The following is a 112,947-nucleotide window of genomic DNA, read 5'->3' on the forward strand; positions in this document are numbered from 1 at the left end:
AACAAGATTTTTCTCAAAACACAACGACTTTATTCTCAATATTTAATGAGTTTATTCTCAAGATTTTATTTCAACTTTTTTTCTCGAAATATAACGAGTTTTTTCTCGAAACAGAACGACTTTATTCTCGATATTTAATGAGTTTATTCTCGAGATTGTATCTCGACTTTTTTTCTCGAAATTTAACGAGTTTAATCTCGCATTATAATTACTTTAATCTCGAGATGCTTTTTTTTTTTTTTTTTTTTTTTGCTTGGCCCTAATCCTCTTCCGTACTGATGTGTATTCCCATTAATATTTACATTTTTTACATTTTTTGTTCTCCAAACTCATCAGGCATTATAGAAGAAAACTGTTGTTATCTTGGCAAAAGGAGGTTGCAAAAATAGGGTGCCAATAATTATGGCCAATGTGTTTTGGATAAAAGCATTCATTTCATAATTTTATTTACCCCCAACTGTTAATTCTTTTACTTCAATGAAAGGTTAGATTTTTGCGCATTTTTAAATAAAAGTTTAAAAAAATATTTTTACTGCCATCTTTGATCATATTCACCAGGTGTTTCAATAATTCTGACCACGACTGTAAGTGTTGATTTAAAAAGATTTATTATGATAATATTTACCATGCTAATTCATTTCAATTGCATCATGGTTGGCTTGTTTTTTTTGTTTTGTTTTTGTTTTTTGAGTTTACAATTAAATGTAAGTAACCAGGGGCTTGTATTATAAAAACAGAAAATATTTTTACCATATGATCACAGCACATGTCGTTTATTACTGTTATTTAAATTAATTCATGGGTCATTATTATAATGTCAGTCTTGTAAATTGCTTTGTATTTTTACTTTTAGCACACTCCACAGTGTTAATAGCTCATGCTCTCCTGATGAATCATCTTTAAAGACAAATTAATGGTTGGTGGTGATAAAGGCAAAAAATATATATATACGTACTATACTAAGTTATGAGCATTTACAGTTCAGGACAGTTCAGCACTTTTACTATTGTTTGTTCATTTAAGAAATGACATGGTGGCTATTTCAGAGTTTTTTCCTCCTTCTTTTGTAATGTGTCATGTATGATAAATGTTGGCGCCTTTACTAAGTAACTCTGTATAAGTGATGTTGCAACATTGTTATGTTGTCATTACTTGTTTTGGTAATAAAACGCCCTTACATTTTAACCAGCGAGTAGTGTTACATGAAGACAAGTGGAGTTTGACCCCTTTGATTGGAGAGGGATCCTCTCTACGCTACAGAGAGAAACTCTGGGTTCGTTCACTGGAGACCCTACTTTCCTGTTTGAATGGACCGTTCTCTAGGATAGAGACCTCTGACTCTTTCTGACCCCGTATTCAGGTTAGTTTTGTTCATTTATTTCTTTTTATATGTTTATAAATGTCCATTTTTTTGTACAAGTATTTGTACTCCTCTTGAAAAAGTGTTTGAAATTTTAGGTTCAGCTTATTTTAATACTTCAGACTGAAAAAGCACTTTTGATTATGTTTGTATGCTTGTTTTATTTTTTGTGGGGGTAAAATATATTTGGTAGCGGTTAATTAGTACATTAATGGGTATCAATTCATATCAGTAAGAAGACTTAGAAATTAGTAATGGGCAACTACTAATGATGTAACTTTTTTTAAGCATTAGTAAGAACTTTACACTTCTTAATACAGGTCCCTTCGGTCTTAACATTGTGTCAGAGCTAACACTATGGGTAAACAAATTTCTTCTAGAAATACTGAAGCCTGATTGGAATAACGGCATTGTAACACAATGACCAATGACGCTCTAGCACGTGATATTGGGTGGGAATGCTCCTGATATTAGGTGGTGATCAGCAGAATTTTCTCAGAATCTTGTGCTCTCATGCTCTGTTTTCAAGAAGCCAACTACTGCTCACCAGATTTATGGTAAATGGACTGCATTTATATAGCGCTTTTAACAGACCCTATGGCCATCCAAAGCGCTTTACATATTGCCTCACATTCACCCATTCATACACCGACGGCGATGTCAGCCATGTAAGGCGCCATCCAGCTCATCGGGAGCAGCTGGGGTTAGGTGTCTTGCTCATGGACACCTCGACACTTGGTCAGGTGGAACCGGGGATTGAACCACCAACCTTCTGGTTTGTAGACAATCTACATGAACCACTGAGCCACTGCCGCCCCGGAAGCCACTGCCGCCCCGGAATTTACTCCAACCAGCGGAGCGGCACCAGATTGCCGCTCCCTTATATGCGTTCTGGTTATGATGATATTTTGCTGTTACTGTGATGTGAGGAATGTCAGGATCTTTCACCTCCGTATCGACTTCATCTTTGACTTTCACCCTCCACTAATTGTTTCGAAGCAGCTTCACAGTGTTAACAGGAAGATAATGTAACAGAATTTGATTTCGGCTGGATTTCTGGTGAAAACGGTGATGTTATCCAGCTAATTTAAATTATCACATAGTATAAATGCGGGCAGATCAGTAATTTAGTTTAAACTTTCGTGGCCCCAACTGAAAAGCCAAAGGCGACAGTGGCAAGGACGCAAAACTCCTTCAGGGCCAGAATGGAGAAAATAAACCTTGGGAGAAACCAGGCTCAGTCGGGGTGCCAGTTCTCCTCTGGCCGACGAACAGACAGTGAATGATTATGATTCTGTTAACATTGCAGGTCAGAAGTCGTTGGTCATGTCCAGGTGCAGGTCCACCATCCGATCTGAACACGGCCTGGATCCGGCTGACTGCAGTAAATCTCGGGATAAACAGAGAGACTAACATTAGCGTAGATGCCACTCTTCTTATGGTGTAACAAGTACATCAGGTGTTATGGAAAAGTGTTCCCGGTTTTGACTGACCTTGTTAATGCAGCCTAACAATCATTTAACTGAGGAATCAGCAGCAGCCGGATGCAGGAGAGTCACAGAAAAAGCTCACTTCAAGTCAGTGTCCGCATGCCTCGCTTCCACCTGAACTGCCGTCTCCGCCCCTCCAATAGAGCCTGGTCTGGACTTTTGGCATGTCAGAAGTTTATAAGGGTGACCTGCAGTGAACCTTCTTAGACAATAAACACAGTCCCCCACCTTGAAGTGGCAATCTGCCTTGTGTAAAGCACAACATTTCTATGTGATATAAAAAGTCTCCGCTTCAGAGCGATGGTCTGCCATGTTCAGAGCTCACTACAGATATTTGTAACTTGGGACTATGGCACTGGTGAATTGCCTCATGTCAATCACTTCATCTTTTGTTCTTGGACAGCGACTGTATGCCCTCCATGCTCAAGTAAACAGACGCTACAATGGCTTGTTACCATCACATGCATATCCCCTGGTCCATCTCGCGGAGGAGGGACTTCATCTCTCAGACGGGGTTCTCAATCTGAGTCGCTCAGCTTAACTCACCAGCCAGAAGACGTTTGCTGAAGCCAGAGCCCCAAGAGCCTCCTCTACCAGGCACCTCTATGCTTAAGTCTTTGAGGGCTGGTGCCGCTTAAGGAATGAGGACACTGTGAATTGTCTGATTCCAGTTATGTCCTGGAATGGGCGACAGAAGCAATTGGACACCGGCCATGAACCTTCTACCCTCAAAGTATATGTACATTTATACTCGGCACAAGATGCCCATCTATGATCCCCACTTTGGATTTGGCTTTAGTTCTGAAAGCCTCAACACGTTCCCCATTCGAGCCACTCAGTCGTCTTTGCTGAAAGTGCTCTTTTCATGTTACATTATGTTTCTAATGTGCTCTCAACAATGTTCAGAGCTCAGGTTTTACAAAGCCGATTCCAAAAAAGTTCGGACACTGTACAAATTGTGAATAAAAAAGGAATGCAATAATTTACAAATCTCATAAACTTATATCTTATTAACAATTGAATATAGATGACATATCAAATGTTGAAAGTGAGACATTTTGAAATGTCATGCCAGATATTGGCTCATTTTGGATTTCGTGAGAGCTACACACTCCAAAAAAAGTTGGGACAAGTAGCAATAAGAGGCCGGAGAAGTTAAAAGTACATAAAAGGAACAGCTGGAGGAACAATTTGCTAACCTGGATGACAGCTGAACTTAGCCCCGCCCACAAAATGTTTAGGTCGGGCGGTTCGGTCTGGCCTCGTTCCATAGAGGAGTAATTATCTCCGAACAGAAACTGTTTCTCTGGGAAAAAAATGGTGTTTGGGGGTAAGATGTGTGCTATTTTGGCAAGGTTGCCTGCTAAAATTCACATTCATGGGTCTATATATCGCATAATAGTCGCTATGCGGACATAGCAAAAAACAGCGGAAAAAAAGTCTGCCTTGGCAACACAGTGCAGTTGAGCTCTGTTGACATTTGACAATACGTCGCTTCGTTGCTCTGATTGGTTGTTGGTCTGTCCAATTTCCTGGTTCGGTTGAAACACGCCCCATAATCACAGCCCAATGGAGCAGTTTCAGACTAGAATTCAGAATGACCACGTCAGGCTACCAATTTGCAACTTATTAGGTCAATTGGTAACATTATTGGGTATAAAAAGAGCCTCTCAGAGCGGCAGTGTCTCTCGGAATTCAAGATGGGCAGAGGATCACCAATTCCCCCAATGCTGCGGCGAAAAATAGTGGAGCAATATCAGAAAGGAGTTTCTCAGAGAAAAGAGTTTGAAGTTATCATCATCTACAGTGCAGAATATCATCCAAAAATTCAGAGAATCTGGAACAATCTCTGTGCATAAGGAAGATGCAAGTAGATAAGGTCTGATGCGACAAAAGAAGACCTAAGACAGTTGAGCACATAGAAGCCTTTATTAGACAAGAATGGGACAACATTCCTATTCCTAAACTTGAGCAACTTGCCTCCTCAGTCCAAAGACGTTTGCAGACTGTTATAAAAACATGGCCTTGTCCCAACTTTTTCGAGATGTGTTGATGCCAGGAAATTTAAAGTCAACTTATTTGTCCCTTAAAATGATACCTTTTCTCAGTTTAAACATTTGATATGCCTTTCTATGTTGTTTTCTGAATAAAATATTGAAATTTGAAAAAAATTCTGAACTTGCACATCATTGCATTCTGTTTTTATTCACAATTTGTACAGTGTCCCAACGTTTTTAGAATTGGGATTGTACCTATATCATCTTTTGCTCTGTCTATGCAAACCTGCTACTGGACACCCCTCACCACACACACAAACACAGTCGCTTGCACTGTATGTGCTCTAGACAGTTTTGTCTCTGTGCCGCTTTTGGTGTGCTTTGGTAGACGCGTTAAAGGTCAGTTGCCATCAAAGCAGAGGCTATGCCACTGGGTTGTGGATGCGATAGCTTTGGCTGACAAATCACAAAAAGTGGAATGCCCAGTAGGTGTCCGAGCCCACTCTACAAGGGGTTTGGCTTCCTCATGGGTACGGGAGAGCGAATGTCTTTTGAAGACACATGCTCAGCGCAAGAATTGGCTTCTTCAAACACTTTTGCCAGATTCCATAATCTAGGGGTTTCTAAGCATTCCTATTATTATTATCATCATCTTAGAAGGTGCCTGTGGTGGATGAATAAGCACAGCCCCTTCTCTTGGACCAGGTGTTTCAACAAAGTCAACAAAGACGGCGGTGCTTCTGCCGCCCAGCCCGCTCAGCTAAGTAAAACCTCTGAAGCTGGGATATTTTGCTTCAGTTGATTCGTTAAGTGGCGAGATCCACCCCTTCCCAATCACTTCACTGCAACACCCGGAGGGGTCGTTTGCCACTTTATTATACATTTTACTGCGGTGACTGTTAGACCGACTGAACAACAATGTCCAGCTACAGTTATTCTCTCATAGCTTCATAAGCACCAAGCCCTGATTCTGTGCGCTTGAACGTCATTGGCTGTTGTGTTACAATGGCGTTTTTCCAATCAGATATATTGTAATTGGATATTGATTAGCATGGGTAACTGCAGTCTCATTTACAGTGAGGAAAATAAGTATTTGAACACCCTGCTATTTTGCAAGTTCTCCCACGTGTAAATCATAGAGGGGTCTGAAATTGTCATCATAGGTGCATGTCCACTGTGAGAGACATAATCTAATCAGCCCAGAACTACACGGGAGGAGCTGGTCAATGATCTGAGAGAAGCTGGGACCACCGTTTCCAAGGTTACTGTTGGTAATACACTAAGACGTCATGGTTTGAAGTCATGCATGGCACTGAAGGTTCCCCTGCTTAAACCAGCACATGTGCAGGCCCGTCTTAAGTTTGCCAATGACCATTTGGATGATCCAGAGAAATCATGAGAGAAAGTCATGTGGTCAGATGAGACCAAAATAGAACTTTTTGGTCATAATTCCAATAAACGTGTTTGGAGGAAGAAGAATGATGAGAACCATCCCAAGAACACCATCCCTACTGTGAAGCATGGGGGTGGCAGCATCATGTTTGGGCGGGTTTTTCTGCACATGGGACAGGGTGACTGCACTGGATTAAGGAGAGAATGACCGGGGCCATGTATTGCGGGATTTTGGGGAACAACCTCCTTCCCTCAGTTAGAGCATTGAAGATGGGTCGAGGCTGGGTCTTCCAACATGACAATGACCCAAAGCACAGCCAGGATAACCAAGGAGTGGCTCTGTAAGAAGCATATCACGGTTCTGGTGTGGCCTAGCCAGTCTCCAGACCTAAACCCAATAGAGAATCTTTGGAGGGAGCTCAAACTCTGTGTTTCTCAGTGACAGGCCAGAAACCTGACTGATCTAGAGAAGATCTGTGTGGAGGAGTGGGCCAAAATCCCTTCTGCAGTGTGTGCAAACCTGGTCAAAAACTACGGGAAACGTTTGACCTCTGTAATTGCAAACAGAGGCTACTGTACCAAATATTAACAGTGATTTTCTCAGGTGTTCAAATAATTATTTACAGCTGTACCATACAAATAAATAGTTAAAAAATATCATACATTATGATTTCTGGATGATTTTTTTTTTTTTTTTAGATTTTGTCTCTCACAGTGGCCATGGAAAATTCAGACCCCTCCATGATTTCCAAGTGGGAGAACTTGCAAAATAGCAGGGTGTTCAAATACTTATTTTCCTTACTGTATCTTTCCTTGCATAGTATTACGAACAACTGGAAAGGTCATGGGAATTCGGGATCGGTTAAAATGTGTGGGAACTCTTAGTTTACTAGTGGTATGTTTGTGCCTGATGATAATGATAATGCCTTTACAAACTTTAATACTACCAACTTTACACCTCAGTGAAACCTAAAAAATGTGTATCTTGCTGGCTGCTGTTTGCATGTTTCCATATATAGTATTTCTCTCTTCTGTTGAGAAAAAAATTGATTAATTCCATGCAGTAACTCTCATAAATCTGTTATGAAACAACATACAATGTGGTCTTTTGTATGGGTTCCTTCTCAAATTTGGATCTGAAATCAGAAAATGTTCTGCCTATATAATCCCATTACTGTCTGTGCTTTATGAAATGAGTTTTATGTAATATCTGCCCTGTGGTCCTTTCTTACAAGTTAAGTTTTACACTCTGTAGGGAAACATTTGCCATTTCTCTGTTGTAACTTATACCCGGTATCTGATTAAATGACACAACAAGCATGAACATGTGAAAACAGACTAGATAATGTATAATCAGTGGCATAGTCACGTGTTGGTATCATTACATTGAATGTGGTAATCAAAGTGTGTCTGTTAGGGAAATTATCCAGCATCCGTTGCTTTAAAGTGACACACACCTGAGAAACTCTTTGACCTCATGGCTACCACCGAGCATCCCAATTCGTCCCCTTCCCCAACCGCAGAGGGCACATCTCCGCAGACCACCCTGGCCATCACAGATATAGTGGTGCTTGTCATCTACTTCCTCTTGGTTCTGGCAGTGGGCTTATGGGTAAGTTTCCTAAACATGACAAAATGCACTGCTTTATCCTTTCACAGTGACACAATGTTACTCCAGCAAATGTGTTACTTATCACATTTATGGCTTAACATCATGTATATGGCATATTTATAACCTTTGCTCACCCAACAGTCCATGTGGAAGACCAAAAGGAGCACTGTGGATGGTTATTTTCTTGCCGGCAAAAACATGACTTGGTGGCCGGTGAGTAAAAAAATGTATGGTGTCTCCAAAAGAAAACAACAACACACACAAAAAAATAACAAGCAATTAAATTTTGCATTAAAAAAAATTAAGCCTCTTTATTTAGGATCATTATCATCATGAAGATTAAGCACAATTCTCCCATCAGTTCTCATAACTGTAATAGAAAATATATATTTATCATTACTATAAAGTGTATCATTGGTATACTATTATAATTTGGTAATATTTTTATAGAATATTTTTAATATTTGGTAATATTTTTAATAATATTATAATATCAAGTAGCTCATATTTTTATTAGATTTTCTTTGTATATATTCTGTTTAAAAATATTTCTCTTAAAATAATTATTAGTCATTTTATTGTGATTTTTTTATTCGTTTTTAAATATGTCCATATCGTCTTTTTCTTTTCGTTTTATTCATTTGTTTTAGTTAATTCGGTTATTAGTTATTGAGTACTTAAATTTAAACTAAACAAAAATGATAAATGTTGCATTGGCAACTAACTTGAAATGTTTTTATTGTTTTAGTGTTTGTTAACGACAATAACCTTGGCAATGTGATAAGACTGTCAGTGATGTAATGTCTTAAAATTGTCATGAAAATATAACAAACAAAAGGTCCCCAAAACAGTTTTGTTGTAGCTTTCTTTATGGAAAATTCTATTTATTCATGTTATTAAAGGGGGGGTGAAATGCTTTTTCATGCATACTGAGCTTTTTACACTGTTAAAGACTTGGATTCCCATCCTAAACATAGAAAAAGCCCCGTGACAGAGCTGGAGAGCAGGATGGGTAAATGATGGTTTTATTTTCATTTCAGGGTGATGGGTGAACTATCCCTGAACTAAAAAAATAAAAATGTTGTATTGAAATCCGCAAAATTCGGCAACAAATCTGCACCAAAAACTCAGTAGGTGGCGATGTCACTTTGTAAAGAAACACACACCTGTGGACTGAACGCGTAGGCCTAATACACACGCGCATATACGATGTCCCCATTTTCACAAATTCACATTTTTGTAGTTTTCACCGAGACGATAATGGTAACGTATCGTTTTAGAAACGTGCACTTTGAATCCCTTTTTTAAAAGCGTTTTCAGGCCCCCCGAGTGCCGTCGTCATGTACGTGAACGGCCAAAAACGCAGACGTTTTTGCGTTGAAACCGGTGTTTTGTGTAAACGGTTCCTCACAGCTCTTCTTCTGTGGTGTTGTGCAGGTGGGCGCCTCTCTGTTCGCCAGTAATGTGGGCAGTGGTCACTTCATTGGGCTCGCAGGCTCTGGGGCGGCAGCTGGAATCGGTGCCACTGCTTATGAATGGAACGTGAGCACACAATTACTACAATTTTAAGAGATACAGAGTACATTGATTGACCCCACTTTATATTAGGTGGCCTTAAGAACTTTGTACTTACATCCAAAAAATAAGTACAATGTACTTAGTGTGTTCAAATTGTATTGTATACAGAAATGAATTACAGACGTAATTACATGCAGGTATTTTTAAAATGTAAGTACAATGTAAAAATATGTATGTACACAATAAGTGCATTGTATCAATTGATTAATTACAATGTTAGTACATAGTAGTTAAGGCCACCTAATATAAAGTGGGTCCTATTGATTTGCTGAATATACATGCATTATGGAAAAAGACAAAGGCATGAGTGACGTCTGGCATGAGAGATTAACTTCTCATGTTCTTTTGCAGGGCATGCTGATGGTGCTGCTCTTGGGCTGGCTGTTTTTACCCATCTATATTGCATCAAGAGTGAGAAAACAACATATTTAATACAGTATTGCATACACTTAAGGTCATTTAAATTCAAGCAACAGATTTGATGTGTTTGTTTGTTTTTTAAAACCATAAAAAATGTGGGGTCCGTATATATTTTTAAATGTTTTTGAAAGAACTCTCTCTTATACTGACCAAGCCTGCATTTATTTGGTCAGAAATACATTAAAAACAGTAATATTGTGAAATATTATTACAGTCTTTAATTGTAATATATTTTAAAATGTAATTTATGATGTAAAGCTGAATTTTCACCTTCACTCCAGTCTTTAGTGTCACATGATCCTTCAGAAACCATCATAATATTTATTAAATTAATTAGTTTTGCTCATAAAAACATTTTATTATTATTATCAATGTTGAAAACGGTTTTGCTGCTTAATATTTTTGTGTAAACCGTAATACTTTCCATCAAAGAATCCTGATTTTTTTTTTAGTTAATTTATTGAAAAAAATCTTTTGTAAAATAAATTGTAAATTGACACGATTGTCCAATTTAATACATCCTTACTGAATAATGTGTTTAAACGCTTTATTCACTAAACCCAAACTTTTGGATTATAGTGTACACACACACACACACACACACACGCACACGCACACGCACACGCACACGCACACACACACACACACACACACACACACACTACTATGTCTATGCAGCTCTCTTTATCTACTTGTTTTTGCAATTTGCAGGTCACAACAATGCCTGAGTATTTACAGAAAAGATTTGGTGGCAAAAGAATACAGTTATTTCTTTGCGTTTTATATCTATTTATCTACATCTTCACAAAAATATCCGTAAGTATGATGTTTTTAAAAAAAAATGTAATTACCAGAGTTGATTTGGTGATCAGCTTTAAATGAATCTGTCCGTGTGTGTCTGTGCAGGTGGACATGTATGCCGGAGCGGTGTTCATCCAGCAGGCTCTGCAGTGGAACATCTACCTCGCTGTCGTTCTGCTGCTCGGCATTACGGCTCTGTACACCATCGCTGGTCGGATATTTTATTACTCTTAAGGGCTGTTCATACCAAGAACGATAACCGTGTTAGCATCCACACCAAAGCATGACAACATAAACAAGGCATTGGCTGCTTTAAATGCTCGAGTTCTGAGTGATACCAACAATATCTTTCCTTTGTGTAGTTATCGGTATGGTTTGGATATTTCTATGGTAATAGAATTAGAACAATAGGTGAAACAAACAAAGCTTTTCGAAACTTCAAATGTTGAACCAGTTTCAAAGCATCGTCAGCCAAATATGTTGGTAATGATGGATGTAACTCGCGACAATAGTTGACTTTGGGAAATGCACCCCAGTACAGTATAAATGCATTGGACTGAAATCTCAGCCCAAACAAGCATAAAACCTCATGAAGCATAACACCTTTTACAAACCAATTGCAAATGTTTTATTGAACGTGTTGTCACAAATCGTCTAATACTATTAATTATGAAGTGTCTAAATAATATTTTATTCAATTGTAGGACTTGGCAACCCAATGCACAGGACAGTGCTGACACCACAACAAAAATATTCATGATTCTGAAAATACAGAATTATTTTTAGATAATATTATTTTATATAATATGCTTGTTTAGATATATTTAAAATAATATTTGCCAGTTATAAAATACATTTGGCATTATAGGATCCACACATTTCCCCATTGCAATATTATAGATTATATTCAACGTTATATATAGTAGTTTAATGTAGTACTGACACTGTACACTAGACATTTTTCTCTCATGGCTATTTTAATTTTGGGTGAACAATACAGTATACAGATGGTGACTATCCACAATTGCTTTGTGGATATTCATTTTTGTATTGCGATATATTGTGGCACAATATATTGGTAAACCCCTATTATGGAGGGTTTTGTTAAATCAGGCCAAAAACATGATTTTTATTATAAAAAATGTGTCATTAAATGTTGAAAAATTGAGGCCAGGCAAATTTAGAGAGAAAAAAAATGATCTGAGATTAGATAAAAACGATTTAGAAACTTATTCATGGTTTCACAGAGATCCACATTTCAAAAATATCCTATCTACCGGTATATTATCTTGATTATCTATCTATATTGTTGTTAGAGATCCATCTATTTATTAAGAAATTATGGGTTTATCTAGGTAGGTGTAAGTTTTGGATTGATCTCTAACTTCTACCTTTAGAAGGCCGATAGATCTACGTAGAGTTCAAGTTCTAGGTGGTTAGACTGAAGTTTTAAATGTGAAGTTCTAGTTCTTCTGTCTATGTAGCAACATTTCAAAAGTTATGACTTAACAAAGCCTCATTTACTGTGAAATCATTTGACTTGGGCAGTTTGAAGCATGCTCTGAATTACTGGTTTTAAACAATTGATTTGCAAAAGTTTCATGAAGCAGTGTTTTGAAAGTGGCCATCGCTAGTTCTGTTTATCATTCTCGTTCTGAACAGCCTTTTAAAGGGTTAGTTCACACAAAAATAAAAATTCTCTCATTAATTCCTCACCCTAATCTCGTTCGACCTCCGTAAGAACTCCGTTCATCTTCAGAACACAGATGAAGATATTAGTGTTGAAATCCGATGGCTCAGAAAGGCCTTCATTGACACCAATGTCATTTCCTCTCTCAAGACCCATAAAGGCACTAAAGACGTCGATACAAAGCCCATCTCACTACAGCGGCTCTACAATCATTTTATGAAGCCACGAGAATAGTTTTTGTGCACAAAAAAAACAAAATAGTGACCATACAGTGATGGGCGATTTCAAAACAAAGTTCCGAACGGTTATGAATCAGCGAATCGATTCATGATCCGGATCGCCAAAGCCTCGTGATTTCAGCAGTTTGGCAAGCGATCTGGATCATGAATCGGTCCGCTGATTCATAACCGTTCGGAACTTTGTTTTGAAATTGGCCCGTCACTATACAAGTCGTTATTTCGTTTTTTTGCGCACAAAAACTATTCTCGTCTCTTCATAAAATGATTTTAGAGTCACTGTAGTGAGATGGGCTTTGTATCGACGTCTTTAGTGCCTTTATGGTAGCCTGACAAGCCAGACCCACATCAAGATGTTTGGTCTGGAAACTCACCATAGACAGGGCTCAATCTGAGGGGCGGGATAAACGGTTGTCTTTCAAACTCCCTCTGCACGTGATAGGATAGCGCTACCACCAACCAGAGCAACGAAGGTGAAACAGAGCTCGTTGATAGATTAAACATTCGCCGTATCCGGTCGGCTAAACTCCGAACACATCTTCCCTTTTTAAGAATGACTTCAGTGCCATTCTTTGTTCTTTTCTCAGAGAAAAGCTTAACTCCAAGTCTTCCAGAGTCACGGTCAAAGCTGATTCGAAAGACCGCCGCCGTTCGCCAGTTTCTGTGTTTACTAGAAGCACGCCAATGCAACTCGGCTGTCTTCATTATGGCCCCGCCCGCCGACTCTATACACAATGTGATTGGCCCGTCCAGATTGCGAGGAATACAGCTCAGAAGGATATTGAGAGTTCCTAGACGACACTTGCGGGCAGATTAAATTTGCTGCCGCTAGGGTGCGTCTAGATTTCTAGGCTACCTTTATGGGCTTTGAGAGAGGAAATGACATTGGTGTCAATGAAGGCCTTTCTAAGCCATCGGATTTCAACACTATCATCTTCATTTGTGTTCTGAAGATGAACAGAGGTCTTAAGGGTGTCGAACGACATTAGGGTGAGGAATTAATGAGAGAATTTAAATTTTTGGTTGAACTAACCCTTTAATCGTAGAAGTAAGGAAGTCTTCTAATCTTCTAAACCATATCTTGACTGATGTGGTCACAGGTGGTCTGGCAGCAGTGATCTACACCGATGCGGTTCAGACTGTCATCATGGTGGTCGGGGCCTTGATCCTCATGGGCTTCAGTGAGTGACCATGACAATTATGTTGACTTAACTTCTGAAGCCTTTATCCAATATTTTTTTCTTCTTTTTGATGTCAGGTTTTGCAGAGGTTGGGGGATTTCAGGCTGTCCTGGACAAGTATCCTCAAGCTATTCCCTCGATCCGAGTGCCCAACACCACCTGCGGAATCCCTCGGGATGATGCCTTTCACATATTTCGTCACCCTGTGACCTCTGACCTGCCCTGGCCAGGAGTAATCCTGGGCATGTCTGTGCCCTCCATGTGGTACTGGTGTTCTGACCAGGTGAAGGATCAGCAGTATTGATTGAACTTGCTTATTTAAGATGCATTACCTATAATGGGTATAATGGCTGTTATACTGTATATTTATGTTGATCTAATTGTAAGTTCTTGCTTTAGAAGGTCTAGAGATCAATCTAGAGTTCAACTTCTAGGTAGCTAGACTGAAGATCTAGTTTTGTCTATCTGGCTACTCTTGTGAAAAAATAGTGCGCTTAAACATAGTGAATGAGCGCAATACTCTTAACCCTTAAATGCGTAAATGTTTCGCAAATCGTCATTACATATTTGGGTCTTTAGCGACCCGGATCTACATCATCTTACAGAATAAAATAAAGCACATTTCATTACCTTTTGGAGCTTGTAAGGGTTCAGTTTGAGCAGATGTTTTCTACCATCATCACTGTCCTCATCAGAGCTCATTTCCCAGTACATTCAGCATCTGCCTCATCATTTTCAACATCAGTATTTTGATCTCTGACAGCTTCTTCATCAGATCCACCATCAGTGACAGTGACAGTAATATCTGATTGTGTTCAGTTCTCGCTTTGCCTTAAATCTCTGAAACATTTCAGCTTTTGCTGAGAATTCTTCCTATTATTTTGTTTTCTGCCTGCAGTGACTGTGAGTGAAACGCACTTCATCATGCAGACATAATATACTTACACTGTTACACACCTCGGGTCGTTAGCGAAAACGAAAACTTGTATTGTTTATAATGAATTGATTGAGGAATACTAAGAAAAGCTGAGGTCAAACTTTTAAAAACGAATGAGGAGGAGGCTAGTTAATGACGTCCCGGGTCACTAAAGACCCACGGTATGCGTTTAAGGGTTAAATGTAGCTGAAGCGTACTTCTTTTTCACAGTGGTTGTTCTAGACTAGTTTCTATGTTGTTTAGAGAACTCTTCTTTAGCAAACACCTTGTAATCATCCACGAGATCTTACCAACTGCGTTGCAACAACATACCTTCCAAACATGATTTATTTTGTTGTCGTTCCTGTGTGCAGGTTATAGTGCAGCGCTCGCTTGCTTCCAAGAACATTTTGCATGCTAAAGGAGGCTCTCTGCTGGCCGCTTACCTCAAAGTTCTGCCCTTCTTTATGATGGTTATTCCAGGCATGATCAGCAGGATACTTTACCCAGGTACCCCACTGAAACATACACCACATTTTAAGACTCTAAATGTACAGTTCTATTGATGTGTGTGTGTGTGTTTCAAATGTAGACGAGGTGGGCTGTGGAGACCCGGATGTGTGTAAACAGGTTTGTGGGAATCCCGTGGGCTGCTCTGACATTGCTTATGCCAAACTGGTCATGGAGCTCCTTCCCGCAGGTATCAGTGAGATTCCTTGACTGTTTATGTATGTTGGTTTTCCCCCCACATTGTTCAGTTCCTAGATCATCTGGCAGAGCCGAATCATTTTCTTCCCGTGTGTTTGTCCAGGTCTGAGGGGTTTAATGATGGCTGTGATGTTGGCTGCTCTCATGTCCTCTTTAACCTCCATATTCAACAGTTCTAGCACCATTTTCACCATGGACCTGTGGAGAAACATCCGCCGCACCGCCTCCGAATGGGAGCTCATGATTGTGGGAAGGTGTGACATCTACAAGCTGCTATACACGCATTCATCCATTTCTCCAGCCTGTAAAAAGCCTATTTACGTCAGAAAGACTCCAACGTTGGACAGTCATTCAAATTTGATTGAAATCGGAAAAAGTGGGTTGACGCCAAAACCAAACGTTGGCAGGACGTGATTATTCAGCATCTAATGATGTTATAATTTAATGTTGTGTGGATATTGACATTATGATATTTAGCAAACGTTGGGTTTTGATTACCATCATAACATTACCAATCATTTAGTATCGATTAGTAAAGTCATCGTGTCCGGTTGCTTTACAAACAGGCAGTGTTCTGAGACGCGTTTAGGACTGCGCATACCCATTAGCTTTGTCCAGACGGACAAATTCTGTTTAATGTTGTTGATCGCCTTATTTTATACATCTGCTTACTTATCTCTTGTTTCTGCTTCTTCTTTTCATGTGTTTTGATCAAGAGATTCTGTTCTCTTTACGAAGATGTGTAATAGTGCCCCCTACCATATAACAGTGAAAACACTGAAGGGAAAGAGTTAATAACGCAACTTAAAACCAACAAAATATCAATGTTAGCGGTGTCTGTAGTCTTCATCAAATTGATATTGAACAGAACTTATATTAAACCTAAAAATATCTCATGATGTTGGTGGCCCGCTGGATTATCCTGGCTCCGCCCTCCTACGTACTTCCAATCAATTTTCATTTTCCTTCAGTTCTCCGTCAGGGATTGCGGTATATTCTCTGGTTTTCTCCGATCAAATTTTAACTGGTCCAGTCAGCGAACATAGGGAGTGGTTGAGAACGTTGACGTTGATGTTGTGAGCTACAGTCTATGGTTTGAGATGACATATGTCACGACCAAATGTTAGTAATTGGTTATGGCAGATCCAGAGTGGCTCTGGGCAGATCCAATTAAACTTTAGCAGAGTACCCGCCTTCAAGGAAGTAAACGCTTGTCAATGAAGAGTGGCCAGACTATCGGCACAAATGAAATGTACGAGAGTCTGGTAGGACCAGGCTACCGATGGGTAGTTAGAAGTTGTTAACCTGTAAAATCCTTCTTTGGCTTGTTTATGGTAAATTAATCTAGTATTGTCATTCTACAACTACAATTACTTAACATTTTGATGCCTAGTAAAGCCAGCAGTTTTTAACTGCTGTTTATGTGTGTGTTTCCATGTCACAGAGTGTTTGTGTTGGTGTTAGTGGTGGTGTCAGTGCTGTGGATTCCTCTAGTTCAGGCCAGTCAGGGTGGGCAGCTCTTCATCTACATCCAATCCATCAGTATGTACCTGCAGCCTCCCATAACGGTCGTCTTCCTCGCGGGATGCTTCTGGACACGGACCAATGAGAAGGTACATAACCGACCAAGCATTGCAAGTTTCTTTAATATATTTTCATCAGATTTTGAAAAAGACTCACACTGATAATATGGGTACAATTCTAAATAATGTTTAAGTAATATAACACAAGTACTGTTCAGAATCTGCCATAGTAATCACAGTGGATATCAAGACCAACAACACAATTGATAGTGTGAGGTATTAAAGATATATGGCCACTTGCTTTGTCTATTTTTGCTCCACCAACAAAAGTAGTCCAAAAGCGAAGCTACAGCAGAAGCATTGTGCTGCGTAACAGACAGCAGTGCGTCCCTAAACGAATCAGTGTTTGAACAGTCATTTAGAGTGAATCAATATATTAAGGACTCACTCATTTAGATAGTAGCTGTGTCTCAAATGACCTATACACGATGAACTTAATGCTATCTGTGCAATGTGTAGTAGGAAGCCCATTCTGCCACATAAAAAATCATGGTTATAAGTATATGAGATAATGGTTAAAATTATGACACACTAAATCATAGTTTTGCCATATAAAAACACTTTATTTTTGTATTTTAATAATTGCCTTATCTCATAATGTCAATTTTAATCTGCAAGTCATAAACTTTTTATCCCATCAGCTATCTTTTTGGTCTGGTTTCACATACAGGGCTTACATTAAAGGGATAGTTCACTTTAAAATGAACATTCTGTCATCCTTTACTCACCCTCACGTTGTTTCAAGCCTGTATGAATTTCTTTTTTCAGCTGAACACAAAGAAATATTTTTTTTGAAGAATGTCAGTATCCAAACTAACTAACTGGAGCCATTGACTTCCATAGTAGAAAAAAAAAAAATATGGAAGTCAATGGCTCCAGTTAACTGTTTGGTTACTGACATTCTTCAAAATATCTTCCCTTGTGTTCAACTGAAGAAAGAAATTCATACAGGCTTGAAACAACTTTAGGGTGAGTAAAGGATGACAGAATTTTCATTTTAAAGTGAACTATCCCTTTAAGCCAGAATTAGGCCTTAGTTAAATTAGGACAAAAAAATGACACTGGCATGTTTCGAGATATTTCAGTGCAAGTTGCTTTCAGGTTAAACAGCTCAAACATGCATTTTAGTCTGGGACTAGCTTAAGCCTTGTCTGTGAAACTAAGGGGTTATCTCACAATTATGACAGTCATAATTTAGACTCTGTCATAATTTCTACTTTTTTGTCATGTCAGCATTTTATCTCACAAATATGACTTTTTATCTTACCATTATGACAGCGTTTCATCAACTTTTAATTTTGACTTGGCGCCTCATAAAACATCTACTTGTGCTATTATTATGACTTTCAATCTAATAACTATGATTTACCAAAGCATGTTTTCTTATTTGGCAGAAATGGGCTTCTATAATGTACTCTTCTGGCTAGTATATGAACTTTAGTAGGTTCTACACACACACACACACACACACACACACACACACACACACACACACACACACACACACACACACACACACACACACACACACACACACACACACACACACACACACACACACACACACAGCCAGCCCCTGCCACTAAGCCTACCCATCACAGGAAACATTCTGATGTTTTACTTTCTCAAAAAAACTCATCCTGTATGATTTATAAGCCTTTTGAAAAGTGGGGACATGGGTAATGTCCTCATATTTCACCCTTTACTTGTAATACCTGTGCCATACCCATGTCATTATACACATTTGTGCCTCCCTGATATTACACACACACACACACACACACATTACATTGTGTATGCAAACTAGGATGCACCTGGTCATTTCTGAATCACTGATAGATCACTATACAGCATTTCATATACAGTGCATTCCTAGTTTCTGAGGAAATCTGATACTTTATTAATATATATTATCAATAAATAATAACACGTCAACTGTTTTTTTCCCCCTGTGATGTTGGTGTAGGGTGCATTCTGGGGTCTGATAGTGGGCATGTTGGTGGGCTGTATAAGGATGATTCTGGATTTCGTCTTTCCTACACCGCTGTGCTACGAGAGCGACACCAGGCCGGACATCATCAAATATGTTCACTTCCTGTACTTCTCCATCATTCTCACTCTCCTCACACTCATCGTGGTGGTGTGTGTTAGTCTGGCTACGGAAAAGCCCAAACCGGAGCAGGTAAACGCGCGCACACACAGTTTGCAATTTCACAACAAAAACATTTTTGCATTTAGGAATGCCTTTTCATAAACCATAAGAATACATACACTTTTTTTTTTTTTGCAGATTAGTCGTTTGACGTGGTACACACGCTTTGATCCTGTGAGAGAAAGCAAAGAGGTTGTGGCTTCAGATCTCTACACGATCGAAGGCACCCTACAGAACAGAAAAGACATGGAAAATGATGTATATCAAATGAAAGAAGGTGCTTTTTTCAATTCACATGCATTTGGTGCATTCATTTTGTGATTTTACTTAAACAGGGACAGAGAAGTCTCAGTATGCTTTAGGATAAATAATACATGCAATGGTTTTCCATGGTGTTGTAAATTTTACGTTTAAAACCGAGTTATTCTCAGTTTTATGGTTAATTTATTGACTTTAATAGTTCAGTTATCCAGCAGAGGGAGACAAAGTCGTTTGATATTTTTAAGGTGTTTAAATGGGATGGGGGAGGGAGTCTAGGAAAATATGAGTGATGTGTGAAAAATGTAAAGAACATGAAAAATATTTAAGCATACAATGACACCAAATTGTATTGCATAATGCTTTGTTGCATCCTCATATGTGTTATAATTGTGACACAATTTACATATCAGTCTAAATTATGACAAAATGTCATTGATATGAAAGGTTGATCTCATATTTATGACTGACATAGTTTAGACTTTGTACGTCATAGAAAGTCAACTGTGACAAAAGTTGAAATTCTCATAACTTAAAAAAAAACGGACATTTACATCACACTTAAAGGGTTAGTTCACCCAAAAATGCAATTTCTTTCATTAATGACTCCCCAATGTCGTTCCACACCCGTAAGACTTCCGTTCATCCTCGCAACACAGTTTAAGATATTTTAGATATAGCCCAAGGCCTTTCTGTCCTTTGAATGTAAGTGTATGCCCACTTGCTGTCCACGTCCAGAAGGTAATGAAAACATCATCAGCGTAGTCCATATGTGACATCAGTTGGTTAGTTAGACTCTTTTGAAGCGTCGACAATACATTTTGGTCCAAAAATAACAACAAATACGACTTTATTCAGCATTGTCTTCTCTTCCGCGTTTGTTTTCAAACCTCAAATAAAGATTTGAACGGTTGCGAATCAGCAGATTGATTTGTGATTCATATCGCCAATGTCACGTGATTTCAGCAGTTTGCCACGCGTTTCGAATCTTGAATCATGACCGCTTGAATCTTTGTTTGAGGAACACAGAAGAGAAGGCAATGCTGAATAAAGTCGTAGTTTTTGGACCAAAATGTATTTTCGACGCTTCAAAAGAGTCTAACTAACCAACTGATGTCACATATGGACTACGCTGATGATTTTTTCATTACCTTCTGGACGTGGACAGCAAGTGGGCATACACTTACATTCAAAGGACAGAAAGGCCTCGGGCTATATCTAAAATATCTTAAACTGTTCTGAGGATGAACGGAGGTCTTACGGGTGTGGAACGACATTAGGGAGTCATTAATGAAAGAAATTTCATTTTTGGGTGAACTAACCCTTTAATATCTGAACGTAATTGCATTGCATAGAAATCACATCATCTGCACACAAATGACATTGGACCTTTTTTGTGTGCAATGTAATTACTTTTTTTAAAAGTGTCTAAATTAGGTCTCTCCAAACTCGGTCCCGGAGGGCCACTGTCCTGCAGAATTTAGCTCCAACGCCAATTAAACACACCTGAACCAGCTAATCAGTGTTTTACTAGCCTTCTAAAACACTGATTAGCTGGTTCAGGGGTGTTTATTTGGGGTTGGAGCTAAACTCTGCAGGACAGTGGCCCTCCGGGACCGAGTTTGGAGAGCCCTGGTCTAAATGCATGTGGCACGTGCTATATAGTACATGCACTTAATACAGCGTGTACATCCATGCGTTTAGTTTCAATCAGTTTACATGTGATTCTGAGCACTGTTTCTCTCACCAGACTCCTGTAGTTCTGTGTCCGGCGCAGCGGCTTCCTCTAAACTGAAATCGGCTCTGTTCTGGATCTGTGGAATGGAGAAGCAGAAAGGAGAGACGCCCACGCCTCCTCTTCCAGAGACTCCCATATGTTCCCTTGAGGAAAAGCCCAGTATGAGACACCTGGTAAACGCCAATCTCATCGTCTGCATGTCATTGGCTGTGTTTCTCATCGCTTACTGGGCATAGTCACGTGTCCTTTATAATGGGTTGTTTAGGATTGTTTATCATCATGGAGTGAAAGTAAATCTTCACTGAGTATGTCATTTATAATAGGGTGCTTATTTATTCATCATCAATCAGTTTTTACTTTTTTGTTAAACGACAGTTTAAAGGTTGCATTGTTTAAAGCAAAGCCTCACGAGAGACTGTGTTAAATTACCCCATCGCTCAAAGCACTTAACATGGCAAATAATAATGAACATAAATAACTTGCAGAGCTCTTCCTTGTACCCCCTGACTACTGCAGATGAATCTCGGTGTTGATAGTGTTACCATAAATCCGAGTTTGAGGATATGAACAGCTCTGGGTAGAGCGTCACGGGTTGCCATCTCGTAATCAAAGTTACGACATGGTGTGAACGCAGCATGAGTTCGTTGTTTTGGATCAGGAGGAACTGTAAAAGACGGCTGCTGTTTTGTTTTTTGGCGCTCAGTGAATGTCGTCTTTAATATGAAACACGGTGCGACGTCTGCGCGAGCAGATACGTGGAGGTATGCAAATGTATATTTAGACAGGCAGGTAGGACATCCTATCATTGCATTCGTTCCGACTGCACTGATTGGACAAACATCTTTTGGTTCTGAGATTTCCACAGAAGATATATGTACATGTTTTAATATTTAGACCACTTCTGTTATTGATCATTATCAGATTTCCTATCCTAGATTTAACATGCAGACTATTTTGTCCTTGATGTTTCTGTAAATTAAAGTGTTTAAAAAAAACTAAAAACTTTTGAGATCCATTTTGCTTCTGTAATTAAGCATTTTATTAGATGTATATAATCAGAAAAAAAGTTTGTGTTGGAAAAAAAAAAGATTTTTTACAACATTTGTTCATCTGAGGCACTGGAGAATGTGAAGAACAAGAATTGAAGAAAGGCAGGAAATGTGCACACAGATACACAAAAGGGGAAGAAAAAAAAATCAATATGTACAATTAAGAAAGCATATTAAAGAGAACATAACCACAGAAATAAAATACACATTCCCTCATGAAAGGAACGAATGACTTTTGGCGTTCTAGCTGACGGTTCCTGAGCTTGACTGATCCATAAATCCTTTCTTTCACATTAATGTTGTCAGTGCTGTTTGTGCATCGCATACAACATAAAACAAACCCCTGAAGCTCTGCTACGGGATCATTTTAAAGAGCATCTTTGGTCATTTTGAGAATTAACGATTTCATAACCAGATGTCAAGGTTTTTTATGGATCAAAAACTGTGGATGGATGATTTTAATATTGGTATCCTCCACTAAAATAAACCCTGTGGAACAATTACAATTTAAATGACTAAACGAATAGAAAACTGGGTAACATTTTAGTTTAAGGATACGCAGTTACACATTACCACATGTACTTACTATAGTAATAACAGTAAATGATGAATAATTACTAACTAACCCTAACTCTATAGTAAGTACAAGGGTAATAATATATTACGCTTTATTTATTTGAGTACGCACTATGCAACTACGTCGCTTTAAAATAAGAGTAACCGAAAACTGACTATAATGCCATAACACTACACTGAAGTCAGTATTGCACCCCAGGAAAAATACTTTAAAAACTAAAATAATCACAGGTATCATATGATTTGTATCTGTATAAGCATTATTTTTCATTATATTTTTTCGTCCAATTTTACACAGAGTATTAAAAAAAGGAAAGGAACAATACAAATAAATTGGAGTAAATGACATTCACCATGATAACCAGAATAAACATGAAGTGTGAGGAAGATCCGCCACACAAACTCAGTGATTTGGTACGTTTTTCAAGGCACAGATACAACGCTTGTGAGACACAAAACTCAGAGACATTCATATTTGATTAAAACCCAAATCAGCTTTAGGCCATTTGTGAATGAAATCAAGATCGTGGAGCATGTTAATATGTGCGTACTGATTTCTTCCTGGCTTGGTTACAATGTGCCAGCATTGTGAGGACAGAGAGACTCCAGGAAGTGTTTTTGTGTTTTCCACAGGGGCCGAAGGTTGAAGTGGCTATGTTCGGAATAGCATACTACTATACTACTTTTACTGTATGTATACTTTCTGTATGCTTAGAATATACCCAGATGACCTGCTATATTTGCACACTGTGCTGGGTACCGTATCCCACAATGCAATGCATTAACTTGACCTTCCTTTTTCCAGTGACGTTTGAACTAGAAGCAACTGTTAGACTTATTTATTGATCGTGTTTCCAGAAGTTTTACTTAAACTTAAAGAATGCTTAATAACTATATTTATTCATGAGGTAACCGGTATATACAGAGAGGTCAGGTGACAATGTTTATCATATTGGGATACTTTCACATCCTTAAAATCTGTAGGAATATATACGGGGCAGTATGCTAGTATCCCATTACGAACATAGCTTTCGATTGGCCGTGTGACGAGTGGACTCCGCCCAGCTCACAGGGCAGTGTTTTCTGATTGGTGTTCGTCTTCTGAGAGCGAGTCCACGGTTTTATCCTCCTCAAGCTCCGGGACAAGATCCAGCCCTGGTCCCGAAAAAGATCTCTCCTCTCCATCTCCATCTGTGCAATCACAATGCATAGTTTACATTTTATTATCTTTGCACCAAAAAGAAACATCTTGCCCTTAAGAGAAAATAAGCAATCTTTGTGAAACCTTGAATGTTTTTTGGATATCAAATGTATATTATTAACATTGATAACGTTATGAAAATGTTTTTAGTTGTGATATAGCCATTTTTATTTAACCAATAACAATACTAATATTATACATCATTAATATCCAAACGTGCTAAAATATATGCTACTATTCAAAAGTTTTGGGTCAGTTAGATCGGTCTCTTCTGCTCATCAAGGATCCATTATTTGATTAAAAAAAAAAAAATGGTTTAAGGGTCTAGGCCTCAGGGTCGATACTTTAAAAATTATTCTAATATGAGGATTTGATGCTCAAGAAACATTTCCTATTAATGTTAAAAAGTTATATTTGTGTGTAAATGTATATATTTGAAACCGAAATCTTTTGTATTATTACATTAAGTCAATTTTGATCAATTCAATTGGTCCTTGCTGGGAAAAAACACTATTTCAGCACAAAACAACTGACCCCAAACTTGATAACAGTAGATTATTGAATCGTTTAAAGGGTTAGTTCACCCAAAAATGACAATTCTGTCATTAATTCCTCACCCTCCCATGTCGTTGGACACCTGTAAGACATTCTTTCATCTTCAGAACACAAATGAAGACAGCAACTGTAGTGAGATGGACTTTGTAATGTCGTCTTTAGTGCCTTTATGGGTCTTGTGAGTGGGTTAGTAGGAATGTACTGAATGCCAATGGAGGCCTTTCCGCCAGCTTTCAACAAAAATATCTTCATTTGTGTTTTGAAGATGAACGAAAGTGTTACGGGTGTCCAACGACATGAGGGTGAGTAATTCATGAAATAATGTTAATTTTTGGGTGAACTAACCCTTTAATACTTTAATAATGTTAAATAACACCGTATCTACGGCCCAGCTGACATTCACCCTGCAGAAGCAGCTGCGGCTCATGGGCAGGGAGTTTTATGTTTAGTTGCATAAAGCATGTGCTGGTATTCTCTCTTCAGACAAAAACACTGGTTAGGCTGTCATGCAGGTTAACTTGCTGTTAGTCGGGTTAAACAGGCGCCAGCGGGGCTGCTGTGCAGAAAGCATTCAGACACACAGACTGAGCTCAGAAAACATCGGATACGCCCACAGTTCTTACCATCGCCTGCCACTCAAACCACACCTCGCAGGCAGAAGATCACACATCTGTAACAGTGCAACAAGTTCAAACGATCAAACACCAGCAAAGGGAAGCCAATCATCATTCAGATGGCTGTGAACTTCCAAAAAGCCTGTCAGTCACAATCGAACAACCTATTAAAGTCAACATGAATCACTGTCTGCAACCCATTTTACTTCTGTAATGAGTCAAAATAATTGGATTATGCAGTTACTAATACACTGTACAGTTCAAAAGTTACTTTGGAATAATTAAAGGTGCAGGATGTTCTAGGGACAGCTAGTGGTGGAAATGGGTACTGCAGTCCAATTTCAAATTATCCCAGAAGTGCAGAGCAAATGGGTGGAGCTTATGTCTAGCTCCTCCTCGCTAGACCTCCAACGAGGAGGCGTGAATGTAATTTTGGCCCACTGGAAGCCCGGCGATAACGCAGACATTCTGACACGGATAGCACATTTCAAAGTAGAAAAACATATTAACGAATAGCATTGTTTATCATAGAACAAGGTATTTGAACTTAATATGCTTCCTATATACACTCTAAATAATGCTGGGTTGTTTTTTAACCCAAAATGTTGGGTTAAGACTGTTGGGTAATTTTTGTTGGTTTATTTGATCACATTTTAAACACCATTGGATAGTTTCAAATTTCCAGTCGTTGGGTTAAACCTGCTGGGTCGCAATGCTTGGTTGATTCTACCCAGCGCTTGGTTGTTTCACGTGCTTCCCGCCTTGATTCATTTAAATTCGCTCCCAAACTGTCATTTTGAAAGGACAATGCAAAAGGCAAAGCCACTGGTTGCAGATGTTTTAAGATAAGTTAATATATTTTCATTAATAATAATAATTAAAAAAAGAATTCTTCTTCGCGGCAACAATTCTTAAGCTTAAGTTACATGACGTTAAGACGAAAACAGTTTTAACTCAGAATCCGATGCAATGTACTGACTCGTGTTAGTTCAGGTAAGTTAGCCATGTGAGAAGATAGATTAATACAGTTTGTGATTACACAGAAGCATGATCCCCTTACGAAAATTAAACATGGTTGTATGTAGGGATGTCACAAGTACCGGTGCTTCGGTACCAAGTACATACTGAAATGTTAAAAATGTGACGATAGTATCTGTATAGCATCGACTCACAAGTAGACTATATTCGGTCCCGCAGCTGCGTTCAGTCGCGTCCGCGTCACGCAGGGCTCCAGACTGTAGCCGAATATATACCAGTGTCTGTGTATATATTAAATACTATTTAAATATTACTCTTCCATGTTTTGCGTCTCTGTGTGAATGACGGGGGGAGCGTGTCATATCATGAACACAGAGACTCAAAAGTCACGGCAACCCGTCAAAATAAAAGTTCAATTTAAACATGAATAAATTGACAGAATATATTAGGTTTGTAGTTGTCATTGTTGCCAATTTTAACACATTTGTGTATTGTACCATTTGTCTAGCAATAAAACTGATTGTTTAAACAGTCTAAACATGCATTCTTCATTTGTTCTTTCATGATTGTCTAGTTTTACAGTAGGCTAATGCACAGGGGATTTTTTAAGAACAACCCAGCAAGAATAACCCACAATAGCAAATCCTTTAATGGTAAAAAATTGACTACATTTTGGGTTTTCTCAACAGCCCAGCCTGCTGGGTTAAAATGCCACTGGGTTAATTTAACCCAGCATGTGTTCTGTCCAATATTTACCCAGCGCTGGGTTGCCAATTGGGTTGTTTTTAACCCAGCCATTTTTAGAGTGTATATGCAAACATACTATGGTATTTTTATGCATTGGTACAGTCAAAAATAAATTGCATACAACACCTTTAAGATTTTTTTTTTAATGTTCTTTAAAGATGTCTCTCCTGCTCAAAACTAAGGCTGCATTTGTTAGATCAAAAAAACAGTGAAACAGCATTATTTTGAAATATAACTTTTAAAATAACTTCTCTTTTTTAGTATTTTTAAAATGTAATTTATTCCTGTGATGTCAAAGCGGTATTTTCAGCATCATTACTCCAGTCTTCAGTGTCACACGATCCTTCAGAAATCATTATAACATGAAGATGATCAATTATTATCTTATTAAAGTTAAAAAAAATTGAAATAACCATGACACATTTGTCAGGATTCTGTGATGAATAGAAAGTTCAATAAATAGCATTTATTTGGCACAGAATTCTTCTGTAACATTATTAATGTCTTAAAGCCTTTTGCCTCTAGAGTCCAAAAATCTTACATATTGTGCCTTTAACTGTAACTTTTGATCAATTTGATGCATCCTTGCTGAATAAAAGTATTAGAATATCACCGTTTACACAATATATGAAGCAGCACAACAGCTTTTAACATTGATAGCCATCAGAAATGTTTCTTGATCATCAAATCATTATATTATGATTTCTGAAGGATCATGTGACACTGAAGTGTGGAGTAATGATGCTGAAAATACAGCTTTGCCATCACAGGAATAAATTACATTTCACTATATACTCAAGTAGAATTTTTTTAAATGGTAATAATGTTTCACAATATTTTACTGTATTTGTGATCCATTAAATGCAGCCTTGGTGAGCGTGGGAGACTTTCTTCAAAAACATGAAAGAATTTCACACTTTTGACCTGTAACAACGCACTAATTGAGACTAGGAACGTGTGTTAGGAAAGTAAACAGTCTGAATTTTGACTTTATGTTGACTTTTCTGATGAAGGTCTGATGCCGATGAACCACCAAAAAGTCCGTCATAAAACACTAAAAGTGGTGACGGCTGAGGTTTCTTTAAACAGTACCGATGCATGATTGGCGGTGGTGGGAATCGTCTGAACCTCAGGCCAAACTGTGAAGGCAAACTCTGGGCAGCTGCTGATATTTCCACAACCGCTGGAAACGCTTCCGCCTAATCACGGCATGAGCTCTCACTGACCCAAACTTACGACTAAGAGTTTTACGCACGCATCCTACAGAGAGCCCGATGATGACATTTATGAGGGATAAATGTGAAATCCAGATATGAAGAGGTGTGTGTGTGTGTGTGTGTGTGTGTGTATGTGTATATGAGGACACAAATGTGTATAAGGACATGGGTATGACACAGGTATAACAGGAGATGAAATAATATGAGGAAATTACCCATGTCCCCACTTTTCAAAAGGCTTATAAATCATACAGGATGAGTTTTTTTTTTAGAAAGTAAAAATGCAGAATGTTTCCTGTGATAGGTAGGTTTAGGGGCAGGGGTAGTGTGTGTGCGTGTGTGCGTTTGTGATGGGTAGGTTTAGGGGCAGGGGCTGTGTGTGTGTAAGTGTGTGTGTATGTTGGGTAGGTTTTAGGGGAAGGGGCAGTGTAGGGGGATAGAACCTAGAGCCTATGGAATGTCCCCATATGTCACAAAAACAAACGTGTGTGTGTGTGTGTGTGTCCGTCTGTCTGTCTGTCTGTCTGTAAGAGGGTTTAGTAAATTATATATATATATATATATATATATATATATATATATATATATATATATATATATATATATATATATATATACAGTTTTGTTTAAAATAATAGCAGTACAATGTGACTAACCAGAATAATCAAGGTTTTTAGTATATTTTTTATTGCTACGTGGCAAACAAGTTACCAGTAGGTTCAGTAGATTCTCAGAAAACAAACAAGACCCAGCATTCATGATATGCACGCTCTTAAGGCTGTGCAATTGGGCAATTAGTTGAAAGGGGTGTGTTCAAAAAAATAGCAGTGTCTACCTTTGACTGTACAAACTCAAAACTATTTTGTACAAACATTTTTTTCTTCTGGGATTTAGCAATCCTGTGAATCACTAAACTAATATTTAGTTGTATGACCACTGTTTTTTAAAACTGCTTGACATCTGTGTGGCATGGAGTCAACCAACTTGTGGCACCTCTCAGCTGTTATTCCACTCCATGATTCTTTAACAACATTCCACAATTCATTCACATTTCTTGGTTTTGCTTCAGAAACAGCATTTTTGATATCACCCCACAAGTTCTCAATTGGATTAAGGTCTGGAGATTGGGCTGGCCACTCCATAACATTAATTTTGTTGGTTTGGAACCAAGACTTTGCCCGTTTACTAGTGTGTTTTGGGTCATTGTCTTGCTGAAACAACCGTTTCAAGGGCATGTCCTCTTCAGCATAGGGCAACATGACCTCTTCAAGTATTTTAACATATGCAAACTGATCCATGATCCCTGGTATGCGATAAAAAGGCCCAACACCATAGTAGGAGAAACATGCCCATATCATGATGCTTGCACCTCCATGCTTCACTGTCTTCACTGTGTACTGTGGCTTGAATTCAGAGTTTGGGGGTTGTCTCACAAACTGCCTGTGGCCCATGGACCCAAAAAGAACAATTTTACTCTCATCAGTCCACAAAATGTTCCTCCATTTCTCTTTAGGCCAGTTGATGTGTTCTTTGGCAAATTGTAACCTCTTCTGCACATGCCTTTTTTTTAACAGAGGGACTTTGCGGGGGATTCTTGAAAATAGATTAGCTTCACACAGACGTCTTCTAACTGTCACAGTACTTACAGGTAACTCCAGACTGTCTTTGATCATCCTGGAGGTGATCATTGGCTGAGCCTTTGCCATTCTGGTTATTCTTCTATCCATTTTGATGGTTGTCTTCCGTTTTCTTCCACGTCTCTCTGGTTTTGCTCTCCATTTTAAGGCATTGGAGATCATTTTAGCTGAACAGCCTATCATTTTTTGCACCTCTTTATAGGTTTTCCCCTCTCTAATCAACTTTTTAATCAAAGTACGCTGTTCTTCTGAACAATGTCTTGAACGACCCATTTTCCTCAGCTTTCAAATGCATGTTCAACAAGTGTTGGCTTCATCCTTAAATAGGGGCCACCTGATTCACACCTGTTTCTTCACAAAATTGATGACCTCAGTGATTGAATGCCACACTGCTATTTTTTTGAACACACCCCTTTCAACTAATTCAACTAATTGCCCAATTGCACAGCCTTAAGAGCGTGCATATCATGAATGCTGGGTCTTGTTTGTTTTCTGAGAATCTACTGAACCTACTGGTAACTTGTTTGCCACGTAGCAATAAAAAATATACTAAAAACCTTGATTATTCTGGTTAGTCACATTGTACTGCTATTATTTTGAACAAGACTGTATATATTATACACAAAAAATTAAGATTTGTGTTCAGCCATGAGCTGAAATAGATGCCAAGGACAATTAAACATCACAAAGGATCTGAAGCCAGGATGGATGCCGGTCATTAACTGTGGTGGAACATTGCGTTTTTTAAGAACAGAAGATTCCAGATTCTTTCTCCCCATCCTGTTTTGATTTCTTTGGATGCAGTTGTGTTTGATTTCAGCAATTGTTCTTTGTCAGGAGGATGAGGAGAAGAACAAATCTTCTGAGATCTATCTGTAACATATTTGCTGCCAATTTAAACATACAAATTCAAAACATCAATTTTCTATCGATCGCATTACAGGAATGTTTAATGGTCGGCACAAGTCAAGCTCAAACAACACAATCTGAAATTTAGTCGACTAACACAGAAAAACCTTTTGACATTCCTCAATCAGCAAAAATGATCGAGAATCGTGTTTAGTGCTTTTTTAATAACGGACTTCCATTGTAACTGCAATACCGTAAACAATATTTTTGCTGGCTTTTACCAATATTTTTTTATTTTATTTTAGTAATATTTTAATGTTTTTTTAAATGTATTTTATGCATGGCATGGATGCTGTCTCTAGAGTTTAACTTCTGTTTAACATTCTCTGAGTCAAGGAATGATTCTACAACTTTTATATTGCATATTTAAATGTAAATATTAAATATGAACTAGACACAACTATGTTTTATGCATTTATACTGTAAAAATGTTTGTCCTCTATTAAAGACCACTACTGCTGCCAACAAATGCACTACATCCATCCATCCTACTTGTGAAAATAGAGCTGACTGTGGATCTGGGGTTGATTAGAGACTGCAGCTCTGGTCTATAATGACCTGGCATGGACATTGTCATCTGAAGACCGAGCTCTTTGTCTCCGCAGCATCTGTGCGTTTCTTTCGTCATGTGAAGAGATCCTAATGGAGGGAAACCCTCAGGGCAGCTGTTTGGCAGGGGTCAGTGTCGGGCTTCTTGCCCAATAATGAGCTATTAATGAGGTACAGAATTACGGACACTGGACACCTGTGGTTTCAGACCGACTCCAGTCGAGTGTGTTTCCATATTGTAGTTGATTGAGATGTCAGAGTGAGACATCCACTGAGTGCTTGACATTCCCACAAGACTTGCACAGACATGCTGATTTTTATTTTATTTTTAATAGGCGTGTGTGCATTTGCCCTCAGGAAAAGGATACACTTTTCTCTGGTGTTGTCTTTAAAGGTGCACTATGTAGTATTTTTGCAGTAAAATATCCAAAAAGCACCAGGCCAGTGTTATATAATTTGTTCAGTTGAGTTCTTACAATATCCCAAATGTTTCCAACTATTTGTAAATTGTGAGAAAATTGCTATTTTAACCAAGTTTCAGCTTAGCGTTTGAGGGAGTCGCCTGTCAATCGCGTCATATCTGCGTTACCCTCGGTTTTATTCTGCAGAAGCACTTTACTCTTAGCAGTGTGAACATGTCACTGTAGCGCCGAGCGAATGCACAGAGTAACGTCATAAGATCATTTTAAACACACTTAAATGTGTCTGATATGATAAACAGAGCTGCTGGCTTTACCTTATAACCATGAACGGAAAAAGCGGAAGTGCGCGCCCAGTCATAATAAAAGTCCCGGTACTCACGAGCCGTGTGCTTGTATAACAATCGCTCCAGCGGCCGTGCTCAGCTCCTCAACACTCGGTCCTGCTCTGCTTTACACTACAGTAACGTTAATAATCACATCCATAATCATGATTTCTGCCCGTGTCCTATTTTCCACCGGCTGTGAGGTGATGACCACATGTCCCAAGATACTGCGCTCAAACTTTGCGTCATCAAACTACGCATTTGTTTTCAATAGGCGCCCTCCAGTGGATGGAAAGTTGCATAGTGCACCTTTAAATTCCCTTTTTATTTTACAAAGAAAATGCACAAAAAATGCGTGCATTTTTTAAATTATTAATATAAATTAATATGCTGTGTTTTTATATTTTTTAAGAATTTTTTTTTTTTTTTATAATTGTATTTGTTATTTTTTATTATAACAGTATTTCATTATTTCCATTATTATTTATTTAAATTAAATTAGCTATATGTAGTACAATATTTTGGTCATATGATGTACTTTTATTTTCTTGAAATAAAATAAATAAATTATTGTATTTTTATTCATAAAAGTATTTTATTTTTCCATTATTATTTATTATATTAGCTTTACAATATTTTTGTCATTCTGTATTTTTATTTTCTGGAAATAAAAGTAAATTAAAAAAAACTACACACACACACACACACACACACAAAATATACTATGTATATATATATATATATATATATATATATATATATATATATATATATATATATATATATATATATATATATATATATATATATATATATATATATATATATATATATATATATATATATACACACATATACATACATACACATATATATACATTTATTATAATTAATAAATTTAATTTATAAAAATTAATAATTATAAACAAATAATAATAAAACAATTATTCATTCATTGTTATTTATATTATTATTTGTTATTACGATTATGATTATTATTATTATTTGCCAGCCTGGGCAAAAATGACAATATTGTTGTCTTTCATTGATTCTCCATCAAAAGCCAAAGTTTAATGATTTGAATATGTTTGTTCAACTAACCTAAGAGCAACAATAAACCTAAATAAACTCTTAGAAAGCAGATATTATGTTAATAGTGTCAAATAAAAATGGCAATTCTTACCTGAGATGATCTTGGATCCAGAAACACAGACACCATTGGCACCGTCGCTAGTTGGTTGGGGAGGCGGCGGGCCGGCGGGTTTGGGCCGCGCTCGAGGGGTGGGTCTGGGGCGCGGCAGGGAGCCGTCATGGGGCGGTGTCCCGGGAGGGGTGGGGGTTCGGGGAGGGGACGGGTGTGGCTCCTCTGTGCTGTTGGCTAAAGGCTGCGGAGGAGGTTGAGGAGGAGGGTGACTGGGCGCCTGGATGAGGGTCTGGTTGCTGCGACGGGGGGTCATGAGGGGCTGAGGGATGCTCGGGGCGGAGGGCTGGCCTGCTGTGGGCTGGTGAGGAGCCGTCTTTACACTCGGAGGTGCGGCAGGGGTGGCTGGTTTTGGAGGGGGCGGTGCTTGTTTCTTTGTACCTGAAACAAAAATATCCATTCATGATTTTAGTGACTGATTTTGTCAACCATAACAACATGTATTTTATTTTATTTTATTTTAATCATTTTTCACACACTATGAGATTTAAAAAAAAACTGCTTTAAAGGGATAGTTCACCCAAAAATGAAAATTCTGACATCATTTACTTTCCCATAATGTTGTTTCAAACCTGTGTGAGTTTCTTTCTTCTGCTGAACACAAAAAGAAGATATTCTTTGGGGGAAACTTGTAACCAAGTAGATAAAACAACCATTCACTACCAAAGTATTTTTTCTCCTACTATGGTACTGAATAGTTGTTCTATCTGCTTGGTTACAAACATTCTTCCAAATATCACATTTTGTGTTCAGCGGAAGAAAGAAATGCTTGGTTTGTAAAAACATGAGGGTGAGTAAAGGATGACAGAATTTTCATTTTTGGGTGAACTATCCCTGTAAGGCAAATGTTTCCATGTTGTGAATCGAAACGTTTATCTGGAAATAAGGGCAGTTTTGACTCACCTCTGCGCACCATGAACGGACTGGGGCCCTTAGGGCCTGAGGTAAGGGTCCCCACATTCAGCTGAGTGGGGGTCCCACTCGAACCGCCCGGGCCGTTCCTCACGGCTGGAGGTGTGGACGCAGGCTCTCGGGTCATGTTACTGGGGAAGGAAGAGAAGCAGGGAACTCATATCGTGGGATTAAACCGCAGTATGTATACACAGGTCAGTTCACATGCAGGGAATTAACATGTAGTGGTCCAAGTTGAGTTAAGGACTTGCAAGGAAAAGTTAATGCAGATGCCTTAAAGAAAACCCGGTATGTATTAATATAATTAGTAGTGTTTTTTTCTGCATGCAGTGCATGTTTTCTAATAAAAGAAAGAATAAGCAATAGAGAAAGGCAAGGCAGGACACACAAACTCAAGCAACAGAGAATATTCTACAGAAAAGACACAGAGAGAAAGACTAGAAGGATTTTTGCCCTGACCGGGATGAAATACTGTGACAGCATGATCGTTTGAAGAATCATCCTTAGCTTGCATTTCTTTGAATCCTTCCAATTTGACAAAATAGGTTGGGGAAACACTTCTTTTAAAAAATAGTGTGTAAAATCAATAATAACTGAATAATCACATCATGTCCAACCACTGTTCAGAAAACAGAATTAAAATAATTTAATAAAATTACATAATACATAACTTTTTATGGAATAATACACTTACACGTAAAACACTTTTTTATAGTATATATATTTTATACTTCATTAATATAATATGATAATTTTATTTTTCATTAATTTAAGAAGTATCATTTAAATTCTGTGTGTGTGTGTGTCCATATTTCAATTCTTTCCATTGAATAATTGAACACTGTTTTCATTGGAACGGTTTAAAAAGCCTTCGTACAGCTTATTATTTGGGCCGAGGGCTACCCATATGAATTATGTCCTGGGCCGGCACTGGATAAATCCAGGGTAAATGTCCCAAGGATACAAGTGTGATAGTTTTTAACTTTCCCGGTGATCATTTTCTGATTTTAAAAGAATTTCGAACAAAGAAACATGAGAATCGCACAAAGAGACCATGTGCGTGACACAGAAACAAACTGACTGATTATTGCCATCCCAGGTATCTCGAAAGGTTTGTAACGTTCCTCTGCGATTGTACCCAATTCGATTGATTTTAAAGCAGCGTTTTGAAGCAATAATCAAGACAGATTTGGGCAGCTGGCTCCTGACATCTGGCAGTGAGGTAGAGCGATTTTACGGTGGCACCAATGCTTACCTGTTCTCCGCAGCAGGGTTCAGCTGAACTAAAGGCACCGCAGCTCCCCCCTGCCCCGCCTCCAGACCCCCGCCAGTGGGCGACTGAGGGGAGGGCTCAAACACGGGAACCCCCCCGGCGTCAATGGGAGGGAGAGGGGGCTGGAAGTTAGGCGTGGAGTGCTGCTTTTTATTTATTGTGCCAGCTCTACGGGGGGTGATTTCCGGCTGTTTGTTAGCAGGGCTACAGGGAAGAGGGGAGAGAGTATGAAACACTCACACAAGAGAGTGGCAGTGGGGTATTAGTCTCCACAGAAGGGAAGGAGGAGAAGGACAGGACCACCACCTGGCCACTGGGACAGCAACCAGAGAGATAAGTTGGGAATTTAGAATTGTTTTTAGATTTTAGCAATGCATCGTAGAAACAAAGCGTTATTTCACCCAAAAATGAAACTACTCTCATTAATTCCTCACCCTAATCTCGTTCGACAGCCGTAAGACCTCCGTTCATCTTCAGAACACAAATGAAGATACGTCTCAGATCCGATGGCTCAGAAAGGCCTTCATTGACACCAATGTCATTTCCTCTCTCAAGACCCATAAAGGCACTAAAGACGTCGATACAAAGCCCATCTCACTACAGCGGCTCTACAATCATTTTATGAAGCCACGAGAATAGTTTTTGGGCGCAAAAAACTAAATAACAACTTATATAGCGATGGGCCGATTTCAAAACAAAGTTTCGAATGGTTATGAATCAGCGAATCGATTCATGATTCGGATCGCGAGAACTGCTGAAATCACGTGACATTGGTGATCCGCCCATCACTATATAAGTCGTTATTTTGTATTTTTGCGCTCAAAAACTATTCTCGTCTCTTCATAAAACGATTGTAGAGCCGCTGTAGTGAGATGGGCTTTGTATCGACGTCTTTAGTGCCTTTATGGGTCTTGAGAGAGGAAATGACATTAGCCCCTTTCACACTGCGATTCCGGCAAATACACGGATAATGCGACCCGGCATTTGTTCCCGGGACGCTAGATTTGGTCCATTCTCACTGCCAGCGAAATACCGTAATATGTGCGCTTTCACACACAACCCGTAACGGTCCCGGAACGAGTTGACACGTGACATCCTGATGTGACGTATAATGGCGAGCGATCTCAGCTTCAGCGCGGATAGTAAGGAGCTCCGTGGTCTCGACTTGTGTCCAGTTTGCACACATTTCTGCTTGTTTAATTTTATTTTATTTTGTATACGAACACTCTCTGCGTTTAAAACACTGACTATCTCTTCTGGCACTGCAGGGTTGTATTATTGAAAAAAACAAGCTCTAGGAGTCGCACGATAACTATGTACACGTTGTGGCATTAGTTTCGGCTTTTGTTCACACAGCGCTCGTCTCGGGTCGAATACCGCAATGGTACTAGGTCCCCGACCCGGGTCGAATTCGGTAATCAATGCCGGGACGTGGTTGGTTTCACACAGAAGGCGACCCGGCAATGTTCCGGGAATATTGCGGGTCCGACGTGCAGTGGGAAAGGGGCTATTGGTGTCAATGAAGGCCTTTCTGAGCCTTCGAATTTCAACACTATCATCTTCATTTGTGTTCTGAAGATGAACGGAGGTCTGACGGGTGTCGAACTACATTAGGGTGAGGAATTAATGACAGAATTTTCATTGTTGTGTGAACTAACCCTTTAACATTTTGAATAGATCATACATATTTCAAAAATATATCAAATAAATAAATTATATACATATCAGTTACATCTTTTTGTCAGTAGGTTTCGAATAGGACCTTTAAATAGGTAATTGAAAACATTCAAAAACATGGATTAATTTAGGATGTTGCTCAGAGACCCACAATGGTTGATATTGTTTGGAACTACTTTCGTTGACAGAGCAAAACAGACAATATAGTACAATACACACCAAGCAATCGAATGTTGTTGTTTTTCTAACTGTAATCAGTAAATGACACAAACTTTGACACATTTTAGTATTTTGCCCCTAAATTTAATTTCAAAACGTAGCTTAAATGTTTCGTGTGCTAATATTTATACCTTAGCGCAAAAATGAAGCAGTCAGTAATTAATGAAGCATTAATCAATGTTGTTATTGTTAAACTAAAAAGATTTTTAAAAGGTTATTTGACATAAAGCCAAAATTTAAAGGAACACGCCGACTTTTTGGGACTTTAGCTCATTTGCCGTATCCCCCAGAGTTAGATAAGTCCATACACACCATTCTCATCTCCGTGCCATAACACACACAGCGCTAGCCTAGCTTAGCACAAAGACTGGAGGTAAAGGCTTGATCTAGCCGACTGCTCAATAAGTGACAACATAACACCAATATTTTCCTGTTTACATTTTGTGATGTGTATAGTTACATCGTATATAAGGCCGACGGAAAATTTAAAGTTGCGTTTTTGTAGACGGTTTTCGATATGGCTAGGAACTATACTCTCATTCCTGCATAATAATGCAGGAACTTTGCTGCCGGTGCAGCGGTGCAATAATATTACACATGCCTAAGAAATAGTCCAACATAACCAACATGACAACCTGCTTGCACAGAGAGCGTGCTGGGGACTATTTTCAGGCGAATAAGCTCAAGTCCCAAAAAGTTGGCGTGTTCCTTCAAAAAAAAGTATATATATGACAAAACTGATATTTTCAGTTATTTACCAAGACATTTAAGATAAAGTACTAATTACTATAAATTTAAAACAAATGAAATACTAAACTAACTAAGTAAAACAGAAAACCTATGATTCAAAATATGAAGATGTAGTATAATACTAAAACAAAAAAAGTCATTTATTAATGAAGCAGTCAAATGTCATTTAGAGAGTGACTGCAGCAGTCTGTGACATTCATCTGAAGGTCTGTCCAGTACCTGAGGCTCAAGAACAGTCACATTTTCAAGCTCTGAATTTATGGTAATTTATGGCCTGCGGGACAGGAGCTGTTATGAACATACCAAGCCAATAAGAGCGGGACCGAACACTTCCTGCTCATACACTCACTGGATAACTAGAATGGGAATTACTGAAATACAAATAATAATTCCTTTGAATCATTTTATTCCGACAGATGCTGCATTAGTGCTTCTGAAACGCACATGCCCAACACTTTTTTTCCCCTTTGACTTTGGCACCCAGTTCATGATCATGAAATATATCAATAATGCGTTTATACATAGCTATGAGCATACATTTGATTTATTTCAGAAAGCATACAATAAGCAACGCTTGACAAAAAACTAAAGAAAAGTAAAACAAAAGAAAAGCAAAGCAAAAAAAAACAAAGAGAAAAAAAACACAGACAAAGATGCATGTGTCGTATGAAGCGAACCGGTCTAAACAGCCCCCAGCTCTGCTCTCAGACCGTCAGCTCGGACTGTGACGGACTCACTGGCCACTACATATGACGCGGACACTACTGTGGAGCTGGAGTCATGTCTGTAAACGCGGGGATGAGACTTGTACCTGTCTTTGCGGGAAGTGTCATAATCGAACGACCCCTGGCTGCCTGGGCGCCTCCTGTCTATGGTCCCGGCTTCGGAGTCAGGGGTACCGGGGCACCCAGGCATGGCAAACATGCCTGAAACGTTGAAGTCCACATCTGAAGAGCAAAACGACATGAATAAACAGACTTCCACTACAACCGAAATGTTGAAGGTCCAAATCAATACAGTTTCAAAGGGTTTCAGAGGATCTGCATGATCGCAGCTGAGGAATAGGGTCTTATCTAGCTAAATTATTTTTTAAAAATAAATGTACTTTTTAACCTAAATTGCTCATCTTGTGCTGCTCTGCGACGTGACACTGATCGCGTAATCACGTCGGAAAGGTAATGTAGAAATAGGTGCCGCCCCAAGCGAACATAGGCGGCATGTTGAACTAATACTAACGTCCTTTACCAAAAAACACTCCAAAATTTCCAAATCATCCAACATCGTTTTTTTGTTGTTGCTAAAGGACGTTTGTATTAGTCTTCGCACCAGCTCTTCGTAAACACGGGGGCGGTACTTCTACATACATTTAGCATGGCCTTTCTGATGTGATTACGCAAGATGAGGAATTTAGGTTAAAAAGTATATTAATTTGAATATTTTCTTGAAAATGACGGATGGTTTCGCTAGATAAGACCTTATTCCTCAGCTGGGATGGTGACGATCCTCTGAAGCCTTTTGAAACTGCATTGATTCGGACCTTCAACATTTTGGTTGCCATGGAAGTACATTATGTGGAGAAAAATCCTAGAATGTTTTCCTAAAAAAACTTAATTTCTTTTAAGTTTTTAAGACAACTGAAGAAAGAAAGACATGGACATCTTGGATGTGATGGGGGTGAGTAAATTATCAGGACATTTTCATTTTGAAGTGAAATAATCCTTAAAAAGAGGACAAGCTCAGTTCCAAACCCTAGTGAGCTGCCTATTTAGGTTACATTTTTAGACATTTTAGGCATGTTTCCTTGTCTGGCTATTACCATACCAAGCTCAATTTAAGATTGAACATTGGTCTGGTGAGTCTGCTCTGTATTTTCTACTGCACAAGAGGCGTGATCAACGAGCTTTATTCAAATGACTGCAATTGGATAATCCTTCAACCAATCAGACCACAAGAGGCGTGATCAACGGGAAACGACCCATCGCTTCTCTATCCGTCATCGTGTTAAACCCACCAATAGCGCGCCAGGTGGATACGCCAGTCTGTGATTGGTTCCCGCAAAAGTGTAACAGAAGCAGTAGAAATGAATGTACGGCTTTCCAGACTGAGTTGCCTGGTGAAATCAAATCGCCGGCAGATCAGGCTGGGTTTATCCAGTCTACATGTTTCCAGGACAAAGGCGGAAATTAGCCAGGGAAAATATGCTGCCTTGTTTTGGCCCAATCGGAAGCAATATGAATCTAGACCAGCAGTTCTCAATCTGTCTGTCTTAATATTTGAAGGATCCCCAATACAGTTCTTTAGGCCCCTTTGGATCCTAGTGGGCCCTGACCCTTTGGTTGAAATCCACTGATCTAGACAGTAAACAGTGAGGAAGCTCACCAGGTTTGGAGTAGAGCTCCAGTCAATGGTAGTCTTACCTTCAGGAAAGAACCAGCTTGCATGGTTGATCATCAGTTCTATTATCGAAACGACATGAACGGAAGTAGTGGCTGCCATTTCAGCAAGGCTTCTAGGAGAAGAACAAAACTGTGACATATCAAACTGTTCCTCGGGAAGCATCAACAAGGACATTTGACACTTCTATAAACAATGCAGTTTGAGAAGCATTGTGTATAATGGGTAACGCAAGCGAATCTCACCCCTCTGTTTTGGCCCACAGCAAATTGGGGCCCAGTACGATGGCGATGTTGCTCGCAGTCATCTTGTTGATGTCGCTTTCCAGAGCAAGCTTGGCAAGAAACTTCACCAGGTATCTTCACAGACACAGATCAGCATGTTACGATCATAATAGTTTGTTAAAGGTCAGTTTGCTAAAAGTTAGTTTGATATAGTGACAAGCAGACCTAAAATTGTTTTTGTTGGGCTTTGGTAACATGTCACACACCACCCACAGCGCCTGAAGCCTCTTATCAGAGTCCGAAATACTGCAGATGAGAGAAAAACAAGAGGTATACATATGACACAAGAGCCTCAGTATCAGCTTTTGCTGTACCCACACAATTATTTAATTTCTATTCTAAAAATCACATACTGTTTAATCAGTATCATTAGCATGGGTGTCATTTTTCATCAACGTTTTAGAGTTAGAATTTAATTTCACTAGAACTGGGAGCATTCATTTGGACATATTTCAAGCCTGACACCCTTTAGAAATGTCAACCATTTGAAGCACTGAGACACTTCAGAGCAAATCCACTTTACAATCCAGATCAGAAACCCTATGAGTTGCAAAGCAGTCGTCTTCCACTTGAACACATGAGCTTATGACTACTAATGTCAGCTCTCTTGATGCCCCCATGAATCATCATGGTGAAATCTGCCTGAGGACTTGAGGACACCACACTTAGAATACTGGTGCATTCGAGGATGTAACCATATCAGGGGCATCACTAGGCCTATTTTAGTTGGGCTTTAGTTTCTTAAATTTCCTTATATGGTTTCCCCATCCACTGTAAAATCTGGTCTTTTTTCAAATCAAATTCCTTTCATCTAAATGTCATGAGACTGTGACTTTTCCTACTCTTGCTATACTTCATACTTCAGTGCAATAAAATGGCTAAAATTTGTTCAAAAAATTTTTTGTTCCAAAATTTAAATCCAAATGCAAAACGGAAACGGCCAATGAACCTCGTCCAAAGGTTGTCCTCTGCAACCATCTACTGGTTATAGTGGTAATTTCATGTTACTTTCATTTTTTAAAAGTGTTTTTTTTTCCCACCTGGTGACAGAAATCCTCAACTAAAGCATGGCACATTTTACATGTTATCTCCATTACTGAAAATGAGAAATTTAGATCTTTAAAATAAATTTTACTGCACAAATGTAGTAAAAAAAAAAAAAATACTGTTTATAATATTAAATGTGTCGGGGGAAAAAATATTTTACCCACATATCACCTGTCTAGACAATTATAGTAATATTATGTTTGTCTATATTCTTAATGAATATTATATAATACTAATATATATATATATATATATATATATATATATAGTTTTTTATTTTTATTTTTATTTTTTTATTTATTGGGGCAAACGATTACTCGTGATTAAATTACATCCAAAATAAATAACTAAATAAATATGAATTCTGAAGTCATGGACATTGGTGTATGTGCTTTACTTTGAGGCGTGAATCCACTCTTCATATAGCTGGTAGGACATCAGAGGTTCAGGCAGCTCCCTCAGGTAAGATTTGAGGGCTCCTACAGAATCATGAGACAAGAAACCCAACATCAAATGCATTTTCAAACCCTCCATCGTGTGTTTTAAAAATGCACTATGTAACTTTTCCGTCCGCTAGATGGCGCCTATTCAAAATAAAGGCGTAGTTTGATGACGCCAAGTTTGAGCTCAGAATCTTGGGACATGTGGTCTTCACCTCACAGCCGGTGGGAAAGAATAAAAAAAAAAAAAATGTGTTACATTTATATAGTGCTTTTCTAGGCACTCAAAGCGCTTTGCATAGAAGGGGGGAATCTCCTCAAACGCCACCAATGTGCAGCATCCACCTGGATGACGCGACGGCAGCCATATTGTGCAAGAACGCCCACCACACTCCAGCTGATTGGTGGAGAGGAGACCGAGTGATTAAACCAATCATTATATGGGGATTACTAGGAGGCCATGATGGACAGGGGCCAATGGGCAAATTTGGCCAGGATGCCGTGGTTACACCCCTACTCTTTTATCGATTTTTTATTGATTTTTATTAATGACCACAGAGAGTCAGGACTTCGGTTTAACGTCTCATTCAAAGGATGGTGCTCTTTGACAGTACAGTGTCCCCATCACTATACTGGGGTGTTAGGACCCACACAGACCACAAGGTGAGCACCCCCTGCTGGCCTCACTAACACCTCTACCAGCAGCTACTTGGTTTTCCCAGTTGGTCTCCCATCCAGGTACTGACCAGGCTCAGCCCTGCTTAGCTTCAGTGGGAAACCAGTCTTGGGCTACAGGGTGATAAGGCTGCTGGTTAGAATCGGGAAAGAATCGGGATAGGACTCTGGCAGAAATCATGATGATGGATGTGATTATTAACGTTACTGTAGTGTGAGCAGAGCAGGACCGAGTGTTGAGGAGCAGAGCAAGGCCGCTGGAGCGATTGATACACAAACACACGGCTCGCGAGCAGGGGGGACTTTTATTATGACGGGACACAGTCGCCGGCGCCATTTCCTCTTTTCTGTTCATGAGTATGAGGTAACGCAGCTCTGTTTATCATATCAGCACATTTAAGTGTGTTTAAAATGATGTTATGACGTTACTCTGTGCGTTCTCTCAGCGGCTGTTGTGACTCTTGTTCAGACTGCTAAGAGTAAAGCGCTTCTGCAGAATACCGAGAGTAACGCAGATATGACACAATTGACAGGAGACTCCCTCAGATGTCCCGGCTCCTTGGTTAAAATAGCAAATTTCTCACAATTTACAAATAGTTGGAAATATTTGGGATATTGTAAGAACTCAAACGAATAATATATATAACATTGGCCTAGTGGTTTTTGGATATTTTACTGCAAAAATACTACATAGTGCACCTTTAACATGACTAGTAACGTGTAAAAAGAGTTAAAAAATACTGCTCTAGTTGTGGTTCTCTTAACACTGCTGAAGAGATATGAAAACGTTCGAGGTTTCAAGATTGCTCAGTGCCAATATCCTGTTTTTGTAATCAAGAATGCAACCAAGTGTGGTTTAAAATAAATTAAAGTCTCACTTTCATTTTGGGAAGTTCTTCTAAATACATAAATTACTTGTTAGCCAAGAACTCTGCCTGTAGTTAGCTGCAAACAAACGGAGACCCTCTACAGTTTCATTGATTAAAACCAGCACGTACCAGCCACAGCGTGAGGGTCAGAGTAAAACTCCTCCAGTTGGGAAGTGGAACAGTCCAGCGCCGCCTTTAACTTCTTCAGTTTAGAGGCTCCGGCAGCGATACGGAACAAACCCTGGCACGAAAGGAAATTTTGTAAACAAACAAGACCTTTGCAACGTGCAGTAAAATATAAACTGATTTGCTTGTGTATGACTGAAAACGACTGTTTTTGTATGTGTCATTGATGGTTTCACAGGGAAACTATTGTCTCCTTTCACAGCTATTATTAGTCTGGGTTCAGCCAAAAAGCAGAAGTTAACCAGAAGACGTCTGTAACACTGATATAGTGCCACAGAGTTGCTCTTAGAAATGTTTGCGGTCATCCAGAACTCATCTGTAGCTCAACCTTGCGATAATAATGACCGAACATGCTTTTGAGATTGTTTTCGAAATCTGTATATAGTTGATAAATTAAAAAGTGTGAGATTTACTTTAGCAAAACACCCTAGATAGTATGTCTGTCTATCTTTCTATTAGGGGTGTAATTAAATTAATCCAAATATTGAGAAGGTCCGGCTTGCTAATTCAGCACACATAAGAATACAGACTAATTTTAAAGGCTTGATATTTATAAATGCATAAAATGTCAACTTGCAAACCTCCATCATGTGCATTCTGACAACGGTACAACTTTATTACTTGAATGTCATACTGCTTCTGTATAAAGAGCTTTGATTGAGCACGCATTGAGTGAAGATTGAGCGCTCCTCTGCTATTGTGTATGCAGTAAGAATGTGCATCAACTTCAGGATGACAACCGTCGTGTCGTGTCATCTGTCGGTTGTCGTGTGTGGTGTGACAGCGTCAGACACTGCACCTCTTCCTGCATGCCGGTCTCCAGCAGCATCATGACGCAGGCCTCTATGGGCAGAGCGATCTCTCTGCTAGTGCGCTTCAGATGCTCCTCCAGAGCTGTGCCAAACGCTGGCTTCTCCGTCCATTTATCTAGGCCAGATGAGAGACAGAGTGAGAATGATTTGAGTTATGGCAGGATACATTTAAGAATCATCACTAGGTGTGTGTGTGTGTGTGTGTGTGTGTGTAACAAGGATTCTGTTAGACAGGATGATTTGCAGTGTGAAACAGGATACATTACAGTGCTGGCCAAAAGGAAGCTTTGAAAGAGAAAGAATGATTCACAGCTTGATGACTAGCCTTTCATGTTTGAGTGTGTCTCATAAACCCAGTCAAGGACATGTCTGGGTCATATTTCAGACCAAAATAAAATAATCTATGGATCTATGTATACATGTACAGTCAAAACTAAAATTATTCAGACGCCGGATAAATTTTTTTTACTGGTATGTGTAGGACACTATAGTTCATTTATGTAAGTGAGGATAGCAAAATAAAGTAAACTGTGATATTATACCAAAAATTCTTCATACAGTGACTACCAGTAAAATTGATAAAAAATGTACCAAATTATTCAGACACTTTGACCTGACCATGTTTGGTTGAAGTGTTTTTTCTTTAATTGCTAATGTGCACCACAGACTGAACAAAAAATGAAGCATTGCTCGCTCATTGGTTGATCTGAATTGGTATTATCTCATTGTGTACTTAAATTGAACAGCTGACAGTTGATTGTAATCCATTACATACCTTTCTGTCAAAGTTACCGGACATTATGACATGACAACCGTTCATTATCTATCTATCTATCCGTCCGTCCGTCCGTCCGTCTGTCTGTCTACCTATCCATTCATCCATCCATCCGTCCGTCCGTCCGTCCGTCTGTCTCTGTCTGTCTTTCTACCTATCCATCCATCCATCCATCCATCCATCCATCCATCCATCCATCCGTCAGTCTGTCTATCCATTTATCCATCCATCCATCAATCTGTTGGTCTGTCCATCCATCCATCGGTCAGTCTGTCTGTCTATCCATTTATCCATCAGTCAGTCTGTTGGTCCATCCATCCATCCATCCATCCATCCATCCATCCATCCATCCATCCGTCTGTCTATCCATTTATCCATCCATCGTCAGTATGTTGGTCCATCCATCCATCCATCCATCCATCCATCCTTCAGTCTGTCTGTCTATCCATTTATCCATCCATCGTCAGTCTGTTGGTCCATCCATCCATCCATCCATCCTTCAGTCTGTCTGTCTATCCATTTATCCATCCATCCGTCAGTCTGTTGGTCTATCCATCCATCCATCCATCCATCAGTCTCTCTGTCTATCCATTTATTCATCCATTCGTCAGTCTGTTGGTCTATCCATCCATCCATCCATCCATCCATCCATCCATCCATCCATCCATCCATCCATCCATCCATCCATCCATCCATCCGTCTGTCTATCCATTTATTCATCCACCTGTCAGTCTGTTGGTCTATCCATCCATCCATCCATCCATCCATCCATCCATCCATCCATCCATCCATCCATCCATCCATCCATCCATCCATCCATCCATCCATCGAATCCATCCATCCATCATAATTATTTTTCTAAATTAAATTACAGTATTCCAATATAATGTACTACCAGTTCCAGTACTTTATGCAGACTTTTCATATTTTTCATTATGAGAATATGAAAGTATACTGTAATGAAAATAATCATTTTAAAAATAATAATAAAGGACAATAAAAAAAAAAACAAGTAAAATGTCAAAAAAAAAGTTTCATTTTCATGAAAATAAAGTGTGATGTTAATACTTTTTTAGCTCACTACTTTGTGAGATTCGTTCTTCTAGTTTGTAAATTGTGACAATTTGAATATTATAGAAATCAAATAAATGCTCCGTCTCGGTTTCAGCAAGCTCTGTGTTTAATTTTTATTACAGGTTTAATTCAGTGTTTAAGGTTTGTTTTACGAAGATGATATCTTACGGGTTTGTAATGATGGTTATACTGAGGGTGAGTAATGAATGTTGGGTGGACTAACCCTTTAATAAGGCCATGATTTCATGAGTGTTGTGAGTGATTCAAAAGAAACGTTTCTCCAGAAAATGCTCTGTCTATGAAGTGAAGAGTAAATAATCAGACCTTGCTGTGACTGTATGGTGGGCAGGACGCTCTCGATGGACGCCAAGGCTCTTCTGTGATATTCAGCTTGAGCTTCCAACAACTGTCAAGACAAACACAAGCCTCACTTTTCTATTTTTGTTTAAGAGAAGTTTGATGCTAAATGATCTTTGATCTACTAACGGGCTGTATACTGTAATTATATTGTGTAAAACAACAGTTAAATTATGCCAGTAGAAAGCATGTCTAACCAGTGGAGTTATAGTAAGAAGATGAACAGCACCAAAGTCCCTTTAAGGAGAGTCATTTCACTCTGCGGCCATCTTTGTAACGCCTCTCGGGCAGCTATTTCAGGCATGCAAGTGCCGCTCCTCTCTCTTTGAATGGGAAAACATTAAATTCTCCAAAACTGTTCGCCAAACTTACAATTAAATTTCATATATGAAATCACCAATGAAATTTCACAACAGCCGTCTTATAATTTTTGTTTCTAATGGTCAGATCATTAGAAAAATTGCCTTTTTCAGGCTGGACCGGCAAACTAACCAGAGTTTCTAAAAGCAGCTGCAGCGACCCAAAGACTACCAATTGATGATTGGCTGTTATATTTAAAAGGCGGGACTTATTCCGCCATACTGCACGTTGCTCTTTCTCCCATTCATAGTAATATTAGTGCACTGGCTTTGTTTATCAACGGTCTTAAATACCACTGAACTTTGACCAGTCTCTTACTGACATATTTGCATGTTTAATTCATTATTCCAGTATAAATCGACTTTTATCAGACATTTTGTCTTGTGTGGTTCAAGCTCCCATAAAGCTCATAGAAATGACTTACCAACACATAATAGCGCGCATACTCTCCTTCCTTGGAGGAAAAGTTGTACATTTCTGCTGCTAATTGATCCTAAAAGACAAAACCAGATCAGACTAGGTTCAGTGTGTGCTTCGGTCACCTAGAAACCTCAATAAAATCTGACTCGTATCCATACCTTGCATATTTCCATTTTGTTCTGAGCTTCATCCATCTCTTCTTTAAGAGTGTCAACTTTGGCAGCCATTGCTTGAGCATTTGCAGCTGACGGATACGCCTTTGTGGCCTGGTGATACCTGTATTACAGGAGTTTGAAGGGTTTTCTCGATTATTCCAAGCAAATTGCATTGCAAATGTCATCAAATGTCTCCAAGCACTGGAAGATGGTCAGCAGACGCTGGTATGGGAGGTATAGTGTCATGCATTTACACTACCATTCAAAAGTTTGGAGTAAGTGAGATTTATTATGTTATTTAAAGAAGTCTTCTGCTCACCATGGCTGCATTTTTTTTTAAATACTGCATTTAAACTACAGTAAAAACAGTAATATTGTGAAATATTATTACAATTTAAAATACATTTTGTTATTTAAATATATTTGGAAATGTAATTTATTTCTGTGATCAAAGCTGTATTTTCAGCATCATTACTGCAGTCTTCAGGGTCACACGATCCTTCAGTAATCATTATGATATGAGGATTTGATGATAATAATTTACTATAGTGGAGTGGATACATTTTCCCATAGGGATTTTAAAATAGTCTTTGTTAAAGCGTTATAAGGCATAAACCAAGACAATCATCTACAAGGTGATTCAAACCACTACAAACTTTAGTGGTTTGAAAAGTATTTGAAAATCTCACAAAAAGACAAAGGTAGAAGACTGTGTACTTAATAGCTTTAGTGAGGGAAAAAACTACAAATCCCACGCACACAGCATAATCAAATTACAAACGAAAGACAAATAAGAAACTAATCATTTACAAATGTATGTGTATAATATATATATATATATATATATATATATATATATATATATATATAAAATAATATTACTATAATTGTCTAGACAGGTGATATGTGGGTATAATATTTTTTCCCCCAACACATGTAATATTATAAACACTATTTTTTTTTTTTACTACATTTGTGTAGTAAAATTAATTTTAAAGATCTAAATTTCTCATTTTCAGTAATGGCGATAACATGTAAAATGTGCCATGCTTTAGTCAAGGATTTCTGTCACCAGGTGGAAAAAAAAAACACTTTAAAAAAATGAAAGTAATTATATATATATATATATATATATATATATATATATATATATATATATATATATATATAAATATAATATATATATATATATATATATATATATATATATATATATATATATAAAAACAACATATTTTAGGTTTGCTGCAAAATATGCATATATATATTCAAATATTTCAGCATTTTGAGTGAATGGAGATCAAGCCGATTACATCATTTGTGATGCTTCATGGGAGTGGGAGGAGCTAACAGGATCTGTTGGCGTGTTTCGACTCTGATTAGTTTCATTTTCTGTACAGCATCATGATTAGTTTCATTTTCTGTACAGCATCATGATTAGTTTCATTGTCTGTACAGCATCATGGGTAATGTAGTTTTAACAAGGAATTCCACTGTTAAACATGATTCTTTTAAACAATACGCTGAAATTATGTGGGTTGACAGCTTCAGCAGAAGAAAATACCATTGATTAACAACCTCGTAGCTCACAGTTAGTCTGTCTATAAAGGTTTATAAGCTAGCGTTCAGAATCAGTCAAAGTTTTTACTTCCGGAACCCAACTGATGCCCTCTATAATCAACATCAATGCTTAATATTCTTAAAGGGTTAGTTCACCCAAAAATGAAAAATATGTAATTAATTCCTCACCCTCATGTCCCGTAACACCTTCGTTCATCTTCAGAACACAGATGAAGATATTTTTGTTGAAAGCTGACGGCTGAGAAAGGCTTCAGAAAGGCCTCCATTGGCATTCAGTACATTCCCACTGACCCACTCACAAGACCCATAAAGGCACTAAAGACGACATTACAAAGTCCATCTCACTACAGTGGCTGTACAATAATTTTACCAAGTGACGAGAACTGTTTTTGTGTGCAAAAAAATCAAAATAATGACTTTATCCGCCAAGTTATTGTCTTCTGTGTAGGTCTCTGACGTGAACTCAGGCGATAGCGGCGCTCCTCCTCTTCCGGGTCATGTATTCGACCGGTGGAGCTCCGTGATATACTCGCGCATGCGTCGAGGTCACGTCAATAACTTAGTGGATAAAGTCGTTATTTAGATTTTTGTGCGCACAATAACTAATTCTTGTCACATTGTAACATTGTTGTACAGCCACTGTAGTGAGATGGACTTTGTAATGTCGTCTTTAGTGCCTTTATGGGTCTTGTGAGTGGGTCAGTGGGAATGTACTGAACGCCAATGGAGGCCTTTCTGAAGCCTTTCTCAGCCGTCAGCTTTCAACAAAAATATCTTCATTTGTGTTCTGAAGACGAACGAAAGTGGTGCGGGTGTCCAACGACATGAGGGTGAGTAATTAATGAAATAATTTTTATTTTTGGGTGAACTTACCCTTTAATATAATCTTATTATTATTAATATCAATGCTTAATAGTATTTTTGCTTTGATGAATCACTGTCATTTTGATCAATTTAATGCATACTTGCTGAATAAAAGTATTAATGACCCCACCCCAAAACAAAAATGACTGAACCCAAAACAGTAGTATATATACACACCTGGCTTTCGCAGAATCAAAATCCAACACAAGCTTGGCTAAATGTTTCCTCTGCTTCAAGATGTTAGGAATATCCACCTTCAAGCACAAAAAAAAAAAAGATATAACCTGCATTGCATGTTTTAAAAGCAGGTTATGTGCAGGTATTTGGTGTTACGTACCTCTGCTAGCTGGTTGAGAGGGTCTAGGATATCTCTCTCCAGCTGGACTTCATGTTGGCTCTGCTCAAAGGCCAGTTTGTTTTCAGCTTCTCCACAGACTTCCATCATCTTCCTGTAGAGACAAAAACGCTCATCATCGTGTGCCCAGAGGCCTGTCGCATGAAGCTAGCTGAACAAATTCTGAGTTTCAGAGTAGGTTTAGAGTTGTCAAATCCAGATAAACCCAACCTGGTTTAGATGAAGTTCAACGGTATCTCATAGCTCGGTATAAACTTTCACTGTCAACTCAGGTTTAATCCAGAGTTAGTGATTAACTCTGAAGAGCGTGCACCTGAAAGTGTGACACGTGCAACCAAACAGCCAATCACAGGGGCCGTTTGATTCACTTCTCTTCTGAAGATTGAGAAATCGTTCTGAAAATGATTATGAAATGAAATGCGTCCGCAAGGCAGGAATAAACACTGCTCCTGCAGCGACAGTTTGAGAAGGCAGATGAAAGAATATCTGACTATATCAATGAATGATGTGAATCAAAAAAATATGCCTAATAATTATAGGTTCAAAGAGCTCAAATGTCTACTTGTCAATTAATATAATCATTACATGAGTATATTATATTAATTCAAAGTATTTATAATTCTTATAATATAAATGTAATAAATAATTAGCACCAAAATAAGTTTTCACTATAAACTGTTTTAATTTGAAACGAGATATACAGGGGGTGTGGCTTTACTGCATCTTTACTTGCAGCTGATTGGTCCAGTTTGGGTTTGCGATCTCAAACCCAGAATAAAACCGGCTCCAGAGCAGGTTAGCTGTATAATATGAGTTACCATGGTGATGAACACTTAAAAAAAAAAAAAAAACACCTTCATGAGCCCGAAAAACCAGAGTTTGCTCAAACTAATCTCCAACTTACTTGGGCACACAGCAACTGAAACCAGCTTTGTGCAACAGGCCAGTGGTCACTTCCATTATTCTTGGATTAACAGATGCTAAATAATAGGGCTGGGCAATTTTGGATTTTAAATTGCAATCAAATGAAGACACTTAATTTACATCAAAACACTGCATTTTTACTTTTTGTCAAATAAGGTGCTGTACAACATTTTACAACAAATTGAAAAACATGCATGAAAAAATATCTTGATTGTAACGCATTATTCAAAAAACAATACTCTTGCTTTTAGTACTATATACCAATCATTATCATCATCAAGCAGCATGCGGTCACATTCTCCATCATGAACAATAATAATGTATCATTTTACATCAGTCTATTATGCATTTCACTGGAATAACAAATGTCGTTTGATTATCATGATGTATTTTCACAAGAATCATAAATAAACCGCCTGTCAGAGAAAACAGATGACTCAGGGATGTTTGGTCACATTAAATGTTCTGTCATTATGAGTATGAACCCCAGCGGCGTGTTGCACGAAGCTGGTTTCAGTTGCTGCCCAGGTAAGTTGGAGATTAGTTTGAGCAAACTCTGGTTTTTCGGGCTCATGAAGGTGGGTTGGTTTTTTTCAGTGTTTTTCACCGTGGTCACTTACACTACACTGCTAACCTGCTCTGGAGCCGTTAGAGAACGCAAACTCAAACTGGACCAATCAGCAAGTAAAGGCGCAGTAAAGCCACACCCCCTGTATCTCTCTTTCCAAATTTGCTGTTTATAGTGAAAAAAACCGTTTGCTCATCAAAATTGCTCATCCTTTGCCGCTAATTTATTATATTTTTATTATACGAATAACTTTTAATTAATATAATATATTCATATAATTATCATATTAATTGACAAGTAGCCAAATAGTAATATAAATATAAAACATGCATTCATAATTATTTTAAACAACGTGTATTCATTTGAGCTCTTCGTGAACCTATAATTATTAGGCATATTCTTTGATTCACATCATGCATTGATATAGTCAGATATTCTTTCAGCTGCCTTCTCGTCTTTCGTTTATTCCTGCTTTGTAAACGCATTTAATTTCAAAATCATTTTCAGAATGATTTCTCAATCTTCAGAAGTGAAGTGAGTCAAACGGACACTGTGATTTGCCGCACACGTCACACTTTCAGGTGCACGTGCTTCAGAGTTAATCACTAACTCTGGATTAAACCTGAGTTGACAGAGAACATTTATACCGAGCTATGAGAAACGGTTGAACTTGATCTAAACCAGGTTGGGTTCATCTGGATTTGTCAACTCTAAACCTACTCTGAAAGTCAGCTAGCTTCATGCAACAGGCCTCAGGTCATGCGGACCAGGTTATGGGATGCAACAGGCCTCAGGTCATGCGGACCAGGTTATGGGATGGTTTCATCTGTCAAAGAGCCAAAGAGTTCATAAACTCACCCCACGAGAGACTCTTCTCCGAGCTGATTTCCGCCATCCAGCATGGATTGTGCAAGGGCCGTGAGAGGAAGCTTTTTCTAAGAGAACATTTTTTTTTATGATAATAATAATAATATTATAATAATAATTCAGAAATGTGTACTATGGAGGTATTTGAAAACGTAAAAGCAGCCGTTACTTACATGCCTCTTGTCCGCATCTGTGCCCACGCTACCCTGCAGACACATGGACATCTTCTTGTGCGCATTATGAGAGACCAATCGCATATTTTCCAGGCGCCGCTCAATCTGTATTAACGCACACATTTGATTCACATTTAAAATTCATTGGAACTTCAGGGATTCCCAGTTCCATCATCAGAAGTTCCATTCCACAGTGTTCCATTAGAATGGTTACATGCACACCTGTTCTGCATTTCCTGCATTTTCCTGCTTAGCCACAGTCTTTGTCTTGTACACAAACACCCTTCAGTTTCCTGTTCTTATACATGTGCAAAAAGCCTGTTCAGTGATTTCATCTGGACTGCGATTCAACAAAGCATCATTACTCCAGTCTTCAGTGTCACATGATCATTCAGAAATCATAATAATATGATGATTTGATGATGATTTTTTTTTATTATTATAGTGGAGTTCCATACATTTTCCCATATATGATGATTTGCTGCTCAAGAAATATTTCTGATAATCATCAATACTGAAAAAAGCTGCTTACTCATTTTTTAGGATTCAATTAATAGAAAGTAAAAGGATAAATTTCTTCAAAGTTATGCTTTTTTTCAGATATTGTAATGTACTGTAGCTGTTTGTGAACGTAAACGGTTTGCAAAGTTTCACAGATCAAACTGCACAATAAATGGGGTTATTGTCTCTCAAATTAAAGAACTGATTCTGAACTGCCTGAAATGAATCGTCAGCTGTCAAACAAGTCTCAGTTCCTGCTTGCACCCATGTCGTTTTTTTTTATTTATTATTAGCATAATGCCAGCCTATGGTCTTTATTGGCTGCCTGCAAACAACGTTTACGTTGACCCTCAAACCCTGTAGTTGTAGCGGAGACTGGAAGATTTTGGTTTGTGTTGTCAACATGTCGAGAATATGTGGTTAAAAAAAATCCAAATAGGTATATTTGGTATTTTTTGTATGTATTTGATATATTTTTGGTATATTTTGACCACTCAGAGCAGAGTAGACCAATCCCAACAGACTGGTTTTCTGGTTGTTTTTTCGTTGAGTTGTCCATTGATTTATATTTCTGACCTGCAGTCATAAACACAGAGGCTGCAGAGGGGCCTGGACTGGAAAAGCTTTTAAAGTGGACAATATGGTGAAAGAATTAAAGCAACAGTGAAAATGAGAAAATTAGGCAAGAAAAATGTCTGCACTGTGCCTGCAAAGTGTGCACTTTAGCACATACAATCAGACAGATTTTAGAGACCAGCTGGCCGTTTACCTACATATTTCAATATGAGGAAAAACTCTGTCAAATGTATTTTCAGTTCACACCTCCCACCCTCTCTATCTGATCTTGTTATTTTCTTACGCAAACCCTGGCTCTGTGTGCAGAGGTGATGTGTATTTTTATGTATGAGTACAAGTCAGCCACTTTTCAGGTTGATTTCTCAGAAAAAAATAAAAACTGTGCTGCTATTAAAATATCTGAGCATCCCGATCAGCCTGATGCAGCAATGCCAGCTCAACCAATGGCAAAAGTCTGATTGACCAACCATTGAAGTATTCAGGAAACCTGTTCAAAAATACTCCAATCATTTTAACCAACACCTTTAAATTCACCAGGAAATCAAAACAGACAAATTTTGCTTTTTTTATGGACCATTTCACGCCTGACGTGGTCATACTCAATTCTAGTCAGAATATGACTCTGAAACTGCTCCATTGGGCTGTGATTATGAGAGGCGTGTTTCAACCGAATGAGGAAAGACATCAGTTGGATAGACCTACAACCAATCAGAGCAATGAACCGACGTCAACAGAGCTCAACTACACCGTGTTGCCAAGTCCGCGTTTTTTTCTGCGGGTTGTTTTCAATGTCCACGGATTGACGCGACTATTATGTGATATATAGACCCATGAGTGCGCATTTTAGCAGGCAACCTTGCCAAACTAACACACATTTTACCCCTCAAACACCTTTTTTTTTCTTCGGAGAACCCCCCGAGAAGCTATTGTTTAGGGCTAGTAGTTAGCGGGTTTTGTTGTAAAAACTCCTCTATGGATCGAGGCCAGACCGAACTGCCCGACCTAAAAATGTTGTGGGCGGAGCTAAGTTCGGCTGGCATCCAGGCTAGGACATTGCAGTATTTTCAAAATAATGAGTAAGTAAATGAGTGACTGTTTTTACAGTTTTGATTCCTGCTTATTTTATTTTGATCCATAACCACATTGTTTGCTATTTTGATCATTTTGCATAATTGTTCTCAGTTTGTGTAATATATTTTAACTTTTTTTTTTTTATGTTTTTAAATGATTCATGACTGTAAAAATATATTGCAAAAACTAAAAAAAAATCCTTGGTTTTATTACACTGTATTTTGTGCTCTCTTCCATTTTCGTTTTTTTTTTTTTTTTTTTTTTCACAGCTTTGTGCTGTTTGTCTCTTTGATCTTCTTTCCACATTCTGCGCTTGCTTTTCCAAAAGTCGCTGCGGTTTGAGGGTCATGTAAATTAGGGCGGGCTTAAGTGTCACCATTGGTCCACTAGTTCTAGTTCGACAGCTCCTTCTCTAACCAATCAATCGAAGAGGGGAGTTGACGTCATGAATACTGATGCTCACCCGAGGAAGACAACAGTTTAATTTAAAACTTTACAAGGACTTTCAAGCTATCTGAACTATAGACATTCAAATATAAAAAAACAAATTCCCTTTTTTTGAGATACATGAGGAGATGCTTCTCTTTTTAATGTGCACACTTGTTATGATTGCTAATCTTTTTGATCATAATATATGGTATTTGGTGTTAAAAAAAGATGCAAATATGCTAAGGCTTCTGACATCCTGCAGTTTTCATACATTACAATTCTTTGAAAAAATTAAGTAGAAAAATGCCAATGTACCAGTCGGAAGACTTTAGGACTTTGATCCATTACGTTTAAATGCATAATCCTCATATATTTTCTGAATTGTCATTGTTAAACGATCATAGGTAACCTGGTAAGTTAATTCGAAGACTGAATGTGCCGTGATTGGAATTGGCCGCAATAAATTTGACGGGAATTTGATCCCATACGAGTCCCACCATACATTTTTTCTTGTTTTTAGAAGCTGCTTCACAATAGGGAAGAAAAGACTATCAAACCTTCTGTTTAATGCCGACTTAAAGAATAAAAATAGTGTATACTTGTCAGAGTGGGATGTACATATTTGTTTCAAGTTACTTGGGCTAGGAAATTTGTCTGTTTTAGATCTTGAAAAGAATCGAGGTTTGTTTACAGTTTGAGCACAAACCACTCCAGCAGAACTTACAGCTGGAACAGAAAGCTGCCAAACTGGCTGAGTGTTTTCTTGCAGAGACCTTCTCGTTCTCACATGTATACCAGCCGAATCCTCAAAGTGTGCCTGGCAGTCCCTTAAAAATAACTTCAGACAGTCGCAGTGGAACTGAAACTCTCTGTGTGAGATCACTGCTCCTTTCAGCATCTCAGAATCATGCTGGTTCTGTTTGCAACTAACTCATTTCAATAAAAGCTCACCACAAAAGACATTATATTCAGAAGTTTCTTGGCATAGAAAAAAGCAACAACATATGCAACCAGTTAGACCTAGAACCGTTTCATTTGCACACACTGCCTGTGTTGTTTTAGCGCCTGATAGATTAAAGGAAATCATATTATGCTTGCAAACATGGGCACTGAAATTTGTACAGGGCAGTTTGCAACAGTGCATAAGTGTGTGTACAAACTGAGAAACCAACAATGATTTAGTTACACTTTAATTAATTTTAACTTGTGAAACTTTATTGTAATCTCTTCCTTATTAAATATTATAAGCAAACATAAACCAACATTTAATTTAATTTAAAAGTACTTAATTTAATGCATCCTGTTTGAACATTAAAAAATGGAATATTTATGAGAACAACCTAGATAAATTAATAGACTGAACAAAACTATAAACACAAGAACACTTTTGTTTTTGCTCCCATTTTTCTTGAGCTGTACTCAAAGATCTAAGACTTTTACACAAAAGGCCTATTTCTCTCAAATATTGTTCACAAATCTGTCCAAATCTGAGTTAGTGAGAGAGTCTGTGTAGAGTGGCCTTTTATTGTGGCCAGCCTAAGGCATACCTGTCCAATAATCATGTCTATTTAGCATCTTGGTGTGCCACACCTGTGAGGAGGATGGATTATCTCGGCAAAGGAGAAGTGCTCACTAACACAGATATAAGCCCCATTCGTACGGTATTAGTATTATGTAGGGACCTCTGTGATTTAGAAATGACTCCCCCACATCTCAGTTTTGTGTGGCGCATTCGCACGGGATAAGCAAAGCCTGTGATTTTACTCCAATTTACTGACAATTTACTTGTAAATGTTTTTTTTGTTATAGATATAGCTGTATGAAATCATAAACAGTCATATGTATCGATATCGTTTGGATTGTTTTATAGTAATAAAAATAATTTTGTTTAGTTAAAGAACAGACGCCACAATTAAAAACTGATCTGAGCTCAGACCGGTGGCAGGAGTCAGATTTCATTTATCACGAGTGAGAAGCTGACAATACACGACGGAAGATTCAGTTTCAAAGCTAAAATGTAAAAGCGCCCATTTAAGCGAGCTTGTTATTTTACTGTTCTGTTGTTCTGTTTTTCATTAAGAATAGTATTGATATTAATATTAAACACACCATTCAAGCAATTTACTCTCAGATTGGTACTCATTCTAAAGTGAAAGTATAATCCGTGCGGGAATTCATAACGGTGCACATTATGAATGCAGCCTTCATTCTTCATGAAAGATAAAGATAGAAATGCACACAGGAAAGAAAAACCTTGCAAAAATGATATACGATCCGCCTAATCCTGGCCAAAAATTCGTAGATCTTTGAGTTCAGCTCATGAAAAATGGAGACAAAAACAAAAGTGTTGTTTTATTTTTATATATATATATCAAAAAGTCAAGGGTTTTGTTAGATTTTTTCTTTTTTAAGTTTTTAATTTTATGTTTTATTGTAACTGGGGGTTGGTTGTGGGAAAGGAGCATTTCTACTTCTTTTTGTATGTAATGTGTTACTCTGTTCTACCTCAAATATTACAAATATTAAATGGGGAATACTTAATTTAAAAAAAATCAGTGTTTCAACAAATATTAAGCAACACACCTGTTTTTACTGTTGGTAATAATAAGAAATGTTCAAATGATTTGTAAAGGATCATGCGACACTAAACACTGGAGTAATGATGCTGAAAATACAGCTTTGACATCACAGGAATAAATTACATTCATAATTTTGTTTTAAATACATTAAAACTGGTCATGGACTGAGGAAAAGGGAAAACCGGAGAGGAAAAGAGCTGAAGTTCTGATCACCAATCTACAGTTCCAAGCAAAGCAAACGAGACAAACAGGAAGTGATGACTGGGCCACACCGGCCTGTGGCAGCAGCACTCCCCCAGCAGGGGTCGAAGCTCCCACTGAAGCACACTCACACACTATTGAGAGTCACTCAAGACCTAAATGACTTTGACACAGTAGTTTGTCTCATAATTTAAACGACAGTCAAGCTATTCTGCTAAATGAGTAGTCAGCTACACTCAGACTTACTAACGGCCACATTGAAGCGTAAACCCACATATTTAAGGGAACTAACATACATCATAGATGATGTTTAATCAAATATAGATAAGCTCATTTATTTTTTGCAATATGATAGTCTGGGTAAACCCAGCCCGAACTGCCAGCGATTTGATTTTGTCCAGTAACTCACTCTGGAAACCTGTACATACTTATCCTGATTCTGTTACAAATTTGCGGGGACCACTCACAGACCAATCCAACCTGGTGGGCTATTGGCGGGTTTAACACAATGATGGATAGAGAAGCAATGGGTCGTTGGTCTGATTGGTTAAAGGACTATTCAATTGCGTACAGTCATTTGAAATATGCCCGTTGATCACACCTCTTGTGCAGTAGAAAATGCAGAGCAGAGTTTCTTTTTCCTAAAGAAATCTGCTGTGGAGCTCGCTTTAGTGCGGTCTCGGCAAAAGTGCAAATCTAGGGCGCATATCGACCACAAAGGGAGAGCCCATCTGAAAAATGACAAATAGGACACCCTATGGTCTCATGGATAAGTGGCAGCCATTTTAAGTCCACAATGCTTAGTTTAGTTTATTTAAAAGGGACAATGAACAGTCAATGACAGCCACATTAAGAGCTAAATTTGATCTGCAGCCCCTGGGCAGGAGAGACTAAAACACATCATATAACTAACTAAAACATTCATCAGCAATAAGATATACAATCAAATGTGCAGTGAAGCTACGCTAATAAAGTTGGTCGGAAAAAGCAGCTCATTATTGAAAAAAAAAAAGCTATCCTGTTTTGAAACCAGCTACTGAAAATTATAGTACAGTTCGCAGTGTTACTGAATCGCTGGATCTCAACAACTCCAACCACGACCTGTGCAAGCAGCTCTAACAGGGGCCAACATCTGGCAGACCTTCAAAACCCAGAAAACATGCAAACCACGCCGTCTGAGTCATTTCAGGAGGGAGTTTATGGCCCATTATCATGTTCCTTTCCCTCCTGCAAACCCGAGGCGGCGTAAGACGCAGAGCAATCAGGAAGTTAAACTTTGACCCTCGGACAAGGAATGCATGAATGAAGGTGAAGGAGCGGCATATAAAGCTCTGGTGAGAGTCGGTCGAGTCTCAGTGATTTCCCTTCCAGCCCTGTGTATGCACCGCTTCTGCACAGACATGTTTGAACTTGAGATGCTTATTAAACAGTCAGGTAGTGACAGATAAGACTGATTTGTTTTGCTTTTAGAGTGTTTGCTTTGGACGATTATGCCTGTCATGCAGTTTATTGGAATTAAAATGACCCGCATCTACTTACACTATTATAAAGCTGCTATGGCTTGGTGTTTGTCAAGCTATTTTAGGCTATCCTTTGTTCATAACAGTCGCGCATACTCGTGTAAACACAGCCCTTGTGACGTTTGAAATGCTGTCTAAATAAGATCAATTAGTCTCAGACAGTCAGTTGCTTTTCTGCTCTCCGCAAGATGCCAGAAAAAAAGGAGTGGGGAGGGGTGTGAAAGACGAGAGATTGTGGGAAAGAAGATGACGAATGTAAAGGACCAAAGTTCAACTCAGATACTTTTACTATAACTGAAAGCAAAAGACAGAGACGCCAGGAAGGCCAACATTAACACTGGATAAGAGCTAATGTCATAGAGCACAGATATGTCTTAATAATCATTTATAAATGTTCAATACTGATTTAATATGAATACATACAGAATGTATGTAACGGGATAATGTACAGTCAGTTGGTCTATATCGCAAAATATGCTCTTTTCACTCCAAAAGCCTTTGTTTTGCCATAAATGAGTGGCTGCACATTATCCTGCTTATTGTACGACTACTCACCAAATAAACATTAAAATATTGATACTTGATTTGAGATTATATGCGAGACAAAACGTCTCTGGAGTGATATGAGACATTAAATGCCGCGTGCTTCAGACAATGGTTAATTATATCCTGAATGTGACAATTGACCAATCAGAATTAAGTATTCAAGAGAGCTGTGAAATTAAACACGATACTCAAATTATTCATTTCTGAAGTAATGCTTGGTGCCTAAACATAGCAAAAGTAAAAAATGAGTCACTTTCAGGATTATTATCATTAACTAAACCTATTAAAAACTTTTTTTTCAATTGAAATAAAGTAAAATACAGATAGTAGATGAAAAATTTAAAGATAAATTAAAATAATACTAATTGTATATAACTAAAGATTATTAGATTATTATTTTTAAAGGAAATAACCAAAAAAAGTGATATAAAAAATAAAATAAAACTAAATTCAAGCAAAACCAAATTGACTAAAAATGTTATTGGAATTCAAATGAAAACTGATAATGTGAAAATAGAAGCTAATTAAAAATAGTAATAAAAAAAACTTTAATTAAAACACAAATAATGGTAACATCACACTGGAATGCGGGATGATTTGTGCAGCCATGGTTGTGATAAAGTCATGAGGGAGAAAATAGTCACCGTGAGGAGGTCGTCACTCAGTACTTCTGTCTTCTCTGCTCTGTGGACAGAAAAAGGAAAAAGTGTTTGGTTATACGGACAGACTACATAATGAGCAAAGCTTCATGTGCTTTCTGACGTTCACCAGCTTGACTGTGAAAGCAGGTTAGGCCAGTATCACCATAAAAAGATGCCAAATAAAAAAACACATTCGTGCAAGAACAAGGCTTGAAGCCTTTATTCCACAAGCAAAACATATTAAATAATTCTTAACCTCATCCACTCAAAGCCTTCATTGCAGTTCAATACTCTAGTGTAAATTAAAAACCTTTTATTTTGCAACTATGTCAACAAATTGTTGCATTTGGCACACTTCACAAGAAAAAAGATCCACTTCCTGCCTTCTGCATTCCACATTGTTTGTTATGGCAACACCAGTAAAGGGGGCGGGGCTGCTGATGCTTTACACACACCCTTGTCAGCAAAAGAGGGCGGGGCTTCATAAATAATGAGTTGAGAATCCCTTTGGCCAGAGACCATAAAACTATCACAAATTATGCCACGTGGACATTACACAGTCTGGACGTTCACATGGTATGGTCTGAGATACTTTTAACATTTCCATCTATTAATATAAATTTATGTATAACAGTTATGTGTGTTATTTTGACTACACAGAAGAAGAAAAAAAGTCTTTTACACTGAAAAAAAGTCTTAGTTTAAAACAAGGACGATAACTATAACGATAACAGAAAATAAATAGTTCTTTAAATTATTCTAAATATAAAAGAATAACAGAGATTGCAACTGTAATAATAACAAATCACTTCCAGAATGATTTTTGTCCAGCTGATGAACAATAAAAAAACATTGATAGCCAATCACAATTCATCCTGCTTTTAAGAGCTTGATCATTTAAAGCGGCAGGTGACAAAACTGCAGCATGTGCTTATAATAAACAGAACTATATTTAACAAAGCCCAACCCCTGAAAAACAACCCCACACCATAATCTCCCCTTCACCAAACTTTACACTTAGCAAAATGCAGTCAGGCAAGTACCGTTCACCTGGAAAACGCCAAATCCAGTCTCGTCTATCGGATTGCCAGAGAAGCGTGATTGGTCACTCCAGAGAACACGTCTCTACTGCTCTAGAGTCCAGTGGCGTTGTGCTTTACACTACTGCTTCCGATGCTTTGCATTGCACTTAATGATGTAAGGCTTGGATGAGTTGCCCGGACATGATCGCAAAGTGAGTGTTTCAACTTTTCAAATTAATTTCTATGAAGGTTAAGCTTCCAAAGAAATGAATCCGCGCTGTGAATGTATGCTGCGCCTACTCTTACCTCAGCTCTAGTGATCGTAATCTGACTCCTGCAGCGTTTGTGCCGTGACTCTCGCTCGGCTCACTCACATTATATCGAACAGACACGTTCAGTTTTTAATTGTAGTGTCTGTTCTCTAACTGAACGGATTTTATGAAAATTAACGCGGTGGGAAAGTGATCCAGTACCGGTGGCCTCATAGGGCAGCGAAGCGTTCTGGGAGTTGTTGTCTTTCATCCCCATGAGACAAAAATACGTCTTGTCTCAGTCTAGAAGGCACCACAATCAAAAATAATTTAACATTTCTACTACATTAATGACTTAAATAAATACAAAGCTCAATGCTAAATCAATGAAGTAACCCTTTGAGTTAAACTGAATGAAAACGGGAAATGTTGCCTTGTCACCTAGCTGAAATAAAATCTTTTTGTAATATTTGATTTTATTTCAATTAATATTTATTTGATTCCAAGTAACAAAAGTTATGTTTTAGTTTCAGTATAATAATAACTATTTATTTAAAAAAAATAATACTACAAATAATGCCCTTCAAAAACTAGGGGCAGATGGTAACTGCTGAGCTATATTTTATTTATATATATATATAAATAAAAAGGAAGAAAATTCAAACCACAATCTTTTTTTTTATAGAATAGATTTTTAACACCTCACAACCAGCACAACTGCTATTTATGTCTACAATGTTCATGTGATGTCACCAACTGACACAGATGATCTATCAGGGTAAAAGGACCTTTTTCAAGGGCAACATGTGATTCTTTTGGTTCAGTAGCTCAATATTAAATGTCACAGACATCATTTTATTCCTAAAATAGAGAAACAATCCACATTCAGTACAGAAAACTTATAAAAAAATCCACAAAACTGGTCATGTAACAAGAGAAAATTTCCCTACGATCCCGTTACACAGGCTGAGAATGACCTCACATTATGCGGGAGGGAATTTTTAGATTTCCATCAATACTGAATTAGCATTGATCTTGTGTTCAGCCAATGCATATCGGGTTGAGTATCAACCTCCAGAAATACCACAGCTGACATTTCACACACATTCAGAGTTGAAAATACAGCATACAGTAACCCAACTAACATATAAAGATCTATGAAGAGCTAAGCTTTAGCCCATCAAAACCCGTTCTTGATCTTAGAATTCTGGAAATATCTCTAATCTGATTCAGAGTACAATACAAAGTGTATCATATAATGAGTAATGTGTAATATTGAAGCAGAATCTGATTGGTGGTCGCCTTACATAACACAACATCTGATCAAGACCTTTGCAGCTTTTGAGCCTACAAAATAAGAGGTTTAGTTAGCAATAGGATTTAATTGAAAAGATTAAAGACTCTGTTAGTTGGTATTTTGTTACCCAACAAAACTGCAAACCGCTTGTCCTAGAATCCAACTCCAGCTCTCAGAGTTGACACTCCCAGCTAACAAAATATATTCTACAGGGATGTTTATACGACATCGTTTTCAACTAAAAACTGAAAACTTTTTATGTGTTTTGGCCGTTCATTTACACAATGATGCCGTTTTGAGGGCCTGACAAATGCAAACTTTTGAAAACAGGTTTCAAAAGAGCAACTTTTTTAAAAACAATACCATTATAGTCTCCGTGTAAACTACAAAAACGAATACGGAAACTAAAAAATATGAAAACAAAAACGGTGCATTTATGCATTTTAGCCGTTCATTTACACGATGATGCCGTTTATGGGGCCTGAAAAACGCAGCCTTCAAAAAAAAAAGATTTTCAAAAGAGCACCTTTTTGAAAACAACACCGTTATCGTCTCAGCGTAAACTAAAAAAAAACAAGAATTTGTGAAAACCAAATGGTGACCTGCGCACGGCGCACTTAGGGCATGTCCGGATACACTTTTGCTAGTTTAACGACAGGAAAAGTGTTGCATGGTCCAAAAGGGTTGTCTCGATTCTCGAGTCATGGCTGTGTTTTGGGCATAACATCCAACAAACCAATCAGAGTCTCATCTCCCATTCCCTTTACAAGCCAGCTGCGCTTGCACCATTTTCGCTATTTACATGGCGAAAAAACTGAACACTTCTCCATCTTTTTATTTTTAATATTTAAAAATGTTTGTGTGCTGCTTAGCGTCCCTGTGTGTGTAATAAGCAGAGTGTACGCAATTTTACTAACACAACCATTAAATAACACTAAAAATACTGCACTATTGACTTTAGACCAGGTTTTTGTTGGTCACTGACACTCGTTTTCAGTCCCTCAAAACAACAACAACAAAGCACCTGAACACACCTAGTTTTCAGACCAGCACACCCCTGGGTGCACGTGCATTTGCTTTTTAAACAACGCGGCAAAGGAGGTGAAAATGATAACTGCGTCGGGCAGAAACTAGCAAAAAAGTCCTTTGCATCTGGTCTGGCGCCACGTTGCATGTTCATTGTATAGGTGCATAGGGTTTCTTTATGGTGACATCACCACCTACTGGCCGGACATGAATAATACAGCATTTTTCGTCTTTTTCGTGGATCCATGTGAACGGGGATCATAGCATTGTCGTCTACTCTGTACACAAAAATCTCAAAAGGAAAACTTTTCCGTTTTTAGTGGGGTCTTTTCAAAAAATAATTTAAAATAAATATTTTCAAGCTGCATGTGGAAATGACATGCAGAGCAAAGTTGATTCTGCACTCAATCTAATTCATTGGATCTACTTGATGTTTTTTAAAATGTTGTGGATTTAAGTAGCAAATGAGAATCACTAAAATGATTGCATATAATAGAACAGAAGAATATGTAAAAGTATGGTATTTTGGGTAAACAGCGCCCCTGCTGTTGGGGCGAAAGGCACAATATCTAACATGTTAAACAGCTGGCTGACTTTTCCATTTGTTGACATGACATGGTTAGATTCAGATGATATAATAAGTTGAGTGTCCACTTTAGAGATAAGCACCTTATTTACAATAAAACCATCATATTTAAAAAATATTATATTAATGATATCATATAATAAAATACCATTTATTGGTACTACTATAAATCTATATTTAATTATAATGAGATCTATTTCAATGCTTTCAGAATTGTTACTTTCAAAAACAGTTTTGTTTCTATATTTTTTAAATATATTTCTATATTCAAATATTTGAATGACATTAGATTTATTGAACAAAAAATACATTATTTATAAATAAACAGAAAATAGTACAAACTTTGATCAAGTGATTGACATGATTAAAAACATATTATTTTGGCTATATTTTGTATCAATATTTTGAGCCTTTTGTCCCATGCTAGTTTTACCCCGTGTGTGGAGTAAAAGGCCCGCCTCGCCACAAACGAAACCACTTTTATGATTTATTTTCACACAAAATCTGTTGCTCCATCAAATGTTCATTGTTGTCGTGTAAACGTACACCAAGAATGATCTGTGTTCATTTATGAAAACATTATTTCTGAATGGGAATGATACTTTTAAAAGTTCTCTGAACATTAAAAAAAAGAAAATGTTAGAGGAGAGTTCAACTAAAATGCTAAGTATAGATAATGTTTTTGTGTTAACATTTTGACAACATTATTAAAGACTAGAAAACTTTGAATAAATGTTCTATTGCGTTACTGAAAGAATAAACTTTGAGAAAACCTTACCAGAAAATCTTTCTGAGAATGTTCCCTGTTAGCTGGGCTGTTGTTAGACTAAGATCAATGACATATAATAAAGCTTTAGACAGAGTGACTCTTGCCATGATTTGCATTTGACCAGCTCTTTGAACATCTGTTTTTGGTTTCAGGAAAAGAAGGGAATTCAATGTTCATCAGCATGGTTAAAAAGCATAAGTATCCTGCATTTAAATGGACATTTGATAGAGCCCTGCTCCAACATTTTGTGTGGTTCTATGCTAAAATCATTTAAACAATGACATCCAGAAATACAAAAAAAAAATCAAGAAATTACCCATTTGTAGAAATAAGCCACGGATGGTCAGCAGGGTACAATGTTTTGGATGCAATTGTGTATTTTCTGCATTTCTGATTTGCATCAGATACATGCTGAGCTAGATTTGTACATTTTCTAAGTTACGCACCAAAGTTTAAAACCTTTTTTAACACAAGTATATCTCTAAAGGCGCAGGATATCTCCTACAATATCAATGACTAAAAGTTATCACAGTAAAATAAAAATGAGCAACTTTATTTATCACAGAAGACAGAGCAACTCCATTGCATTTGAATTATTGTAAAATCTCTGACAGTGTATCCTTAGTAGCAGAGGCTAAACTAACTGGAGCCGTAACCTAACCGACTGTATCAAAACGTGGCGTCTCTCTGGCCTGGAAAGCCGCCATGAAAGCTGGCCCGACTATTATACCTCCGACTCTAGATTACCCGGCTCTGCATTCTGCATCAGACGCTCTGATAGACTGTGACAAGCGAGTGATGAATCTACCAGCTGCCTGGGATGTTTAACTCTGAGATGAAGAGTGAATCTAAATAAAGGCATTGTAAAAACAACGTCTTGGCAAAAACAATATGCAAATGTCAATGTTTACGCAAAAAAAAAAAAAAAAGGCTCAATGTGAACATAATGTAAAGCATCTAAGATATTTTGACCTAACTTAACCCTTTCACCCTTGTACGAGTAAATATGCAAGAGAAGACAACTTATGACTGTCATCCTCTGACAGGCCCTTGAAAAATCTCTGCAGGGAAACCAGTTGAGCCAACTCAGAGTTCCTCTTTCTGTTTCTGACCGAGTTTGCTCCTTGAGAACTGCAGCGATCAACTGAATGCTTCTGTATGCAGCAAAAAGTCAAGCAAAAGTAAGCAACTACATAGCAACTTTGGCATGTATCGATACCGAAATATGAAACCCAGGCTCATTGGAAATACGTGACTCTGCCTACATTTTTTGCAACACCCTAATTATGTACCTCCAGGTACGTTTACCAGCAATTTTTGGGTGAAACGTCCACCGGGGGCGCTAAGTGGTAATATTTTTTCTCCATACCCAGACTGATCTCATGAAATGGCGTATATATGACACGACAATTCGTATGCCATTTTGGCGTGCTATCAAGACGCAAAATCGTTTTTTAGTGTGTTTATCAACGCCGTTTCATTCTACCCCCCTACACTGCCCCTATCCCTTAACCTACCCATCACACACACACACACACAGCCCCAGAACCTTACTTACCCATCACAAGAAAAATTCTGCATTTTTACATTTTCACAAAAATAATTTAGTATGTTTATAAATCCATTTACCTTGTGGACACACACACATATTCAGACACATTTTGAACGCGTAACTCAAACTCTTCCCTAAACCTACCCATTTGTGTATTATAAAAAAACAGGATACAACAGGCAGATACGACTGCATACATAATTTATTCAGAAAGTACAAATATCCCAAGTGTTCCGAGGCCAAACGATTGATTTGTGTGAAGAAAATCCCCAAAATCGATCAGTAACGTCGAGTCCATCTGCCAAAGATTAATAATACATTTCAAATATTCCAGCCGGAAGAAACGTCACGTCAGCTGGCTTTGACAGTATTGGCTGTCGTGTGTCTCGTGACCAATTGCGTCATTACGTCAGCTTTGATTGTAAAATGCCATTGGCTCTCGTGTGTCTCGTGACCGATCGCGTCATTTAAACTTGTGTGTATCATTTGAATCAGAAATATGAATGAACGAGTGCGTGTGTGTTCTGTTGGCAAAGGAGCGCGATCATAATTTCAACAACTAAAACATCAAGATCAACTCTGTTCTTCACATGAAGATATCGTATGACTTCAGAAGACTTGGAATGCAACATGAGTTAATACTTTTATACATTTTTTTGGTCAGTTTTTGCAATAAATACATGTGACTGTACATTTATTTTCCTGTTACTGTTATGTGTTTTATATTGTTGAGAGTTGGTAGGTTTAGGGTAGGAGTGGAGTTAGTTACTCCAAAATATAAAATTAGGCTATAAATATTGATTCTGTGAGATCAGTCATGATATCATGTTGCGCATCTGGAATGGAGAAAAAAATAGTACTACTTAGCACCTCCGGTGGACGTTTTACCCCAAAAGTGCAGGTAAACGTACCTGGAGGTACATAATTCGGGTGTTGCAAAAATGTAGGCAGAGTGACGTATTTCCAATGAGCCTGGGTTGGAAATATACCTTTTCTGTAGTATTGATACACCGGTACCAATTGCACGTTTTGACTCTCTCTTCTCTCTAACAGCGAATTGACACACACCTGCCTGCTTTCATTCACTTGTCTCATTATCGCTTAGTTGTAGTGCGCAAAATTTTACTCTTTACAGCAGGTTTCGTGCTCAAACCAAAAGCGCGCGTAACAATGATCTATAATCAGAAAGCCGCCTCTCAAACAGCTTGTGTTACAAGTACCAACCTGACTTTTTCGTGGCTTATTGCGCTTAAATGGACAAATACAGACAAAATTATGTCAAGATGGCCATCTTGGCGAGTATTCGTAAACATTCGGTTTGGCAATGTAAATGGTAAACGCACGCTGTGTAACCATGTATTGGATCGGTGCAGCTCTTAAAGGGACAGCAGCCTAATAATCCTGCTGCGGTCTGTCATGTTAATCAGAGAACATTTTTTTGTAATTGTTTTGTAAATTTAGTTCAAATCATGTGCTGTGTGTAAACTTTTGCAGCAAAATTACCCAAATTCTCCAGCCTGACGTCGTCATATATTCAGACCGTATTCTCAAAACCAAGTATGTGAACGTCAGACTTCAAACACAACCCTGCCTCTTTTGGTTTAGCTACAATTAAAAAACCCTAACCCTTTTCTTTTAATGTCAGTTTTAAATGATTATAGAAATAAATGAAACTTCACTCTGCCCTCAGCCAAAACTAATAGGCAGGAAACAAATGATAGATTCATGAGACCAAAGATCCCCTAGTTAGATCTACACAAGATGAATTATATCTGATGTTAAACCACTGCAGAGACATCAGAGCCAGCCGCAGACGTCAGAAGAACTAGCAGAGGAAAGGCTGCTCTCGACGGGGTAACTGAGCACTAGCGCCCGCTGAATGTCTAGATCTAAAAAAAACAGCAGATCAAAAGTTTAAATAGGCGCTCTCTTTATAAATAAATTACAGATTTGACCTTTAAACAACTACATTCTCGCCTGAAAAAGTTGTGACACATTGCGTGACACAATCGTGAAACAGTATTGTTACATTACGTGGGTTTTCTCGTCCACTTCTAATGCTTGCTGATCGGTCCATTCAGGGGTGCGAGATGCATTCTGGGATACCGGTCTGTCTGAAGTCCACACAAGTCTCCTCTCTATGCATACTCAATAAAAGGGGAGGATCATGGACACATCCATGGATCTGAACTGTACTTGACTAGATGTGAATTTTAAATAGGAACAGTACTTGACCAGTGACTGATAACGATTCACAAGTACAGACAAGAACGCATATTGAGAAACGGCTTCAGATTGTAGTCAGATTATGAGTCTGGCGCTGCTCCATTGGGCTGTGATTATGGGGGCGTGTTTTAACCAAACCAGGAAGGAAAATGCCTCTGCACTCAACTGGATAGACCAACAACCAATCAGAGCAACGGAGTAAGTGACGTATGTTGAGCGATGCATAGTTGTCAACAGAGCTCAACTGCACGCTGGAAGTAGTAGTAGAAGAAGATGAAGAATGTGTGTGTACACAATCGTTGCTGGTGTTGTAAAAATAATTTAAGGATACACAGAGTACTTATTAACATGTTCATCATTTCTGAGAGCAATAGTAAAGGTGAATGCATATACAAACAAGTTCTCCGTTTAGTAAATTATTTCAACCAAAGCCCTCTTTGGTGACTGGATGATTACGTTACTGTTGATCATCTGTCCATCATCATATAAAGCCCGCCCTGACAATTTGATTGGTCTGAACAGCTCTGGTTCGAGCATAGTTGCTCTACAACGGATCAAGTCCAGACCGAACTTCCCGACCTCAAATGTTGTGGGCAGGGCTAAGTTCAGCAGGCATGCAAGCTACAAATTATCATCAACAAAAAAGAATGGTTTGGCCAGACTAAAGGCTAATATCAACAGTACCTGTTGATATTTACTATTTCATTAAGGACACTTGTTCCCAACTACTGTTTGATTTTAAGATTAAATTGACATTAATATTTATTAATTTTCAAGTCGGCATTAAATGGAAGTTCCCTATTATGATGTATATTGGAGTCAAATGGCTTCTAAGAACAACAAAAAAGAACAAATGTCCAAAATAAGAAAAAGTCCATGAGGAATTGTTTGGATGGTTGTGGTTAGCTATTGGTGGATCTCATGTGAGTGACAGTTTGATCCCGCCCTCCCGCCAGTAACCACATCATCAGGGAAGAGATGGAGGAAGAAATGGAGGGAGCGGACATTATACTTTTCTAATTTAAGGACATGCACGGTCTAATTCATTTATAATAAATACTGCTATAGTCCATAAAAAAACTTTATTTTTTTTAATTATTTTTTTTTATTTTTCTTTTTTTGAATAATAATGGTCCCAACCTATACCACAGGAATTCTCACCTCAACTTTCTAATTATTTACTCATTTTAAATCCATATATTATAATATTTATATACTTTATAACATTTTATATACTGTACGTGTTGTTGTGATGCCTTAATTCACTTAAGCATAACATTATTTTGAAATTGACAAAGAAAATATAAAAAAATAAGTGACAAATAATTAAAATAATTATAATCTGCTTGGTATTTTACAGTTTTTCAATATATTGGTGCATCCCTAAATGTTGAGTAAAATCACAGTTCTACTAATTTATAGTAGCTTTATTAACCTAATAAAAAGTCCTTTAATAACTACTACAGAGGCATACAGAATTACCCAGATATTAAGTATATAAACTGTCATATAAAATACAATATATAAAATGACAAATAGTTGCATTTATTATTTCAGTCAAATAGATATTTGATGATCCTAATAGAGACATGGCCCTATCTATTCACACTTCTACACAACACATCATGTTAAACTGTCAAATCGACGGGAAATAAAATGCATGAGCATGTGTAGTTTATAACTTTGACCACATCAGACATTCATTTTGCTCTGTGCACTTTTGGTTTATCGCAGTTCAGTCCTGCGCGCGCGTGCACACACACATTGGCACTCCCAACTTTGCTGTGCATTTTTACACGAATCAGAGCAGAAACATTCAAGACAATCAGTATATGATATAACACACTAACCTCCCAACAGTCTGGTTGGCGAGCTGTTTCATGCGGTTGAACTGCTTCTTCATCTTGATTCTTCTTCACCCACCAACAAATAAAACTTTAAGAAGTCGCTGTTTTATCAAACTGACACCCGCACGCGCGACGCTCCCATTGTGCGCGCTCTGGATCCGTACCTGAGAATCTGTGTCATTCAGCTACTGCTCACAATCACTAATAAGCCGTGCTTCAAGCTTGCTCCTTTCGTTTCTCATCCTCTCGATTTCTGGTCGAGTCGGTGAGCAGCAGTAACACTGAGGAAATAGGAAGTGCAGTTCACTTCCCTATTGTGGAGCACAGTTGGTTGTGACACATGACACCTTGACTGAAGTCAGATTAAACTGCATGCCTACCATTCTGGTTCATATAATCAAAGCATAATCGTGCTATAGGCCAAGATTAATGATAACTTTATTTTTTTTTATTGCGTGTAATTGTAATGTGCAAATAAAAGCTAATTCACTACATTTAAGTACATTCATTGTGTGTAATAAAGTCACATTATTTATTTTTCTCTGTAATAGCGCCATCTTCAGTCCAAAGCGGAACAGCTGATAATAGTCGTTCTCATGGGACATTCATAACGCTTAACGTGGCTTAATAATAGCTAATATAATAGCTATAATGTAGGCTACTAAGACAGTGTTATTAACCGATCAAACCCAGGAAACATAACACTAATGAAGTATACTATGTACGTAAAATCAGATGAGCCCAGAATATGAACACAACACATTTAATTACACGTTAAGCGTTTTCCTCCCATAGAAAACCATTATAAAAAAAACGCTTAACGTTGTTTAATGTAGGCCTACTAACACAGTTAATAAACCAACCAAACTCAGGAAACATAATACTAAAAAAATGAAATAAAACGAATTCATTCTTTCTCACTTCAACAATTAATCAAATGTGTTAGGCTACTTTGATAGTTTATGAAAGTAACCTAATAATTTATGAAATTTGCCCACAGTTTCTGAGTGAATATTGTTTCTACAGCATTTTATTTTTTTCAGGATAAAAATAAAGCATGGCAAGTCTGCATCTAAATGATGGGTTGTAAAACACTCGCAGTCTGAATTATTGATAAATTGCTGTGTATTGCATAGATTAATCTCTATCTATAAGAAGATAAACTCTAAACTTGAGTGTCTGGATATTACAAAAAGCAAAAAATAAATAAAAAATTGACATATAGGAATTCAAAAAATATATTTTTTATATATTAAAATAAATTCAGAAATGTTACACAAACATACAAGAACACTAAATATATAATAAAAAATATATGATACTTTTAACTTTTCAGTCTGTTGGAGACCCTGTCCCAAATGGTACTGAAACTACAAATCCGCACTTTTGTGACGTAGCGCCGCTTTGACTGTCAGGTAGAAGTCTTCATGGGGAGCTAGCGGTAGATCTGTGCTGCGTTCCACTCCACTTTTAGACACACACTTGCAGACTTCCCTAAGCACTTCCCCTCGGGGGAATCCCCGCTGCCATTTTTAAAAAGTGGGTTCCACTTCGTGAAGTGGACATGGGGAATTTGGCCCTGTCCAAAATGGCACACTTTATGTGCACTTTCGGTCTTGTGGACTTACAATGGTCGCTGCGTGAGCGTGTCCGTCAAGTCAACAAGACCGCAGGTGTCTCATTTGTCATTTTAGGTCTCAGAAGTGTGCTCGCGAGCGCCCCCTTTGCGGCTGTTATGCGCCCTCAATCCGCACTTCTGCCAAGGCTGTCAAAGCGGCATTACGTTGTGAAAGTGCGGACTCAGAGGAAGACCGTGAGGGTTTAGGGTGTCATATATGGACAGACCCTTGCTCCCTCGAGTTTGAACAATAGAGCGAGTCTACTTCATATGTACACTTCTGACAGCTTCATATACCACAATGCAACACAACTGTGACGTCAGGTCACCGCATATCGCGTTTAATTCACCCTACCACAAACAGTTCTATGATATTTTAATTATTTAAAAAAAACATTTAAAACAACCCAAACACACCTATATACATATAGAATGCTGCATTAAACAACTTTCGTAAAGGAAAAAAATAAAAACTAAATCAACTCCATAGTGGATTCCAAGAGATCAAGGGCATAGGGGCTTGTGAGCGCCTACTGAAATTTAAAGGGATAGTTCACCCTGTTGTGTCGCCACGAGCCACAGGGTATAATATGGATTCGTATGTCTGTGTTTTTTTTTACTCTCATAGAAATACACCCCATTGACATGCATTATACGAGCAACAGTTGGAGTTAAAAATCTTCATTTGTGTTCTACTGAAGAAACAAACACACCTACATCTTGGATGCACTGGGGGTAAGCAGATAAACATACATTTTCATTTTGGGGTGAACTATCCCTTTAAAATGACAAATAAACTCAGGGTGCGTCTCAATAGGCTCCCTAGCTCAGGGGATCAGGGAGTCAGCCATTCTAAGGGCAACAATTCATCCTGAAACGCTCACTGGAGCTGCAATTGAAATCGCATATGCTTCCCTACTATATAGTAGGTGAAAAAACAGTATGTGACAAAAGATAGGCGACTCGGATTAAGCCAAGGTCTTGTGGTCTTAATATGGCCGTTGCATGTGCGTGATCATGATGTCTTCATTTGTGTCTGAAATTGCACACTCATGAGTAGGGTAATTACTTTGCGACTGCTAAGTATGTACATAGTATGAATGTGTGTAGTATGAATGTAATCTTGATACATTTGCCATGTTTTCATTATCATGTGACCTACCAGCGTCAGTTGCGTCACTTCACCAATTCTCTCCCATGGGATAGTAAAGTGTCCATCATATGCACTCATAAGAATCTCACGGGAAGTAGGCTAGTAGATCATCTTGGGACTTTTTGCCTTTACTTTTTTATGAGTAGCTACCGTTAATTCAGACATACTACTTCAATCACATACTGCTTTTATAGACAAAATATGCCTAGTGATATTGGATGCAGCTCGTGAGTGCATGTGAAGTGTGCCATTTGGGCCGGAATCAAACACTACCACTGATTAGACTTTTATGCTGCAGCTATACCACCTAGTGGCCATAAATCATATATTTAGTTTTTCATGTAAAAAAAAAAAAAAAAAACACACACACACACACACACACAAAAACAATTATTGGCACCCCTGGATTTTTTTAATAGCAGCCTAAATATCTCTGAATTATATATTACCATTCATATAAAAAAAAAAAAACAAAAAAAAAAACTAGCAGACCAGGGTGACTATGACCACGAAATTGTCTAGCTATGACATCTTTTTTCACAGAAGTATAAATATGAGGAAACACAAAAGATAAATTCTCATAATCATTCATCACACTGACTAAATCCTTTCTTTGAAGTAAAAGAATGGAAAGTGAGGGGAAAATCACATTATGAAATAAATGTTTTTCTCTAAAACACATTTGGCCATATTTATTGGCACCCCTAGAATTGTATATCGTCTGTATTGTCTCTAATGCATGGCGAGAGTTTGAGTAGACAAAGACTCTCCAAGGATCACAGATGAAGAATCACAGAGATTAGTTGAGTCTTGGGGTCAGAAAGCCATTAAGAAAATCTAACAACCCCTATAAATCACCACAAATCGTTTAAGAGGGTTTCAAGATAAATCCTCCTCCAGCATATTCAGTCCTCAGACACGAGTGGAACGTCAAACAGGACCTGCTTCTGTGGTCAGATGAAACTAAAAAAGAGCTTTTGGCAGAAAACCCACTAGGTTTGGAGGCAAACAGGAATAAAAAGTAGCCTATTTTTTTTTGCTGGAGGTCCCGGACATCTAGTTCAGACACATGGTATCATGGATTAAATCAAAACCTGATGCCTTCTGCTAGAAATCTTATAATGGGCCGTGATCCAACAGTGGTCCAAAATCAACACAAAAATGTGTCACTGAGTGTAGGAGCCATTTATTATATTCACCTTTTAATTTCTCTATTACCTATTTTATCCACTTGGAGGAGTATTGCACGGTGTGGCACTTTACTGGGAGTTGTGCCAATCAGTTAGGGAAGGTTTGGACCATGGTGGGGAACACACTTGAGTACTATTTTTTGTAAAATACCTTTTCTACCTTTATAATAACCGTACAACACCAACAAAAGAGAGCTAATGCCTAGACTTAAGATCTTTCTGCTCTGCATTGAGGCTTATAGGATGACCTCCACAAATGAAGCTTCTGACCATCCCAGTCCTCTGACCTGAACCCATATAGAAAATGAGTGGCTGAACTGAAGAGAAGAGCTGTGAATCTGAAGGATCTGGAGAGATTCAGTATGGAGGAATGATCTCTGATCTCTTGTCAGGTGTTCTCCAAACTCATCAGGCATTTTAGAAGAAAACTCAGAGCTGTTATCTTGGCAAAAAGAGGTTGCAAAAGGTATTTAATAGGGTGCCAATAATTATGGCCAATGTGTTTTGTAGAAAAAACTTTTCCCCCCACATTTTGAATACTTTCACTTCAATAAAAGGTTAGATTTTTTAGATTAAAAAAAATCAAAAGAATTAATAACGCAGATTTATTTGTACAGGCTTCTTTGTTTTTCTTGCAGCAGTGTAACATGATCTTACATATATAAATGTGATCACATAGTACTACTTTTAGTCTCCACTATTTGGTTAATCTGTCACTTTTCATTTTTGTTTTTGGTGGGAAAATTAATTACCATTATTAAGTTGCTGTTTCAGGTAGTTTTCTAAACTTGAGCTATTTTCCTTGTAATCTATGTAACCAGGAGACGCTGCAGCACAAGTTAAACTTTCTAACAAATAAATAGTTTCGGGTATGTCTTAATTAGCTGAGTGCAGAAGCATGTTAAATGTTAATCTCCTTCATTATATTTTCTTCACCACTGGTCAACATTTTACATTTATCATTAGTCTTTTCAATCATCAATTGCCCTCAAAGGTCATTGAGCAATTTAAATCTTGCTTTCGGTCACTCACATTCCAATGATGAGGAGACAGCCTACAAGATATTAGGACAGAAGGATCAGAGAGACACACGCGCCTCTGAAAGAATGGATGAAGACAAAGTGGAACTTCACAGCATGGAGAAAGCTCTGATGGACATGATGGGACAGCATACTGTAAGTCAACCGAACCTCTTCGAGCGGGTCTTTCAGCCGTGTGTAGCTGAGCTGGTGGGGACAGCCTTCTTTGTGTTCATCGGATGTGTGTCTGTCATTGAGAACGTGGAGGATGCCGGCAGACTCCAGCCTGCACTGGCTCATGGGCTCGCCGTGGCGGTACTGATCGCATGTATGGCACAGATCAGGTGAGAAGAGATGTGTTTCTCTCTCTCTCTCTCTCTCTCTCTCTCTCTCTCTCTCTCTCTCTCTCTCTCTCTCTCTCTCTCTCTCTCTCTCTCTCTCTATATATATATATATATATATATATATATATGTCAGGGATGTCTTATAAATATTCATCCACTGACCCACTGCAGTACCACCACACTGAAGAAAAGGTTCTATATAGAGCCCTTTTTTAAGAGCCAAAAGTTTATTTGGAGTTGAGTACACTTCATTAGGTTAATTTGGGGTTCTATATAGAACCATAGGGTTCTTTACTCAACTCCAAAGAACCTTTTATGCTAAAAAGGTTCTATAATGACAAGAAAGAACCCTTTTGGCACTTAAAAAGGGTTCTATATAGAACCTGTTTAGTGGTTCCAAATACGTAGCACCGATAGAACCTTTTCTTCTAAGAGTGCGGAGATCACTGACCCCCCCTTTGAAAACTCTGCATCTTTGGGAGTGATGTGACTTGGTTGATCTAGTCCGGTCTGTTTGCTCCAGGGGGTTAGTCCCAGTCCTGGGAGTTCCTTTGGATAAAAAGCATCTGCTTCTTGATAAATAATGCAATGATCTTTTCCCCTGACACAGTGGTTCTCATTTCAATCCATCATTCACCATAGCCGTCTACCTCTGTGGCGGAATAGAGCTGAAAATGGTGGCACCGTACCTGATCTCTCAGCTTACTGGAGGTTTACTTGGTGCAGTCATGGCCAAGGTGAGATACATCCACTCTTAAAAATGCTGCATGGGTTTAAAACAACCCAAGTTGGGTTGTTTTTAACCCAGATTTTCTTTAGAGTGTGCGACATTGAGACATTTTTTGCATGCAACATTAAATTCATCAGTCACACTTCAATGGAGTTGCCATTTTTCACGCTTTCTTTTTAGGGAATGACCTCAAATGAGAAATATGCCAAAGCTCAAGGTGCGGCGTTCACGGTTCTCCAGGCGGATGACCATATTTTGAAGGCATTATTTGGAGAAATCGCCATGACGTGTTTAGTTGCCATGGTGGTCTTACTGGGAGCAGTTAATGCCAAGAGCAAAAGTCCTTTGCTTCCATTTTTGGTGGGCTGCACAGTCATTATTAACGTGCTAGCGGGGTGAGTTCATATTGTTATTTGTAATTTCTTGTGTGTGTTCGTGTGCTCATGAACATCTTTGGCTTTCAGGGGTGATGTGTCGGGTACGTGTCTGAATCCTGCAAGAGTGTTTGGGCCTGCAGTGCTGACCAACTATTGGACTCACCACTGGATCTACTGGGTGGGGCCCATTACTGGCGGCATCATTGCGGCTGCATTGGTCAGGTGAGACTCCACAGAAACAACTGAAATCCTCATTAACATCAGCCATTTTAGCCGAATTAAGCCATTTTTTTCTTTCAGGTTGTTGCTCGGAGACAAGAATACCCGCCTGCTGATGAAGTAACATTCAGTACATCTTTCAAACTGACTTTCGATATTTTTATGTAGTTAATTCTCCTTTTTAGGTACACAAGAATTTAACTAATCAAATAATGCTTTGCTAATTCACAGTTCTTTGGCATATTAATCCAAGCTCAAAATAGTCATTTGTAAATCCTTCTCTGTTAAAATATATGCAAAGCACATATTCATATTTTGATTTTTAAATTGGGAAATTATGCAAAATGTTGAACAATTGAAAATCTAGCAGTGTTAATTCTAATCAAATGGATGATTTACTTTATGTTCATACATGCACATTATTTTATGCTTTATGCTATCCATGTGTTGAAATGAATCAGTATAGATAATAAAACTCTTCAGCACAGATGTCTCTTTTACATATTTCACATATTTGAAGAGCTCAAAAGGTCCTTTTAATAAAACCTACTAAAAGATGTGGTATGTGTTTAAACCTGTTAACATCTTTTTTAATACTGGTTATACATGAACACATTTTGGGAACCTTTTCAAAGCATCATGTCAAAGGTGAGGACCCTGCTGCCATTTCTGTCAGTGGTTAGAGAGGTTAGTCATAAATGAGGTGGACATGTGTATTATTAACAGCTCCCAGCTAAATAAAATAATGTAGGCTATAGCTTGTGCACATTAAAAATCATCAGTTTTTAAAATATGTAGGCCTATACAAAATTATATATATATTCAAATGTAAATATGGCCTAGATGTATAATCTATAAAGTCAACTTGCATGAAGTTTTAAAGCCTCAATATTTTAATAATAACATAGAATTTTATATTGATATATTATATGTTGATTAAGTGTAAGAAAACGAGGCCGTATCAGACGAGTGCGTGATCATTATTAAACGCGCGCCGCGCATTTAGACAGCTTATTAAAGTTGTCGCAAAGAACAAAATTCAATTTTTTTCTCTCAGTAAAACCGTAAAAATATAGCTAATCTTAATTTTACCCTTCTGGCATTCTCATTTGACTGAATATAAATGTGTTTTTATTAGTGAAATATCATTATTGATATGCATAAGCGTCAAAATAATTAGATTTATATAGGCTAATAATTGGTCTGATTGTCACTGCAATGATACAATTAAAATAAAAAGGGTGGTACCATAAAGAAAAAAATACATTGCAGTGGAAAACAAATATTGCAGCTCCCCCCCCCCCCCCCCCCCAAAAAAAAAACAAAGCAAAAAACAAGTAGGCTACAAATGTTAATTTAAAAACTCCAAACAATGTACTTTCAGTGTTATTGAGTGTTGAAACCCGAATGCCTGAGAAGCGTTTATTTTATTTTTTTAACATTTGATATAAAACACAAAACACCGACAGTCCAAAATTAAACCAATGAAAATGTACAGTACAAACACGGCGACATTTGACACATTGAACATCTGTAACTGTTATATATCAGCATACATTGTTGAATATTTAATTCTTACGCAAATAAATCACACCGTAGCCTATATATAAAAAAAGAAAATCATGATTTATCACAACTTTTCATCTTTTGTCAAATCAATTTATAACTAACGTGGTGCAGATAACATAATTTGAGTTTATATGTATTAAACCAAACTTCATTAGGATATTACATCGATTTTTTTATTTCAATTCAAACTTTTTTAAGGCAACCAGGTAGCCTAAATTAGCCTTTTTTTTTTAAAAGTAAAAACTATTTTTTACAGTATCAGTGATGCACAGAATTAAAGGTGTTATTAAGAGGAATATAAGATCTGCTGTATCAAGTTCATGGCGACATCTTGTGGCTTTTGGGGAACTGAATTTCCTCGACAAACACTTAGGCTACTTTCGTCCTAATTTCAATTGAAAATCATCCCGCTAATGAAATCCGCTTTAGCAGAAACGTAGGCCTATAGCCATAGGCTCTACTGATAATGAAGTTTGTTGCCCGACATTAAACGCCAGCACATTATATATTACAAATAATCACTTTATGTATATAAAAGGGATCGTTAAAAATAAACCCATAAATGACCAATTAGGTTATTGTAGTTTTTATATTTGCCGCGACACTCGTGTGGCGCGGTGGCATATTATTCTTAATAATTATAACCTATAATTAAAATAAATCAAAATTATTGTATGGCAATAATAATATTAGGCTATAATAGAAATAAGCCTGAAACGGTGTGAACGGGAGCTTGCGATGAAAGAACATGATTGGTTTGAACCACGTAGCCATTTTTTTTCCAACTCAAAATTTAAACAATGTTTAATATTTTTGAATGTCATTAAAATTATATCACGAGGCTCTCAGTAAACGTGATCTTATCTTCTCAAAATAGGCCGACATGCTGTTTAAGCAATTTACTATTTTAAAGATTTTTAATCTTTGTTTACAGGCACTGAAGGCCGACGTAAAGAGCTTTTTATTGTTATAAAAGAAAAATTAAGTTATAATAATATGTGTTAGTAAATTAAATGAATGCGAGGTAACAAAACAAAAAAACTATCCACAAGTATTTTTGTGCGCGGACAATATTTAAAATCAATGGAAAAGGCTCTTAGACACATCTAAATTACATTTTTTTTTATTTTCGGTTTTAAGCTCCGATACACATTGTTCTCTCTGCAAAAATACTGAACTAAACCATTAAACAAGTTAACATAACTGTAGTTAAATGTTTTTCATTTCACCACCTAACCAGGCTGCAAGCACTTTAGAAATTATTTATACCAATCAAACATTGTTTCGTTTCTGAGGGGGGCCCTATTATAATAAAATATTACGACACAGAACAGCCACGTCAATTATATATTTCAACAGAAAAACGAAAAATTACGAAATACGCTTCTAAAGCCTAAATTATCGTGCCTTAAATAGGTTTTCAGGCCTAAAACGGGTTTCGTTATATTTGTAGATTATTTCCCTTTTCTCTTTTTAAAGGGTGTGCTTTTTTTTGGACCTTCAAATATATACAAAATCTAACCAGAAAAATACCACAAGTTCATAAAACAGGGACTAAACAACGAGTCCCTTAAAAGGTGCGTTAAGCTGAAACGTTAATGTGTTAACAGCATCTATGCCTACATTCATAATAAAGCTGAAGAAGGCAAACAAAAGGAGGAATCAACTGGTGTACGTTACATAAAATCTGGGAAAATAGAAAAATAAACTTCATTTTCATAGAAAATGTGAAATGTTGACTAAAGATATATATATAGATTTTTTTTTGCATTATGTACACGATTGCAAGACTTATAGACTACAAATGATATAGAAATGCAGGTTGTTTCTAGTTTGATTATAATATTTCATACATACATATACATACATACATACATAAACTAAAATCTCATCATCTGTTTTCTTTGAAGAAACCTTTGTCCGTTGAACTCTCTTTTATGGTTACAGTCAAAGAGTTACTTGTCACGTCAGTAACAACAATTTTCTCCATATTCTTCAAACAAGGCAACCAGGGCTGGTCTGTTTCATCTACAAAACTCAGAGACAGCTGCTCTCTGGTTTGATCCGTGGATCTAAATAAATTGTTTTTGGGTGGATGCGTCATCTTGGGTTGTTGGTTTATGGCACCACTGGAGCTGTCCTTCCGTCGATGCCCCAAAACACCAAGCCCAGGTTTTAGGATGCTGCCACCATGGGTATATTTGGCATCGCTTGACCTGCTTCCCATCTGCTTCTGAACCAGCCTGGATTCTGATGGGAACTTCTGGGATAAACAGATGACATCACAGTTAGAGGTTTCTCCCGATCTCTCGCTTTTGGAAGGCCGATAAGAGAGCGGTTCATCTGCCTTTCTTTTGATGCCTTCATTGGATGAACCTCCAGTCGAAGGCAACTTTGGCTTTGGTCCTCGCTTTTTTGGTGAGCTGGCGAAATCGAGTGGGCTGTGAACTGGCGTCCCAAGCATTAGTGGGTCTCTCTCTGGGTCTGGTAAATGCACACGAACACTTTCGCCTCTGTTGACGGTGCTCGGTGGAAAAATCGTTGGCACGACTGTCCGCAGTCCTTCACGTGCTCTGGGAGTCACAACCGGTTCTGCTACCGGGAACGACACCCGTATTCCTCGGGACATCTCCCGTCTGAACTCATAGTTTTTGCCTTTTTCTTTAGCTTTTGCCTATAAATTTAAAAGTCATACAATGCATTAGCCAGAAAGGCAAGGGAAAAATAAAGCCATGGAAAACTAAACAGTTTTTTTTTTTGTGTGGTAGGGTGATATAACCAATTTTACACCTTCATTAAAAATGTTTCCGGTTTGGGTCCCCTCTTTTTTGGACCATACATCTCCCTTTCACGCTCTCTGCATTAAGAGGGAAAAAAATCAAAGAAATGCCATTTTTGATACATTCAAAACATTTAATTTGACTACTAGAATTACAGAAAAAACATTTACCTTTCTTCAAAAGCAGCGAAAAGGCGCTCATCCAGAATATTCTCCTCTGGTTCCCAGGTGCTGTATCTGCACCAATAATTATATGTTTAATTATTCGCAAATCACAACGCCCAAAATTCAAAGTGCATTTAAAAAAATTTATATATATATATATATATATATATATATATACACACACACACACACACACTAATAAGTGCCTTTCTTTTATCACTTCAGGATTTTTTTTTAATGTGCATGCATAATATTTTGTTGCTCATATATAAATGAATATGTTCTTTTTTTCGTGATTTTCCCCCAATTTGAACCGTTTTAATCGGCCAATAAAGCTTGTATCTTGACTCTCCCATCACTGGCCTTGTCAGGAGCCCCGTTACACAGTCCGTGCTGCAGCCGTGCTAACGCTCGGCGAGCTCGGGGAGCCTGAAACCGCACCTTCCGTTACAACAAATGCCGTTAACGTGTCATTACCACTCACTTTTGAGACCAGCCTTTCCATTTGACCAGATACTCCATCCGGCCCTGCGGGTAAAAGCACAGGGAGATTCAAATTAGCAAGCTAACGCGGCTAAGCTAACCTATCGCGAATAAAATGTCACCTCGGCGGACATAAACAAATAACCAGGCGCCTCAATAACAGAGCCGAAGCAGCGAAGAGCAAGGTGGTACGAGCACTTACTCTCCTTATGCGCCGTTTAATGATGGATTCGGCGGCGAAAACCCGCTCCCCGACGGCTGAGAGCTCCATGTTTACTTCAACCTCGCAGCTATTTTTTTCCCCTCAGCCTGAATAATCTCGATAGCCCATAATACTCTATCAGAAGAGACGTCATCACGTTCTAAACTGTTACCATGGCACTGCAGGACGGCTGTACTGTGAGTGGAGCTGCCGCTCAGGGAGGAGGAGTCGAGTGGTCGTGGAGCTCCGCTAGAGGACAAGGAGAGCGCACATAAAATGGCATTTATGAAACAAATATGTCGTGTTTTTTGTGTTAGTTTTTTGTTGGTATACTAGTCTGGGCTAACTGCACTCAGGACGTGTTGATAAATCCCCTAATAGCGGCATATTTATTTAACAGAAAGGGTATGCCAGTCCCGCGCGTCGAGATACACGGCAGTTTTTTTGTTTGCGATGTCGATATATAGCCTACAGCAGGTGTTGCGAGTCTACAATGTGGAGTTTTATTTTATCTTTGTTATTTAGTAGCACTGAAATCTGCACATTCGCGCGCTTATTCTTATTTTAAACGCATGGGCGAAACGCAAAATGGCATCTATAGCCTAATATGTGCCTCCATATTCCCCTCCATGTCATCCCTGTCAAATAACAGAAAAATACGTTTAAAGACAATAGCCCAGAAATAGGCCTACGTAATAAAAAAAAGAGTGTATAATAAAATAGCTAAATAAATACATAACAGTTGTAGTTATTATAAACCCATAGGGCGTAGGCTAGATATATCGATATTTGACCCGCGCGCTCCGACTCTATAACAGGAAAGAAAATAGTTTTGTCCATATATAGGCCTACATTCGGGTTGCTGGCAGGTATAGACTTTTTTGCGATATTGTAGGCTACAAGCCATAAATCGCAGGGCTCGCCTCAGTCATATTAAAAGATTTTAGGAATTTAACGATCATTTCAAAATCAACAATAGGCTGCAGTTTGGCTAAAGTCGAATTTGGAAATTACAAACGTCTAATATAAAATATATTGGGTTGTTTTAACCATGTTTTGGGTCAAATAGGCTACGTATAAAACCAACCGTTGGTTTTCTTTTTTAAATTAAATTTTTAAACCCAACGGTTGAGTTCGTCGATATTTGACCGTCGGTTGAAACAATCAAAATTATTTCGAATTTGGTTTCTTTCTTTCTTTCTTTCTTTCTTTCTTTCTTTCTTTCTTTCTTTCTTTCTTTCTTTCTTTCTTTCTTTCTTTCTTTCTTTCTTTTTTTCTTTCTTTCTTTCTTTCTTTCTTTCTAATAACCTAAAAAAATTAATACGAAAACAGGCCTTTTATAAATAATTAGAACTGTTAGACTTCGGACAAACAACAGTTTTATTTTAAGCCGTCGTTTGACTGTCAAGCTGACTGTCATAAAATAATTATTAAAAAAAACATTCATTTAAATTTTCTTTAGAAAATATGAAATTATTTTACACACATGTAACATTTTAAGTCTAACTGTGTTCAGTGTTGAGATGGAAATTATATGCGATCTGATAAACGGTAGAATAATCTTTTATATCAAATTATGATTTGAAAGATTTATTCGATTTTTTCCCGATTCTTTCGATGCAACGGATAATAAAATAATAATAATAATAATAATAATAATAATAATAATAATAATTATTATTATTATTATTATTATTATTATTATTATTATTATTATTATTATTATTATTATTATCATCATCATCAATGGGCTATTAATATTATTATTTGTTTCGATTCAAATTAATCGAAAAAAAACATCCTGGTTACGTAGGCTATTATTATTATTATTATTATTATTATTATTATTATTATTATTATTATTATTATTACTTATTACACTTAAAGCAATTCGATTTTTTTATACGAAAAATTAGGCTACGTGTTCTTCTTAAAAATATTTTTATCGAAAAAAAATCTTTTAGGCTATCAGTTACAAAAACAAGAATGAGAAGATAGGCCTAATTCAGGCTAAAAGAGAGACAATGTTTTTATTTAGCCTACCGTTTTTTAACTTTGACACAAACATTTAAATGAATCAATAAAACGGCAAATAACTGGATTTCATCAAATAAATTATAACACGACAATTAAAAAACGAAACTTAATAAATCGCCGTTAATTGCGTAAGCAAAAGTTTAAATCCACATAGCCATATAATATCTTAAATAATCCTCAGGCCTATTTATTTTCAATAAATATAAATATCCAATTTTTTTAATCTATAGCCTAATTCATTACATTTCAAAGAGAGGGCATCGGAGGAAAATATTTGTATTTGTTTATTAATTTAATAGCTTATTATTTTCAGATTTTATTTTGCACATTCGATGTTTGTATAGAAATCAGTTAACAGATAGCCTATAAAAACAGAATAGCCTATTCAATACATTATTATATCTTTGCAACAGAATTTTTGGGATCTGACAAGAGGACATTATCACTAGCCCTAAAGGACCCACGGTTTCCCATTTCCTGTTAATGTTATTTAAAAGGAAAGTTCACCCAAAAATGAAACAGGACTTTCGTTCATCTTCGAAACATAAACGAAGATATTTTAATGAAATCTGAGCGATTTTTGTCCCTCCATTGACAGCTAAGCAACTACCACTTCAAAATAGTTTTTAAAGAAATCCTAAGAATATTATTAATAGAGCGGTTTAGTCCAGATTTTCTGAAGAGACACTGCCGCTTTATGAACAGATTTAATGTTAATCCCTTTAAAGATAATCTTGATACAAAAATGCAGTAGGGATGAGTTGAAAGAAAGATGACATGCATGTGTTTTTAGATTGCTCATTTTCTTATAGTAGCCTATCAATTAATTTTTCCTTCATTAAGCCTATGCGAGCCTAGGGAAGAATGATGAGTGAGTGTTTTCTGCTCAAATACCATATGAAGTGCTTGCTTTATGAACATGGTATTGCACCTAGGTGGCAGCATTACAATTTTTTTTTTACTAATCACAGCTCTGGAAATCTTAGACCAAGTATTAAACCAAATAAAAAGTTTACACGGTTGGTTGACTGGTAAACCCAGCTTGATCTGCTGGCGATTTGATTTCATCTGGCAACTCAGTCTGGAAACCTGCATTTATTAATACTGCTTCTGTTACACTTTAGCGGGGACCAATCACAGACTGGCTTATCCACCTGGCGCTATTGGCGCCTTTTGGGGTCTGATTGGTTGAAGGATTATCCAATTATTTAAATAATGCCAGTTGATGACTCCTCTTGTATAAAATACAATGTTCAATCGTATTGCTTGGTCTGGTGATAGACAACACGGTTGGGGCAAAGGAAGAAAAACGGTAATTTATTAGAGCCATGCTGCGTCAGAAATCGCATAACTTACTGATAGGAAGCCTTAACCTACTAGATTTCAATTTGAGGTGTCAACAGAAATCCTGTCCCCCTGTGAAATAGTGTCCGCTTAGGACCACACGTGGTAGCTGTTTTAATGCCTGATCAAAAGCTGTTATCACAATGTTTCGTTTAATGGCTAATCGCGCTGCTGTAGCTTATTGTAGCAAGCTAAATGCTTATAGATGCTATAAAACACTATAAAAATATGCAATTGATTGCGATAATGGGAGCAATAACATGCCTAACATTATATAATAAGTAATAATACCAATAAAAAATCGTAAAATAGTAATGTATACCTGTAATTTAAATAATAAAAATAAAATAAAAACAATAATATACAGAACAGGTGCACAAAATAAATACAACAGGATTTTTTTATTGTGTAAATATTAAACACAGATGGTGTGTCAGACACTATAAATAAGCATAATCGGGTAGCTGTATGCTATGCTATAACGTATGCTAACTAAAAAAAAAAACCTTAAGAATAAGCTTGATTTCACAACTTATAGCTTCAGTTATATACTCGTATATGAACCATATGATTTACACGACGTTACAGACTATTTTAACACATTTTATATTACAAAAATCAAAAGTGATTTTATAAGAATTGAAATCAGGCTCTGAACTGGTTATCCATTACAACTTCTTTCAGCCAATAGAATCGCTCCGGGGTCCTAAGCGGACACAATTTCACAGGGGGACAGGCCGTCACGTGACCTACCAGTGCCAGTTGTGTCGCTTCACTGTCATTCACAAATCCTCTCCTGTGGCCTCATGGGACAGTCAAGTGTCCGTCACACTTCAGAAAACTTAGCAGTAGATTAGGTCATCTGGGAACTGTTTTTCGAATAGTATTCGTATATACATACGTACTACTCTGCTGGCGTAGTTCTTCACATAGCTATAGAAAGGAAAAATTTGATTTCTTAAACAGCGCATAACATATTAGCAAAAATTTTAATTTGCTATATATTTTCTCCTCAAGTGTCTGTAGGCAGTCAATTAGACAAAAAAACATGATTTGAACACAGAATGACATTCTAAACCAAATCATTCGTTTTTATTATTGAACAGAGCTTAATATTGATTTGAGAAGCATTTTCAAACTGACACTTCAATGTGTGCATAAAACATGCCGTTATGCATGGCCTTCACCTTGATGGCATTATTGTGTAATTTGTACATTACATACTGTACATCTCATTGCATTGACTGTAAATTGATTCAAATACATACAAAATCTATAGCATTACACTATCCAATGCATTAATCTTCAGTAACTTTCTGGTCGTGTAATGGTCCGCATGTTCTGATGATCTCTGACCATAGTTATACTGCTGTTACAGAATTATTCTGCATTAAAGGATTAACAGCCTTTATTGAGTTTTATTGTTATTATTATTGAGTTCACTCACAAACAAAAGAAATCCAGGAGATGATAAAGTGCAACTTAAACGTCTTACGGATAGGGAACATCAAACAATCCAGTTGTTTTTTCTAGCATTGCACAGGAAGACCTCACAGGCCAACAACATCTGGAAATCCAGTCAAGTATAATATGTCAGCAAAACAAAATCTTTTATCCGCTAATATCCAAAAATACTTTTTTTAGAGGTACATTCATTTACAGTATGATGACACCTTTCCAAGCAACTCAAAATGTATAGATCTCAATTATATACATCTGAAAAAAAAAACAAAAAAACTGAAATCACCAATATTGGAAGAAAAAAAAAGATGTGGTCCGTGATGGACATGAGCATTGAAAGATGCAAGTAAGTGCATTTAACATCAGTCTTCAATTAATTCTTCCGAATCCACTAGTGTGCTTTCTCCAATTGGCAGATATTTTCTCAGGTAGCAAAATTCATAATCAAAAGTTTTATAAACAGTTTTACACACTATACAGTTATGGGGTTTTAAACTGTATTTCAACAGTTAAAAAAACATCCAGCTGGCATCTAAACAAACAATCCCTATGTAGACTACAGTATATGATGATCTTATATAAAGCCTATATATAGTGGTGCTTGAAAGTTTGTGAACCCCTTACAGAATCGGTGAAAATGTTAACATTTAAGAAATCATAAGAGAGATCATACAAAATGCATGTTATTTTTTATTTAGTGCTTTCCTGAATAAGATGTTTTACATAAAAAATGTTTACATATAGTCCACAAGACAAAAAAAATGCTGATTTTATACAGTTGACTCCGTTTAAAGGTTTATGAGCCATTAATTCCTAACACTGTGTGTTGTTCCCTGATGATCCACGGCTGTTTTCGTGTTTTGTGATGGTTGTTCATGAGTCCCTTGTTTGTTAAACTGTCCAATGTTCTTTAGAAAAATCCTTCAGGTCCCAAAAATTCTTTAGTTTTCCAGCAATTTTTGCATATTTGAAATATTTCCAGCACTGACTGCATGATTTTGAGATCCATCTTTAGACTCTGAGGACGACTGAGGGACTCAAACACAACTATTAAAGAAAGGTTCAAACATTCACTGGTGCTCCAGAAGGAAACGCTTTAAGCACGTTTTTAATTTGAAGATCAAGGTAAATTGTGATTAATTTGTCTTCCAAGAAACATGTGAATATATTCTGTTGCTTCCAAAGGGCAGCATTAAATGAAAGAAAAATATTTAAACAAAATAAGAATCATCCTGTTCAAAAGTTTCCTTCTGGAGCATCAGTGAATGTTTGAACCTTTTTTTAATAGTTGTTTTTGAGTCCCTCAGTCGTCCTCAAAGTGAAAAGATGGATCTCAAAATCATACAGTTAGTGCTGGAGAGGGTTCAAATATGCAAATAATTGCTGGAAAACGAAAGAATTTGATATTTCTGGAGAATGTTGGGCAGTTTAACTGCTCTGCCGTGCGTTTGCCAAAACCATAGTTGCTAACTAAGTTAGCAGCTTTGTTGGTTGCAATGCAATTTCCCATTGCCAACCGACTAAGTTGCTAACAGTTAAGCAACTATTGTTTTGGGAAACACACCCCAGGACGAATAAGGGACTCAAGAACAACCATCACAAAACAAAACAAAAACAGCCGTGGATCATCCGGGTAATGACTCAGTACAAAGAATCAAGAGTATGTTAACTCCATTTATTAAAATCCTGCAAAATTTTTTTTCTTGTGGATTATATTTAGACATCTTTTATGTAAAATATCTTATTTAGGACAGTACAAAATAAAGGATAACACGCATTTATTATGCGCCCTCTTACTTAATTATTCACATTTTCACAGATTCTGCAAGGGGTTCACAAACTTTCAAGCACACATATATCTCTCTTCAGGAATGGCTATGATCAGTGCATCTGAAATCAATCCTCTTTGAGCTGGTTCAATGAATAAATGACAGTCCAACGTATTGTGGTCATTCTCCTTGAACGTATTCCTTAAAGGTCACGGTTAAGCAGTTCGTAGTGATATCTGTGATTATAACGTTACCCACAAACGGTTTCAAATGGATGTCCGTTTTCTCCGCTTGCACTGAACTTCCTGAAAGCTTCTCCTCTGTAGGAAACCGTTTCACAGTTTTGGTTGGACCACAGCTCAAATCCATTGGCTCCTCGGGAATGGTGTCGCTAAAGTCATAACTGTACGCTCTGGCGGTGCGACTGCCTCTGAAATGCAGGTTTATAGGTTCTCTCTGAGGGGAAGAGAGCACGGTGTTTGGTGCACTGATGCTCCTGTAGCTGAAGAACTGCTTACAGTTTCTCACGTCCTCACTGGGTTCTGGCAGGTTCCTCTTAAGGGGGTTTGTGCTGGTGTCAGTGTGGGATGGGGAAGCTTTCTCTGCTGCCATGGGTGAGGAGTTTGGTTGGTCGCATATATCTGTCACTTTTTGTCCAGCCTCTGTAGGCGTATCTCTTGGAAGTTCAATATTTTGGAGGGGCTTTTTATGAGGACATTCACCAGTAGAAGAAAGATTCCTATTGTTCTCAATAGAAGCATTCTCACCGCCTTCTCCTTGATCTGCTGTTTCACCATCAGACAGATTGTCTGTATTAATCAACGTAGACTCCTCATTGTGTCGCATTTCCACTTCAGAAACATCCCTGTTTTTAACTTTGGAAGAATGCACACCTTTGTCCATGTATTTGCTCATTACAATGACAATTCGGCCGTTTTTGTTTTTGTTCTTGATTATTTTCATCTTACTGCTGATGCCATTAGGAAGTGCAAACTCTTTGGCGGTCGTTTTGAGTGCCCGCTCCGCTTTGTTAGCATTATCCGGCAGACCCTTGAGCTCGATAGACAGATCTTTCACTTTGCTCAGGCAGCCAGTGTCTTTGTTTCGAATCCACTTCTGTTGCAGGGCTGGAGGGAGGTTCCAACCTTTGTTGGAAGGGTCTTGACCCTTGATCTCTTTGGGTCCCGTGAGTGGCGTGTCATACATCTTGGGGTCTGGCTGGTAGTGATGATGCTTCTTGCTGTTCAGCTGGTAGAAGTGTTTCTTTTTCCCGCTCATATGCTGCTCGACGGATATCTCCTTGAAGCTGGGCTGGTACTGATGGTGTTTTTTACTGTTCAGCTGGTAGTGCTGCGGCCGCGAGCGGTGGATCTGGACCGAATCCACTTTGGGCTGGTTCTCTTCATCCAGCGATGTGTCCTGAAGACCACCCAGGATGCTTGATCTACGAGCAAACGCAGGAAGCTGGAATAAAGAGACGATATTTATTGACATCTCAAATGAACTGGAAGTTCATCATTTGTTATTTATTTTACAACACATTTAGCTTTTCTCTAGGGGTTTTCATAGAGTGTATTTATTGGCATCCATGAACAACCTTTGGAACCTTTCCATTGCACAAAAGGTTCTATATAGTGGAAAAAAAGTTCTTTAGATTATTAAAATATTCTTCACGCTAAGAAAATGGTTCTTTTGAGATCTCGTCACCTTGGAATTATAAGGTTCTATCTGACGTTTTTTTTAATCAAAATTAAGTTATTCTATAGACTTATTCTGTGACAACTTATTTACAGGTTCAGTCTATGAAGTCAAACTCTCTTTCTCACAAACTTTCTGGCTTGGCTTTATCAAGACAACATCAAACTTTGTCTACAAACTTTTCAATCCACACTGATTTCTAGAGAGAAAGCCATTTTACCTGTCCCACTTTCAGTGGAAGGAAGTCCACAGAACGTGTATTACAGTAGATGCTTTCTGTCTAAACCTTTAACGGTTCCTGCAATTATGTTTAATTACCCACCATTATCCTACCTAAAATTAACATCATGCACTGGACAAAATATTTAGCACTGCCTTTTACGCTTAACTTGAACAAGAAAATAATATTTTGCCCTTAAATATGACATAGAAATAGAAAGCATTCAATTTCACTTCCTCATACATGATGACACATTGTTAAAACACTCATTTTATGTTTTAAAATATAAGTAAACTGTATGTTTCTTAAAAATTCTTGCTTCATTTAATGTTTTGCTAAATAGAACCTTATAATTCCAAAAGGAAAGTGTTTTTTATTTTTAATTAGGAGGTCTGCATTTAAACGGTTCCAAAAATCCCCATTTAGAAATGTTATATTGCACCTCATAATTCCAACTGTTCACTGAAAGGTTCTTCTTTTCGAGAACCAAAAGTGGTTCCTCTATGGCATTGCAGAAAAAACATTCCCTTTTGGAACCTTAATTTTAAAAGTGTAGGTAATCTTATATTATGAATTTATGTTTTGAACTTGCAAACACCATTCTTATGAATATTTTATCGCTAAAATCAACTACAGATGCTTATGAAGTTTTATAGGACCTCAGTACATTAAGATGCATGCAGACAGAAAGGAGCCATTGGAGCACACTTATTGATTCGTAATGAAATGGAATTGTTATTCAGAACATGCACAGAAATAACCTTTTGTAAAAAATATTGCTAACTTATGCACTGACTGGAAGATAAAAACTGCATTTGGGATAAAATCTGACGTACCTGGACCAGGGGATGTTTGGGTTTTGGTCCTCTTTTTCGATATCCCACCATTTGCTCCTGCCTTTCTCTGAAAACAATGCATAAAATATATTTAAATCCACAGTTTTCAACACAACATACTTGACATTCTCAAAACTGTTGGGTTTTGAGAACGCTTCAATGTTAAAATGCTTAAAGAAACATTCATTAATCCATTCATGAGTAGCAGAACCATTATTACTCTTAAAAATAAAGGTTCTTGATTGGCATTGATGGCTCCACGAAGAACATTTAACATCAACGGAAGCTTTCCATTGCACAAAAGGATATTTATAGTGGTAAAAGCTTCGTTAGATTATTAAAATGACCTTTACGCCAAGAAAAAAAGTGGTTCTTTTAAGAAATTTAGGGAACCAAAAATGGGTCTATTGCGAAACCCCGTTTTATTTTTAAGAGAGTTCTTATCAACAGTAGCACAACATTCAGATCACAAGCCACAGACAATCTCTTTGATCACCCGGTTACAACACAAAACAAGCGTACCTCAGGTAACATGACACTCACACACTCCTAGCGCAACTAAACCAGAGTGAAACATCTTGCGAAAACTGCTATCTTAACTTAACAATTCACTTCCTTTAGATTCTGGAGTGCTTTGATACCCATTCTGCATTTATCTTAAGAACATAACAGGGGCTAGAAGGGTGTGTGTGAACATTTTAAGACCTTTGACACCGCAGATTAGATCATAGAAATGAGTGTCCACTTGTGAGAACAGTGCTAGTGATGTATTTTTCATATATAAATGTATGAAATGATTTGACCTAAGCTGATCCAAAACAAAAGTTGCTTCAATGTGTGCGCTTAAAGTAGCATTGTTCCAAAACCTTGATTGAAGACAATATTAAAAGTTAAAATGAGGAATGTCTACAATTTTTGCTAATTTTGTGATTGCCAAAGTTACAATAACTATGTTCTTGAGTGGATAGAGGGTTGTGGCCCCCTAGTTGAGGGGTTTTCAAACTGGGGTCCGGGGAGCCCCAGGGGTCCTCCAGAAGGTTGTAAGGGGTCCCCAGAAAATTTTCCAGAGAATTAAAAGACAAAGCAAAAAGGGAGTCTACCGAACAATCTAATGGTTTCATTTCTAATTGTTTATCTCCTTGTTTCCCGTATACATACTTTTAAGATTTGTATATGTTTGCTTGTATCTTTCTAGTGAATTTCTCACTATAGTCCCCTTTATTTCGCTCACTGGGTTCTTAACACGGCACGTAAGCTGCTTACATAAACCTACATTATGAAAGTTGCTTAAACAAGTACATTTTCATTGAAAATGTTTTTCTTCAGGTTAATACATACATACAACATTAAGTATAGCCAATTTAAGTGTGGAAACAATGTTGTTGTATTTATGTCACACTTATTATTTATCTAACAATTAAAAAAAAATGTATACATAGAAATATATAGATGGATTTTAGGAGGGGAGTCCCCCATAAAGGTTCCTCATATTTGGGGGTCCTTGGCATTATGAAGTTTGAAAACCCCTGTCCTAGTTGACAACCTGTGCCCTAAGACTGACAGGAAGAACATTTAAATCGTAATTGGTCAATATACAATGGCACATTCATTCTGTAAGACTTGCACTGGTAAATAACAATGGGGTGTTTCCAAAACTGGATAAAAGGCAAGCTTCAAGAGAGTCTTTGTAGCAGCCAGGCAGCCCTGACCCATGGGGCTCTGCCATTAATCTTCAGCCACACTGTGCAGGGAGTTGGCCCCGCCTCCCGTGACCATATTTGGGCATTACCACAAGTTCAGTTATTCGTCCTCCATCTCACCTGTTTTGGAAAGCGACAAGAAGGCGCGGATCGAGAATATTTTCCTCGGGTTCCCATGTGTTATATCTGTAACATTGACAGGAGAAATATGATAATGTATAAATCACATTTAAACTCAAGGCATGTTGCAATATCATAAAAATGTTAAGCAGATCAAAATGTAAACATCCGAGCAATAAATACACGATTTTACTACATAAATACAGTAAAACGTCAGTAGCCTACGCTGGCAGAACGATATTGGCTTGTGTAGATTTTTGTGATGGAATCCGTAGAAAACACCCCAGCGCGCGACCAATGTAGGGTTGAAGAAGACCAACATCGCGCGGCATTTACTGTAAATGCTTCTAAAACAATAACGCATATAAATTAATTAAACACTTACTTGGCTGACCATCCTCGCCACTTCACCAGATACTCGATTCTGCCCTGAAAAACGATGCAAATGTGTTGGCACAGTACAGGAAAAACAAACATATCCTCCGCACCATTTACGGTAGTTCTAGTTCGCGACAGTTTTACCTTCCGTAGGCGCTTCTTCTCGATGCCCTCCACCGCGAAGACATGCTCCCCTACGGCAGGTAGATCCATGCCGTCTCTGCCGCCCGTTTGAAGCGAACGAGCCGAAATAAAATCTTCGCTGCAATGCTTTTCAGTGCCTCGCGTTCTGCCACCGCCGTGTCCCAAGATTAATTTGCCCCCTCCTCTTTCCCTCACTCTCTCCCTCGTATTCGTCTCCACGTTAAGCGGCGGGCACTGGAAAAGCTCGGTGGTGCTGCTACTACAGAAAATAGTTCATGCAATAATAAGCTACGGCAGGCGCGTGACGTCAGCGCGCGAGGAGGGGGAGGTCGAGAACCGCCGAATGCAGAATATAATGCTAAGCGCTGTTTGCTCGCTGTAATGAGGAACTTGGAAATGTGTATTAATACCGACAAGCTTGCTTTGGTTTAAAATCACACTTTTAATATCTATCTATCTATCTATCTATCTATCTATCTATCTATCTATCTATCTATCTATCTATCTATCTATCTATCTATCTATCTATCTATCTATCTATCGATCTATCTATCTATCTATCTATCTATCTATCTATCTATCTGTCTGTCTAGCTTAATAATGCTGTTTAAAATAACCCAACGTTTTCTATCTATCTATCTATCTATCTATCTATCTATCTATCTATCTATCTATCTATCTATCTATCTATCTATCTATCTATCTATCTATCTATCTATCTATCTATCTATCTATCTGGCTTAATAATGCTGTTTAAAATAACCCAACGTTTTCTATCTATCTATCTATCCATCCATCCATCCATCCATCCATCTATCTATCTATCTATCTATCTATCTATCTATCTATCTATCTATCTATCTATCTATCTATCTATCTATCTATCTATCTATCTATCTATCTATCTATCTATCTATCTATCTATATCACTTAATAATGCTGGGTTAAAAATAACCCAACGTTTTTCTATCTATCTATCTATCTATCTATCTATCTATCTATCTATCTATCTATCTATCTATCTATCTATCTATCTATCTATCTATCTATCTATCTATCTATCTATCTATCTAAACGGTATTAAGTCTCAAAATCACATTCAGTTGCCATCCATTTCATAACCAAAAGATTATTTTCGATCTATAATATTAGAAATGTTGTACAGAACATCACCGACTCCAATGCAATCTAACTTGAAGCAATGGGGTGTTGAATCCATTTTTGGGAGAGAGTGAGAGGGAGAGAGAAAAAAGAGAGGGGTATTTTGCCCCTTAGCAATACACTTTACATTGCGCTTCTTTATGGACCATGCAAAACGACTCATGGAAGCATATAGCGACAAAACACACACATACGCCTCTAAATCCGTCCTGTAAACGAGCTTCTATAGGCACCTCAGTTTAACGCCAGTAAATTAACCACTCGTTTACGACTAGCATATAGCCTACAGTAGATGAACACATTAACACCTTACGTATGCTGTTCTATCGCCTAAAACATACAGCGGAAATATGAGATAACATTTAGCAGCTGTGGATTTTAAATTACATTCCTTGAAACGTAATATGTATAGTAGCCTACACCAATTATTACACCTTTATCGGTATATTTTTCTTTTACCAGCGAATAAAATTCAGCAACTAAAGGGTTAAAATGAGGTTGGCGTCAACAGCCGATTTAATCTCCATATATGGTCATGAAAAAGAAAGAGCAAATATATCGCGTTCTTGCGGGTTTATTACATTTTCTGTACATACAATTTGAAATATTCACATAAAACGCACTATGCTGTACAATATATTTGGACAAAATGTGTGTTTTGATGAAAATATACTGATCGTCGCGCTGCATTGCTCTCCAGAGAAACACACCCTGCCTTAGAAACGGAGTGGAAAACGATTGAATATATTAATGACAGAGACAGATTGCTCTACACCTGCTAGACTTCCGTATTTTATTGTGTGAAAGGTATATTATGTTAACATCGATGACAGACTTATGAAGTTTAATTTCTAATAATATGAGGTTAAAATTGAATCCTATAAAAATCATAGCAACCCTGCAATATTGTGTCCAACACAACATAAACCAGTAGGCTACAATTTCTACGGTCACATTCAATATTCATCTAATTTAGTCAACAGCTTGCAGTAGCCTAATTATCTGTCTTTTCCCCCTAGTTCTAGCTACTGCTAGAAGAATCTAAAACACATATACAGAGCTGCACACTTTTATTCAAAAAATGCAGTGTTGTACTTTTTTGTTCAATACATTTTTTGTCAGACTTAATTTGAAACCATTCTCTCATAGGCTATATGGCTGTTCATACATTCATGTGGACCATCATTATTTGTGTTATCAGACAGTTGTCTATCCACACAACTATACTTAGAAAGGCTGTACACTCTTGGGTTTTTTTTCTACCCAAATTCTGGGTTGAGCCTTTTGGGGTTTTCAGTGTTTGGGTATTTTTTATGTTACCCAATTCCTGTGTCAGACATAACAACCCAGTGATTGGGTAGTTTTTGTGGTACCAGCTCCTGGGTCAAAGATGTAACAACCCAGGGGTTGAGTTATTATTATTCGCAGGCTTTTTGTGACCTCTTCAGGAGAGAGCAATGCAGTTCCGTCAAATTGGTGCATGTTTTTGGTAAATGGTTTGTAAACATTTTATTTTATCTATAAATTTGTTATTGTGCTGTAGGATATTTATGCAAAGCAACATACAGGGACGCGATGTGAGTCACCTAAACAAGTTTTGCTTGGTCTTTTTGTGTTATGGAAATGCCTGTTGCCTTGCATAAACTGTTATGATTCTATTAAAAAACATACCAAATATAAATACTTAGAAATGTTAGAATATGTTCTCAGAGCCACACACTGCGTGTTTATGGACAGGTTTTGGAGCCAGTCACAGCATATTTCAGCTACGAGTGCGGCGGTCAGAAGTATATAAAAAACTCTAATTAGTAAAATTAACCCCACGTGTTAGTGTATTTACACCGCCCTTGGGTTTATCCACCCATATTGGGTGGTTTTCAACCCAGTGTTTTTTTTAAAAAGCAGTATGTCAACTTACACTCATCTAAAGGATTATTAGGAACACCATACTAATACTGTGTTTGACCCCTTTTGCGTTCAAAACTGCCTTAATTCTGCGTGGCATTGATTCAACAAGGTGCTGAAAGCATTCTTTAGAAATGTTGGCCCGTATTGATAGGATAGCATCTTGCAGTTGATGGAGATTTGTGGGATGCACATCCAGTGCACGAAGCTCCCGCTCCACCACATCCCAAAGATGCTCTATTGGGTTGAGATCTGGTGACTGTGGGGGCCATTTTAGTACAGTGAACTCATTGTCATGTTCAAGAAACCAATTAAAAAAGATTCAAGCTTTGTGACATGGTGCATTATCCTGCTGGAAGTAGCCATCGGGTGTGTACATGATGCTAATAAAGGGTAATAACATCCCCCACACCATTACACCACCACCACCAGCCTGCACAGTGGTAACAAGGCATGATGGATCCATGCTCTCGTTCTGTTTACGCCAAACTCTGACTCTACTATCTGAAGGTCTCAACAGAAATCGAGACTCATCAGACCAGGCAACATTTTTCCAGTCTTCAACTGTCCAATTTTGGTAAGCTTGTGCAAATTCCTTCCTATTTGTAGTGGAGATGAGTGGTACCTGGTGGGGTCTTCTGCTGTTGTAGCGAATCTGCCTCAAGGTTGTGCGTGTTGTGGCTTCACAAATGCTTTGCTGAATACCTCGGTGGTAACAAGTGGTTATTTCAGTCAAAGTTGCTCTTATCAGCTTGAATCATTCAGCCCATTCTCCTCTGACCTCTAGCATCAACAAGGCATTTTGACCCACAGGACTGCCGCATACTAGATGTTTTTCCCTTTTCACACCATTCTTTGTAAACCCTAGAAATGATTGTGCGTGAAAATCCCAGTAACTGGGCAGATTGTAAAATTCTCAGACCGGCTCGACTGACACCAACAACCATGCCATGCTCAAAATTTCTTAAATCACCTTTCTTTCCCATTCTGACATTCAGTTTGGAGTTCAGGAGATTGTCTAGACCAGGGCCACATCCCTAAATGCATTGAAGAAACTGCCATGTGATTGGTTGATTAGATAATTGCATTAATGAGAAATTGAACAGGTGTTCCTAATAATCCTGAGTGTGAATCTGCTGTATTTATGAAATAGTATTCGAATAATACCATGACATGTTTCTTAAACTGAGATTTTATCAAATTATATTTTCAACTCAAATGGAGATTTTAATCCCTTAATGGTGCTAATGAGCATTTGGAAAGATGAAAAATAAAAAAATGGCAGAGACGGTGGCTCTTTTCAATGTAATGTAAATTCCTAAAATTCCTTAAGTAAATTATTTTCATAGGTCAAAGTAGGCTAAAGGACAATACCAACATGGCGGATGCAATTCAGGTATATATTTATACCACAACACCTGCATACACATTAGTCTTGAAGTCAGTTTTATCAAATTCAGTGCGTGCACAGAAATTCAGACACGGCTCATGATAATGACCGTGACCATTTCAAGAGCTCTCTGGTTGGCAGCAAAAGACAGTTGACTGGATAGAAACCTCTCAAAGAGATCTTAAACTGTGATAGTTGCAGAGCTTTTCCATGTATGGAAACTCATTCACAGAACACCCAAAATAGGGGTTCCACTTATTGAGTGCCATGGCACCAAAGCGCTAAAGAAAGAAAGGGATTGAAAGAGAGAGCAGTGTCTGCCAGACTATAAGTGTAGTCTCCATTGCCCAACCAAGCGTCGCATTTATCCGGCTATAAAGGGTCATGGAAGAGGATTGGTCGAGGGCTGGAAGGGTATTAGAAAATGTTAAGAGGGGCCTACAGGCATTCTATCTCAGCTCAGTGGGAGCTCATTAAGTTCTGGTATCCTAATGATCTGATATCAAAAACGGCATGCAATATGAAAGAAAATTTAAAAAAAAATCAAGAAGTTATAATTCCTTTCTTTACAAGAGAGCTCTAAAATGTTGCTTTATTTAATGGTAATCAAGATGTTCCACATAACAAGCCTTAAGAAAGAAGCGCGATTACATCAGAAAGTCATTTCCAATTTACTCTTTATAGCTGCAAACCTTTCGCATGCAGTCAGAATGCATCCGTGTAATTTTCTCCCAGTGCTGCGAGCTTCAACTTCCATTATTTTTCAATTATTATGTGATTGGTCAGATAAAATAACGTGTCTCGGCTCGTTTTCTGGTTGCACTTTAATCTAGTCTTCTATCAATTATCAAGGCGCTCTCTCTATGTCATTGTCATGCACATCGCTGGTAGGAGTGCGGGCTCATCAGAAAGTACCATGGCGCGCCGCTCTTCTACCCCCAGAGCACACGAAGGGGGTTGGGATTGTCGGCAGAGGGGGAGGGGGCCCAAAACAGACAGCGGAGTTCCCCAGGGTGAAGAGGGATCCGTCAGGACTGCGGTGGCTGACCTGTCAATACTATATCACGCACTGAAGCATGCTCTCGTCACCATCCATCTACACTAACATTTCTGAAATACAGTACATGTAAGTGAAGATATGTAAAGAGAGAGAGGACAGCTGATTTTGTGATGGCCTAATCCGCATCAAAGCCGTTGTGCAGCATTTGGAAAATAATTCTGCCAATTTTACACATATCAAAAGTTCTTTAAAGAATATTTTTTTCATAGTGTCAAGATTATTTATTTAATCATCTAAAGAATCTTTGTCCACTTCAGAGAAGCTTTAGTGCACTGGAAAGGCTCCATAAATGTTAAATGTTCTTTAACCATTGGTGTCAATAAAAGAACCTTTATTTTTTAAGATGCAGCAATGAGTTTAAATGGAGGCTATTGCTTAAAGGGATTGTTTATCCTAAAATAAAAAAATGATGTCATCATTTACTCACCCTCATGTTGTTCTAAACCAGAAGAAGGTATTGTATAAAATGTCTCAGTGTTTTTTTTGTCCATAATGAAAGTCAAGGAGGTTAAAAGTGGAGCATGAGCTTACACTCTAAAAAATGTTGGGTTAAAAACAACCCAAGTTGGGTTGAAAATGGACTAACCCAGCAATTGGGTTATTTTAACCCAACGGTTGAGTTGTTTTAACCCTGTAATTGGGTTGTTTCAATTCCGTTAAATGTTGCTTAAGACAACCCAATCGCTGGGTTAAAACAACCCAATTGTTGGGATGGTCCATGCATTTTCAACCCAACTTGGGTTGTTTTTAACCCAGCATTTTTTAGAGTGTAGTTTGAGAAGAGATATATATATCTTAAATGTTTTTACATTTGAATTGCTCTTAACTCAAATATTTGAGCATAAAATAAAAATCTGCAAGTTATGTCTGCTTACATTTCGTAACTTAATAAAAGGAGTTTTGCAAACTTATTCAGGTTTACAGTGTGTAGCTTCTGTTTTTATCAGTGCACTAGAACGACCATTTTGGCTCCCAAAGAACCTATCAGTGAACAGTTTTTAAAATAACAATGTTGTTTTAGTGTGAAGAACGTATTCATTATTGTGGCAAGGGGGGCGTGGTTCAGCGAGGTCTGCAGCGGGAGAGAGAGCCGCGGGACGAGTGGTAAGTGAGTGGGTTGGAAGCAGATTAATAACACCTGTCTCTCGTTCCAGTAATGAGCGCGGAGAGGGTACAAAACATCGGTGGAACCGGAGATCGAGGAGAGAGAGAGATCGGACGGTTGATGCGAAACCCCAGAGACTGAGTTGCCGGAAGCCGGAAGTGCCGACCCGGAAGTGATCGAGTGTCTATGAGAATTCACACAGCAGTGTGTTGTTGAAGTTATAATAAGTTTTTGACCATAAATAAAAAAGCATCAACCGTCCAGCCGACCCCCGTGTCCTCTTCCTTCCTCCTACTATCGAACTTTGTTACACTGGTGCCGAAACCCGGGAAGGAAGTAGGACAGCGCCGCCGCCACGACAACACCAACGCCCTCCGCCTCGCCGTTTGCGGACATCATCACCTCTCTCGCGGCCCTCCATCAGGAACAACACCAGTCCATGCTGGACCTGCGGGCAGACGCGCCGCTTCGAGGCCATTGTCCGCGGCCAGCAAGAGGACCGCGAGAGGTTCCGGAGCTGGATCGACCGGGAGGTTCGCACCGAAGCCGCCGGGCTCGCCAGCGCACCGGTCCACGTGCCCCTACACAAGATGGGGCCACAGGACGATCCCGAGGCCTTCATAGACCTCTTTCAGAAGGCCGCGGAGGCCTGCGGGTGGCCCCGGGCGCAGTGGCCGGTGCGCCTCATACCACTGCTGACTGGAGAAGCCCAGGCTGCCGCCCAACAACTGCCGGTGGCGAACCTCCTGGAGTATGAAGACCTGAAGAGGGCCATCATCCAGCGGGTCGGCCGGACCCCCGAGCAGCATCGCCAGAGGTTCCGCTCGCTGGAGTGGGGCGAGGCCGGCCGACCCTTCGCGATGGCCCAACAGCTCCGGGACGCGTGCCGCAAATGGCTATTGGCCGGTGGAAGCGACGTGGACCACATCGTCGATCTGGTGGTACTGGAGCAGTTTATCGCTCGGCTACCCAAGAAGACCGCCGAGTGGGTCCAGTGCCACCGGCCCACGTCGCTGACGACGGCCATCAACCTGGCGGAGGACCATCTGGTGGCGTGCCCGGGGGTCGGCGAGCCCCTACTAACCTCTCCCTCTCTCTCTCCCCCCTCTGTCTCTCCTTCTCGCCCTGTCCCTCTCCCTAGGTCCCGCCCTCCAGGGCCCCCTCGCATTCCCCCCAGAGGCCGGGGTGGAATGGGCCCAGGGCAGTACGGGAGTTCGAGGGCCCCGCCCAGGGGGGCGGGGCTGCTGGGGTCGGGCGGGGATAACGGTTCCGGTTCCACCCCCCCTCCGCGCTCATTTTCCAACCCACTCCCCGCCGCAGGGGCGGCGGGCAGGCCTGGGCTGGCCTGCTGGCGGTGCGGCGACCCGGACCATTTTGTGGACCGATGTCCGATGATGGACATCGGGACAATGATCCGGGTCCCGGACTTCCAGCGGACCACCCCTGATCAAGCAGGAGAGTACCAAATTCCTGTGAGTATCAAGGGGGGTACATATCAGGCCTTGGTGGATTCAGGATGTAACCAAACCTCGATCCATCAAAGCCTGATGCAGCCTGGGGCATTGGATACAAGCCGCATGGTTAAGGTGCGGTGTGTGCACGGGGATGTGGTGGAATATCCGGTTGTCCCAGTCACGATACAGTTTAGGGGAAAAAATCATAGTGTTGAGGTGGCGGTTAGTCCCCACCTCCGGCATCCGCTAATTCTGGGGACGAATTGGCCCGCCTTTCCGGCATTATTGGGGTCGTTATGCGCGGATGCCGCTTGGGAGAACAAGGCTAGGAACGGGGCGGTGCGAGTGCAGGTTGGCGAGACTGATACGGGGCCCTTGGGAACCGCTTCAGAGGAACCGAGCGGGGTCGAGAGACTGATTCTCTCGGACCGCGATGACTTCCCTCTGGAGCAGTCTCAAGATGAGACCCTAAAACATGCCTTTCAGCAGGTCCGCACTATCGACGGTCAGTCCCTCCAACCCGCATGGCCCATCAAGTATCCTTATTTTGCCATAATTAAGGATAGGTTGTATCGAGTGACCCAAGACGCTCAGACAAAAGTGGATACAACCCAGTTATTAGTACCAAAGAGCCGCCGGGAAATGCTTTTCCAGGCGGCTCACTCGAACCCGATGGCGGGCCACCTGGGGCAGGCGGCCACATTAAATCGCTTAATGACCCGATTTTTTTGGCCAGGCATTCATGACAATGTGCGCAGGTGGTGCGCGTCTTGCCCTGAATGTCAGTTGGTGAATCCACTGGCCGCCCCAAAAGCGCCATTGCGCCCCCTTCCATTAATGCAGGTCCCCTTCGAGAGAATTGCGATGGACCTCATCGGGCCATTAGAGCGATCCGCACGCGGACATCGTTTTGCGTTAGTCATCGTGGACTACGCAACACGATATCCGGAGGCAGTGGCTCTCCGCAACATCTCCGCAGAGAGTGTTGCGGACGCACTGTTTCGTCTAATCTCCCGAGTGGGGATTCCGAAAGAAATCCTCACTGATCAAGGCACGGCGTTTATGTCACGCACGTTGAGCGAACTCTACGGGTTATTGGGCATTAAATCCATTCGAACAAGCATCTATCACCCACAAACGGACGGCTTGGTCGAACGGTTTAATCGCACGCTTAAATCCATGATCCGTAAGTTCGTGCAGGAAGACGCCAAAAATTGGGATCGGTGGTTAGAACCCCTCTTATTTGCCGTGCGGGAGGTTCCACAAGCCTCCACGGGGTTTTCCCCCTTCGAGCTTCTCTACGGACGGCAGCCCCGGGGGGTGCTGGACGTCCTACGAGAAACTTGGGAGGAGGGACCTTCTTTGGCCAAAAACGAAATTCAATATGTGCTGGACTTGCGAACAAAACTCCACACCTTGGGGCAGCTATCTAGGGAGAATTTGTTGCAAGCCCAGGACCGCCAAAGCCGGTCATATAACAGGGGTACGAGACTACGCAAATTCACACCGGGAGAGAAAGTGCTCGTATTACTCCCTACATCGAGCTCTAAATTAATGTCAAAGTGGCAGGGGCCGTTTGAGGTCGCACGACAGGTTGGAGACCTCGATTATGAAGTGATACGGTCCGATAGGAACGGGGCACGTCAAATATACCACCTCAATCTCCTTAAGAAATGGAATGAGGTGGAATCAGTGTTGTTGGCGACGGCGATCGGGGGAGAGGATGATCTCGGGCCAGAGGCGAGCATCAAAGCACAATCGGTCGCGCTGGCCCCTGGGGGAGATCACCTCTCACCGTCCCAACTCACTGATCTATCAAAACTACAGGCGGAGTTCGCCGACGTGTTTTCGCCCCTACCGGGACGTACCAACTTAATTCAGCACCATATCAAGACCGAGCCGGTCGTGGTAGTTCGCAGCCGGCCGTATCGCTTACCTGAACACAAGAAAAAAGTGGTTCAGGAAGAATTAGGGGCAATGCTCGATATGGGAGTAATAGAGGAGTCCAACAGTGACTGGGCGAGCCCGATCGTTTTGGTCCCTAAGACCGACGGCTCGGTCAGGTTCTGTGTGGACTACCGCAAGGTGAACGCAGTGTCGAAATTCGACGCGTATCCAATGCCGCGGGTTGACGAGTTGCTTGATCGGCTGGGCACGGCTCGATTTTAATCGACATTGGACTTAACGAAGGGCTATTGGCAGATCCCCTTGTCTCCATTGTCCAAAGAAAAGACAGCTTTCACCACGCCGTTTGGATTGCACCAATTCGTCACGCTTCCCTTCGGCTTGTTCGGGGCGCCCGCTACCTTTCAGCGCCTCATGGACAGGATTTTGCGTCCCCATGCCGCATATGCTGCGGCCTATCTGGACGATATCGTGATTTACAGTCACGATTGGCAGCGGCATATGCAGCATGTCAGGGCGGTCTTGAGGTCGCTGAGAGGAGCGGGGCTCACGGCCAATCCGAAGAAGTGTGCAATTGGGCGGGAGGAGGTAAGGTATCTGGGCTTCCACTTGGGTCATGGACAGGTGCGTCCCCAAATTGATAAGACCGCCGCAATTGCAACCTGTCCGAGACCCAAGACCAAAAAGGAGGTAAGGCAGTTCTTGGGGCTGGCGGGATATTATAGACGGTTTATACCAAATTATTCGGACCTCACCAGCCCTCTGACTGACCTTACTAGAAAGGGGCTACCAGATACGGTCCAATGGACGGAGCCGTGCCAGCAGGCCTTCACCCGAGTTAAGGCTGCTCTATGTGGCGGGCCGCTTTTACACTCCCCTGACTTTTCTCTCCCTTTTCTGTTGCAGACTGACGCGTCGGACAGGGGGCTGGGCGCAGTCCTGGCCCAGGAGGTGGAGGGGGGAGAGCGGCCGGTGCTGTACATTAGCCGTAAGCTCTCAAAGAGAGAGGCTAAGTACAGCACCATCGAAAAGGAGTGCCTTGCCATCAGGTGGGCCGTTCTCACCCTCCGCTACTACCTTCTGGGGCGGGAGTTCACCCTCTGTTCGGACCACGCTCCTCTCCAATGGCTCCACCGCATGAAGGATATCTAGCTCTTCAGCCTTTTAAGTTCCAGGTGGTCCACAGGCCGGGTGCTCAGATGGCTGTGGCCGACTTCCTCTCCAGAAATGGGGGGGGGGGGGGGGGGGGCTGCAGGCCGGACGGCTCCCCGGCCTGAGTCGGGCGGTGGGGGTATGTGGCAAGGGGGGCGTGGTTCAGCGAGGTCTGCAGCGGGAGAGAGAGCCGCGGGACGAGCGGTAAGTGAGTGGGTTGGAAGCAGATTAATAACACCTGTCTCTCGTTCCAGTAATGAGCGCGGAGAGGGTACAAAACATCGGTGGAACCGGAGATCGAGGAGAGAGAGAGATCGGACGGTTGATGCGAAACCCCAGAGACCGAGTTGCCGGAAGCCGGAAGTGCCGACCCGGAAGTGATCGAGTGTCTATGAGAATTCACACAGCAGTGTGTTGTTGAAGTTATAATAAGTTTTTGACCATAAATAAAGAAGCATCAACCGTCCAGCCGACCCCCGTGTCCTCTTCCTTCCTCCTACTATCGAACTTTGTTACAATTATCTAAAAAACTTTTATAAAGAATATTTTGTGCAAAATGAACCGTAGATGCCAGTAAAGAACCTTGATTTAAGAGCCTTCAAGTCACCTCAGATGTGCGTACACATGATCACAAAATAAAAAAAAAAAAAAAAAAAAATATATATATATATATATATATATATATATATATATATATATATATATATATATATATATATATATATATATATATATATTTGATGTATATAACTCAATCTGAATACTAGGTTACAGTAACAAAACAAATGTAAGAAAGTAAGTAGCCTGACAAGCCAGACCCACATCAAGATGTTTGGTCTGGAAACTCACCATAGACAGGGCTCAATCCGAGGGGCGGGATAAACGGTTGTCTTTCAAACTCCCTCTGCACGTGATAGGATAGCGCTACCACCAACCAGAGCAACGAAGGTGAAACAGAGCTCGTTGATAGATTAAACATTCACCGTATCCGGTCGGCTAAACTCCGAACACATCTTGCCTTTTTAAGAATGACTTCAGTGCCGTTCTTTGTTCTTTTCTCAGAGAAAAGCTTAACTCCAAGTCTTCCAGAGTCGCAGTCAAAGCTGATTCGAAAGACCGCCGTTCGCCAGTTTCTGTGTTTACTAGAAGCACGCAAACGCAACTCGGCCGTTGTCATTATGGCCCCGCCCACCGACTCTATACACGATGTGATTGGCCCGTCCAGATTGTGAGGAATACAGCTCAGAAGGGTATTGAGAGTTCCTAGACACTTGCGGGCAGATTAAATTTGCTGCCGCTAGGGTGCGTCTAGATTTCTAGGCTAGAACGTAAGGCCTGTGACTTATAAAAGCTTATAATTCTTACACGTTTTGTCCACCGTGATAATCTTCACAAATGAAGACAACATCAATGAAATTTAGAAGCGCAAATACAATAGGCAGAAGTCAAAAGCTACAGTCGACTTCAACGCCACCAACACCAAGCTTCCCACAACTCTTTTAGTCTTTGTTTGATAAATGTACCTTGAAAGTGCAAATTATAATAGTTTGCAAAAGTGCGATTATAAACACAAAGAGGCTGTGAGGTGAGTACCTGTTTGGCTGATGACATTTAATGTCCGTGACAGCTATTATTAGCCAATTACAACAGTCTTTTACAAGACAGGTAAAAGCTTTTAAAAAAGCACAAGAGGTTATTACTGATGTATTTTATATAAAACGTGAAAATATCTTGAGCATGTGTTCACTCCTCACCTTATTTCAAGCATTTAACCAAAAATCCCTTCAAAAAAATCAGGACGATGGAACCAAGAGGGCAAAAATGCTTACTGGTTTCCTGTTTGGGCCGATAAAATACGTCATCCCTGCACTGTAAAAAAATATTTAAAAAAAAAAGTTACTCGGTTGCCTTAACATTTTGAGTTCATTGAAATTGAAATTTTGAGTTAATACAATGAACATTTTTTGAGATTCGACAACCTTTATTCAAATATTATTAAAAGATTTTGTAAGCATATTGGGTAATTATGTGTGTGTTATTTCTGATGACGCAGTGAAACATGCCAAATTGTGCTATTTTCATGATTTATCACATTTTTTATGTGGTTCAGATACAAAAATATTTTGAGTTTCTATTTATTAAACAAATTTCCTTCATTGTATCAACTCAATTTTTTAATTTCAATAAACTCAAAATTTTAAGGCAACCAGGTTACTTACTTTTTTAAGTTAAACCAACAAAAAACAACCAAATGTTTTTATAGTGTCCATATAGCTGACATTTTTCGGTTGCCACTGTTTCAAGTAATTTAACCTGTATCTGAAGAACAACAACATCTCAAACTTTGCTCAGGTTTTCCCATTCCCGAAAGTCTGCAATCTGCAAAAAAGATCTCAAACATTTCTTATCGAATTCTCTAGACCAATCTAAATGAATTTAATAGGTCTATACATGTACAGCAATAATCGTCTCAATAACACTTTGATTTTCCCAAAGGAATTTCAGGAGAAACCACGCAAGCAAAGTTGACACATAAATAAAACATAACTGAGATCTCTATTAAGTCTCGTGCAACCTCTGAGCAATAAAACGTTCTCCTGGGCAGTGTCATGCAAATCACATGTGCACAATACAAGTGTGGAGTTGACTTCTCCCTTCTCTTCCCTGACTCACGGGAAAGACTATCTTACTGTTTCCCTTGCATTTTAATTTAATTGTCCCTGGCAGCGGAGCTTGAGGGATTCTTTGTCCACCTCATGGTCCACCTCAACCTTGATAGTGAAATATCTGGTCTCAGGGTCAATGCAGCTATTTCACACCACAACCTTGAGTTCTCTGTGCCCTATAACCATTTAGCCGATGTAACAGCACAGCGCATACACTTGGGCAGACGAAACCAATCACACACATAATAAAAAGACGATCGTGGATGTGCCAGGGAAGGGTGGGGAAGATGAGGAATATTAAAAAAAGAATATCTGGAACAACCAGTGATAGGATAAATGGACAATACAATGCTGTTTAATGTGATGCTCCATCTATATGGAAATGCAAGCGTGTGGAAATCTGCCAGGGAATGTCGAGTAGTTGCTGGTGATTGGATGGGGGTGTTTTGTTTCAAACTGTGATTGAAAAGATACAATCACATGGAATTACAATGAAGACTGTGGAATTTGGAATTGCCAAGCAGGAATAGAATGTCTTCCCTTTAAAAAAAAAGAAAAAAAAACTAAACAAAACACAAACGATTTACATTAAAGATCACTAGATAAACCCTAGAGACAAGTCCTCAATGAAGACCCTGCGAATCAGACAAGTCCTCTGCACTATTACTCAGACAAGCCCTATTGCTAGCTTCAGCTCCCCTCCCATCACATGCTGGCTAATCATATACTGTATCCCGATCTTCAGACTCAAAAACAAAACAAAAAATTATTGCACAATGCGGTTCATTTTATTTAAGTAACTCATCTTGATTTAACACCATTATATCAGGTTTCTGGTTCAAATGTAACTTGCTTCATGCTATATTGACATAAAACCGGAACTCTTTGACGTAACTTAATGTTTTTATTTTCAAATAACATGATTAAATCAAGTAACCCGAACAAACCTGACTTTCACTTCCCATCATGCTTTGCAAAGGGGCTGAATTCGGAGAGTAAATGTTTAAATACAGTGCTATTTAATGCATTTTTGACAAGATGAGAAAATGGAGAGACTTTTTAATGTTTAATGTTGGTATTTAAAAGTTTGTGTTATGTTAGTGTTTTTGGAGGTTACCACTGTGGTGAAGTGTAGAGAAGTCTGCTTATAACAAATTAACGGTAATTTAGTAATAAAATACAGCAACTTTGGACATGCCATGGATGTAACAAAACCATCTTCTGGCTAGCCATGAGATTTTGTAAAAGGTTTTCTTATTAGATAACATTTGTAATTATACTAGATGACTTGTTATGATTTTTGTTTGATATTCATTTTAGAATAATTGAACTTAATAGTTTTGGACAAAATTAAGAGTGTTATCCTGGTTCAAATAAATAGCATTGAAATAACCTCTGTCATTAAAAGTTTACTGAAATAAAAAAGGTTAATTAAATTCAACATAACCCAGTTATGTGGAACCAGGTAACATAAAAAAAGTTAAGTAAATCCAACGTATCATTTTTTTGAGTGAAATATCCTGAATGATATCCATTCACAATCTGACTTGTGGAAGTAAAGTACACAATGTTCGTTCGTCTGATCAGCCGAAAACTACCTTAGAGGTATTTGTTCTCCATTTCTGTTACCGATGTAATTTAGGTTCGTTGCCGCTGTCACTTTTTGGCTTGCTTGGTTGGGGACACAGGCCCTTCATAGATAAGACACATTTAAATTATATTTCCTTTACCTAATTAAATTAAGTTGTGTCAAAATGTGTTCAATCAGCCGAATATATTTAAAACCGAAGTTTACTTAATTGATTTCCGTTAAAACTACATGAATATTTTGTATATTTGAAATATTTGTGCTGACATAACTAACTGGGCAGCGGATCTATAGTTCCCAGCATGCTTTGCAAGGGACTGCGCTATGAGAGAAAATGTATGGATTCAAGTGCTATTTTCAGTAAAGGGAACGATGTTATTAGTTTATGTTAGTGTTTAATGTTCAGTTATGTTGGAGATTGAGGCGTTTCTGTAATTTTGTGGTTACCATTATGCAGAAGAGTGGTGCCTGTGTTTATGCTGTGGGCACTGTGGGAATTCCTGCTCTCAATTAAATATTTGTCCAATGAGTTAATTTTGCATTTTATTTTTTAAAATATGCTTGTTGTTATTTACATTTTTTAAAGGTAAATTAAATTGATAACAGTGTTGACCTTACATAATAAACTTTTATAAATTTAACATAACATAATTAAGTAAACGGCACATAAATATTATGTAACAGTGACAAAATCAAATGGTTTGTATTTACTCAAAGAAATGCCAGTTTTACTTGGATTTTTTTGTTCATATAACTAAATTGTTATTTGTAAAAATTACTCAATATAGTTGTGTGCAACCACTTACCACATATTTTTTTAAGTAAATTCAACAAGTAATTTTTTTGAGTGTGCACATTATTGGATGAGAACTGAACGGAGCTGGACGATGATACGTACTTTTTCCCCAGAGCTTTTTTATAGATGAATTAAGCTCAATTCATAATTGAGCGTTACACATTGAACCAAACTAAATCAACACTGAACTGATTTCAACTGAATAATAATTGTTTAGTACAATAGCACATACAAAGAAGTCATTATGAAGTTGCTTACAGTTGATCTACACTGTAAACGAATTGCCATAAATTTACAGGATTAAAGAGTATTATTTTACAGTAAATTACTGATTTTGTTTCACTGTGAATTTACATGATTGTCTTTTATGAAATCATATTGTTTCCTTCTGTAATTGCTTTGAAGTCACCATAATGGTGATCAGTGTTCAATTAGATTGGTATCTCAGGCCTTGTATATTCATATTCAAATTTCTGATCTAGCCAAGTTAGAATTGTGCTGAATAAAAACATGTGTTAAAACAATTTTAAGTTAGTCAAAGAATGCTATCACTAGCTAGCCTAGAAATCTAGACGCACCCTAGCGGCAGCAAATTTAATCTGCCCGCAAGTGTCGTCAAGGAACTCTCAATACCCTTCTGAGCTGTATTCCTCTCACTCTGGACGGACCAATCACATTGTGTATAGAATCGGCGGGCGGGGCCATAATGATGACGGCCGAGTTGCGTTTGCGTGCTTCTAGTAAACACAGAAACTGGCGAACGGCGGTCTCTCGAATCAGCTTTGACCGCGATTCTGGAAGACTTGGAGTTAAGCTTTTCTCTGAGGAAAGAACAAAGAACGGCACTGAAGTCATTCTTAAAAAGGGAAGATGTGTTCGGAGTTTAGCTGACTGGATACAGTGAATGTTTAATCTGTCAACAAGCTCTGTTTCACCTTCGTTGCTCTGGTTGGTGGTAGCGCTATCCTATCGTGTGCAGAGGGAGTTTGAAAGACAACCGTTTATCCCGCCCCTCGGATTGAGCCCTGTCTATGGTGAGTTTCCAGACCAAACATCTTGATGTGGGTCTGGCTTGTCAGGCTGATCACTAGCACTAATTCAGCGAAAAGTTTTACCAATAGCTTATTTCAAATTCATAACTGTTTGTAGATGGATATTTCACAATAGTAAAACACTGAGACTTACCTTTGATTGATATGACATACCATCTTGCAACACACAATATTATTTCTTCCATCACCTAATGATGCACAGACATTGATACTCAGCATACACAACACAACAATGGTGACAGTCATCAAAAAATAATAATAGATAAATTGAATTCTGAACATTACAAAATTAACAAACAACACAAACTTCTAAAAATGAGCAAAATAAGTTCAACAGCATAGATAAAACCAACAAGAATCAAGAAACTCCACAGCATAATCTATTTATGCCGCACTGCATGCTGGGTGCCTTCATAA

The 112,947-nt window shown here is 38.6% G+C and overlaps 5 protein-coding genes across 8 annotated transcripts; 2 read left to right on the top strand and 3 right to left on the bottom strand.

The window, feature by feature from the left end:
• The first annotated feature begins 1,239 nt into the window (after positions 1-1,239).
• Positions 1,240-22,076, top strand: slc5a11 (solute carrier family 5 member 11). Its single transcript, XM_067458388.1, has 16 exons — positions 1,240-1,360; positions 7,657-7,851; positions 7,993-8,064; positions 9,289-9,393; positions 9,781-9,840; positions 10,561-10,665; positions 10,756-10,861; positions 13,677-13,757; positions 13,835-14,040; positions 15,048-15,183; positions 15,266-15,373; positions 15,485-15,635; positions 16,826-16,994; positions 18,931-19,146; positions 19,255-19,393; positions 21,125-22,076. Exons 2-16 carry the CDS (start codon positions 7,717-7,719, stop codon positions 21,346-21,348), a joined length of 2,013 nt encoding a protein of 670 aa, XP_067314489.1. The 5' UTR covers positions 1,240-1,360; positions 7,657-7,716; the 3' UTR covers positions 21,349-22,076.
• A 1,542-nt stretch (positions 22,077-23,618) lies between these two features.
• Positions 23,619-72,061, bottom strand: arhgap17b (Rho GTPase activating protein 17b). Of its 4 annotated transcripts, XM_067458372.1 has the most exons (21): positions 71,745-72,060; positions 61,169-61,208; positions 53,102-53,206; positions 52,920-52,996; positions 50,552-50,663; positions 50,392-50,468; positions 47,773-47,890; positions 47,619-47,687; positions 46,802-46,883; positions 44,616-44,743; positions 43,760-43,871; positions 42,044-42,125; positions 40,765-40,845; positions 40,561-40,674; positions 40,339-40,430; positions 38,733-38,868; positions 35,258-35,479; positions 33,994-34,133; positions 33,073-33,471; positions 25,117-25,163; positions 23,619-23,928 (listed from the first exon to the last, which is right to left on the bottom strand). In XM_067458372.1, exons 1-20 carry the CDS (start codon positions 71,795-71,797, stop codon positions 25,156-25,158), a joined length of 2,247 nt encoding a protein of 748 aa, XP_067314473.1. In that variant the 5' UTR covers positions 71,798-72,060; the 3' UTR covers positions 23,619-23,928; positions 25,117-25,155. The 4 variants fall into 4 exon arrangements, with proteins under 4 accessions (XP_067314473.1, XP_067314467.1, XP_067314465.1 ...); XM_067458366.1 differs by lacking the exon at positions 25,117-25,163 and having other exon boundaries at positions 40,339-40,427; positions 71,745-72,061; XM_067458364.1 differs by lacking the exon at positions 25,117-25,163.
• Positions 72,062-76,510: 4,449 nt separating this feature from the next.
• Positions 76,511-78,637, top strand: aqp8b (aquaporin 8b). The gene is made up of 5 exons (XM_067428820.1): positions 76,511-77,065; positions 77,676-77,802; positions 77,976-78,190; positions 78,260-78,394; positions 78,473-78,637. Exons 1-5 carry the CDS (start codon positions 76,608-76,610, stop codon positions 78,513-78,515), a joined length of 978 nt encoding a protein of 325 aa, XP_067284921.1. The 5' UTR covers positions 76,511-76,607; the 3' UTR covers positions 78,516-78,637.
• Positions 78,638-80,164: 1,527 nt separating this feature from the next.
• On the bottom strand, positions 80,165-83,737 carry cbx8a (chromobox homolog 8a (Pc class homolog, Drosophila)). The gene is made up of 5 exons (XM_067458408.1): positions 83,590-83,737; positions 83,389-83,432; positions 82,911-82,976; positions 82,751-82,817; positions 80,165-82,634 (listed from the first exon to the last, which is right to left on the bottom strand). Exons 1-5 carry the CDS (start codon positions 83,656-83,658, stop codon positions 81,852-81,854), a joined length of 1,029 nt encoding a protein of 342 aa, XP_067314509.1. The 5' UTR covers positions 83,659-83,737; the 3' UTR covers positions 80,165-81,851.
• A 6,118-nt stretch (positions 83,738-89,855) lies between these two features.
• On the bottom strand, positions 89,856-95,634 carry cbx4 (chromobox homolog 4 (Pc class homolog, Drosophila)). Its single transcript, XM_067458399.1, has 5 exons — positions 95,297-95,634; positions 95,160-95,203; positions 94,775-94,840; positions 92,955-93,021; positions 89,856-91,664 (listed from the first exon to the last, which is right to left on the bottom strand). The coding sequence occupies exons 1-5, from the start codon at positions 95,363-95,365 to the stop codon at positions 90,381-90,383; spliced, it is 1,530 nt and encodes a 509-aa protein (XP_067314500.1). The 5' UTR covers positions 95,366-95,634; the 3' UTR covers positions 89,856-90,380.
• Between the last annotated feature and the right edge of the window lie 17,313 nt (positions 95,635-112,947).

This window comes from Pseudorasbora parva, chromosome 2 (assembly GCF_024679245.1).
Source record: "Pseudorasbora parva isolate DD20220531a chromosome 2, ASM2467924v1, whole genome shotgun sequence".
In the NCBI taxonomy this organism is placed as follows: domain Eukaryota; kingdom Metazoa; phylum Chordata; class Actinopteri; order Cypriniformes; family Gobionidae; genus Pseudorasbora; species Pseudorasbora parva.

Excerpts from the sequence above, each read along its gene's own strand:
- cbx8a (XM_067458408.1), bottom strand. The coding sequence starts at position 83,658 with ATGGAGCTCTCAGCCGTCGGGGAGCGGGTTTTCGCCGCCGAATCCATC. Across the intron at positions 83,433-83,589 it reads TTAAACGGCGCATAAGGAGA|GGCCGGATGGAGTATCTGGT; the intron begins GTAAGTGCTCGT and ends TTTTACCCGCAG. Across the intron at positions 82,977-83,388 it reads TGGAAAGGCTGGTCTCAAAA|ATACAGCACCTGGGAACCAG; the intron begins GTGAGTGGTAAT and ends TTATTGGTGCAG.
- cbx4 (XM_067458399.1), bottom strand. The coding sequence starts at position 95,365 with ATGGATCTACCTGCCGTAGGGGAGCATGTCTTCGCGGTGGAGGGCATC. Across the intron at positions 93,022-94,774 it reads CTTGTCGCTTTCCAAAACAG|AGAAAGGCAGGAGCAAATGG; the intron begins GTGAGATGGAGG and ends CATTGTTTTCAG. Across the intron at positions 91,665-92,954 it reads CCAAACATCCCCTGGTCCAG|CTTCCTGCGTTTGCTCGTAG; the intron begins GTACGTCAGATT and ends TCTTTATTCCAG.
- slc5a11 (XM_067458388.1), top strand. The coding sequence starts at position 7,717 with ATGGCTACCACCGAGCATCCCAATTCGTCCCCTTCCCCAACCGCAGAG. Across the intron at positions 9,841-10,560 it reads CCATCTATATTGCATCAAGA|GTCACAACAATGCCTGAGTA; the intron begins GTGAGAAAACAA and ends TGCAATTTGCAG. Across the intron at positions 19,147-19,254 it reads AAAAGCCCAAACCGGAGCAG|ATTAGTCGTTTGACGTGGTA; the intron begins GTAAACGCGCGC and ends TTTTTTTTGCAG.
- arhgap17b (XM_067458364.1), bottom strand. The coding sequence starts at position 71,797 with ATGAAGAAGCAGTTCAACCGCATGAAACAGCTCGCCAACCAGACTGTT. Across the intron at positions 53,207-61,168 it reads TGAGTGACGACCTCCTCACG|ATTGAGCGGCGCCTGGAAAA; the intron begins GTGACTATTTTC and ends GCGTTAATACAG. Across the intron at positions 40,431-40,560 it reads CTGTGGGCCAAAACAGAGGG|AAGCCTTGCTGAAATGGCAG; the intron begins GTGAGATTCGCT and ends TTCTTCTCCTAG.
- aqp8b (XM_067428820.1), top strand. The coding sequence starts at position 76,608 with ATGTTAATCTCCTTCATTATATTTTCTTCACCACTGGTCAACATTTTA. Across the intron at positions 77,803-77,975 it reads TTGGTGCAGTCATGGCCAAG|GGAATGACCTCAAATGAGAA; the intron begins GTGAGATACATC and ends CTTTCTTTTTAG. Across the intron at positions 78,395-78,472 it reads ATTGCGGCTGCATTGGTCAG|GTTGTTGCTCGGAGACAAGA; the intron begins GTGAGACTCCAC and ends TTTTTCTTTCAG.